This window comes from Tenebrio molitor, chromosome 4, assembly GCF_963966145.1.
Source record: "Tenebrio molitor chromosome 4, icTenMoli1.1, whole genome shotgun sequence".
NCBI lineage: Eukaryota > Metazoa > Arthropoda > Insecta > Coleoptera > Tenebrionidae > Tenebrio > Tenebrio molitor.
In genome coordinates, this window is record NC_091049.1 from 9,955,391 (window position 1) to 10,057,894 (window position 102,504).

General features: G+C 34.5%; 3 protein-coding genes, 1 long non-coding RNA gene and 1 pseudogene across 5 annotated transcripts; 3 read left to right on the plus strand and 2 right to left on the minus strand.

The window, feature by feature from the left end:
* Positions 1-20,850: 20,850 nt before the first annotated feature.
* On the minus strand, positions 20,851-86,924 carry LOC138128060 (zinc finger CCCH domain-containing protein 13). The gene is made up of 5 exons (XM_069044260.1): positions 86,713-86,924; positions 53,656-54,263; positions 49,212-49,531; positions 22,282-22,702; positions 20,851-22,223 (listed from the first exon to the last, which is right to left on the minus strand). The coding sequence occupies exons 2-5, from the start codon at positions 54,207-54,209 to the stop codon at positions 21,404-21,406; spliced, it is 2,115 nt and encodes a 704-aa protein (XP_068900361.1). The 5' UTR covers positions 54,210-54,263; positions 86,713-86,924; the 3' UTR covers positions 20,851-21,403.
* On the plus strand, positions 23,021-23,806 carry LOC138128061 (uncharacterized). Its single transcript, XM_069044261.1, has 2 exons — positions 23,021-23,329; positions 23,389-23,806. The coding sequence occupies exons 1-2, from the start codon at positions 23,064-23,066 to the stop codon at positions 23,621-23,623; spliced, it is 501 nt and encodes a 166-aa protein (XP_068900362.1). The 5' UTR covers positions 23,021-23,063; the 3' UTR covers positions 23,624-23,806.
* On the plus strand, positions 26,659-27,349 carry LOC138128064 (uncharacterized; annotated as a pseudogene).
* On the plus strand, positions 32,641-33,836 carry LOC138128062 (uncharacterized). The gene is made up of 2 exons (XM_069044262.1): positions 32,641-33,477; positions 33,537-33,836. The coding sequence occupies exons 1-2, from the start codon at positions 33,218-33,220 to the stop codon at positions 33,769-33,771; spliced, it is 495 nt and encodes a 164-aa protein (XP_068900363.1). The 5' UTR covers positions 32,641-33,217; the 3' UTR covers positions 33,772-33,836.
* An 11,488-nt stretch (positions 86,925-98,412) lies between the features above and the next one.
* LOC138128671 (uncharacterized) lies at positions 98,413-100,819 on the minus strand. Of its 2 annotated transcripts, none has more exons than XR_011158837.1 (4): positions 100,323-100,819; positions 99,045-100,260; positions 98,607-98,989; positions 98,413-98,545 (listed from the first exon to the last, which is right to left on the minus strand). It is a non-coding gene; the product is annotated as an uncharacterized lncRNA (long non-coding RNA). The 2 variants fall into 2 exon arrangements; XR_011158836.1 differs by having other exon boundaries at positions 99,045-100,269.
* Between the last annotated feature and the right edge of the window lie 1,685 nt (positions 100,820-102,504).

Genomic DNA, 102,504 nt, shown 5'->3' on the forward strand with positions numbered 1-102,504 from the left:
CTTGGAAGGAAGTGTTATCTAAAAGAGTACCAATATTAGGAGAAGGTATTGCATGTAACCAAGATCCTGATTCTCTGCATTGCAAAGCTTTAAAACGAACCAAGTCTCTAGGTGAATTAATGATTAAGTCATTGGCAATTATTCCTTTGATATTAATATTATCCCAATTCTTCTGAAATTATGGAATTGTTGGTATTTCGTTCTCATTTGCTACACCCCAGACTGCTAAAGCTTCATCATAATGGTGAATATTAAGCTCATTATCCTTTGAGTTTAGTAATAAAGAAACAAGCTTTTTAACCCCATTAATTGAAGATAGGAAAGCAGGGAGGCAAATATCGGAAATGCGACGAATTCCCAGACCACCAAATCTAATCGGTAAAGTGGACTGACGCCATTGTAAATCAGTTAAACGTAAATTAAGTATTCTCTCTAAACAAGACTTTAAAGAAGAATCAATTGAATTAACATAATTAGAAAATTTCCAAAATGGAGTTGTTCTTAATAAAAAATTAAATTTTGGTATGAAAAGACAGTTTTTGATTAAAATATAAGCCACGTGTCTGTTAAGGAGTTCAGCTTTGTTTAAAAGATTTTCAACTGTAATTATAGTTTCTTCGACGGTGTTTTTGAAACCTTGGTCAAAGATTGGAGAGCCTAAAAGAGATAAACTTTCTCGGTCACAGATTTTAATGCCTGGTGCTAAATTTTGAAATTCCTTTATATTTTAAATCTGTGTCTCCAGAACAGCAAAAGATCTCGCATTTGTTAAAGTTTAATTCATGGCCAATTTCCTGAGATAAATTTATAACTTTCTTAAAGTCGGATAAAACTACTTCTGGGTAATCAGCTAAGGTTCCATCATCTAAATACCATATATTCATTTGAGAATCCAAAGACAAAATAATTGGTTGAATGGCAAGACTAAAAATCATGGGACCGCAGGGATCTCCTTGCTGAGCTCCAACAGAAGAAGAAATTAAATGATTAACGAAAAATAAAGTTGAAGGATTTCTATAGCATTGATAAATATAAGGGTACAGAAGTGGGGTATGACATTGGACTTCTTTCAGAATACAATCCCGTTCGACTGAGTTAAAGGCATTTTTGAAATCTAATTTAAGAAGAACTTTGCCACGGTTTTGATCGTTATTAACAAAGGTTCGTGTGGTATGAATTGCTGCTTCGCATCCTAATTTAGTTGCAACTCCAAGTTGGTGTGGAGATAATTACGAATTTACAATATTTCGACTTTGAAAACAGGCTAGCTTTGAGGTCAATCTTCGCAAACAGTTTCCGATAGCGATCGGTCTAAGTCCTCCATCTTTCTTGTTAAGGGCACATAAAGACGCACCATACAATAAATGGCAGATTTCTGAAGGAAGTTGCCCAGATAATAAAAAATTGCACAGTTTGGTTAAAGCTCTTAGTGCCTTCTGACCTGCTTCACCCGCTGACAAAGATATGATATCTTTCAAGTATTGTGGTCTCATGCCATCTAAACCTGTTGAAGAAGAGGTGGAAGAAGTTGATAGATTATTATCGACATGATACTTATCTACGTGAATTTTCAATCTGTTGTTATCCTTAAATGATTTTCCAGGACATAGAGTACAACGTAATCGTTGAGATCCATCAGGTTGACTATCTTGTGATCCTGATTGTTTCTCATAATCCATGGAAGTAGGTAGAGTTTGATGGATTGTTTCATTTTTCCTTCTTGTTTTATCAATTTTTGAGGAAAATGATTCACACAAAAAAGATTGTCCCATTAGTCCATGGATTCTTGTTCTATAAATTTTAAGACCCTTTTCATTTTTAAAGTTCCTGTTGCACTCTTCACATTGAAAAACTAATTTATCTTCATAAATTGTATTGTGACATTTCTTGACATTTCCGAATTTTTCGTCAAGATTTATATTAACGTTCGAAGGACCTGAGTCGGTTAAATCTTTATCACTAATTTTCCAGTGGGTAGTTTGTAAACGAAATCTTGAGGATATTTAAATTCAAAAAAACTATCATTTTCGTCAAGAGAAATATTAGATGATGTTGACATAGGCATGGCATAAAATATATATGTTTTTCCAGAATAAGTTCTAAATATTGCATCAATTCTTTTTTCTTTTGGTATTCCTAAATTTTCAATAGATTGACCATTATAGCCACTTTTAACATTAAAACTTGGAAAATCAATTAAATAATATAAATTTTTAACAACTATTAAAACATCACCTGAAGGTCTGATAAATATGTGAAATTTCTTGAAAATCATCTGGCAAAAAATATAAATAATCTGTAATTAATTTCGGTTCTTTATCATAAGTCATGTCTTTTAAATTGACTAACCAAACATATTTCTTATAAAAAATATACATATGATGATTTGCAATTAAAAATGTATCAATTTCTTTATTAAATTCACATAAATTACCAACTGTATCTTTGGCTTCGGCTTCGTCTCTAGGCTGGCCTGCGGACTTTGCTTACAGTAGGTTTAACTGTTGTTGTTGTTGGTGGTATTAATTCATATTTTAATCGTTCAGGTTTTCCATATAAATATTGAATTGCCCACATATCGTCTTGAGTTAATTTATCAATATCACCTTTATAATCGGCGTACATAATTGAATTATTATTTGCAGAATGTTCAATACCTAATGTATGTTCGATTTCGTGTAATAATACTGTATAAAAATTAGTTTGACCATCAGGTGTATTGCTTGATTCACCAAAATATACCAATTTTCTGATTTATTAAAATGAATTCCTAGACATTCACCATTATTTGGAAAGAAGCCATGTGCTAAAACATTACCTTTTCCATCAAAACTGCTAGAACATATTCCTTTTTGACACCGTGAAATATGATTATGTTGAAACAGCGTATTAGAAAATGAAATAAGTATTGTAACGTTTCGACTTCCTTAACTTTTCCTCGATGATGTTTTTCTCCCTCATTTGGTGTATTGTTGGTTGCCGCATTCCCTCGGATGAAATTTTGCGGAAAAATACCAAACAAAAATAATGAGAAAAGAGATATTTATGGATCCTACGTTGTGTTTTATTCTTTCATTTTGTTTAATTAGGTTCTAACGAGAGGCCGTACCTTTGGAAGGTTTTCAAAGATAAAATTAAAACGATTGCGCACACTTCACTTAAATTTTATTTAACAAATAATCGAGTGTGGTGGAGTTTGGTCCCAACAAATGATAGAAATAAATAAATGAATTTAATAACAGAATTTGGTGGAAATTGGACCCTCGAATTGAGATCTGACTCATGAATAAATGACTAAGCTGGGCAAATAAAGGAGTTTATGGCGCGAACAGCATTATACGAGTTTGAGATGCGAACTATGTGATCCGATTTAGATTTGACTTGTTTCCCCAATTAAATTGAACCCGACGCGATGCCCTGGAATCTCATAGATCACCCCGGTCTACTCCGGTGGTCGAAAATAAAAGGGAAAAAAGGTTCTAACAGGGCCAAAAGGTACCTCTCTTCATGTGTCAGCAGGCCTAGTTTGGTGGTGACGCGACTAATTTTGTGCTCTTACGCCGGACCACAGCTTATTGAGTGCGACGGACACTGGCGGTAGCTTCCCGAACTCGAGAATCCAAGACATAAATAATGAATGGAAATGTTTTATAATAATTGCATACTGGTTCCCCTTGACAAGAGCACGTTTCCCCAATCAGTAAATGCAAGAAGATCACATACTTCGCGATAAAGAAATTAATATAAGATTCTAAAGAGTCACGTGGTCATCAAAAGCTCAAAGAAAATAGTATAATCTTTACTTTAGAACGATAAAGAACTAAATGCTGTTTGACTAATTAAATCGCGACTACAAATAAGGTACAAGAATTAGAGAAATAATTTACCTTGTGAATGTAAAGAACGTGGTCACAAAATGGCTGCTGGAAGTACTGCACGTACCTCCGGCTACTTTGGAGATCAAACCCCGAGTCAATCAAAAAGCCCTCTTTCCCAATTCAATTCAATTCAACTTCATTTATTTCCTTGCTTATTTATTACATTTCATTCGTTCTTAGGGCTATGGCAAATTTGTACAAGGGGGCGCTGCTGAGGCTTAAGGCCTTTTCAGCGCTGGGATTATTCTAATTACAATGTTATACTTAATGTTAGACAATGATATGGTTATAATACAATAATGATACAATAGAACAGAGAAAAAAAAACAAAGCTGAATACAATGGAAGTTAAATAACATTTGATGGTAACAGTGAACTTATGCTAGGTGAGGCAGATGGGGCTGGGGGGTACAGATGGTGTCCTGGGCATCCTTGAGGTTTCTGTGGGTGGATGGTTCTGCTACTGGATTGTTCTTTTTATCTTCTGGGTCCTGTTGTTCAGTATCTGGAATGGAGAAAGAAGAGCAGAAAAAGAACAAGGGGGGTTAGAAGGGCTTACCGGGGTAGATGTCTTGAGTCCCGGTAGTCCTGGCGTCGTCGACGGCTACCGCATGGTCAAGGGGGTTGAGTCCACAAGCTCCTGGAGGTCATCTGGTAGGTCGGTGTAGGCTGGTGAGAGGAGAGCTGTTGGGGGGTGTTTTAGCTTGCGCTTTGGAATTTTCGGGATTCTGTTGAGAAGGCGGCCGTCTCGTGACGGGTATTTAAACGAGGTGGACAGGATTTGGATGGCGAGGGCGTTGTTGGAGTTTAGGGTGCGTGTCACGTAGCGGCTCTGGAGTTCTTTGAGGCGGGATTGGATCGGGATTGTGTTGGTTTCCTGGTGGAGGTTTTCGGAGGGGAACCTGTCGGGGAGTCGAAAGATCCTGCGGAGCATTCTTCTCTCGCAGGCGGAGATTTGAGGGAGGAGGGCCGGGTATAGGGTGGCGTAGATGGGGGCGCGGTATTCGATGACGGGACGGATGTAGGATTTGTAGGTGTGCTACAGGGTTTTCGAGTCGCACCCATGGATGCGCCCTCGAATCCTGTACAGGAGGTTGGCTCGGTTGTGGGATTTTTTGAGGGTTTCTTTGACGTCCTGGTTGAGGGTGCAATTTTTGGAAAAGGTGACGCCGAGGTAACGGATGTGTTGAAGTTTGGGGATGGCCTGGTTGTTGAGTAGGAGATGGGGGGCTTGGTGGCGCGACCTGGCTCCGGAGTAGGACATTAAGATGGACTGGGATTTGAGCGGATTTGGCTTGATTCTCCAGGTGTTTGTCCAGGTGGTGATGTTGTTCAGGTGGCCCTGTAGGATCCTGGTGGCGATCGCGGGGTTCCTCTGGCTTGTCCACACGGCGGTGTCATCGGCGAAGAGTCTGGTCTTCGTCCGGGGGGCATCTGTAACAGGAAAATCTTTGCAGTATACAATGTAGAGAAGGGGGGAAAGGATGGAGCCCTGAGGGACCCCTGCTTGAAGAGCGATTGGGCGGGACTTAATGTTTTGGATTTTGACGCTGCAGGTACGATTTGAGAGAAAGGAGTCGATGAGTTGGATGAAGTTGGGGTTTATTGGGATTTTTATGAGTTTCTGGACCAGCCCGTCGTGCCAGACCCGGTCGAAGGCCCTCTCTGTGTCCAAAAAGACGGCAAGAGTGTGCTCCTTTAGATTGTCATGTCGGGTGGTGTCCGTGTGAAACTCAAGGATGGGGTTGATGGTGGAGCGTTCGGAACGAAATCCGAACTGCTCCGGTGGGAGGAGGTTGTTGATCTCTAGGAAATTTTTTAGGCGGGTTGAGAGGATTTTCTCAAAAACCTTCCCTGCAATGTTCAGGAGGGAAATGGGGCGGTATGAAAGGGGGTTGGTTGGGTCTTTTCCCGGTTTGGGGATCATGACCGTGGTGGCATGTTTCCAGGCCGGGGGGAAATGGTGGGCGCGCATGCAATTATTAAAGATAACTGTCAGGGCAACAATGGCAATCCGAGGGAGGTTTTTAAATATGGGGGCTTTGAGTTCGTCGGGCCCCGGGGCCTTTTTGCTCTTCAGCTGCCTGATGTGCGCTTCCACCTCGTCCGGAAGAACCTCGACGACGAGAGAGTCGTCTTCCGGGAGGAGGCGGAGGGGATGGTTGGGGGGGTTGCGACGGAAGTTGTTGACGCTTCTTATCACTTGCGCGAGAAAAGCGTCGTCGAAGTGGGGGTCGTTGGGGACTTGGTGGATTTGTTCAAGGGTTTCGGCGAAGCAATTTGCTTTTTCAACGGGGGTGTTTATGATTGCGTTGTTCCGAGCGAGGTGGTGGACAGTGGTGGTTTTCTGTCCTGTCAGAGTTTGGATTTGAGTCCAGAACTTCTTCCCGTTCCGGTAGTCGAGGAGTCGACAAGAGTCGATCCACTGCTCCTCACGGAAACGGTTCAGGTCTCTGTTTCCCGTCCCGCAATCGGTTTTATCATTTCTGGCGTACCCCACCTTCGCAACCCCTACTTGACCAAAGTGACCAATCAGCTCGGTTCTACTTTACGCCGACCGCGACACCCTTTTGATATCTCTAGAACTTTTGAAATTACAGTTTCCGTTTTCCACCATTAATTTAAATGTTTAAATTTAGACTTTTGTTAGGACCAGACCGAATGTACATAATTTGTTGTTGAATTAGAACTCTGAAAAAGAACACTAAATTACTGACTCTATACAATAATAAACCTCAACATCAAGAAACAAACACAATTAAAAATGGAACAAATAGAATTAAACAGGAACACTGAATTACCGACTCTACACAGTAATAAAAATCAGCACCAAGAATTAAACAGAATTAAAATGAAACAAACAGAATTAAAATGAAACAAACAGAATTAAAATGAAACAAACATAATAAACATGAAACCAACAGAATTAAAATAGAACAAATTAACCTTATTTTGAAACCTAAATTGGGCTTGAAACGCTGTTACGTAATTGTCATGTCATGCAACTAAATTCCGTTGATCTGCTACTTCTAAAAATTGTTCTACATTGGTTTGATTCCCCAAAACCGTTCTAATTAATAATTACTTCGTAAATTTCATTCTCTCTCCCTCACTCACACGTCTGATTTCTACGACTACCTGGCTTTACCGTTACCCAGTCCTCTGTGTTTTCTACCGACTTCCTTTCTACTTTGCTTTGTTACTTTTCTAACTAAAGTGCAAACGATTCTAGTTCTTTTCTACGATAAAGCGCTCTGTTTTTAATTTGCAATTCTCGCCCGTTAATTACAAATATGCCACAAATTTGAGAATGCTAATAAAGGTAAATTAACCTAATGAACATTAATTTTGTTGTTCTCTCAATTTGAAACCTGCTAACATCAAATTCATTAATTCAATTATCCCCTGATTTTAACTGGACCACCCAAATTGTCGAACATGTAGTTACAATAAATTTATTGCAACGCTTCTTTTCCCCTGAACACTTGTTCCCCTTGGGCTATGTTTTGCCCCGGACGCGTACCTGCATTTTCAAAGAATGGTTGGCAGATTTCACTTGAGGAGTGTGGTGCCACTCTTGTGAACAAAGCAACAATAAAATTTACAACTGACCAGCATTTCCGTCGCCAATGAACGGTATTTAAAATATTTCGTTGAAATTATTTTAAACTTAAAATTCTTAATTTATCGAACCTATTCGGACCGTTACAGTATGTCTGGTTTAACACTATTATAATAAAACTTTAAATTTGAAACAGATTGCCATTGATCAAAGGCTTTTTGTGCTAATTCTTTCATTTCGTTTGTAGCTAACGAAAAATACCATTTAAGATTTGTTTTAGACAATTTGTTAGTATGAACTCTATAAGCAGTCGGATTATCTGTAACACCACATCTAGGTTTACTGATTAGAGCAAGTGTTTCTTGATTTAATGTTCCATCAGTTGGTAAATTATAGAATTCTTGTGAAACCTTATTAATGCTTCATTGGTTTCTGTTAATGATGATCCATTACTCTCTAAATACCCAAATTGCTCTAAATAATGAGTAATATTCATTTCCAAACGTCCCTGCAAGGGACTACCTGATAAAGGTGAAATATTGAGAAATAGTAAAAAATACTGGCAGACCGAAGTAATACATCTCATTTATTACAATAAGAATCATCAATTACCGTTTAAGTAAACTTTTTCTAGGTATTTCTCTCTTGGAAAATAATAAAACTTACTGACAAATTCCTCTTCACGTAAATTTATTTCTTTTTTATTTATTTTATCAGCCTTATACATATAAATGCAATAACTGTCTATAAAATGTATAAATTACCTATACCTTAATCAACACATTGGCGTACGTAAGTACGTCATTTTGACATTTTATATATTAATAAATTGTGTCAAATAGGCGAGGACGCCTATGTTTATGTCAACTATCACATTAAAAAGCAGAATAACCAACAATAATATTACTAACCTATGAAAAAAAGTCACATTCATTTAAAAATATTAAAATCACCCGGTAGTGATTAATATTTTGATAATCTTTTAATGACCAATTAACTTTTAGTTCAGAAGATTTTGTTTTACTAAATAAATTTTCATCGTCGCCGACATGACGAAAGAGTCGGAGGTAAAACCGCTCTGCTATATATGTGCTAATTCTACAGCTAAAAAGCGCGTATATTGTGTAAAGTATTAGCAATGGTGCCATAAGAGTTGTGCCAATCGAAAAATATGCTGTGACGATCAACAGCTTATGTGTGATTATGTGAACGATGAAAAAAACAAAAATGAAATACTCCATGTCGATAACGAAATTAAAACCGAGCACGCAGTGAGCAAAAAACTTATAGAGGCAATAGAGGATCTCCAAGGGAAAATCGAAAATTTAACAAGAAAAGTAGATTCAATGAAGGAATTGCTACCACATGAAAATTCGAGAACTTTTTGCCAAAACTGCGTCGACCCCGATAAGGCGCAAACAAAAAACAAAAACCTTATCGCCAACCATTTGAATCTGCAGTCACAAGTAAACAATAACAAACCAGCAGCGATTAACGCCAAATAACAGAGTTCCAGTAATGGCTCCGACAGCCAACGGAAACAAAATTTCTCTTCTTTTTTTGAAATACAAAAAAAAACAGCAGGACTTAATGAATGAAATAATCAACCTGGAAAATCATACATCATCTCAAAGTGACTCAAATCAAGATAACAACTCAGCAAGTGAACCCAAGTTTAAGACGGTACTACGAAGAAACCGCGACAGAAATACAACATCCGTGAATCTGATGAAAACATTAATAAACGCGAAGCTTTTGTAGGTGCAGTTAAGAAAGAAAACAAAAACAAGAAAATCTGGTTGTTCACTCCGGTGCAAAAAGCCACGTAACCGAGAATATGGTTAAACAGCATATTTCCTCGAAACTAAAATGGCTAAAATAGCTCAGAATGTAACGTTAAAGAACTACAAACATTCTATCAAAAATCTGACAATAAATGTTTTCTCATTGGTTGTACATACAACCCGCATATAAAGAAGCTGTATATGACAAAAATTTTTGGCCAAGAGGGATACGCTATAGCAGATTCGATTTTAGGAAAGGGGAACATTTTTTAGACAGCAACATCAAGGTCAACTCTTCGCCTCAAAGGGCAGAAAATACCCAAACAAGACAAAATGCCGAATAAATTTTGAAATAATTGAAGATCGTGAGATATTATATATATGACATTAACAGAAACTAACCTCTACGAAGATACTCCCAACGAAAATATATCAATTGCGAACTACAATATTATACGTGTTGACAGAGATTTAAACTTCTCAAACAAAATACAAGGTTTTGGAAAGAACACCGCAAATCAGCACAACAAATACGATCGAAAATCGGGTGCGAACACGACATCTATAAAGCTTCTCTACAGTAACATCCAGTGTCTACGGAATAAACTCCACTACTAGAGGCATTAATTGGAAATACCCAAATAAACTTTATTTGCATCAGTGAACATTGGCTCTCACCAAGTGAATGTGATAATATACATATAAACAATTACAAAACGGCTTCCCTTTTTGCTAGAAGCAACTACCAGCAAATTGAAAACAATAGTCTTTACGACGAGCTCAACTGGATTTGCAACCTCTCTGAAGAACTAACATGTGACACAGGTATTTACATCAAAAAAATAAAGGCCGTCTTAATAACACTCTACCACTCTCCATTAGGAGCTTTCAACAAATTTGCAGAGATCCTTGAAAGTCTTCTCTCTAAACTAGTTAACAAAAAATATCAAATTATAATTATAGGAGATTTGAACGTCCATTTTAACAACTTGCGTAACAACGAAAAAACTGTACTAAATCTTTTTAAGTCCTTTAACTTGTATCCATGTGTAAATTTTCCCACAAGAAACGAAAATACTATAGATAACATGTTCACTAACTTTAGTGAGGAACAACTAAACATTAAGCCATTGAATTTGGGTATCACTGATCACTCTGGCATCTATGTAGAAATCAAGCTACCTAATATCAGTAATAACAAAATTGTAACTAAGATTATTAGACCTCACACAGAAACAGGAAAGCTCTTATTTTTTCAACTCATGCAAAAAGTAGTAACTTAACTTATAATCTGAACATGTGCTTCCCCTGTAAAGAAATTCGCCATAATGAACACGGCGGTAATAATTTAATGAAATACCGTGGTTCACTCCTGAATTAGGAAGGATGAGAGAAACTCTCTTTCTCCTATCTGATAATTTTAAACTCCACAAAAATTAATTAAATAAACATTTATTTCATGAATTTAGAAACAAATATAACCTAGCTATCAAACGGGCAAAAACTTTAGCCACTAGTAAATTCCTAAAAGAGAATAGCAATCCTTCCTCCATATGGAGAGTAATAAATCAATTCAGAAATACCAACAATCGCAATGAGATTACTATTCAGCCAGATGTTTTCAACAACTTTTTCACTAATGTTGCTGAAAACATAATTAAGGATATTCCCACAGGTAGTCTAGACCCTATAACTGTAACGCGAAATTCAACATGCGATGTAAGGCACACTTTTTCCTTCAAAAAAATCAGTGAAATCACGGTAGGAGACACAATAAAATGTCTGAATAACAACAAATCTAAGGATTTCTATGGACTAACATCTAATCTGATAAAACTTGTTATACATTCCATGGCCACACCGATTACTAAGTTATTTAACGAATGCATCGAAAGTTGCATCTTCCCCGATTGTCTAAAAATTAAAAGTTGACTATCATCTGTCAAAAACAGAACTCAAGAACAAATATTGGATTAATTCAAATTGTAGCCCATTTAAAACGATTTTGTTTGACACATCATTTATTAAAATATTATGAAAAATAAGGAAGTTACAGCACTAAAGATTTTTCATAATACACCCGGTATATATTGCATAGTTCATCATTGGGATATTTGACGTGCAAATTTCCCCGTGGTAGTGGAACCCTATTCCACAAGAATCCAAGTACTTGTAATTCACAGGGCTCTAAATTCGCTTTTGAAATCACAAGTATGTCTTTGGACATGAATACCTAATGGATGTGCTGCCGCATTCACTTTTCTATACTATAGTTTTGGAATGCCTTATTGAAAGATGTAATTGTTAAACTCCACTTTTTTAAATCGTTTTCTCTTTGCTTGGTAAATGCTCCGAACCTTTTATTTCTATCAAAGATTTCTTGGTTAAGTTTGTTTCTGTCAACATAATCAAGAAAACTTCTTATATCGATCAAATCGGATTTTGAAAGCTTCTCCCAATTAGAATTTGCCTAAAAGATAACAATGACAATTTATTTTAAATTAATTCTCAACAATCAAAATCACATTAACTTACTAATTCTTTGTTGACACTTTCAAGTTCCACTTTGAGAACTTCTAATTCCATTTGAACTTGTAACTTTTCATTTTTGAGTCTCTCCACAGATACCACATTATGTGATTTTATGATTACCCTCTCTTGCTTTGAAAGTTTGAGTAAGATTTCTTAATAAACCTCTTCCTGAAAATACATTTACATATTTGCAGTTATAATTCTTAACCAATTAAAGAATTTACCATTTTCACCAATGAATATCACCACATGAATATGAATAAGTTTTCTTCGTTTGTAAAATCGTGATCTATATACAGGGTGGTCCCGATATAACCTGCCAAAAAAATTGTGGGTCATTAGAAGGATCTAACAAGTCCAAAAACCCATTTTCATTAGGTCCAAAATAATGGGGATAAATTAACCCCTATCCACACCCATTCGACGCTGCTGACCACAAAAATACGTACCTACTCAGGAATTAATTGTTGGTGTTTGTAAGGATGACAGTATCCAAGCAACATAGGTACCTGAATCGTTCATGACAAATCTCAAATCTGACAAACTAAATCAAATTAATAACATTTATTGAAAACGCTGTACACTGTGTGCGTTAATTCACCAGCTAATTTAGGTACAAAAACTGATTTTGTAGACTGAGATGAATGACTAATAAATAAAGTCGTGTTACTCAATGTGTAAATAAATGTAGAGGTAGTGTGTGTAAAATTGTGGAAGAACTGTGTAATAAGAGTATCGTCTTAATTGTGGTTAAATAGCCAAAATAATGTATTGAATAAATTTATTTACACTTTAGATATTCGTACTTTCAACTCTAACTGAGAATATCTACTAACTAATGGAAGGTAAACTAGACTAGAAAAATTATTTTATAATAAATGTTCTGCGCCTTCCGTTGGCATTTAAGCACATTTGAGCACGTCGCCGTCGGTACCAATTTTCATAAACAGAATTCAGCATTTCTGGGTTTTTACGAATCTGGTTCGCGGCGTCTGTTACGTGTTTCTGAAGTTGGCCTTTTGTATTTATTTCAACTTCGTATACCAAATCTTTCGTGTGGCCCCAAAAATTAAAATCCAGAGGGGTTAAATGGAGGATCGGGGACGCCATCGTATTGGAATCACCCAGAACCAACCTCACATAAATGCAAATGTACAAAAGTACTATGGCGGACAATAAATTTAGGCCGGCAAATTTCTGACATTTCAAAAAAGTCAATGCAAGCGACCATTTATTGTCGTTATGACTGATGTGTCAGTTTGTCAAACTGATGGTTTTCAAGCTGTTTGGCGTTTCCTTCGCCTTTTTCGTAACTTACAGATCATGACGCACTAGCATAACTGATTTGTAGTAGCACTTCTCTCTGGTGCACGTTTCTTTTCCCAATTTTAATTTTGATTATCGCTGTCACGATGACAAGAATGACAAAAATCGAAAATGGGGTTAGTTGAACATAATGCCAGCTTCACATTTTGATGTCAACTCAATGACAGGCCGGCCTAAATTTATTGTCCGCCATAGTACAACGGGACGGAAGGACTACTTCAGGAAAACGCTCGCCGTATGGTCGCCTTGCCGGTCTTCAATTACCACGTATTTCGCCGTAAATGCAAATCGGCGTATTCTTGTTTTGGGAATTTCATAACTTTTTGAAGGATTCGCAAATTTAAAATTAAACTTGACAAATGTGATAGGTGTTACAGGTACCGTTGCTAAAGAAATTGCAGCCAAGTAACCAGAATTATCTTTTTAAAACCGATTAACTCATTAGCGTACAGCAAATTTTGAGCAAATTTTCAATTATTTTTATCTCGAAAACGAAAAGACTTTTATTAGAAAGATTTTTTGTGTATGAGTTCTACTCATCGTCACCTATTATAGGATTTCTTCTGGCAGGTTATACCTATCGGGACCAGCCTGTATATCCCTTTCTTTCCATCAGCTTACTCTTATTTAACATAATGTTCTTCTACTACCAGCTTTTTATTTTTGCCAGCATCATCTTATCTTTATTTATTCTAAATGCTTCCTTTACATTCACTTTCACTCCTATCTCCCTTTATAAACATTCTTCCACCCCCTCTCTATATTTCCACTTATTCCCTCTATTCGAGTTATCATAACATTATTCTTCCTCTCCTTAGGCATAGGATAAAAAGGCCTATTTAAAGAATTTAATTTGGTCCTCCTGCATCACCACTGGGTGGAATAAAAAAGTGTACCTAATCTATGCCATGTTTGAAGATCTTCCCTATTTATTTCTTACTTTACACCCGTAATGTAGACCCTTTTTATTTATGAATGCAAAAACATAAATTTCGAAAAATTACAATATTTGTCATAATAAAAAAAATTTGTAAAAAACAAAGAATATAAAAAGTACATAATGTTGTACAATCACTTATTTAATCCTGAATGTTTACTAAAACAATAATCAAATATTTATCTTTGCAACTTTTTGCTGTTATCAAGATTTATTCTATTTACGTCTTGCAACTATTAAAAATTGAATGTACGGTATGTTTATTCATATCATTTGAGTGTTTATATGCTTGAGATATCTACAAATGAATTGTAGGTACTGTTACGGTTTAAATCGCCGCGCGATTATAAATCTTCACGATTTTTCTAGAATGTTCTAGAATCCTTCGCGACGGAAACGTACTCGGACTTCCGCCGAAAAATCTGCGCACAGAGGGGGTGGAAGCTATAAATCGGGGGAACCAGAGACAGAGCGGGGATTTTTCACGACCTTTTGCCGGGAGTGTTGTCAGTGCCTGGGGAGAGTCAAGGGGACAGTGATCGAGTGAATTTGCAGGGCCGACGAGACGACGTAGTGGAGTTCACGAGGGCCGTTGGAGACGATTCGTCAAAGTACCACCGCCCACATCGCGAAGCGGATCACGGACTTCACTACGGAAGGTTCCAGACCGAACGCTTTTGCGGATCAGGATCTCGTCGGGTCCTGTCAGTCCAGGTCGTCCCCGGACTCACCGGAAGGTGCCGGATCTACCCTCCAGCAAGTCAGGAGCAGTGGTGACACCCCATTTTCCACAGGCCGTGGCTTCCCAAAGTTTCGGTTGTATTTTGTCACTCCGTCGAACTAATTGAGCGTTTGTATTTAACTATAGTCAAATTTCCATTGTCACTCATTATTTCGACGGGTGAAAAGTTCTGTCAAATTCCTTTAATTTGTATATCGCGTTTAGGATTTATAATTTGTTCCACTGTTAAAGTTGCAGTTTTGTCATAAGGCGCGTCATTTCATTAATCGTACTAACTTAAGAAAAAATTTCCTTATCAAGTCCGTCGGGTTTTTATATTCACGAACGATTATCAATCCGTGAGTGACCTCGCCAGGAATTGTGTATCGCGCTCACCGAACATTTTTTTTGCGCGTGGTTCTTCACCGGTCCGTACCGGAGAAAAACATCTTAACTTCAATTTTTTTTTGGAGCGAAGGAAGACTTGGAGGACCTCCCCGCTTATGCAGGCGGCGTAGCCGAATAGCGACGTTACGTAGGACCAGTCGGCCTTCCTCCTTCGCTAAAGAAAGGAATTTTTTTTACTGTTTCGCCGGTACTCGTTCGTTGAATATCTGGGACCCGGAGGACCCTCCGAGGAGTTAGGGTTATTCAATTTTGTACACGCCATAGGGCTAGTCAGGCTTCGTTGTTTTCTTTTTCATTTATATCATTATTTTCATTGTTGAAATCTGAATAAACGATTAGTTGGAAGATTGTGTATCATTTCCCGTACTCCGGGCTGTTTTCACCAATTTTTCAGCTTCAGTCGGCGTTTCTCGTGGTCGCATTGTAAACCGAGTCGAAGCCACGACTTGTTCGTTATACCCCTGAACATTCCGGATTTGTAACCGGTAACAGGGTTGCCCAGTTTCGGGAGCGTAATTAAGATACTTAAGGTACTTAAGGTACTTGAGGTACTTAAGATTACCACTTATTGAAACTGCACTGCACTTTCGATAAGATAAGATTAGATCCTGATAAAAGAATTTTCATTAACATTTATATTCATTGATATAAATTTGAAAAGAAAGATAAGTATAAGTTTGTAAAGGTTAATTATACTGTGTTATTCAGACAAGAATACGAGCCTAAGATGCAACCCAAATTATTACATAACACGTCCTACGCCGCTGGACGCGCAGAATAGCCACGCCCACAGGCTCATTTCTTCTGAATCGCACTCTACCTCATTTAGAGGGAAACTTTTCTTTTAGTAACTAATTTCTTCGAATACTTAAGTAAATGTATCGAACTGAACGGTGAAAGAAATATGATTATTCTATTCATTATGTTTCCAGATGAATAAGAAGAACAAAATAAAAATAATAAAGTAAGAAAAATTTAATATATGTATTTTTCATTAAACGTCATAATGTATGTACAATGTATGCATATACATATGTAATACATTTTCGAGTTTTTATTCCGAAATAAATTTCATTTCTACTGCCAATTTACAACTATTCTAGTTTTTCATTAGATAAAAATATACAAGATAGTCTGTAATCAATCAATGTGTGTCTGCTTGCAAATTGATACACTGTGACACTGTGGGGAAGCACATACAGATTATATAAGTTGCATTAATCACTGCTTTAATTTATTCATGTTTCACAGGTGTGTTGGTAACAAATCAGGTGAACGTGCTGGCCATGTAAAAACACTTTAATAAGAATTGCGTATGTGCAGAAAAATGAATGAATAAATAATTTTTAATACTAATTGCAAAACGGTCTCTGCACCATTCCACCATCCAACCTCTTGAATTACAGGCAATATTTTTCTTCAATGTGACATTACGAAATTGGTGGCCATTATATAAACCAACAGCTGGAATGTCTTTATTCTTACTTATTTCATAAATTTCACAACATTACTAACAATTCACTTTTTAAATGTTGTCTATAAGTACATTATTCGTTACGTCATAATTAGACAAATCAGTTTGACTAAGTGCACTTATTGAATATATCTTAAGTATACATTAGAGAAAATGTTGTAGAAATCGTGGCAAAAATCTTAAATTAAATTAAGAAATTGTGTAAACAACTGCTTGGTTCATTTTCTGTTTAACCTTTCCACGGTTGGCTCATCTCATGTTAAATCATGGCAATTTCTAGTTTCATTAAGCTAAGACAAATCGTTTTAATTGGAGGTAAACACGGAAAGTGCAAAAGTCCCTCAAGTGTGATATTTAGGTGGACTATTCTAAATTTTTATAATCCACCTTTCTGATATAATCTAAGCTATCACTTTCTCTTCCACACCGCTTTTGTTTGCATTGTTTGAAGCATCTGCCGGCGCTGGCACCGCTTCCTCTTCTGAACCAGTGGCGTAGATAAGGGGGGGGTCCAGGGGGTCCGGACCCCCCCCAGAGCTCATCCATATTCTTTCACAACTGAATAATACTTTTTTTAAAATGAAGGGGACAAAAGTTAACTAACATTTCAGCCTGCTAAAAATGATAGTGGCAAGAAAATACTTTTACTAAAATATTTTTTTCACAACTTTTTCGACAGTTTAGTTTAAAAAATCTTCCAACTTTGTTCCAAAAATGGCTTGAATATTTTCATTTGAACAAAAGCTAAGAGGGGGTATAAGTTTTACCATGCAATTACCTTTGGCAACAGTTAAAAAAATGCACTGTACCGATACATAAAGTATTGAAAAAAAATCACGACTTAAAAATTGAAAGATCGACTACATAAAATGCATTCACGTTGTTTTGGCCTAATGGGAGGTCATGGAAATTTTGCATTTAATTTTAGTAATTTAGTAGTAGTATGTTGAATTAGGTTATATTTTTTTAAGTTTGAGGTTATAAATAGCGTCAATGTCTAGTGCATTTTTGTCAGTTTTACTACTTTGCAATAGAAGAATACTCAGACATCGCGGGAAATTCAGCAACATGTTATGTTCATTTTAATAGGTCCGCATGTCAGGCACTTTAGTGACAGAAATCAAACAGTGTGTCCAACGTTAAAAAATTAATCATGGCCTCTCATTATGCCAAAACAACGTGAACATTGTCTGCCTACCTATGTACTGTCGCGAGCAATAAATTTTGGTCGTCAATGTCATTTCAAAATTTGGTTAGTCACAAATTAAAAAAAAAGTCCCTAGCGGATTATGCCCACGTCAACAAAGTGCAAAAAAATGATGAAAAAAATGAAATTTAATGTCATACGACATGATGATAGGTTATGATATTTAGGTACGACCGTTTTACAATGGACCATTTAAATTGCGTCAAAGAATGACATTGACGACCAAAATTTAATGATCGCGACTATACGTACAGTTGCGGAATTAAAATTTCTGGCACTATTGTCAATGTCATGATATAAACTCTAAAACAACCTTTACATTAATAACCTTATTTTTTACTCTTGTCATGTTTTTGTCTTTTTGGCATTCAAAAATTGTCATTTGTGGCATAATAACGGGTAGGCCACATATCAAAGCGATGATTTAATGTCAGTCATGATGACAGTAGAAGGTGCTTTACAGAGATTTTGTTGAAGTGACAGAAAAATTTCTGGCACTATTGTCAATGTCATGGTATAAACTCTAAAACAACCTTTACGTTAATTACCTTATTTTTTACTCTTGTCATGTTTTTGTCTTTTTGGCATTCAAAAATTGTCATTTGTGGCATAATAACGGGTAGGCAACATATCAAAGCGATGTCAGTCATGATGACAGTAGAGGGTGCTTTATAGAGATTTTGTTGAAGTGACAGAAAAATAGTGCCCGAAATTTTAATTCCGCAACTGTACGTATTTGTTTAAATCATGATCTTTTTTAATTAAAACAGCATAATTTTTGCCGATTTTTTTCCGTGCTGGATTATTTATCTAAAATTGTTCTTTGAGGTTTTTTTGGGTTTTTTTTTCAACATGAGTACATATAAACAATAAACCTTCAAGTCGTATTGTGATAATTTCATATTCTAGTGTTATAAGTAGGAAACTACATTGAAAATCAAAAACTTAATGCAAAAGTACGTGGACCCCCCCCAAAGCAAAAAGCTATCTACGCCACTGTATCTGAACAACCGGTACGATCACAGATTACGCAAAATGAACACAACCAAAACCAAAATCTCATTCTAGTGTAGTAAAAAAGTCGACAACAGAAAAACCACAATGAAAACATCATTAACAACATAATGCGATAGTGAAATTCCCACCGGCCAACTACGACTGAAATTCTTGTAACACCTGTAAAAAATACGTACCATTCATAATCGACATTATGCACCTGAAAATTAAATCGTCGATTGCCCAACTCATCTCGAATTCAATATCGACACACGCAGAGCGAGTTGTCCATTGACCTTTATCTGTTACAATTACATCAACAAATCACTCGGACAATTAACCTGTTTTCGACAAAATCGCTGACATGTGGGACGACCTTTCCTCGACCAGAAAGTCACATAATTACAATAATCGATCGGCAGCAGTCGATAATTCGATTCGTGCAAGAGATAACTGACTTGGCGGCTGTAATGAGAGGCCGGTACACTTGACCACAAAGGGGAGAAAGCTTTATTTGATCTGTGTGAGCCGGAAAAAATCATTGCGTCACTTTTAATATGTTTATCATGGCAAACTGCCATAAAACACGTTGGAGTTTCACTAGTCCATCAGCTCGATTGTCAAATATTTACAGAAGTACAAGAGCTGGAAGACGTGACACAACAGTTCGATTCGAGAACTGAAAGTCGAGCGAGCGCATCTCTTTTCAAAAAGAAAGCCAAAAAGTGATCCCCACTCCCCGCTGTCGAATCTTCTCGGTCCTTTTTCTTTCCCTAGTTTCTTTTGGTTTGTTTTAGTTTGTTTCGGCGACGGCAATTTAAATTCTAATTTTATGTTTTGCACAATCCTTCTAAAACTTGAAGCCATTTAAGCTGTGCAAGGATTTTCCTTGCAAGGTCTATTTTGGCTTCAAGAAACTATAACACTTATTCCTATTACAATTCTTAAACGATATTTCAGCATTAATAACTTATAAGGTACATTTTTATAAATAAACAAATAATTTTGCACCAAACAAAATCTTAATTAATAATAAGATTGGAAGTTTCGGGTAAACTAACAGAGGACGCCAGTTCATAGGATACTTGATTGATGCAAGAAGTTAAAAGGAGAGTCTGGGCCGCCACCTGTCGGGCAGTAACCCAAGTGGGAGAAAGAGAAAAAAACGTCAAATAAAACGCAGTATTAATTAATAGTAGTTTATTTAATGAGTTCGTGCGTAATTTGGGCCTTTAAAACGCTCGTTTCACTCGCGTTTTAAAATGGCCCACTCGTGCCAAAAAAGACCCAATTTACACACGAACGAATTTAATACGTTTTTTTGTTCGACGAGCCCCTTAAAGGCTCCAAATCGCTTAAAATCTTTAAAATTAGCTTGACGTTTCGTTTTGACAAGTTGTGACATTTATCAAAATCCGTCCACACAGGAGAAAATTCTCAAATTCTGACAGTGTCGAACAAAAAAAATCATTTTCGTTTAAATAGACATCTTATATAATATGACAAAAGATAAAACCAAAAAATTACAAAAATTATATAAAAAACAAATAAATATATAAAAAAAAACATTAATCGCTTTGTTATTGTCAAAAGATAAATCAAAAGAAAGTAAGAATAATCAAAAATTCTTAAAATAGTCAGGGTTGGTAGAACTGGAATGCGTATAGTAGGTTGCTTTGTTGAAAATTGGGGGGACGAGGGGGAAAAGTAACTCGTGCCGTAAAATCAACCCAAAAATTTTGAGCGTTCGTGGGGTTTATTGGGTAGTTTTTTCGGTTTTATTCTGGTGAAGTAACACCTAATGCATGATCGACAGACTCTGTCGTAAAAGTTTAGTGCATTATGACGTCAGGAGTAACTTTTGCGGGGGGAAAGGATTCAAACTATGGCAACAATGGCAACGAGGCAACCTACTACACAAATTGGCCAATTCTGCCAACCTTGAAAACAGTAGTTTGGGCCGCCACCTATCGCAGAGTAGCCCAAGTGAGAGAAGGTGTTTGTCTAGGATAAGAAAACGTCAAGTAAAAATCAGTATTTATTAAAAATCATTTTAGTTTAAATAGACATCTCATATAATATACAAAAGACAAAACCAAAAAATTACATAAATTATATAAAAAAGATAAATAACTAAAAAAACCATTAATCGCTTTGTTATTGTCAAAGGATAAATCAAAGAAAAGTAAAAATAATCAAAAATCCTCAAAACATTTTTGAATTTTGATGCAATTTGGCAGCAGTAATTGATTTTATGATGATTTTTTGTGTAATTAATACTAGTCAACTTATTACCAATTTAAGAAATATAAGAATAAATATGTATATAGCTTTAAAACATAAGATTACAAGTCTTATACCTAATAATTTGGAAAGCTAGTAAAAACTTTTATATTCTTCCTGTGATTGCTGTTGAGAATTTTTAAGAATTGCTGACAGTTTGCCTTGACTCACCCTTCGACCATTAAGTATAAAAGGCACATCATTTAAAAAAATAAATATACAATTTCACTTAGGCTTAGTGTTAATTGTCATGGTTTTTCGGTCCATCAACCCAAATTATATACAGTGTGAGCAATCAATAGGGGTTCACGCTCGCTATCCCCACTCTCCCATTATTCGTGACGCTGTTGGTCCGGTGCAGCATCTCGTAATGCTTCTTTCCCGCCTTCTCCAATCGAAGCTTGGGCTCTGCATAGCTGTGCCTATACCCAGCCGAATTCTTCTGGTTCTTACTGTACTTATTCATCTCTCCAACTTGATCTAACTCCACCGTGGACTTGGAAAAATGGTAGTTGGTTTCTCTGCTGTCGACGATTTCTTCGTTATCCATGTAACTCCTCCTCTTCAACTCCCTCGCGATTTCATTGGAGTTCTTCTTGTGCTCCTCTTCGATCAGACTGAACATGGATCGCCTCTTCGGGTCGTACTTCTCGTTGCGGTACCGCCCCAGGGGCACCTCGCGGTACCGCACCTCCTCCGGTACGTTTCTCGGGGCTGGTTTCGGCCTGTTTTCTCCATACATCATACTCTCGTGGCGCTTGATGAACGGCTTGTCCTTCGTGACAGGGGAGATGGGCGGCTCGGGTCTGTGGCTGATTCTTTCCTTCTCCATGGACAAGAATTTCTCCTTGGCGTCCTTGAATCGGTCTCTTGGAGAAGTCTTGTTGTCTTCGGGAGAGGGACTGCGTTGACGCGCTCTGATTTGCGAGGCCGATTTGGGTCTCGGTTCGTAGTACCGAGAGTCATCCGGAATGTACTTTTCCTTCCGGTCGTAGTACTTATCTTCGGCGACGTACTTCTGGCGGGTTTTCGGAACGGGGGGTTCTTTGTAGGTACGAGGAGAATCCTGGTAGAACGAAGGGTCGTCGTAGTCGAAGCGGGAGCGATTTCTGTACCTGCAAACCAACCAAAAGATAAAACATGGTACCACTCTAATTGTTTACTGAAATTTACCTTATTCCTTCATCAAATCCGTCATCTTCAAAGTACTTGACCGGTTTCTCCTTCTCTGGCCGTCTCTCCTCTTTCGTGTATTTCCTGTCGTACTCATCTTGGTACCTCTCTTCCTCGTAGTACCTGTCGCGACCCCTCTCGATGGACTTCTGTCGGTCTAAAGACTTGTGTCTTTCTAATGACTTTTGTCTCTCTAACGATTTTTGTCTCTCTAACGATTTCTGCCTCTCCAAGTACTTCGATATGGGTTTCTCTAAGTACTTCGCTATCTCTCGAGTACTAGATTTGGATTTTTCGCAATATCTAGAATATCTTGACGAATCTGGAGACTTGTCGCGGTTTGGTCTGGGCAGAGTGACTTGAGGAGGACCGTGCATTAGGTAAAGAGTTGATTCGGCAGTCTCTCCATTCCAGTCTTCATCTGAAACAAAAAATAAATTCGATAATATTTTGTGTCTTCTCTCGTCAAAATCAGTGTCAAAATATCAAAGTAAATTATTCAACTGTGTTACCCTCTAACTTTGCTTCGAAGAGTGCACTGTAATAATACGTATAGTGCAAATTAAATAAAATAAAAATTTGTCAACAAATTTATTGATAACACGTTCCTGGAAAAATGGACATTTCTCGAAATTTATATTTCCTAATAATTAATTGTTATTTATTACAATTGTGTTAATCACACATTTATTTATGTTCAAAATTATATCTCACGACCTGATAACCCCTTTGGTATAAAAGATTGTGTAAGTAAGCATCTCCGTCAACGCTGCACAACCAAAATGAATCCCTGTTCACCAAGCTGCTGCTGCCAACCTCACTATCGCCGCATCGAAGAGTGCGTGGTGATAACTCGGATCTACCAACAAGGCGTTCCTCAGCCTCGGCCCAGAAGAAGTGTTGTAATCGTGAATCCTCAAACGTGTATGGTGCTTGACGCGAGCCAGCATCAGGTGAAGCTCCAGCCTTACACAGGATGCCCAACACAACTGTGGTGGCTAGAATGCACTCAAAATGGCAACTTCTTGATCGTGAACGTCGCCAATGGGTAAGGAGTTTCGCGAACAGACAGATTCATTTGCGTGACTTGTGTCATGTTGGTTTCAGAAAAGCTCTAGATATTGATGGTGGTGCAAAGAGCTGCGCCCCTCTGATCACCTATGAGAAGCATGGTCGTGCTAATCAGCAATGGCAGATCGACTCTGGTGATTCTACAATTGTCAATCCCTCCAGCAACTTGGTTGTGGATGTTGACCGAGCAGTGATGTATGCAGGCCAAGGTTTGATCGCTTATCACAAACACGGAAAAGTAAATCAACAGTTTTGTGTTCAGCTTCATTGATTTTGCTCCATTTTTATTTTGATTGTTTCAAAGTCAGGTGTCAAGGCTTTTAAAATACGTAGATGTGTAACAGAAAAATTATAATTATGTATTATGTTATTGGATTAATCTACAGATATCTATACATAACATTATGTAAAACAATTTTTTTTATCTTTATAAATAAACTATGCAAAAACTAAATTACTTTTGTCGATTCTTCAATAAGTCGAAATTTAACTAACTGGATGTTTAGTACATTAACATAACAAATTAACAAAACTCGGATGATTCACTCGCCTACGGCTCGTGTTGCAATTTTCATCTTCTTGAATCATTATACGCTCATTGAAGAATTTACTATTCCGATAATTCTTTAATGGTTGGGATTCATCTAAGAAGTTAAAAAAATGCGAAAGGTATTAAAGACTCCCAATTTATTCAGTAATTAAACAAAAACAAGAATCACGTTACACATAACATTTAGTAAGGACGTACGGTACGGAATAAAATAGTAGATTATATTATTAGGATTAAAAGTGGTACTTTTTTTGACGGGCAATTTGTGTAATAATTGCAACAGACAACAGACCTACTAATATTTTATTCAAATATTTAAAATAAATTAATCAAAAAGAAACTATGCAATTCAAAATAAGTTTGAGCGTGGAGAAAATTTGATAAACAATTCGGGAGGTAAGTATTTACCAGTCTCGGACTCGCTATCGCTCGGTCCTCAACTGGTAAATATTACTTACCTCCCTTAATGTTTAAATCTATATATTAATACGTGAAGAAAATCTTTGTAACACTTTTTAAGCAAATTGCGCGCACGGAGGAGTGTGAGATTTAGCATAGTTAAAGTTTATGTGGAGAAGGAGTGTAGAAAGATAAAATTTATTTATAATATACAGGGCGTCCCCAAAAAAAGAGCTCCCTTATTTATTGGACGATTTTAATTATTTATACACCAAATTAAATGGTTGTGAATAAGCTATAAAATGGCGTACCAAATTCACGTAAAACCCAAAGTGCTTCAAGGTTAAACTGTCAAAATATTTTTTTTAAATATTCTGAAAACAACAATGTATGACATGTGTAACCTCATATAAGAATTTTTTTTTTTTAAATAACACTACTTTTTGAAACAAATGACGAGCACCAAGCGAGAAGCTATCAAAATTCATTGCGTTACAAAGTAATAAATTAACCAAATTAAGTTAGTTGGAAAAGCAAATGACAAATATGTAATAACATTTGGGATTGTACGTACAGAACGCAGTTTAAGCAAAGACGATAGTAGCAATTTTTAACTTTTTTTTTGTATTTTGGGTAGGTAAGTGTACACTTGTGATACTCTTTTTAGAATAAAAGTCTCTATCAGAAGTGTTAAAAAAATTATGTGATCGTATTTGAAAAAAAAAAGTTTTGACATTTTAGCCCTGAAGCCCTTGGACCTATATGTGAATTTATTAGGGCTTTTTGTAGCCTATTTAGAGCGATTTAATTTGGTGCATAAATAATTAAAATCTTCCGATAAATAAAGGAATTATGGACTCATCTTCTTTTTCGGGGACACCTGTGTGTTACAAATATCAAAACATTCATTGTTTATGTTCATACACTGTAAAAAATTAGCGGAGTAAATGCGGAGTGAATTTGGAGCGAATGCGGAGTGGATGATTTATAATTGATTTAATCCCCCGCAATGAAATCCACTCCAAGAGGGAGGGATTTTATTTATTCGTTAAAAAAACTCTTCAGAGTGAAATACAAAATTCTTTGATTATTAGTGGTTTGCCACCACATAAGTTAGTATTGAAAGTTAATTGCACGTTTTACTGATCAGAAACTTAAATACAAAGGAAGCATTAGTCTATGGAACAAGAATGGGCATCAAGTTTATGCATCGCAATGCTATTGATTGCGAAGTTTTAACTGGAACCGAACGCAATAAGAGAATTTTTATTCCACGTATAAATTTAACATATTCAGGTACTATTTTACCATTTAATTTTCAAAGAAGTCGATTTCCAATTATAGCTGCATTTGCGATGACAATAAATAAGTCTCAAAAACAATCATTCGAAAAAATTGCAATTTTATTGAGGTAGCCAGTTTTCAATTGTACGTCACAGCAAGTAGAGTTCGATCATTCAATGGTTTGAGATTTGAGACAACATTTTATTTTTTTAACCGCCCGGTTTTTTGTTTCAATAAAAAATATAAGTATAAAAAATACGAAACACGTGTTCTTTATTTAATTTTTCATTTCAATTTTATATAATTTGAATAAGATAAACAAATTAACTGTGTAGCCTTGACGAAACCTGGCCAGTATAGCAATAAAAAAACCTAAGGAAATTGTTGTTTTTTAAATATGGCATAGCCAAACTATACCTCATTTTTCCTATCGTTCATATTTTTCAAATAACTCGAAAATTAGTAGTGACGTATTTGTAAACGCTCGCAGCTGACGTAATAGAACAAAATTCAAAAAAAACTATATGCCATAATTACGAATTACGAATGTCGACCGCTGGGCGACCTCTAGTAATTATTAATAGACAAATGATTCATTACGAATACGAATACATCAATACGATCATTCACCAAGAAATCACTACGTAACACACACCAAATCTTATTTCCAGCGAAGTCATAACACACCATTTCTGTGTTACCCTTGCTAACTTGGCTTTGACAGGTGCACTATAACAGCACTTGGTAAACTAAAATTTGAATATGTAAAAAAAAATACAGTTTGGCAACAAAACAATAAGTTTTTCAAAAAGCACTTCTTGAATATCAGATAATTACGTAGATGTGGCTTATCAGAATAATATTCAATGACTTAAAATTATTAAATCAGTTATCACAATAACGTAAACAACATGCTTACTCATTCCAAAAAATTTAGCTGCAGATATGATGACGTTTCAACCAAGTCCTATAATTAACCAGAAGTATTGTAAAGGTCACACATATATTGTTATCTCTGCTAAAACCGCTGCAAGTTGTATAAAAGATAGCCCAACAACGCATCTCCCTCAAAGATAATCGCAAACAAAATGAGTTCTTGTCCACCAAGTTGCTGCTGCCACCCTCTCACTATCGCCGCATCGAGAAGTGCACAGTGATAACTCAGATCTACCAAAAATGCGTTCCTCAGCCCAGAAACCGTGTCGTAATCGTGAATCCTCAAACGTGTATGGTGCTTGACGCGAGCCAGTATCAGGTGAAGATCCAGCCTTACACAGGATGCTCAACACAACTGTGGTGGCTGGAATGCACTCAAAATGGCAACTTCTTGATCGTGAACGTCGCCAATGAATAAGGAGTTTCGCAAACAGAAACATTCATTTTCGTAAGTTGTGTCATATTGATTTCAGAAAAGTTTTGGATATTGAGGGTGGTGCAAAGAGTTGCGCCCGTCTGATCACCTTTGAGAAGCATGCTCGTGCTAATCAGCAATGGCGGATCGACTCTTGTGACTCTACAGTTGTCAATCCCTGCACTAATTTGGCTATGGATGTTGACAAAGGAGTGATGTGTGAAGGACAAGGTTTGATCGCTTATCCAAAACACGGAAAGATAAATCAACAATTTTGTATTCAGTTTAATTGATTATTGCTTTTTGAAATGCGTAGATATGTAAGAGAATAATAATCGACTACAGATATCCATTCATAACATAATGTGAAATAAGAAGTGTAATCTTTACAAATAAACAATATTAAAACTGAATTACTTTTTTAGAATCTGTGTCTCTAATAGGTCTATTATTGTATTCAATTTGGAGTCGTTTATGGCTATCTATTAAAGCACTCGTGGTTTAATAGATCTCTAAGAAATTTTTTATTAATATTTCAGTGTATTATTGTCATTTATACCCAAAAATTTCGAATATTAATGTTCAAACCCTACTTTTTAACATCTGTTGCAGATGTAGTTGCATCCGTTACCTTGAATTACCAATTAACACAAAATTGCCTAGAATTTGAAAATTTAATTTTTTTATTTAAAAATTAAAACAAGGGTGCAAATTCTAAAAAATAACATAAAAAACTCGTTTTATAAGGGCATTGGCGCACTCGTCCCATACAAAACTCCCCTACCAAATCAACCCTTATAAAACTCGTTCTTTAATAATTATACTATTCCCGATTCTTCAATTAGTCTTTTATAAATCGACATTTAACTAATTGGATGTTCCAAATCAGCATAACAAAATTTGACTTGACTTGTGTTGAATCATTAAATGTCTTATTCTCTTGACAATTGATGCCGATTATCCACATGATAAAAAATACAAACAAATTCACAATTCACAAATTCTAACATGTGAGACATTGGAAAATTAGATCCACTTTGAGGATTAAATGAACACTCAGTGTGAGTAGGTATCAATCGAAGTATGAAAAGTTTTTAATATTTAATTCTCTTGTAATTTCCTTCATCTTGGATGTGGTCGAGAAATTGAAATTGTTCTTCAAGGGTTAAATCTTTCCTGTAGGAAGTTGCTCTCTAACCCTGTCCGTGAGATGAATAGGATTCCAAAAAAATCAGTCCCTACCCTATCACAATCAAAGAGAAATGCGAATATTCGCAAAAACCGTATAAACAATATTTTAAAGAATGTTTAGTAAATGCTGTTCAGTTTCCTGTGATATCATTTCCTATGACAAAGCTTGCTGTAAAAAAATATCTAACCGGAAATTATAATAAAAGTACTATTTATCGGCGTTACGAGGAAGGAAAACCTGTCAAAAACTTACAAAAAAGTGACCAAGTAGATACTAGACTAGATAAAAAAAAAAAAACATCGCAACATTTCGACAACAGATAATCTCGAAATTTGTATTTTTAGAAAATTGACGGAGGATGTTTAGAACACTCCGAGAAATAAAATCACAGTGAGAAGAGACTGAAAATAATCCTTGTAAGATGTAGAAAATTAAGAGAAACTCTCAAAATACCATATCACGTTTTGATCTTGGACAATAAAAAATATTGGGAAAAAGTCCAGGGTCCAATCTCGGAAATTACGAAAAAAACAAGAATTTAGTTTGCAGCAAATAGTTGTTTATTTGACGAGTTCTTGTGTAAATTGGGGTTTTTTGGTACGAGTGGGCCAGTTTAAAACGCAAGTGAAACGAGCGTTTTAAAGGCCCACGAGTGCCAAAAAAGCCCAATTGTCACACGAACGAGTTGAATACAACGTTTTTTTGCTCGACGAGCTCCTTAAAGACTTTAATTAAATCTTTAAAATTAGCTTGACGTTTCGTTTTGACTGGTGGCGATATTTATCAAAATCCGTTCACATACGAGAATATTCTCAAATTCTGACAGTGTCAAACAAAGAACAAAATTTTAGTCAAAAATTTTAATTTGGATTAATTTTGGGAAACGTTTTGCTTCTTATATTTAATCAAATTCGTGACCATGGAATCAACACTAACGTTTACATTACATGTTTATTATCGATATTCACGCTGTTCGGCGACAATAAATATCAAATTGATAATATTTTGTCTAACAAGTTCAGGTAATGCAAAAAATTAACTGACTGGTTATCTCAAAATAACATTCTATTTTTCGAAGTGCTTAATAATAAAGTGTAAAAGTAAACCAGCTGATACTAGAACAGAGAATAAATAATAATAATAATAATAGGTAATATCACTAAGAGTAGAAGTGAGTCTTTTTGTGCTAGGCCCACAGATTGAAGACCTAGACGAAGTCGAAGTCGGCAACTGGGCGAAGCACAAAAAGACCTTCTACTCTGAATGCTATGTACTATTTTATCTTCAAGCGCATTACGACAAAAATCGGACATGAACTCATTTATTTTCTATTGCTGCAGTTACAGTAAAATGACAATTTTCTCTAACTTAAATTTTCAAATTTTAAGGCACCAGTTATTTCTAGTTCTGTTGTTGCAATAATATTTCATTTTATCCACAAACTTGGCGCTACGCCAAAGAAGATGGACCATTTTATTCTCTACAGAGGCCGCAAAATACTGATTTTTTATTGCAAAATTATAGCTTCATAAAGATATTTGAAGCGATTCACGATACACTTAACTAATCCTAATGTGTATCTCTAGGTCGCTCTGGGATTGCTTTTCGGTTAAATTTATCAGCTTTTTAGTAAAAAAATAAAATCCAAAATTTTTTATTGCACAATATATCCACTATTGTAAACAATTTTGGCCTAAACTTGAGGTCAATGGATAGAGGAAGCAAATCTACAGGTCGCCTTGGAAGTGAATTTTTCTTTATTTCAAACCTTTTTTGTATATTTCATTAAAAAAGGAAATAAATTTTATGTATGTTTTCAGCAAATAGGCAACACACAATACGGTTAACAATTTATAGCTTAGGGATTAAAGGGTACCCTATTAGTAGGGTTGTCGGTGCAGTGTTACAAAGGTATACAATAGACAGCATTGTTCTTATTATATTATGATAATCTACTTATTAAAGTAATATTTGCAATTTTTTTAAAAAACCATGATTTTTGCCAAATGATTCATGGGGACTTGGATCGAGTCGCACATATAAACTCTTATTAATTAATGGCGCTCTTTTAGAAATCCGCCAACATTTTCAGCCTTTTCTGATTTTTTTTAAAATGATAAATTTTTTGTGTCAGGGGTAGGTAGATGACATCTCATTGATCATTGTGAGCACAAGACAAATCAAGTACCCACTTTCAGGAAAAAATATCAAAAACACTTACAAAAATATGAACAGGAAGGTTGTTAGGGACTAGAAGGAGCAGTAATTATTATCAGGTATAATCTTCCATGACTAAGCTATGACATGGTGCCGAATTCTTATAAAATAAAGGGTGTGGTACTTAGACATTTTAATAATGCGGAATTTATGCAGACCCAAATAATTTACCTGCTTCATCACAAGCACATATTTAGAAGTGGGTAGTTGAAAAATTCAACTCTACTTGCATGTTTGCCAATGTATCCCAATTTCCAAGAAGGGCTCAGAATCCAGGCTAATGAGAGGGGGGGAGGTAATAAGTGAAGTCAAATAAACAAAATTGTTCTACTGATCATTATTGCTTTCATAGTTGCGTTGACGTAAAAGTGTGCGATAAAGTGTTATTTTGAGTTATCCCTATGATTTAGAATAAGGACTATGGGGGAAATACATTAGATGATTTTCCAGATAAGAGCGAATTAGAAATAGGAATTTTAATAAATGACTTTGTAAAACAATTGGATGGTGTAGATAAAAGAAAAATTGAACTTGAAACAAGAGGCCAAATTTTAAATCCAAAATGGTTTCAAGAAAAATATTTCAGGATCACCGCTAGCAATTTTGGAAAAATTTGTAAAATGATGAAAAGCACTTCAACTAAATGTACTATCCAACAATTGCTCTATTCAAACTCATCCATTTCCAGCAAATCACTGCAATATGGCCAATGTAATGAAATGTATGCCAGAAAAATATTTGAAGAGGAATTTTCTATGAGTGTTGTTTCTTGTGGGCTTTTTGTTCATGAAGAATATTCATTTCTTGGTGCCTCTCCCGATGGGTTAATCGATGAGGACTCGATTATCGAAATTAAATGTCCTTTCTCGGCAAGAGATTTAACAGTTGAAGAGGCAGTTAAATCTAAAATAATTAAATTTTGTTATATTGACACAGAGAATAAAATTAGATTAAAGCCCAACGATAGTTATATGTATCAGATTCAAGGACAGCTGGAAATAACTCACATTTTGCCATTATAATTATTTCTGTAGATTATTGTGGAAACTGTTATTTTTTAAATTTAGTTTACTTATTTTATTTGGTATAAAATTATACAAAAGTTTTTTAGTTTTTTTTTCGGATCCTTTCTTATTATGGTGATATTTTTGGTATCTCATGGTTAGTGTAAGGAAAAAGCTATAATTAGTTTTGACTTCACAAACAAGTATCTACTTATTAAAAAAATGCAACTGAAGAAAATGGTTGAAACTGTTGGTAACTAGAAAATATACATTTCGTATCTGGCTGTCAGGTAAATGAAGCCGCCCGTAGCCCTTCTTAAATCCGCATACAATAGAGGTTTTGTTCTGAGGATTAACACACCCAGTGGGGTGCAAATTCTTGTTTTTCAGGTTGCAACCGCGAACACTTTGGTGTCTTTAAGGCAACGGTTGCCTATTCACGAAAACTGAAAATTATGGGCACTCCACAATAGCCTTACTACCGCTACATCTTCAAAACATGACAGGTCATGAAATGATTGCTATGGCGGGTTGCTTATTTATTGTTTATCGAATCTTGTAAAATAATAAAAATAATAATAATAAATAACAATAATAAAAATGGAAGAAAATGAACATATTCCAACGGAAATCAGCGAAGAAACTCAAGAACCTATTTTGCATTTGTTGCGGGTAAAGTCTAAACATGCGTAGGAAAAACAATTCAGGAAATTTAACTTCTTATTCATCAATATGAAATATTCGATGCTGAACTGTTAATAATGATGTAAATAAGTAATTAAATAAATTCTTTCAAATTTTTTTCTAGCGTCTTGGGAGTCCCACAATACAGTGCTGACCATAGAGATTTACATACTAAAATGTTTAAGGTCTGTTAATAAGCGTTTTAGTAGGAATTTTAAAGTGGAATTTGGTAGGATATTAGATTAGTATTTTATAAATCAATTACAGTTCGGCCCATCGCAAAAAACAAAATAATCACGGAATTAGAGCAAAAATAAATTTATTAAATTACCACGTGGGTTGCAAAGTAGGCTATGACATAATGTAAACTCAACAAACGTCAAACTAATAATTTTCAATGAACACCTTTTCAAATAAAGAATATATATGGGATAGACTTTGAAACATGTGGAGTTTTGTTTCATAAACATAAAACATAGAAAATCAGAACTAGATACATCAAAATAAATAAAATTCTACTTCAACAATATTAAACAACTGTAATTATTTTTGAATTTTTATTTCATAAATTTTTTCATTTCATAATTTTAATTAAAATTTAGGTATAAGAGAGATTTATTTATTAAATATTAGGTATTAGGTTTTTATCATGTAAAGTTAAAGAAAGTCATTGTATATATAAAATCAATATATTTACATATGATTCATTGTCCATACAAATAAGTACGTAAATAGATCATTCACCAAAAATCACTACGTAACATACATCACATCTTATCTGTGGCGAAGTGATAACTCATAAGTCATAAAGTCATCATAACAGAGAGCATTTGCAGTCATTTAAACCTTTCTCACAGATAAATTATTGTCGATCAAATTTCTGTGTTACTATGTTACAGGTGTTAACAGGTACACTATAACAGCATTTGGTAAACTAAAATTTGAATAATAAGAAATTACAGTTTGGCAACGAAACAATAAGTTAATAATAATTTGTTGATTTGAAATTTCTCGTCATTACGAGTGCATTAACATTATTTGTTATCACATAGACATAACCTAAACAACATGTTTATTCCCTCCAAAAAATTTAGCTGCAGAAGGATTATATAAATCACACCCGAAATTCTCGCACAAATAGTATAAAAGAGAAACGCATCTCCATCAAAGCTATTCGAAACAAAATGAGTTATTGCCCCCCAAATTGCTGCTGCCACCCTCACTATCGCCGCATCAAACAATCCACAATGAGAGATCAGATAGACCAAAAATACGTTCCTCAACCCAGCAACCGTATCGTAATCATGAATCCTCAAACGCGTATGGTGCTTGACGCGAGCCAGCATCAGGTGAAGCTGCAGACTTACACAGGATGCCCAACACAACTGTGGTGGCTAGAATGCACTAAAAACGGCAACTTCTTGATCGTGAACGTGGCCAATGAGTAAGGACTTTCGCAAACAGAAAGATTCATTTTCGTAACTTGTGTCATCTTGATTTCAGAAAAGTTCTGGATATTGAAGGTGTTGCAAAGCGTTGCGCCCGTCTGATCACCTTTGAAAAGCGTGGTCGTGCTAATCAGCAATGGCGGATCGACTCTTGTGACTCTGCACTTGTCAATCCCTGCAGTAACTTAGTTGTGGATGTTGAACATGGAGTGGTGTGTGAAGGACAAGGTTTGATCGCCTATCCAAATGACGGACACATAAGTCAACAATTTTGTATTCAGTTTCATTGACTATTGCTCTATTTTTATTTTGGTTGTTTCAAAATCAGGTAAAATAAGAATTGTAATCTTTACAAATAAACTATACTGAAACTGAATTACTTTTCTCCATTCTTCAATAAGTCTTTTATAAATCGAAATTTAACTAATTGGATGTTTGGGAAAATGTTACAAATCAACATAACATTAACATCTATTTTAACCCTTTCTAAAATAAGTTATCAAGTATCAATCATAATACAGGTTTTAAAAATCCACTGAAATAAAGTTCGACCGTGGGTGTTTGAAACCATTGTTTATACCTACAGCCTGTCCCAGAACTACCTCCCCATATTATTCGTTCCTTAGGGCTCTCGTAGTCGGGGAAGCTTCACTAATGTCCATCACTCCCAAATAGCTGTGATCCGGCACAGTGCACAAAATAAAGCTTGTGAATTTATTTTTGCCTTGAATGAAAAACATATACAGTCTGTCCCAGAACTGCCTCCTTATAGAAAACAGGCATGTGTACTGGATATAAAATGGAAACTCTTTGCTTTTAAAAATTGTTGTTTTTTAATAAGATAGTATGTCATCATCAATAAATTAGAATGAAAGTTAAGCTGAATGTACGTACCGGGTGATTTTAAATGAATGGGACTCTTTTTCATAGGTTGGTAATATTATTGTTGGTTATTCTGGTTTTGAATGTAATAGTTGACATAAACATAGGCGTCCTCGCCTATTTGACACAATTTATGAATACATAAAATGTCAAAATGACGTACGTGCGCCAATGTGTTGATTGAGGTATCAAGTTTGCCAAAAGAATTTATGAAAAATGTTCCCAACTTAAGAAAAAAAGTCACAATCAATTAAAATCACCCGGTACTTATGTCATAATGGATAGAGAAATTTGTAATGCAATTTCGATGTGACGATGTTGTTACACTATAGTGTCAGTGTAATCACACTGTTAATTTGTCTGGAAAATATGAGTAGGTATCAATCAATCGAAGTTTGAATGTTTGCAATATTTAAATTTCTTCCGTAATCTGTGGTCCAGAAATGTACTTAAATTTTTTCTTCAAAGGTTTAAATCTTTCCTGTACGAAGCCACTCTCTCACCCTGTCCGCGAGATAAAGGATTCCAAAAAAATCAGTCTTAATTACACTATCACCCTTAAAAGGGAAATACGAATATTCGCAAAAACCAGATAAACAATATTTTAAAGAATGTTTAGTAAATGCTATTTATCAATGATAAACGCAGCTTGGCGACAAAATGATAATATTTTTGTCTAAGAAGTTCACATTAGTCAATGAAGTAACTGACCGGTTATCAAAAAATATTGTGTTTTTCGGAGAGCTCAATAATAAAGTGTTTGAGGCAGAATAGGAATGTGATATCATTTCCTATGACAAAGCTTGCTGTAAAAAAAATTATTTTTCACTTTAGTGTAATTGCATAACTCCTAGGATATGAAATACGTAAACATGTCCATAACAACCGGGGAATAAAACAGGGCGTAATAAGAATAAGCGGGCGTAATGAATTCATAACGCCCTCATCAATTCATAATTGCAAAGATGCCATTTTTTTTTTTTTTTAAGAACACGTATAGTGAAAAATAAAATCTTGTATGCACCACGGCGTCACCGAATGATTACGCCCATCGAACGATATCCATCTCTCGGGCTAAAGCCCTCGAGCTAGATTTATCGTTCTCCGGGCGTAATCATCGTTGTAACGCCCTTGGTGCATAAATAGCTAATCTACCCGGGAATTATAACAGAAGCACTATTTATGAGCGTTACGAGGAAGGAAAACTTGTCAAAAACAAAAAGCGACCAATTAGATACTCGACTAGATAACAAAAATAATCGCAACATTTCAACGACGGATGATGTCGACATTTGTATTTTTAGGAATTTGAAGCGAGGATGTTTAGAACATTACGAGAAAATAAAATCATCAAAATACAGTGAGAAGAGACTGAAAATAATCCTTGTAAGATGTAGTGAAATAAGACAACCTCTCAAAATATCAGAGCACGTTTTGATCTTGGAGAATACAAAATATTTTACTTTTGGGAACAAGTCCAGCCAATCTCGGAAATTATACAAAAGACAAGAATTTATTTTGCGACAAAACAAAATTTTCACGGAAAATTTTAGTTTGGATTGATTTCAGGAAATGTTTTGCTTCTTATATCGGTCAAGTTCGGATGAATGGTAACAATTACATTACATGTTTATCATCATTGATAAACGCAGCCTGGCGACCAAATGATAATATTTTTGTCTAAGAAGTTCACATTACGCAATGAAGTAACTGACCGGTTATCAAAAAATAACATTGTGTTTTTCGGAGAGCTCAATAATAATGTGTTTGAGGCAGGATGGGAATGTAAACCAGCTAATACTGGAACGGAGAATAGATAGAAGTTAATAGAATTGATAAAGTTCCTGCAAAATCACGAAAAATAGAGGAAGCAAGACGACTTCAGAATTCGATCTGATTTGATTTATCATCTAGCTGGTATATTATGTTATTAGGAGCAAAAATAAAGTTTTATGTGCTGATATTGGTAGACAAACCAGCCAAAGCACATAAAAACATTTTTGCTTCGAATAACAAATTATTTAATAAATGTTAAGAAACCAGAAATTATTTTAATATAGAAGAATAGGTATGACTATTATAAACAACGCTGTGAACAAAATCCGATTTTTTTTGAAGTGAAACTTTTTATGGGAGGGTCTTGAAATTCTGATCGGCAACCTTTTTGTGTGACGAAAAGTGGTGGGGGTAAACACAGTCTCGCACAACAGTTGCGCCAATATTTCCATCTCACTTAAATGTAATTGTGTATACTTCTGTCTTTGTCACGCTCACGGCATTTATCGATAATGTCTTCTCTTTAATTTGGAGGCTTAAAAATGAACAATGAGTTACGCATTTCGATATTGTTTAGTGTTATCGTTGTTTATAATTTATTTTCTTCATTAAAATATACAATTTTGTTGTGAATATGCTATTTAAAAGTGATTGATGAATAATTACAATGTTTCCCTGTAATACAAAAGTTTCACTTCTATCGTGTGTCTTTACGACACATTCTGTTTTTTTTTTTAATAATCTGTCAACCAGTTTTAATTTGGATAGATTTTGTAAGTATGTTTTACAATTATGTACAAGTTTCTTGATTAAATCTTATTAATGGTCTTGAAGTAAAGTCATAAAGGAATTTCAAAATTTAACACCAGGTATTAAAATTAGTGACCGAGGAAGTTTATCTCTTTTAGGCTCTCCAATCTTTGACCAAGGTTTCAAAAACACTGTCGAAAAAACTATAATTACAGTTGAAAATCTTTTAAACAAAGCTGAACTTCTTAGCAGACACGTGGCTTATACTCTAATCAAGAACTGTCTTTTCATACCAAAATTTAATTTTTTATTAAGAACAATTCCATTTTGGAAATTTTATAATTATGTTAATTCAATTGATTCTTCTTTAAAGTCTTCCTTAGAAAGAATACTTAATTTACGTTTAACTGATTTACAATGGCGCCAGTCCACTTTACCGATTAGATTTGGTGGGCTGGGAATTCGTCGCATTTCCGATATTGGCCTCAATGGCTCTCAATTTCAATTCATGGTGTTGAAAAGCTTGTTTCTCAATTACTAAATTCAAAGGATAATGAGCTTATTATTCACCATTATGATGAAGCTTTAGCAGTCTGGGATGTAGAAAATGAGAACGAAAGACCAATTCCACAATTTCAGAAGAATTGGGATAATATCAATATCAAACGAATAATTGCAAATGACTTAATCTTTAATTCACCTAGAGACTTGGCTCGTTTTAAGGCTTTGCAATGCAGAGAATCAGGATCTTGGTTACGTGCAATACCTTCTCCTAATATTGGTACTCTTTTAGATAACACTTCCTTCCATGTTTGTATCGGTTTAAAATTGGGTTGTAATCCTTGTACACCTCATATTTGCAAATGCAATGCGAAAGTTGACGAAATTGGCATCGATGGTCAAAGTTGTTCAAAAAGCAGTGGTAGTTTTTCCAGACACACTGAAATTAATTCTATTATCAACCAGTCTTTGACTTTTATTCATGTTAATTCAACTTTAGAACCAAACGGACTGTCTCTGGATGATGCAAAACGCCCAGATGGGATGACTTTAGAACCATGGATTAAAGGTCAACCTTTAGTTTGGGACGTTACTATTGTAGATACACTTGCAGACAGTCACTTTTTGAAAACTTCTGAAGTTTCAGGTTTTGCCGCTGAAATGGCTTGCAAACGCAAACATAGCAAATATAGTTCAATTATTTCGTCAAATTACGTATTTAAAGGTGTAGCCTTTGAAATCTTAGGCCCTTGGTGCAAAGAAGCCGTTGATTTCATTAATGTTATCGGAAACCGACTTATTGCGGAATCAGGCGATTCAAAATCAAAAAAATTCCTTTTTGAGAGGATTTCCCTTGCCATTCAACGTGGAAACGCTGCAAGCATTCGGGGCACTTTTTCAGATTCCGCATTATTATCGGAAATTTTTGTATTGTAAAACAAAAATGTTATGTAGGTACCTACTTAAGTTGATTAATTATATTATTTGTTAAAATTTGAGTCAAGAATTTCAAATGATTTAGCTAGTTTACTTTATCTGTCAGATGCCATGGCAATGAGGCGTCACTTTAGCATTATCAATCCAGCAGTATAATGTCATAATTTACTGCCGTTTGGAGAAAAAATACGTGGTTGATATCTTAAACGAGATTTATGAATGGTGCAAAATGAGTCACAAAACAGTTTTCAGTTGAATTATGAAAATGTTATAATTAATCCTTTCGCGTGTAAGTTATGAAAGAAGAATTCAGTGAAGCTTTATATAAAATAAATAAACTTAAGTAAGTAATTATAAATCTGCAAAATCCGTTCCCATAGTGAGTTTCCGCTCGCATCCGTGTTAGGAGTCAGAGTTCAATGGGTCCAATGTCTTTGTTATTTTTGCACGGCGCACCTGTTTGATTCTCAAGTATGCAAAAGAAGCGAGAGAAAAAACCCATCGACAAGTAACCAATGGCGATGGTATGTGGGTCAGCCAGTTCGTATGTGGGTCTTTACGCGATCAACCTGCAAAGGAAGACACGGCTTCCAGTGCCATCGACGACGTCGCCGATTTTTACGGCGGCTCGAGGACCATCCGCGTAAATCAAGCACCGCGGCCGCTGTCATCGCGGGAAGAAACGTCTTCTTTTTGTGAAAAACTGAAGATGCTTGCGGAGAGATCGCGCCACTTCCGCATTCTTAAAACGGCCTATAGCTCACGGCGAGTACCTGCGCGGCCTCGCCCATGCCCGCCCAGGTCACCCGCGAGACCCATCTGTCATTCGGGAGACGATAAAGTGCACGGGCATGGTCGTTTTGCCAAGAGCAAAAGGGAAATCTGCACGGATGCAATCGGAACGGAACCGAATGGTGGTGAAAATTTCCAACCGGCAGAAGCGAGCGAGGTTGCTCTTTTTGGCGAAGTCTTGGGGAAAAGTTGGCTCAGAGGCGCATTCTACTTTAAGAGCGATGCACAAAAAAGAGACAAATTATTATTTACAACGACCTGTCAAATCTGCGTTTCCAAACAAGATATCAAATAATTAAGTTCGTCGTGTTATTCCGTGGACTTTTTCATCTCTCGGAACGTGTTTGTTGAAAGTTTATTTATTCATGCGATGTGCAAAAAGGCAAAAAATGTGAATTCGATATCTTTTTTTGGTTTATAAATAAATGGTGAACAAATCGTTGAAAGAAATTCACATCTGCTTCAGATAATATTTCTAGAACAGACATAAGTGACATAACGTGGCTGCGAATTTGTAATTCAAAACTACTTCTTTTATAATGTATTCATTCTTCCTTTTCTTCTAAAAAAATTACTTTTATGTGAACATAAAACAATCTGTATCAAAGAATTCAAATTCACTACTAAGAAAGTACTGATTCGATTACTGAAGTTAAGCAATATAGGAAACGGTCAGCGTTTGGATGGGTCATACCGGAAGAACCACGTTCCATTCTAACGTTCAATCCTTCATAGTTTCAGTACTTGATTTCCTTATTGTCGTATATACAGGGTGTTATTGAAATACGTGACCAAATTTTAACTGGCTTCATGTAGAACTCGGAAAAAATATTTAAAAAAATTGTCAAAAAAGAAAATGATTTATTTTTTTTAGCTATTTTTTTTTATTACTTTTAGTCTTCTACGTTGTCTACGTTGTAAAATTTCCACACATTTTAAAAATACACTCTGTATATCATATTTTATAAAACGTACACCAATGCGGTTTCCTTGTTTTAAAGCATACTTCCTGGAGGTTACTTTCCATTGGAGTACATTTTATAAAATATGATATACACGGTGTATTTTTAAAATGTGCCGAAATTATACTTACGAGGTTGTGGGACAACGTAGAAGAGTAAAAGTAATTTAAAAAAATTGTACCTCAAAAAATAAATGTCATTTAATTTTTTTGACATAGAATTTTTTAAATATTTTTTCCGAGTTCTACATGAAGCCCGTAGCTCGTGGTTAAAATTTGGACACGCATTTCAATATCACCCTGTATATAATCTATTATACAAGGAATATCACTATCACAGAATGAGTGCGAAGGAATTGAAAATGCAACCTATAATACGTTTACATAGCAATCCTAGATATGGACGCGGAGAGTATTCAAATTTGCTTTGGAAATGTATTGTGGGTTGCATTTTCAATACCGTCGGGCTCATTATCACTCGTGAAATTCCCTGTACATTTATTTATTACTAATCAAAGCATTTTTTTAGTAGAGAAAATTGAATGATAACACATTTAACGGCAAGATTAAAGTAATTGTTACAATTTTTATTTTTATTAAATCTTCTTTATTTTAAGCTTGGCTCACTCTAAAGAATAACTTTTCGTGTGTTAGTTTCTGCATGTAGAAACATTAATTTAAAAGGGAATTATCGACTGTTACAATTTCTTATCATATCTTGTCTGCAACTGACCTAGAGAGCTGAATACATTTTAAAATACTAAAGTACTTAAAGTATGTACTTTGTATGTATGTAGGTTCCGAAATAGTAATTTATGCGACGAGTACATAAAATAGTACTTTTTTCACAAATGGGGAGTTCTACCGAGCGAACTGCAGCCGTGTGCGGCAATCCCATGAGCGACAAAAAGACGTTTTATGCACGAGTTCCATTATTTTATCAATTTTTTTCTGCGACTGACTGCATTTAGGAAAACAATCAACATTAACGCACAAATGCATTTAACGTTTGTATAAATCACAACAGAACTTCAATTGTTTTTAGAGAACTTCGGTAATTGTGCATTATGCATTTGCATAAAGCCGGAGGGAAATAATGATATGCTAAGGTATTTCTCACGTTTTTTATTTCTTTTTCACTACTGTCATAAACTGATGTTTTATGCACCAAAAATAGTGAAATATCGTACACACAAATATTGTACCGTACAGACATTTTTTTTTGTTTAAAAAAAACTTATAATAATTTACTTATAGGAAACTCATTACAAAATAGCCCGATTGCCTCTTATAATAGCTTATGGCTTAAAGATGGCGTAAAGATGTAAATACTCTCTGTTTTCGGTCGCTTCGGCACACTTCGAACGTTTTCAGCATGATGGTCCTGGACCCTTCTAAGTACCTACCTAGGACCACTCGTTGACCTTAAAACGCTCGTTTCACTCGCGTTTTAAACTGACCCACTCATGCCAAAGAAAAGCCAAATTTACACACGAACCCGTTAAATAAACTACTACTATTAATATGAATTTGGTGTTAGACGAATAATTTTTAAATTATTATTACATACTATCAAAAATGACATTTATAACAATCCTGATCGGTGCGACCTATTTTTTATTATTTCGCAAAAATTGCAGAACACAAATGCGTCGAAGACCCCCAGCAATAAATGTTTAAATACGGCCCATTTCTGAACCTTCAATAATTTGAGTAATTTATGGGACAGCAGTGGGCTGTCCCAACTGTTCCAACCCTCATAAAAGTATTAGTAGGTACGTTATAAAAACCTACATAAGCCGTTCCAAATATCGTTTCCTACTACTATAATTGATTTCATTTAAGTCCCAATTGTATTTAAATGTTAAATACAACTGTGTACTACATTTGAATACTTTATTTGGATCACCTACGAAAATAATATTTGTTTTTCTCTCACTATTTTAACCATCTGATTTTCTAGTTTTTTTTAATGTTTAATGACTTTGTGAACGATCTCACGGCACAGCAAAACACTTTTCTTCATAACTATCTTATACGTAAATCTGTAGCTACCATACATCTTGCACCAACTAATCTTTGCTATCATAGAAACAAGAAAGGGGAAAATTAAGACGAATTGTATCATTCCTTCAGGATAAACTCTGGCTCACAAGAACTACATTTTCATAGCTGTAATCTACAATGTCGGTTCAAAGTATTGGAACAACCTCGCTATTCGCCAGATTTAGCCCCCAGCGATTTTCTCTTCTTCCAAAAATTTAAATAGCATCTTCTTGGAACGGATGCAACAATCATTACAGAGTAAAATGAGGTTTGCAGCAGAAGAAAAAAATGTTTCTAAAGACAAAAGCAGTTCAGCATCTTTATGCTGGGAAATAAAATTGTTGCAGTTTTTCTACTTTTTTGCCTCTATCTAGAGCACACTAATAAAGAGTCACCACATGCACCTACATCCATCATTATAATTATTTTTTACTCAGGTATTAAATTTATTTTATTAAATTATTTATACTTTTTAAATTTACTTCTTCAAAATACATAGTACTAATGGATTCCAAGTACCGGTTTGATGATGGTGTCATTTCAAATGACTTCCAGCTCTGACACACACACTGTATGCACTTTTTTGGCGTTTCAGTTCACGCCATTTGAATAACCCAGCGGGAATTAATTTTTTCGTGTCCGTCACACGTTCCCAAATTAAACAGATGGTCGGAATGAACCATCAGACCATCTTTTATGTCCAATTATCATATTTTATGGCTGCTCTAAAAACGTCCACGAACAATGATTTATTCTAAGAAGTTTCGGTAAGTGCGTGACTAAAGTCGATTAGGCATTGTGATGCTAACCATTGAAAATGAAGTCTTTATAAGTCAACTCAGCAATTTACTGATTTAAAATAATTTTGAACCGACTTTTAGGAACCAGCTACGATTTCAATAGATACACCGCACGATTCAATAAAATATTCCAAGAAACGTGTTCAGAATTGTGTGGTTCTTCTCCTGCCCAAGTACTTTTTAAGTTTATTTAGAAAAAAAAAGACTAAAGAAAATAATAAAAGAAAATATAATATTTGTAGGAAACATACGAAAAAATACTCTACTACTTTTTTATCTCTGTATAAAATGTGTTAGAAATTCTAAAAACAATGTTTAGGTACTTTTATAATGTCCTTCTTGTAAGGTTTTGTTAATTATGTTCAATACCCTTTTCCATTTTTTTTTTTTTTTTTTGTAATGAAAGTCACCATTTCACATCATTTTTTAAAATTCTCTACAAAATTGTTCATTCACTTTATATCCCTTTCTACACGATAACTGTATTTTACCTGGCGTTCAGCTGGTATTTACATAAAATTACAGTACCATCACCGCTATTGTATTATCAAATTAGCAATTATGCAGAATTGTAGTTATCAGTTGGCAGCTGCTTCAGTTTCTAAAAGGTATTTCATTAGGTCAATGTGAATGTTCTACGCATTAAAATATCAAAATAATTTATTATCTGCTAAAGTCCTGAATTGAAAGTTAAATGTACTTTGCTCGCTAGTGAGAAAATATTTTTTCCTCACTAATGAGTCAATTGCCATCTTTGCTCACTATTTTCAGTGAGCAAACACCACTGGAATTCAATGATCATGGAAAAATATATTTTATTAATGTGCACCACAAAGAGCTGTATTGGAGCCATTCTTATTAATCTTATTATCTACTATCGTCCGTTTCTTTGGCCCCTATAATGGCTTACAGTTATTTATTTGTAAATCTACAATAATTATATCTACAATATTTTTCCCTTATTTTCTTTTACTTATTTTTATTGTTAGTTGTTTGATTTGCTGTTATTTTTTATTAATAAAATGTAAACAACTTCTGTAAAATTCGACCACCCGAAAGATCGGCTAAAATACGACATTCAGGAGTCGATCAATTAAAATAGTTAATTGCCGCCAAGATATGCTAATGTGGAATATATTTATTAGGAGTAAAAAAAACCATAAACAGCATAAACCATAAATCTGCGATCGTCACGGATGTTCGATGATCATGGGGGATCCGCTTTAGTCCCAAGCCGGCCCATAAATATCATTATAAATAGTACCATTACACCTATTTAAAACGTATCAAAGACAAAGTTGTAATTCCAAAAATGCGGCAGCCAGATTCCGCTAATCTCCCACAGACGTAAAAATTAAAATGTTATCAATGGCGAATTAATCCTGATAATAAGTTTACGATGGTGGGAATGCAATTTCCGTGAATTACAACTGTAGCCGACTTGAATTGTGTAGCAATTTTTTTAATTTTTATTGTTTTTGGTTCGTATCCGCTGTATCTGGCGTAACAGTATTTTGACGAATTAATGAAAAAATTACCGGACTTGATTCGGGACAACTCTGCTTGTCAGCCGATTAACGGATCTCACAATAAATTGCCACAAACTGGCCAAGGAGCTGATGCGTGTTCCATTTAATTGTGAATTTTTTGTGGCACACGCAGACATAATATAAACAACGGAAGGCCAGAAAAAAATACACAATACAAATAAACTCAAAAACTACGAAAAAGCTGTCAGAAAATTACAATTTTGTACATATTTCCACCAAAGATAAAAAAAATTTGTTCCAATTTTCGTTTTGTTTTTTAATTTTTTATTTATAGTTAGGAACGTCAACTTTCCACGTCGGAGTTCCCTCAGGCGGCCACCCATCCAAACACTGACGGCGTCCGACGTTACTTCACTTCACCGATCGAAAGAGTATAGTGCTTTCAGTAGTTGGGCATTATTATTATTATTTTCTCTTCGAAGATTTGCTGCACCTCAACATTTCAGCAAGGATTTTTTTAAGGGTTTGTCAAAATAATTTTGTTACATATTTATATTTGAATATAAAAATAAGACGTCTTTTTTAAAAGAATATACTGCATATTACCCGAAGCTATAATTGGAAAATGAAACAGACCAGCTTAATGAATTTGTTTACAAATAAATAACTAATCATAAATTATTAGATATACAAATTTACATTTACATCTTTATTTAAATTTGGAATAAAAACTGATCAACAATTTTGATTACTGTCGTGGAAGACATAAAATAAACTGGCTAATAAATAAAATAATGACAGATGATAATCCGTGTTCCTTTTTACTACCCAGGATTTGACTTTTCTCCGAAGTTGCCATCGTAAAATTCCGAGAATCCAAAGAAGCGCAAAGATTTGTAGGTGAGGCGAACACATTTGCATTCCTCGTGTCTTTCTCCATTCAAAAACCGATATTCCAATAAACTTCATTAATGCGCAACAAGCGACAAACAAATTGCCAATCCGGTCGCAATAAATCCCCTGTTTTAGTACACAGCGTGAAATCTCCAGCATTCGCATCTCGACAACGAGTATCAGCATTAAAATTTCTTCACTGGAAATATGGAAATGCACGTGTTGCGTGTCATCTTTCTGGGTTAAGAGTCGATCCCACTTCTGACACCGTCCCCGTCATCAATTACACAGATCAGCTCCGAAATACGGTTATGGATTAATTAGAGGCGGGTATTAAGTGGAAACAATGCATTGTCTCACGCCGTCTTCCTAGTTAATTGCTTGAACTGAAACCGACTTCCGCCACGGATAACAGGACAACGATGACACCCGGAAACGGAAAAACAAAAGCGCAACGCGAGCTGCCGTCAAATTGCGACGACCTTTTGCGGAACGGGATTGCGGAATTTTTTCCTAACTTGAGTGGAACGAAGTGGCTGCGAGATGGGCAAGGCTGCCTCGTGCGTGATTAAGGCCAATTTACCATTTTCGTATTTTTATCAACGAAATAAACACATTATACCGCCAACCCGGAACATAACCCGATTCTAACTAATAATTAAAATTATAGTACAACCTGGAATTTGTACGCGATTAAACAGTTCTTTTCAACATGATAATGCAACACCTCACACGGCAAAATCACTGTATCACAACAATTCAATAAAATATTTACTCTGCTTTTGTTCTTTAAACTTTGCGATAAAAACTTTCAACTTTCGGTTTAATCGAATATCGTTCCATTTATTTTCTTCATATGCGACTCTTGAGAAAGTTGTACCTAAATTCTCGATCGAAAAGTCATCTCACAAATGAATTTTAGACTGAAGAATAAGAAAGTTTGTATGTGATTGTAAATTGAACTTTACAAAAAAATAAAACAAGAGTTATGGAGCTTTTTGCCCATTTAATAAAATAAAAGAAATAAGATTGACTTGAAATCAAAAATTGACAAGGACAATCTTGAAACACTAATAACGCTTCAAATTTGATTGTTCTTCGTCCGAGTCTGAGCTTTTTGGCCGAGGCGCAGCCGAGGCTTGAAAACAACCGAGTATACAAAAGGCACTTTCGTGCACATTAAATTTTTTAGGTGACCGCAGGAACTACAAAGCAAAAATATCATTGAGAAAATTACAAATTTATTTTGTATCTAGTTTTTTTCAATTAGATCAATTTATTAGTACTCACACTTTAACAATTTTTTATAGCATTTGTTATCAGCTTGCCAACAAAACTAGACTACATATTTGCAAAACAATTAATTATTTACATAATTTATGGTAACGGACAATTATCGGTTTTGTCGGTTTCGTTGCTAGCTTACTAAACAGACCAACAGATGGCGCCACGGTCAGCGCCCGAAAAAGAGTTAGTTTTCGTCCGCTTGTGAGTACCGTTACCGTTAAGGGTGCCTAAAAAATATTTTATTATTAAAAAGAATATGGTAACAGATGTTGACTTAAATTTTTTTAATTATATAGCATTTATGGTGAATACGTGGTACCCAGATATTTTTACAGTGACATCTGTGGTGCTCCGTTATTCTGCTGGTCATCACCCAACTATACAGATTCCAAAGATTATGAAGTTTTCATTGCATAAAGGTGTTAGCGGTCGCCAACCGCAATTATGTATTGTTTTCTCAACACTTCTATATGGGTCGTATAACAATTTCTATACTTATATAACCGTTGTATAAGATTTTATTATTCTCATTACGATTCATTTTTATTGCCAGGGTTAGGTACAATAACCCGCAATACCAAAAGAATTCGAAATTTTCACTCCATGGTGGCTTTGCTTACTTCAAGACTTGTTGTATGGTGTACAAAACTCTCCAAATTGCTCATTTGTATTAAACACTATTCTTCAAAGCTCTAAACATCAACAAACAGCTTGTAGGAGTTCCGTGAAAGTCTGAGAAAATTTTGTAACAATTATGTGTTGCTTAAACATAATTATAAATTATTGAAAACTATTTTTCATGAGAACTTTTGTTGTGATTTCGTTTGATCACTTAATTTTAAAAAACGTTCCTTTAGATTTTTATGCTGATTAGTCTTTTCGTCACAGCCAAATGTAAATAAATAAATAAAATATGAGATAGATAGAGGTGTTGAATTCTCTCATGGACTGTGACCTTGGAAATATCTGCGCGAAGGCGGTGCGATAAACCAGAGAAAAATCTGTAAATGAAAACTGAAAACGTCGACTACTTTACACGCAAATGGACGAGAGAGAGACGACAATAACGTAAAGAATGACAATGTTTTCCGGTCGGTTTGTAGCGCTTATTTGAGACCGATATTCGTCGTTTGCACAGATATGACTCATAGCCCATGAGAAAATCGAACACCTCTACTGAAGTATAGTGAATTCAGAAATGCCAAAAGTGTTGGCTAAATTTCTTACAAACATTTTTTCACATATTATATCCCAAGTGCAAAATTTTTTATCGAAAATTTTTTTGCAAATGAACGAAAATATCCATAAATGCGGTCAGAAGACCAATTATTAGCAAATAAGAGCACGAGGAAATAATCTTAAGAATAGTGCAAAATTAAAATTGAAAAATTCTGTATGATTACTTTAGTTGTAAAATAAGGTGATTTATTTTTAGGAACAATTTTTAAAATTTCAAAAACACTACACTTAAAAAAATGAAGAAGCTTTCATCAGAGAAAGAGAAAAGGGTTTGTAGTGAAGAAAAGAAATTCAATTCAGAGGTGAAAGAACATACTCCAATACAATGTACGTTTCTAACCATATAAGTAAGATCTAATTAATAAGACTTTTTACAGTTACCTCCAAATTAGATAAAAAGAAAGCCATTGCTACGCCTCGATCATATGACAGTATCTTCTTTCTTTGTTTACTAAAATGTGTCGCGTATTATTAATTTATTACGGCGATTGATGAAATTATTTGTAGCAAAACTTCTTCCGAGAGAAAAGTTGAAACCTTGAAGTTGGTGTCAATTAGCAAATATTACGGTTGCGCAACGCCATTAACGTTGTCCCTAGATGTACTTCCTTCTAATTCAAGTGTCGTTGACTGTTACCACGTTCATATCGATGCGAATTAACATTCTTGATCCAAAATCGGAAACAATGGCAAAATGACCGATCACTGTGTCATCACGACCGGTCACGTGACTCGCTCGCTCGCCATTATCTTCGCCATCGACAATAACTCAAGTCGTCCAACAGAACTATTTACTTTCGCTAAACTAATTGCAACGATCTGGGTGTGTTGCGAATAACAAACATAATGAAATGACAGAGCGATTGACCGTGACTTTTATCCGCCAATTTCTAGCGCGCCAGTCGTGGGTTGGGAGACAGAAGTGTCAGAAATGTCAAAAAATTCGTCTGGCACCTCTTTCAGGTGAGAAATGGTTTCGACAACCGAAGTACCGTTCACACTCTCGCGTCGACTTCAATTAGCGCGGACGACACAAAGGCCACCGGTACCAACCTTTCTTGTTGTTCGATTTTTTGGTATCGACTTGGGGAAACTGTTATTCGGCGAAAAATCGACACACTTTCGGCAATTGTTGCCTCCAACCATATTTTATAAGGTCAATTAAAAAGCTTTCTTCACAAACGCACTAATTACCCGGTTGTGACGTCACAATCGCCCCCATCGCCACCGGCTCGAGGCGTTATCACGACTCTTACTTTCAAATCCGACTTTCTTTCATTTTTTCCAATTATCTATTTGGTGTTATTAATTTCAAACTACTTTCGTCCTCGTCATTATTATTATTATTAGCGTCGGGTAATGGTTCAATTACTCACCACTGGTGCTTTGATTGTCCAACGTGTTAAATCTGGTGTCGGGGGAGTCAGGTGAGTCGGGACTGGGGGGATGATCGGAGCCTATCCCGGACGAACCGCCGCTGCTTTCCAATCGACGTCCTTTGGCGTTTTGGCCGACGATGTTAGCGTTGAGACAACGACGAAGTTCTATTCCTGTAAGATTGCCCTTCTGGCGGTGGACAGTGTCGTAGTCGCGGGGGGGTAACAGAATCGGGACGTTGTTCTTGCCCAGTTTTTCGCGCAGCTCCGCCGCCACTGAGTCGTACAGGGTGGTCACCCGCGTGGTTTCACCAGTGAATCTATAAAATAAATACACTCTGATCAGCCGATATGTATCTACATCTATTTTCTTTACTCTTTCCAAGTGTTGAATCATATTTTTTTTTCAATCAAAGTTATTAATGTTATGTTCATTTTAAACCACAATTTTAATATGTCGGTATGTTTATCTTTTAAGTTATTTGTCAGACTGTTCGATTTCATTAATTTGCATATACACAGAATCAAAATATTTTGCTAAAAATGTATGTCAAACCGATCGACTAATATTGTTATTTCAAGGCCACGAAAATTAATGATCCACTTGCAAAAAAAGTGAAATTGTATTGACATCTTTTTTGACGATTTTATCTCGAACGAAAGTGATTTGAAAATTATTTTTTTGGTTTTAACGAAAGTCTCCTGAGTGGCCCAAATTTCTATTACAGAATGCTAATTTTTTCTTTTTATCAAAAGTAGCCAAATAAATCTACAAATCTAGTTTGTGTCAAACATATCTACTATAATTATAGAAAAGGTTTCTAGTTTTCATATGATCATACATTTTTCTTTCCTACTTTCTTCAAAAAAACATAAAATCTAAGAAGTGCACGTTGTACGTGTTTAAAAACAACAATAGAAGCATTTACAATTTAAAACATTGAAATTCTTTTAATGCTATGAATAATCTCAATAATTGCAAACATTACCTGCTAATTTAATTTATTCTATGCTCTCAGCACAATTATACCGTGCCTTCAAATAAATTCGGAGAGTAGGCTGTGATTTTACTATGAAGTTGGCAACATGCAATTTTTAAAGACAGCACTGTAGTGACATTTGACGGCAGCATTATTGCAAGATCTGGAGACCTTGCAGGAAATTCCACCGCTCGGGTGTCAAAGAATTCTTTCAAATAAGCAATTGTTTGACGAGCGGAATGGGCTGCAGCATTATCTTGCTGAAAATACCCTTCAGTAAGTTCATCGTCACTCATTGAGAAAGGGTTCTAATAAATCATGACGATATCTTGCAGCAGTTACGGTTTGGTTAAAAAATATTGGTCGGATGATTCGCCTTCTGGAAACCGCTAGACAAATCTTTGCATCCCTCGCGTAATTATTACCCTTGCTGCACTCGTCCAGAAATATGATTTGAAAAGATGCATTGTAGGCGCGTTTCATATAACATACTATTTTTAACTGAGTGGAACATTGTCTTGCAGATAATTAACTGGAGGTAAATATTTATTACAGTCTTCTTTGGCACAGTTTTAATATATTTTTAAAAACGTATTGAATCATTTTCCTAATTTTTTTACCTGATAAATTTTTCAATTTTACGAAGACTTTTTGCTTTGACAATTTTACGAGTTGAATTTGGACATTTTTATTCTGGTTAGGCCCGAGAGCTTTAGCTCGAGAGTTTAACCTTTGAATAAACAAGCCCAAATTCAACTCGTAAAATTGTCTAAAGCAAAAATGTTTCAGTGAAAATTGGGAAATTAGATATAAAAATTAGGTCGTGTTATTTTTGGCAAGATTAATTCCAGAATACAAACTTTAACGTTAGGTAATTATGTATAATACAGTTATTAAAAACACAATTATTAAAAACAATTTGAGAATCAGACAGGCGTAGCATGCTTTTGACAGATGACAGAGCAGCAAGACGATTTATCCACGATAAACATTTTTGGTTGGATGAAAGCAAGCGCTCTGATTGGCTGAACACGCACGTTTGATGTACGCGGGAATTAATGGCATTTAAAAAGTATTGCATTTTGAAATACAAACTTGCCAGTCAAGTAGGGCCACATAAATTTTGTGTCACACTTTATCTTTCATTTTCACTTTTATTTTTAAATAGAAACAATATGTAAAATAAAAATATTTGTTTAATGCAACTAATAAATTAATAATTCTATAGGAAAGGTCAACAAGCACGTGAAGTGGGTAAAAAAAAACAACCGTTATGTTATTTATCCCACTATGAAAAATAATTGATATGAAAAAAAGAACACGTGCACAGATTCTGTACATTCCATATAAAATATACGAGTGGTCAAAAAAACCCACAAGTATTCATTGTTTATTTCACAATAGCGCCACATCCAAGCGCAGCTTCTTATGATTGCTCAATTCTCTCGAAAAAAATTGACACAAAAACAGGACAGTTATGAAAATAAACCATAATGTGGCTATTTATGAATGTTATTTACAGAAAGAGCGCCGTTAGAATGGGATAAGCGCAGCATCCGCCACGTAGCGTCTGTCACGGTCTAACGTGCAAAAATTCTTCGCACAACTCTGATTAACTCTAGTTGCTTGACTAATATTTCCTGCAATAAACTTTTTTCTTCTTCTTTTCCTTGTTTATTTACATATCTGCTAACGGCTCCATAAAAAGGTCATAAGTTAAGTAGCGAGCAAACAAAAGTTTTATTTGCCATTCTCGTTTGCTCTTACGAATTAATTCCAGTTTTCTTCGCTTATTTGTGTTAACAGGTTAATGTTATTGCCTATTATTTGTTATACGGCCGTTTCAGCATTTCTAGGTTAATTTTTCACGGCTTAACCTATTGAAAAACTTTCATTGCTGATTGAATAATTTTATTGTTCTTCGAGGTTACTCGATGTAAAAATATTATGCCGGCCACGCTGTTCTGCACCTCTTTTTATAATTTCTGCTGGTATTTTGTCGGGTTCTATTAGAGATGTTGCAAGATACACCTCATAATGCACCATTGTGAGACCTCTTTATATGCAAATATTTTGCCTTGATGGATGAATTAAAATCATTGAGAAAAGCGGAGAACTGTGACAAAAGCTGAGCATTCGAGGTTTTTCACTTTAATAACTTAATTACTTTATATTGAGACATTATGGACGTATCCACTGTTCAAAAATTAAGTAAAGTAAACGGAAGGTTATTCTTATTCCTTGAGCTTTTTATAAAGATCTCCCTTGCTTTCAATGTACCGCTTTTTACGCTAATCGACACTTACTTTCAGGTTACGTGTTTCAACGCTTGAAAAATGTTTAAAAAAGCATGACCGTTAAACGGGAAGTTGTTGCTAATAAGTAATGTTGACGCTTATAGAAAAAGTAAATTTGAAAGAGTTCTATTTGTGATTAAATTCATTACATGGACTTCCTTAACACCCTGTATACTTGAATATATTATATTTTATTTTGAAACGAAACAAAAAACACGAAAAATGTGTTTATTACAGAGCGTCGTGAACTAATTATGCCCCGGGCGTCCAATTCGTAGTTACGCCATTGGTTACAATTTTATAAAAAAAATTAAAAAATGAAACAACAGTCACGCAAAGAAAAGTGTAACAAATACATTTAATTTGTGTTTTTTAAATGACATAAATACATTAAAATAATTAAATTTTACGCTTCATTAATTTTTTTTCATTAATCACGTTTTCGTTTTTGTTATTATTTATTGTCATGCTATGCAGTGCTTTAAGCTGTTCTTTTATTCATTGTACTTTTACTTACTTTTCCCAACATTTGCTTCATTTCGTTTAATTTCGGTTTTAATTTTGGTTTAATTTTTAGGTTAGGGGTTCGGGAGTTTAATGTTATTGTAAATCACATGAATAATGGTGGTAACAAGTTTTACTAATGGGAATTAATTTTTATTTTGCAATCGGCTTCGAAATGACCTATTAAAATAGATGTATTGTAAAAGTAAAAGTTTGAGGTTATAAATAGCGTCAATGTCTAGTGCATTGTTGTCAGTTTTACTAGTTTGCAGTAGAAGAATACTCAGGCATTGAGGGAAATTCTGCAACAAGTTATGTTCATTTTGATAGGTCCGCATGTCAAGCACTTTAGTGACGGAAATCAAACAGTGTGTCCAACGTTAAAAAATAACTCGTGGTTTGCCTCCCATTATGCCAAAACAACAAGAACGATGTTTAATAAAAACCATTTTAGGAGTAAAAATAAACCACAATTTCATTTGTTTAATTTGACTTTTAGTTTGACATTTGAATTTGAAAATCGGAAATTCCAACATAAAACTTGAAATTTGTTGCCAACCTAGCAAAAATTTCACAATAATAATTTATGGTCCATCGGTATTTTTTTGCCAAGTGGAGTTTTGTGAAGTTTTAATCATCATTAAATAATTTAAAAACCCTTACCTCTCTTCACTGGACTCGCTCTCCCTCGTACTCGTCCCCGTGTCGCTCCCCACCGACGACTCGACCTTCTTCGCCTCCTTAACCGGTTTCAGCCTACTCTCGATCTCCGCGAACTTCTTCTGATTCTCCGGCCTCTCTATCAGCGTCTGCAGCTGCTGCTTGAGCAAGCTGGCCGTCTCCAGACTGTCGCATCTGTACGCGTGAACATGAAGAGGACACTTCGTCACCGGATTGAACAGCAGCAAAATGCAAGCGATCACGTCCTCGTGCTGGTACACGCAGGTGATCGTGTTGTGGGGGATGAAATGCTTGATGGTCTCGTTCTTCGGCTTGGAGCTCTTCCCCTGCGACACCACGTTCTGCACGATCTTCAGACCTTTGTGCGACACCTGCAGCGTCACCTTGAACGGCTCCACGTCCTTCTCGCGCTCCTCCAGGTGCTTGATCACGGGGAGGACGTACTCGGAGCCGCGGAGACCCTTGGATTCCTTCGCCCCCAGGAACCACACGTAGTACGACGATTTCTTGATGTCTTTGCGCAACTTCAGAGCCATGTTTAGGCCGCTGAATTCAGCATTTTATGGCACGGACGCCGCGTCCAGGAGGATCTGCAATTGAGACAAAAATCGATTGGTGGATTGTTGCAGGTCGCGTCTTCAGAGTGTATTGACCTAGCCGCGTCCGAGCTTAGAAAAACACACATGGCTACGGCGCATTAAGCGGAGACTTCGACGATAGAGCACGACACGAACGCGGGTTTAGCCACCGGAAATGCCCAAAGGATTGATAGATTATCCCAATTTGGGATCGGCTCCCACGGAATTTTAGTCACCTTGTTGTGAGAAAAAATAACAAACAAATAAAAGTTATAATAAAAACTATTTTGCGAAGGATGTAAAAAATGCTTTTTTAAGTGTAGAATATTATTTTGAAGAATAATGCCAAATACTTATGTTAAAAATATTTTCTTATATAATATAAATACATAATTAAAAATAAGTACTTATTTGATGTAAATAAATTCATATTTGATTGTGAAAATTTTAAAACAGAAGAATTAGAGTAATATACATTTTAATGTATATTTTGGATGTGCCACTAGCCTTGTAACATGAGACAGACTAGTACCTATCCCAGATAGGCGCAAGTATTGGTGGTAGTTTAGCGCCTGAAATCTGACAACTGTAGGAATTTATGTATATAAAGCGGCATATCTAAAATTAATCGCCCAGCCAACTACGATGCTAGAAACATTTATAATAACCGTGTATAAAATTATTTTAATAAATGAAATAGTAGGTATATTCTTGCAACAAGTGCATAAAGTATACTGAAGTCTGACTGTAGGAGCCTACAGTAGGGTGCGGCAATCCCATGAGTAATAGATACAGTTTTTTAACTGTCGCAGGATATTTTTTTTTTATTCTTTTTGTAACTTTTTTGTAACTGCTTTTTGATATTGATATTGACTGTTAGCTTTAAGACAAAATTTTTATTCAAATAGATTTTGAATTAAACTAATATCATTAAATTTATTTGGGTGTGTTTACAAATATAAATTCTTACGCACTCAATATCGTAAGTTATTTTTCTATTTTAAAATATTTAGACAACTTTCAAAGAGTTTTGCAAGACGATCTTTCATTATTTTTGGCCATTAAACTAAAAAAAGTTTTTTTCATGTTGTATCACAGCTTTCGTCATTGGTGATTGAAAATCAGAGGAATTTGGAACAAGTTTCTATTTTTTTATTGGTCCTGATAGCGACAGGAATGATGCCAAGAAGCCCAATGAGAAATGAATCCATGTTGAGTTTCAAAATGCATTTTGATTGGTATATTGTTTAAAACTTTTTGTTTTTTAAAGCTCTTCATCACTTGTTCGTGTTGTCCCTAATCATGAATTAATTCAATGGCGTCACCTCAATGTCATGATGAAAGGATGGTGATTAATTTATTATTGGTTTTATAACTAGCTATAATAATTGCGCAGAAAAATATACGTCAAACGTGTGCGTATATTATGTTCCTATTAATTAATACTTATTTAGTAAAAATTAAATGGAAATTTTAAAAAAGTATCTACAAATCACCTACGCACTGCAATACATTAATAAAACACTTGACGTTTTTTAATCAATCAAATATGTACTAATTATTATTCTATTTAGAAAAAAAGTGAAATTTTTAGGTTTAGTTTTATTTTGAACGAAAGTGATCTGAAAAATCTTTTTTTTTTCTCATTGACGAAAGTCTTCTGTCGGTGTCCTAGATCTGTGTTACAGAATCACAATTTTTTGTAGTCACAAATATCTATCATTTGTAAACAGCCAATTCTAGAAAATATTGCCTAAATCCGATTAAATTCCAATGTTAATAATAATCATTAACAAATAATTCCACGAAGCATTTTAAAAGTTCTAAATGGACATCCAATTTTTTATGGCTGTGCCCACGTGAGGATTATTTTTAGTAGATTACAAATAAATTATTTTATGAATGCGTAACATTTATGTTAATAAATAAGCACTAAAAGTAAACAATTTAAAAATCTCACAAACTGACATATTTTGTAATGCTTCTTAGACTGTAGCAATAATGAAATTGTATATTACGTTTAGTAATAGAAGAGAAAACTTTTTAATGAAAATTATTTACATTTACAATCATTACATTAAATTTTAAATTTAGAATTCAGAAGTTAAGAATAACTTTACTATATCTATATCTGTATCTCTCAATATCTATATTATATCTATCAATACAGAAATGCATGTCATAAGGACATTCCCGCACTAGTGCACTAGTTTTCGCGCATGAGCGTATTATTTGCGGCACGAGCGACGAAGGAGCGAGTGCTTCATCTGCACGAACGTGCAGAATACGTCTTTGCGCATCGAAGTTTGTACAATATTTTTTGAAACGAACTATACAGATATACATCTGATTTGTCAACTTGTGCGAATAGATGGTGCCTGTCCATGCACTTGCCAAAGTGTCACTCGAATTAATAGCGATTTATTTTCTACATTCAAATTGGAGAAATGGCGTTTTGTAAACCAAATTTTATTATTATCAAGTTAAATTAATTTCAGAATGCTCAAAAAAGCCAATGTTTTTTGAATGACTTTGAAGCACTAGTGCGCGAAATCTACTGTTACAATCGCGAAATGTAATTTTGTTGTAGTTTTGTTGCAATAGCTTCTTTTACCGTCTGGACAGCGTATATCATCCGAATTTTTGCAGCGGTAACAGAAATAAAAAATATTTCCAACTTACTACTAAGGTTTGCGTAATACAATTGTTTCTCGTTTGTTCACTTCGTATTACGATACTCGTCAGACAATTTTCCCTTCTCGTATCGTAAAATTACACTTTACGGCACTTGTGTCGTAAATAACTATTATATTTTTGGAATAAAATTTTAAAAGATAGAAGAGATGTCCATTTCATGTCACAATAGTATGCTAAAGAATGTGATCACCAGTTTATCTTTTTGGTAATTTTAAATACCATCAGGTCATTAAAAAATAGAAAACGAATTATTAAAAACTGTCGTTTATCAAGTATGTTCCAAAACAGCAAACTGGACATTTCCTTGCCCTTGGGAACCTTGCTAATCAACATACCACGTGATGGAAGATTTTGTATTGAGAGAATTATGAAATGAACCTGAGAACATTTTTCTGGAACACCCAGAATTGACCAACGAAAAAGTTTCAACACTAAATAACGCATAATAAAACGAAGTGCACTTAGTGAACGCCGAATTTTCTTGCAACAGTTTGTTGTAAAAAATTTGAACAACGTACGCGAACAATATCCAGAAATTGATATAATCATGCATCGCTCGTGAAACAATCGCGTATTTAAAGACAAACAACATAGAGTTGTTGCACCATCCATTTTACAGTCCAGACCTGACACGTGTGATTTATATATTCAAAAATAAAGAAGCAGATGTGCTGTTGCAATATTCAGTGCTTGCAGTAGCGGTGAATGCACTTGCACATTTGGTTGTTTCGTGTACCTAGTAACAGTTTAAACAAATAAGAAATATGCAGAATGTTATGAAAGATATTTTCCTCCTTGCAATCACATCTACCTATATTTTCAGCCTGAATCAGGATAATTGTCTTTAGGCCGGGCTATTTGATCCGATGACCTGCCAAATCTGTTCCTAATTCCCATTCCCACGAGATTTATTCGTGTTTCGTTATTATAATTCCGCGCCCAATTAGCGGCCTGAATGTCGCATTACTGACATTTATTCTTGCAAGAGAAGGTATTGTTGAGGTTGCGTCGTGGTATTTCACAGACAATGGTTGTTTAGCTATAAAAAAAATTCCAGCACAGTCCCCGTCGTGTCACACCCGGATTTTACCGGACAAGACGCCCAGAGGAGCCACAAGAATCCGAAAATATGAAAACATGGCCATCAATCTGTCAGTGAGGTATTTGCCGCAGGTTAGGCTATTTAAAATTTTACGTAAGTCGAGTTTTACGACACTGCCTGCAATTACATCAAAGGAATTGATGATAGAGCGGAGGAAATCGTTGATATCGTTGTAAATTTTACTCCAGGATAGCTGTGCTGAGGCATTAAAGTGCAAGTTGTGGTTATTATTCACTGTGGGCGACAATTCAAGGAGGAAATTGTTGGGTTTGTAATGGTGCACTAGAGTAACGGTACCATCAGTTTTTATATATTTTTTATTTCTTGATATTGCAACACTGCTACTGTGTAATCAAGTCCAATTAATAAATCTATTCTGTTACAAATGGATTTCTTGGACTCCCTTCCAAAAAAATTGAAATTTGGTTGTTTACCAAGAAATACAAATTAATTACGAGTACTCTATCGGTGCCCCAAAAGTACCGCATTTCCTTGATGGTAGGTACATAATTTAGGGACGTGGTAGAGTGGTAGAATATAAAAAGACAACGCGGTGACCTGAGAATTACCTCTACCTACCATTGTATTATTGAATCTATGTATTTCAGAAATGTTTTTTTTTATTACAGTAACCATGGAGTAACAATTCGTCGTTCCAATTTTAAAGCGAAGATTTACTTAATAATTTTATCCAACACCTCTTTATTATGAAGTCATAATATTGCCAATTTTGAATATATTATGAGGTCTATAAAACACTAGTGGACTTATGAACCCATAATTAAACTGTTTTCATAATTAATGAGTTTAGAGAGAATTGAACAGTTTATTGAATATCAAAAAGAATAAGAACTGTTACGGAAGGAGATGTTGGATAAAACTATGTATTACACTCGTGCCTTAACAGCAAATAAGTCACTCAAGAAAGATTAGCCAACGCGAACAAGCTCTTGTGGCTAAACATTTCTTTCGTGACTTATTTGCCTTATAAGACACTTGTATAATAAATAGCTATTAAACCCCACTGGCAATACTTCTTTCATTTTTTTTTTCAAATTCAAAATCTTCAAAGCGATCCAATATAAATTTTTTGGTATAAGCCAAACTCGTTTACTTCTAAATTTGGCCCTTGATTGTGGAGTCTCTAGAGTCCTATTTCTTAATAAATAAAAGATGTGTTTTTAAAATATTTTCCAGCATTCCATGACACTTGTAGATGACGCATCTTTAAGGAAATGCGGTACTTTTGGGACAGCCTGTATTCAATGACAAATGTAAAATAATGTTGTAATCATCAACAGTCATTTGAATAAAGTAATATGTTTTAAACTTTTAAAAACATAAATAAAATGCCACCTTTACAAAACCTCACCAAAATGTACTTGGTTTAATAAATAAAGCAAGTCCGTATTCAGGAAATAGGAACGACGAAAATGGTAATTTACTGTCCACAACCTCGTTGATGCGGATTTCGAAAAAAATCTCCTTATCATCATTGTAAGTTGCGCCACTTGTTTTCGGAAGATGTGTTTTTGATACTCGCCCCACACCTCTTTTTTTATTACTCATATTTTGTTTTCTTCTTTCATTACGATTTACTTCTTATTTGTTTATTCTTCACACTTGCGTTAAAAATAATCATAATTAAGAAACTGAAACAAAATACATTTGACATAATGAATTGTGGTTCTAGTCCACCGGATTGAAACTGTAATTTATTGTACCCTCCAAGCGTAAATCAGTCCCGTACTTTCTATAGAAAGAATAATAGGAGTATCATTGATGGATGAGTTCGCTATCTCTCCAGACTCCGGAAATAAAACTCGAACGCCTCTTAGCCGCTAGGTTGGGGAATTTGTCTAACAGATTGTATTAGTCATCCTTTTCAAGACTTCCATAACCAGATTCCAGCACTGTTGCTAGGATTTAGCGTGAATTCTTTAAGATTTTCGTGGTTAATTTACATTTTTCGTCAGAGGTGTAATCTGTCAAGAAAAATATACTTTTTAAATCTACATTTTTTTTAACTTCTCAAAATATCACTTTTATTTATTTTTTCAAACGAATGAAAAATAGTCAAGACACAATCTGATTTTTCGAAACGGGATCGAAGAAAGTGGTGACAGATTTACCGTACGCAATCTTCTACACACTTTCTACACCATCTTTGGAAGTTTTGTTTTCCATAGCCGTTTCTTCTCTTTCCTTTGGTCGTATTATAAAAAAAATTGAAAATAATATTAATAACTAACATTGCTTAATGTTCTTTGTTAGTTTTGTGAGAGATACCAGTTTGGCCTAATGCACCGTTTATTATACACTGTTCTAAGCTTTGCTATTAGATACTCAAGAAGCTCCAGTAATTCTCAAAAGTTTCATATCAGTTTCATACAAGTAGCTTTAGTTTCAAAAGCTTGAAGCTAAACACATTAAAGCATGTTCTCTTTTTCCTAGTCGAGATCTGATAATGTTCTACACATCTTCAGTAATTACGCTTACACAAAATTTGGGAAGAAAGAGATCAATAATAAAAGACGAAGCCAGGTAACTAACTTTCATCGTAAATAACAACATAATAAGTAATACATGCCATAGCTAATTTATAGTTATTTACACAATTAGTGGGATAAAAGCAATATTACAGGATTCGAGTGTGAAGATTGCAGATGACGAGGGCGTTAGCCCGAGTTCATCTGTAATCACACGAGTTTCCTGTAATATGCTTTAGCCCACGTGTTATGTGCAAAATTTTATCTAAGACCGCCCCGAATTAAAAAAAAAAGGTAAATCTTATTTATTTCCGCCAGTTTCATTATACCACTCAGTGGAATAATAACTTACTTATCCCATTGAGTGGGGTAATGAAGCTCACTTATCCCACTGAGTGGAGTAATGAAATACGTCCAGTAATGAAGTTCCTGATTCCACTCAAATGAGTGGGATAAGTGTCATTTATCCCACGGGATTAGATAAAAACAATTATCTTATTTTTGGAAAAAAATATTAAAAAGACCATTTGGGTTACTGATAAAAATATCTTGTAATATTAGAATTATTCCGACACTTTAACTTCAATTAGAGTACCTACTCAACACAATGAATTGTTGATTTTAGGTTCGTTTTCTTTTTTTTTATTTGTCAAATTTTTAATTATGAATAAAATATTAAACGATTCCATTGCTTTGAAATAAGAGCGAGAAGCAGAAAAGTGAGGATGCAAATAATATACTCTGTTGAAGAATTGAAGACCAATTGGGAAAGTAAAAAGGAATCTTGTCTTCACCAGATTCTCAAAACAAGTAAAAGTTGGTCACTTGTTGAGGAATTTTGCAATAGGAATGATTTTAGCAATCAAATACCTGACAAGAAAGATTATGTTGCGATGAAAGCAACGACGATATTTGAATTTGTGATAAAAAGAACTTGAATTAGGCAACTTACAAGAAATATACCAACTTTATAAATCCGACTACCCATTACAAAGACAGAATTATAAAAATCGATGAATTAAGATGTAAAATGAATATGTAATAAAAACAGTTAGTGAAATTTAGTTATTTACATTGTGTCTGTTTGCATAACACATTAAAATATCATTCTAATGAACAGTGGAGAATAGTTATTTATAGTACGAGTGTGTTATGTTGGGTATAAGTCACGCGAGAAAAAGTATAGATATAGTTTTCTCCAGTGACTTACAGAACGTAACCCACGAGTGTCATAGAAAATTTTATCCAACAACAATTGTAAATAAATGTAAATGTAACTCAACAGTGAGTTACAGTTATAATTCACACGTGAGTTATGACTTATAACACACACGTGACCACTTTACAGGTCTGAAATGAGAAAAATTATGACTCTATAAGTGGCAGGTGTGGGATAAAACTTTAAAAGCATCTCCAGAAAATCATTTGGAGGTTTATTATCAAGATAATGATGCAAACACTCAAAATTACATTGTACATGTTGTACCTACATGTTCAGCAGGATCAAAATTAGCTACTGTTACGCTTCATTTGAGAATTATCCTTTTCTTGTTAATTTTATGTTTCTTCTTATTCAGAACCCCTCATGTGCCCATTTAATTTGATCGATTAATTCATTCTCGTAAATTTCCTTTTTTGTAAATTCTAAAATAGCAATTTTGGAAAATTAGCAAAATTTTTAAAAGCCAAAATACGATATGTTGTTATAAGCTACAATTATTTTACAGAACCTTTTAAATAACAGCTGATCCATATTTACAATTCTCACTAGCGGTGATTTAAAAACATTTTTATGATCTTATCCATAATATGAGTAATAGATTATACTGTTTCGTGATGCTTAATTAAAAAAAGATATACCGTAAAATGCATTTGGTGTAAAAAAATTACAATACAATGTAATAGTTGTGAACACCAAATGCATCTAAACTAGGCAAAAATGAATTTTTCCATTTTTGAATTTTTTTGAAATGTGTTAGAAATATAAATACTGGGTGCCCCAAAATTCGCGGAACAACGTAGTAGTACGTTGTTAAGTAGTCATTAAGAGATCAGGTAAAAATGTTTAAAAAAATCGATCTTCTTTTTTGTAGAAGATATGGACCTATTCGTTACACTAAATGTGGCAACATTTAAAAACATTCTATGCATCCCAATAGTCTGCAAATATTTCATTTTTGTTGTATCCTTGGAAATGACAGGGAAAAATCAAAGCCGTGCTGCCGTACGCTATTTGAGGTAAAACGAACAAAAATTACTACTTGGAAATGCTGGAAATAATGAAGAAAATAATTGCAAACCTGATCACAATCGTTCAAAATTATTAGGCCACTGGCTAGTAAAAGACAAATAGTCAAAATCTTTTTTATTATTTAAAATAAATGAGATCAAAGCTGCTCCTTTTGGGCCCCCATATCTTCAAATCTAAGAAGTATAGAATTTTTAAATTATTTTTCTCGTTATTTTCTAACATGAATTGACATTGCCTCATTGAGTTGTTCCGCGAATTTTGGGGCACCCAGTATATACACATTAAATGTAATGTTTCAAGTACCTCTAACATTTAAAATTTATCTGGTGTTTAAGAATACGTGGAAGGATTGGGACAATTATTTTGTTTTCCAAGAAAAATTGTGGAATTCCCTATTCATTTTTGCCTAGTTTATTAAATTTTCATTTAGAATTACACTCAATCAGAGAAAAATTCACAAATGTTTAATATTTTTAAATAGACTTTCATCACATTTTTGGTAATCTAAAGATTATTCTATATAACCGGTTTTTGTTTTGAACGACCAAGAATCTTTTGGGTTAATTTCAATAAACATAACTTATCTCACAGGAGAACCATTCCTTGTCATCCCATGCAAATAAAAATTCAAAGAAGCTAAATTATGCTCTTAGTCTATGTTTCGACGATTTTATTTTTTTGAGTTTTGAGAATTTTAATTTTAATTATTTATTGTTTTCTATAACAATGTAAGATTTTAAACGAGGCTCTGTTTCTATCACTTATCACAACAGAAAATTTTTGCTCTTACCCTTAGGCGGGTATACATTTTGATGCCTTATTTATTCTAAATTTTAAATCAATTTGTAACGCTTTTTCGTAAAAAATTCAAATAGAAAAAACGTTTCATTTAACAAGCTCTACTATCTGTTAAAACTAACACACGAATTTTAGATACACCTGTATACCTACACAAGAATGAAAAATAATATACGGTGAGTATAAACGTGCGAATGAAAAGCAAATAACTCTGTTTTTACCTAAAGAATATTAAAAATTCGATAAACAGGAAAAAGTTTGCCTAATGCGTCCTCTTATAACCGATCATTTGTTTGTTAAATTTCTGTTTTAAATTTTCATAATATCGGGTGTTCAGTTAAATTTCTCCTCAAAGTTGGCGTTGAAGAGTTGATTGTGAACACATCACTCGTCAGTCTGCAGAGGAAAAGCACAAACACGCAATAAGTGAGATTAGATTTAAACAGCTGATCCGTTATCCGAAATCCATGGTGCGTTCACAATCGACTCTTCAAAACGCCAACTTTGAGGAGAAATTTAAATGAACACCAGATATTTGCGGTGTTGCGGTGCTCACTAATGATGTTGCCATTCAAGTACATTTAATTATCAAAAAATTGCTGCATGAAAAATCTTTCAGAGAACGAAGATTAAGAAGATTCTTGCTCTATTAACATCAATAATTAAATCATGTGTTTTCGGAGAGTGTAAACACAACTTGGAATTGCCTCTAGATTTTAGTGTCAACTGTGCCAAGCGATATTTTACCCATTGTAAACGGTTGAACGGATTTGCAACAAATTCTTGTTTTTTTTATTCTGATATTACTGTTCTTGTTTAATAAAACGTTATTTGCCTAATAACTGAATTTTTTTTGTTGCTTTCTAGATGATGCAATTGAAGTAAAGTGACAAAAAGTAAGGTTACATAACGTTAAATAAAATTAATAATTAATTAAATTAATGGGATTATTGAATAAAAAGCGAAATGTAGCTGTAAATTTCTAGCACGATCGCACACTCCTATTCGCAAGTAGAACATGAAAACGCATTCTGAATCACAGTTTTCAATTTCGTTCTTCGCTTCTTCATCACGCATGTCGGAAAAGCAAACATAGAAAAACTGTGGCGAAAGCAAAATGAAACGCTCGGCTAATCACTCGGACCAACAACGGACAAAATCCATCCGCGTTAATTGGCCCCGACTTTCTATTTTCATTTTCCCAAGTTTTCGTCGATTTTTCCCAAAGCCGATCGACCTCAACTCGGATGACCTATCCGTCGCCTCTCACATCGCCAATAGGCCAGGGTCACGAACCGCGATCATCATCGCTATTCAAAATAATTATTATTACTGTCGGAAAACCAAAAACCCGGATCGACTCTGTACATTATGCAACAAAGCGAGCATTTCGGCCGAGATGATGACGACTTTCTAATAAAATCTGATTTGGAAGAATTGAATTGCTAATTTCGGGTGTGACATAATCGATCAGATAAGGACCTGGAAAAATTCCTACAAAAAAACAATCCGTTAAATGTGGCTTAATTCGATCCGAATGAGGTCGGAATGATAAAGCACCTGTTATTGCCAATTATAAATACAATTTTTGCATGTAAATTAATTTTGGTAATTAAAAAAACCTGAAAAGGTGACACTATTCAATTTTGTGCTCGGTCGGCGCTATTTTTCTCGTAGATTTAATCGTTTGTCATAGAAGTGGTGCCCAAGCGGATCCTTGCGGTTTCTCTCCGCAGCTATTACCAATTCATAAGGTGTACAGTTAGACGTAAACTAATTAAAGAGCACGTTGGTGAAAAATCGCTAACCCATAAGCCTACTTGATGTCCTGAAGAAAGAGAAACGAATTGTTTACTAACCAAGAATTCGTGTGGGTGATGGGAATTGAATCATTACGGTTTCGTTGGTGCGAATATTGAGCGCTATGGGCGTGGAAAATGTTTGCAAATGAATACTTTACTAAGCAATGGCGGAATTTTGTTGTAATTGGATCTGTAAGAGTGAAAAGAATGATTCACACCGCTAACATTTGGTTCTGTCAATTTCAGATTGTCAGCGTACTTTGTGAGAAGAAATATATAAAGGAAAATTACTTGGTGGAACGTGCGTAACGGAATAAAGGTTGGCAGAATTTTTGAATTGATGAGGTGCAAGACAAAGCTGTTCATTAATCCTACACCTTGTGACATATATTTTCTCTATTTGGAGTGAGTGCTACTAAACACAAGTGGGAAGAGTTGTGGTGGGACAGACCAGACAAAAGTGTGGTTAGTGCAAAATGGTATGGTAATCACGACCACAAACAATACAAAATACAGGAAGTAGAAAAGAATGTCATGATTGAAAAGCATTTGAAGAAAAAATTATTTAGAAATACAGAAATGAAGAGACGATTCAAAAATGACCAGAAAATAAAAAGCTGTTATTTTTATGAGTAACAAATGAACAAAACAACTTTGGAAAGCGATTGAATGAATAAAAAACAATATTCAGCTTAAACGAACAGTGTCATTGAGAAGACAACAAATGTAGAGAAATGAAAAACAATAAATATTTCTTTATAAAATATATGATAAATACACACGTATAGTCTATTCACAATGAAGTGGATAAGGGGTGGCTGTGATTTTTATCATGTTGGATAAAGTGATCCAATTTTATATACAGGGTGTTTCTGAAATAGGTGCATTAATTTTAACTGGTAACAGAACTCATCAAAAGGAACTACATACTTTTCTCTGTGCCATTTTGGCGAAAAACGTTGCGTAATGGCTTAAAAAACTAGGAAAGATTTTCCTAAAACCGTTCATATCTCCAAAACTAAGCTACCTAAAAACGTGAAACAACCAGATTCTTACGAAGTGGATTTTTTGCTATACGGGTAGATTTATTTGAATTTCGATTTCGGCGTTAAAACACGTTTTCTGGATGAAAATGGATGTTTTTTTCATATTAGCGCTGATCTCAATTAGCCATTGCAGTATTTAGTGGCGTAGGGCTATTTTAGTGAAAAATCTCTCCAATTTTTTTTTTGGAATTAAACATCGTTTTTCGGCAAAATGGTAGATAGAAAAGTTGTTCCTTTTGACGAGTTCTATTACCAGTTAAAATTAATGCACCTATTTCAGAAACACCCTGTATAGTCTATTTTTTAATCAAAGAACCTTGACCTGTTGATTTAGGGTTGCAGATATAAAATTTTACTAAATTTAGGGAATTTCATGATATCTATTGGCTATACCAGCCAACGTCTGTCATTTTTAATGTCCTTGAAAGTACGCAAACTCACAGCCAAAATTTGAACGTGTTATTAAAAATGCCTCGCAAAGTAAGACATTTATTAAACTCTCAAATTAGTTGTTATTAACTTTATTAATATGGTGCGCTACTAATATCTCTAATAACCTCAACTTTTTATATGATGACATTTTTCACCCTATGTCAAAAGTGTACAATGTTGTCAGCTCTATTTTGGGTGTAAATTGCGGTGTTGTGGTTCTTTGATTAAAAAATAAACTATATTTTCCTGTCAGAAATATGACATGACTGTTCCGACATTCAAGTTGGGAACGATGTTACCGTTTCCGTCACATGATTTAACCGTAATTGAAATCAACCTAACTTAACACGAAAGCTATCAATTTCTATTTGGGAATTTTATTTGTTCTGTAGTTACTACCAACAATGTTACCAGATGTCATAGCTACCCTTCATCCACATTCATCGTGAATAGACTATACATATGTAGTACATAAAGTAGTACTTTTACAGCGAAAAAGGATACTTTAAGCATGAGTTCCTCAAAATATTTTTTCTATCACTGTCTGCAATTACAAAAATAATCAACATCAAAACACAAATGTTAAAATAATTTGACGTTTCGAAGCTAATGGTAAGATCGCGAGACAGTTATTTGCACTTTTATTATTCTACTATTAAAGTGCAGGTATTTGCATAATATTAAAGTGAAATACTGACACGCTACAGCACTTTTTTAACGCTTTTTACTTTTTTCAGTGTTTCCATAAACAGATGTTTTACGCTCTAAGAAGAGTGAAATATAGTAGTTTATTTTTACAATTTAAGAAAACAGTTTTTTTTAATTCTTGGTAAGCAAATGATTCTCTCATTATTTTTGGCCAGAAAAACAAAATGTTCTTCTTGTTGTGAAAACCCGAGCAATTCAGAACAATTTTCTATTTTATTATTGGTCCTGGTAACAACAAGAATGACACCAAAAAGCCCAACGCGGAATTAATACCTATACCTATCTTTAAATTATTATCCATAATAATTAATTCGTTCTTAATGGCGTCATGCTATGAACGAATGGTGATTAACTTACTATTTGTTTTATGGCTAACAAGATAATTGCGCAGAAAAATACACGTCAAACGTATATGTTATTTTCTTTGGTAATTAATATTTACTTGGTAAGAATGAAATGTAAATTTTAAATTAGTATCTAAAAATTACACACTCGAAACATATGATGAAAAAACGTAACTTAAATGTTTTACGCACTAAATATAGTGAACAGTCGTTTCTTTAACAATCGTGATACAGGGTATATCTATAAATGATTGTCAGGTCAAGCCTGCTTTAAAAATATATATTATTGTGCCACCTTTTTGAAACAGATGGTCGATTTTAATTTATTATAAACTGTCGCTTCTGACACTTAATAAACACCAAAAATTTTAGAGCTAAACAAAATTTGTGAGGGTGGAATTTAGCCAACAATCTAACCTGAAAACGTGACATTCAGAATTTGCCGAATTTATTCTAGAGGTCTTCCATTATCTCGTGAACCAGCGCAGAACGGCCAAATTTGTTCGCTGCGTTAGATACTGGGCGACCCAAAAACATTAGGCAAATATTTTCATTCTCAGTCTGGCTTTCGAGTAGTACTGGTAACTGGTGTTGTGTTTCCTTGCGTTTTCGTTGTCTTTTTGGCTTTAATTTGAACAAATGAGTCTTTATCAAATTACATTATGATATTTAGAAATATTTTTAATTGAAACATTTTCATTTTGAGAATTTTCGAAAGATGATGTTTTTAGAATTCACTTTATCCCTAGCTGACTCCGCCCTTGCGCAGGTTTGGTTCACGACATAATGGAAGACCTCTACATATAAAGTGGCACATTCAAAATTTGACAAGTTTTCATAGCAAGCTGGACCAGTGGACCAGACGATCATTTATACGGGGTGATCAAATAGGACTGTTTAAGTTGGTAACACTGAATTGTATTTTAAATTGTATAACAGGAGTAACTTTCGGTTGTTGATGGCTTGTTGTTGTTAATGCTATACCTACATCAGATATTTGTCAAATAAACCAACAAAACATACCCGGTTGCAGTGTTATAAATAACCGAAATATAAAATGTTCTTAATTGTACTGCCAACTTAAACAGTCCTTTTTGATCACCCGGTAGATATATACCCTGTAGTTATTTACATTACGTATGCGGTGGGCTACATTTTACAGCGCAAGGTTTTTAGTCTGAAACACGACCACGTGTTTAAAAAAAAATCGAGCAATGTAAAATGCCCGCTGCATTAGTAATGTAGGTATTCATCTTTTTGGCCGACGACCCATTAGTCATTTTCTCAAATTTGAAATTTGTTGTTGTAAGCAAGAATTTTGCAAAACCTGTCAACAGACTGACATTTGATAAATAAATTTGCAGAAAGTTATTCTGTTATACCGATAGAGTGACATGCTCACGATTTCCACCACAAGATGGCGCCATCAGACTTCAGACAAAAACAATTAAATTATGTTCATTTTTGAAAACTGAACGAATCAATGGTAGCGGTATTTTGTATGAGTATAAATAGACTTTATTTATGATAAGTCAACACTTTTTTTGGAAATTCCTGAAAGATTAAAACCGTCGTGTTAATTTACACACTCCGTGCAGTAAAGTGACAGATAGTTTACTTAGTGTGTAAAAATCAAGATCCCGTAGCTGTACGAAATGTGTAAACATGTTAATCAGAGTTGAGGATGCCAAAAAACAATTTTAACACAAAAATATATACATTTTTTTTAATAGAACCGCAAGAAATTTCTAACTATAAGTTTGAACTTTTTAAACTAAAAATATGTTTGTAGAGAGGCTTCATTTAACGCCTTGATAGTGGCTCTATAGTCCCTACAACATATCTAAACATAACATACCCCCCACGTGAAATACATTTTATGTTGAAAAACTTCTCCACATCTATTTCTATTCTGTCGTAAAATTTTATTACTTCTTGTTAGATAAAAAAAGTCAAATCTTTCAATATTTTTCAGATATTATATCTAAATCAGAATCACAGTTTATGTTCGAAAAACCTAATCTTCTTCCTACTAAAATCATTAATTTGTAAATAACATCGTTGATTCTATTTATAACATACTCCATGCTGAACTCATCTCAAGGCAATGGCCATTTTTGTATACCATCTTTAGTGGTTTCTATACATCCGCTTACATCTAAACTTTGTGATCTCAGTGGTTGAATTGGGTGTACATCCTACAAAACCACATTCTTGGACATCAAATTTCTAGACGCCATAAAATATTAACAATTTAACTTTATAAAAGGAAAATAATTTTTCATGAAATATTTGATTATACGTATTAAAAATTAAATACAGATGAAATAGAGACTGATCACAAAAAAACGCCCCAGCTTATATCTTTCTTATTTGACATCCGATTTCAACGAGCAATACATCAAATTAAAGGGTTGAAAAAGTACTATAAACTGGATATAAAATATTGCCCTTAGCAACCCTCCCTTGCAAGGGTCAACTTTATTTTTTCCAATGGCAACATACAATTTTTTTGGTACAGTTAGATTCATTATGTTTTTCTGAGTTCAAAAATATAGCACACCCTGTATATTTAAATATCATTCTAATTCCTAATTCTAATAGGAATAAGTAGAACTTTATTCGTAACAGGCCATGAATTACTTATGAAGACATTTTTGTAGTCATGGAAACAATATTTATTAAGTAATACAAACAATAAAAATAACAATAATTTTTTTCAACTGATCTGTTCAAATTGAGCACCATTTTGTTCGAGATACTTCGCGTGGCCTACAGAAGGCTTTCAGGTGGCGTTTCTCTGCAAGTAGTAATTTCCATTATTTCCGAAATATGCTTGCAACATATCCACAATTTCATTAATGTTCATTTTATTTCACAACACGAAATTGGAGAAAAAAAATTAAACAAAAATTACGACAAATAAAGTTTATTTTCAAAATAAATATTTATTTTTTTGTGTTTCCAAGGCTAGAAGTAATTATGAGCCTGATGTTACGAATAAAGTTCTACTTATTCCTAATGATTTGTAATTGAATTTTATTTATTTCTTATGTTAGAATAACATTTAAATATACAGGATGTGCTATATTTTTTTAAATTAAGAAAAACATAATGAATCTAACTATACCAAAAAAATTATATGTTGCTATTTAAAAAATTTAAGTTGACCCTTGACCCTTGTAAAATAGGGTTGCTAAGGGCAACAGTTTATATCCAGTTTATAGTACTTTTTGAACCCTTTAATTTGAAATCGGATTTCAAATAAGAAAGATATAAGCTGGGGCATTTTTTTGTGATCGCTCTGTATATGCTTCATTTATAAAAATTTTCCCTTATAATACCACAAGTGGGCAAAGTTATGTCGATTATTCTTGTGGTGCTGTCACGAAGGTCGCCAATGCTTGAATTTGAATATCACGAGTGCGCAGCACGAGTGGTATTCTCAAGCGTGGGGAACATGAGTGAGAACACCACAAAAATAGTCTACTTAACTTTGAGTAAGAGTAGTAGTCGAGGGATCATTCAGCAAACAAAATTTATAATAAATCTTCCTAATAATAATCATCACTTGTGAAAATAACCGATAATTTTCACAGAAAACATCATTCCATAGATGTTCTTTTTGAAAAAGCATTATAGGTATGAAGTAAAGAACCAGTTTCATCCTCTGTGATTTTCAGTCTTCATAACATCTCATGGCTGTTCGTTTTAAACTGCTGATTAAACTTCTGAATGTTTGTTACTAATTGTTACCATTTTGCTCCAATCTTTCAATTTTTATTCTACGCCAAATCAACATAAGGTTTGTTTTACCTCTATAGAGATTTGATTGTCATCAATTGATTCTAAGTCTATCGCTTCCCATTTATCTCTATTACCGTATTTAAAAAGTAAGTAAAGTAAAAAAACAAAAATACAATCCGTGCAATACAATAGCTCAATTGGCTTGAAGATTAAACAGCCAAATACGAAGAAGAAAAGTCTTTGCAAAGGGCTTTCAAAAGTTTCTTAATCCTCTAAAACTTCTCTTTTTATGACGAATTCTACATCTCAAACAAATTTTTTGAAAGTTGCAGATAATTTTAATAGAAGATTATCTAAGGAGCCATTAACAAAACCACAGTTATGGATATGATGGTTGATGGTGAAACAAAAAATTGCGCTATCTTACTACTATTGGGGACAAAATACTTTGGTCGTCATTTTTGTGTCACTTCAAAACAAATTAATGTAAACCAAGCATTAACGTCAAGTCAATAGTGATGACAATTTCAAATTATTGACTTTTCTCTTGTCAAAAATATCCACCATTCAAAAATTTAGAATCATCTCCCTTGATTCTGGGGGATTGTCCATGGGCCAAATTGCTTGTGGAAACGTTTTCAAAATTTTTCCTCCTTGGAATATCTCCTTCAGTTGTCCATTTTTAATAAATAATAAAATAATAAAATAAGGTTAACCGTCCTAATGCTTGCTTTACAACTTTATGTCAGTCAACTGACCTTGACGACCAAAGTAATTTGTCCCCAATAGTACTATGGCGGACAAAAAATTTTGGCCGTCATTGTCTGTCAATTCAAAAAAAAAAAAATTGTAATCCGTACTTTATTGTCATCATGATTACCGTCTTGATTATGAACGTTTTATGAACGTTATTTTTTGGGTGGTAAATTTCAAAACTCAAAATTATTTTGTCATTTCTACTACACAGAAAGTTTACCTCAGGTTATCTACTCGTACGTACGATTGCTCTAATTTTGTTCATTCATATCGGATTTTTGGAATATCTGAGCTTCAAACAGTTTAAATTGTAATTGTCAAAATGTAAACAATCGAAAGTGGGGTTACGATTCCTAAAGGATTATTTACACTTTACTTGAATGTCAAGAAAGTGACGGCCCAAATTTTTTGGCCGCCATAGTACATATGTAAACGTTTTAGATGAATAACATAATAACAATCTAATTGATTTTTTCTAACACTAATATCTTATACTGTTTCCATGGTGCATTTGAGCTAACACCTTATGTTTCCCATAAAATACGCTTTTCTCTATAAGACACGTCGTCAATAGCAACGTATCTTATAGAGTCATAAGATACGCTCACACATATTATTCAAGTAACATTTTATTCATCATTTTTACCGTAATTATCACAAAAGTGAAAAGTACAATTATTGAATTGGAACTGCCACATTAGCTTCGTGCTCTTGTTCCTAACATCTTCTTCTTTAACTTCTGCTGTTTCATCCAATGCAAGTGCCCGGCCATCGAAAACTGGCAATCTTTACATTTTCTTCAAATGATTCTTGCCGTAGTGTGAATTAACTTTTAATGAAGTTCTACACACTTCCCCATATCAAGAAAAGCCAAAATGACATCTTCCGTTACCTCCGTGTTCCGGCCTTGAAACGAAACATACACCTCTTGTATGCACTTTTAGCCTTGACTTTTAGACTTCATTGGTAACAAATTGACCCTTTTTTCTTATTTCTTCTGGAACGTTTTGGCACATTTCAACGATGAAGATTGTTTTTATCCAAATTTGTTGATATTATTACCATAGTACCCACGGCAACCTCCGCATTTTGTGTATTGTGACGCGCCTCGAATAATTTCTGAATTTATTAAAATTTCTGATAAGATGTTAGTGTTAGAAAAAATCTTGAAGACAACGCGTGTTTTATAGTTTGAAAATCTCGATCTATTAAATCCTCGCTCCCTGCGGTCGCTCTGATTTAAACTACGATCTCGATTTTTAAATCGTCTATAAAACACTTGTTGTCTTAATAGCTATAAGAATATACTTTTTCTTAATCACTACAATAGTTACAATGTTATGAAAAGAATGATGATATTTTTAAGAAGCCGAATCAAAATCTTCAACAAGAAAAATCCATCTTTTTTGTTTTCAGATATTGACATGTTAATTTGATATATGCACATAAATCACTTTGCAATTTCCGTCGTACTAAAATGATGAATAAACAAATTTCTTTTTTAATTTTATTTTTTCCCTTTCACATCGTATCAATTAATTAACAACACACTTAAAAAATCAAGCCAGAGAAATCTTGAATTAAAACAAAAATAAAACGGCCATAAACCCAACACTACATTACACATAAAAATAAAACACAATACAAAACAATAGAATTTGAGAAAGTACAATTTGCGCGGTTAGCGTTATCTAATTGTTAACAACAAATTCTACATGACACATCATTTTTTACATGAATTTCGAAAGTGACATCCCACCGCGCAAAAACCATAACTATCGCTGCACATAATGGACGCACAACCCTAATTGAAATTTCCACCGTTGACACATCGCCTCTCGTAATTCAATTTTACCACAGACAAAGAACAGAGCGGAAACGTCACAAATCTGACCTTTACCACTATCATCGGAGGTAAAAGGTGTCCTGTCGAAAATGGCGAAACGACAAACAATTCGTTTGTCGCGACCTTAACGTCAATCAGGGAAGGAATGCGAGAGAGTGAAAAATGGGCTTGGATTAGTCCAATTTGGACAAGACGACTTGGCTCACGGTTGACCCCTGATTTAACAGTGGTTGGCTAAACCGTAGTGAAATGCTTAACGTTGCGTTACCTCGTGGAGCTCACATCCGGACTCTTTCAGCCACGTCGCCGAATCACAATTTTCAGAAACTGGAAGCAAATGTGACAGACAATTTAATTATTTTTCTGATGTTCACAAACGTAAAATCTACCACAAACGTGACGTGCATGAGGTATGACAGCTTCACTAGTTCATCATTTGGCCGTTGGCAAAACTGCACGTAACTGTCAAGATGACAGCTTGTCAAAAGCGGTGAAAGCACTCTTCAGACCTGACACAAATTCCAGAACCTCAAAGACATGTGTTTAATGCGCTTGACAATTAACTAGGCAAGGTGTTCATTTCGGTTTTGCAGAAAGAATCATCTGTCAAAGTCACGTGACCCGAGATATATCAAAACAAACACTATTTCGTTTATTGTCAGATGTAGTTCATTCTTTTGCACAACTTTATAAAAATTTTCTCAATGGTTTCTTAAATTTTCTGCTCGATTGTGCTTGTCTATTTTTTTGCTCTCCCACAAAGTCGCAACTCTTACTATATTTTTACGGTTCCGTATCTGTTATGCAAGAGAACCGTTAAACTTGAAACGCATAATGTCAACAGTGGAGTATTCCGCAACACATAACCGTATCCACAGGTATTGACCAATTCTAATTAACATAATTTCCGCGCCGCGAATTCTTTCACAAATATAAAGCGCGACTTACACTACACCTAGCATTAATTGCAGTCGTCAAAATGTTCAGTTCGGACGTCGGAGCGGTAATTGGCGTTTTCACAACGGAGCGTAATTGCCGACAATTAATCATTTTGTAAAAGTTCGAACTTCAGTTAATTGAAACGTTCCTCGGTGAAACTTCTCCACATCCTCTTATCGATTGGTTATTTACAATTCTCGTTTGGGAACCCGGTTGGGCAACAACCGGTCGTACAGGAAACCGTGATTTATGATTTTTTCGTTTATCAAAAACATTTCCATATTAAAAATACGCGCGTACGTGTCATTGTTGCGAGTGTCGTAACGCAAGCACTTAGGCGTAATGGTACAATCTCAACAATAGCTTGATACCCACGATTTTTATTGCAAAAGACCATTGTTTAATCTTAATTGCATTAAATAATAATTCCATTGAGAAACTCGAGCCGACGCTCGAAATTTCATTAATTAATGGAGCCTTCTGCATCTTCGGCACTGCTAATTCTGTCGATTAATACCACGATTACAACATCCATCATCCATTGTGCGCGATTTTTTGCCACAATTGTTGTGAAACCCGTGGCAAAAATAAAATTCTTCAATTTGTACGTAATCTAAGACCATCATCATCATCACCGCCGTCGTGGTCATCATCATGTTTTTTTTTTTGTTGGAATCCTGATTTCCTTGAAGACGATTGCTTTACAGTTTATTCTAACCAACAATATGCCTAATATGCATAAAATATGCTGAATACATTTTTCAATTCTACATCTTTTAAGTGTTTTTAAATGCAAAATTATATCATTCGCAATTGTTTAATAATTTAAAAACATCATTGAATTTATAATCAAGTGTATCTACAAGGATAGATGGCAAAAAAAATTGCATTTCAATTCTTTCATCTTTACAGGGTGCCCCAAAATTCGCGGAACAACTCAATTTCAACTCATGACAGGAAATTACGAGAAAAATAATTTTAAAAAGTCTATATCTTTTAGATTTGAAGATATGGGGGCTCAAAAGGTGCGGTTTTGATCTCGTTTATTTTAAATATTAAAAAAGATTTTGATTACATATTTGTTTTTTACTAACCAATGCTATTGGGTGATTCAAAATGATTGTGGATAAGTATGGCAACTATGTACGAAAATTTATGTGACAACTCTATAGGTAGGATAATGCTGACAGTTCATAGTCGCGCAATTTTGAAAATTCTCAAGTCCATGTGCAATGGTATAAAAAAAATCAAATCCGCGCCTATGAAATGTCATACAAATGTCAACTATATCCCACCCACACAGTTGCCACATAAATTTTCGTACATAGTTGCCATTCTTATCCACAATCATTTTGAATCAGTCAATATAATAATTCTGAATGATGTGATCAGGTTTGCAATTATTTACTACATTATTTCCAGCATTTCCAAGAAGTGACTTTATGTCGGCTTTACCTCTAATAAAACGTACGGCAACATTGCTTTGTATTTCTTTCTCATTTCCATGGATACAACAAAAATGAAATATTTGCAGACTATTGTGATATACACAGAATGTTTTTAAATGTTGCCACATTTAGTGTAACAAATAGGTCCATATTTTCTACACAAAAGAAGATTGATTTTTTTTTTTTAATGTTTATCTGATATTTTAATGACTACTTAACAACGTACTGCTAAGCTGTTCCGCGAATTTTGGGGCACCCGGTATAAGAAAATTATTTTATTAAGCATGATTTAATAACCAAATTCTTCAAATTTACAGAAAGTAAGAACCACTTTTCCCGGGAATTTGCCACACAAAAAATTTTAAAAATATTTGACCCGGACCTGCATTGGATACCTACACCAACTTCTTACTTCTAGATTTAGAGCAAATTTAACAGTGAGATTTCTTGGGAATCACTTTCAGTATTAAGTTTCTTGTTAAGAATTTAGTTTATTATTTTTTACATGCATAAATGAATTTTGGACAAATTTTGTCGTCATAAATTCTTTCAAGATTTTTCATGAATGCACACTTTAAAAGTGGAGAAAAATCCTTAATTTAAAGTGACACAGTTTTTATTTTTATATTTCTTTACTGCTGTAATTAAGTAAGTCATTTGTAGAACTGGAAATTTACAATATTCACGTTTTTAATCAGTAATAGTTGTCCTTGATTTTTGTAATTATTGACTACACGAGCAAGTTCAGATAATTTTAACAAATAGAACGACTTAAGTAATTCAAATAAATTCCCTTCATTTCTTTTTTGTTTATGAAGCACTTAATAAAAGGTGAAATTATTTGGTAAATGTGACAAGGACATTCTTCATTCTTCTCTTGAAATAACGTAGTCAGTTTGCAGATTACTGTTCTATCTAAGTTGTTCTAAAATATTACAACTATTTAACAAGAAAAAAAGTCTATAGTTAAAAGAAACAGGTTGTCAATTGACAAATAGGAAGTTTAGCTCATTAAAATGTTGATCAACTGCACTGCTACAGCATATAAATTAATGTTGTTAAATTTATATTTTTATTTTAGTGTAGAAAACCAGGAATATTTGTGTAAACCTGTTTAAACCTTACTTGGACAGCAGACAAGATAAGAAATTACCATATTGACAATTAATCAAATATAAACAATGGAGCTCCTACTGAGAATCTTCCAAATCAAAAAGAAACATGTCACAGAGAAATAAAGCAGCAAAGTGTGTTCAAGAATATGTTCTTTTGTGCCTCGAATCACAATAAGAAAACGAAAAAAAAAACACAAATGTACTTACGTCATGAACATAACCTTACTTATTCAATGACAGACGATTTTCTCACGCTGCAATGTTTACGACGCGTCGTTTTTAATGTTCCGCTTCTTAAATTGAAACATATTCACTCATTAGTAACCTGTCTCAGATAAGGAACTTACAGTTACAGTTTTAATTCAGTTTACAGTTTGTGTAAATGTCAACCGAAATTAATAATATGCATCCGTTCGTAATTTTCCGTGAAGTAAAGTACTCTAGATTTCCGTGATTACCATATTGAAATTACATAAAAATAAAACCGCCCCAGGTCGGGTCATGTCAAGTCTGGTTACATGAGTTCCCGGTCAGGTAAGATCATGTTGAAACAAGACGGTACAGGTAAAGCGTTGAAAAACTCTACAATGAAATTGTACGCTAGTGAATTTTTTTTAGATTGATAGTGCGACTAGCGATATCGTTCCATCACTGTTACTGTTTCAAAAATTAATAAGTCAACAAGGTTAGGTTTATGTCTCACTCATGGTTTTCTTTTAATATCGGGTAGGTATTCATTTAAATTTATCCGGAAAGTAGGCGTTGAAAAGTCTATTGTGAACGGACCACGGGTTACAAATCACGAATCAGCTGTTTAAATCTAACCTCACGTTGCGTTGTTTATGTTTGTACTCTGCAGACTGACAAGTGGTGCGTTCACAATCGACCCTTCAACGCCAACTTTGAGGATAAATTTAAATGAACACCCGATATTTTTATAAAATGAATTCTCTGCCGCTTTTTTCTTTCTGATTCGAGGTCACTGCGTAAAATAAAGTTTTTTGTAGATTTTTATGGAAATCGAGTTTTGAGCGATAAAGTAGACTTATTGTCACTAATCTCATATTATGCGGGTATTACAAAAAACGTAGCTTGAATAATTATCAAGTGATTATTTATAAAAACAGAGTTTAGCAGTAACGTGATGAAACATGTGAGGACAAATTTAAGAAAAAAATCGTTTTCGGGAATGTCATTTCAGAATAGTGTATTCTAACCGAGTAACAGACTGTATTTTCTCCACGACCATGTAATCATTCTCCACGACCAGAAAGTATGAATCAAAAACAATTAAATCTGAACAATTTTTGTTTATTTCAATTAAAACTTGTCACAAAACAATTAGGACGTCGCATTGATATCTGACACTGACAGTTTTAAATCCATGGCAATCTATGTATTTCGTTGAACATAATATAGAATATTCATTGAGTTACTTGTTATGGAATGAAAATACATGCAAAACACATAAGAAGCAAGTGTTTAAGAATAAATATTCCAATCCCAAGAGTGAGAATTTTTACTTTCTATTATTAAAAATTATTTCGGAATTATTACATTCACTAACGGTCGTGGAGAAAAAATATTTCAAAACTAAGAATTAAATATCTAGAACTAGTTTCACTACGAAAGCAGATACAAAAGTTTAGGGGAATTACCAAATAATTTCCTTAAAAATATTAATAACACAATAAGAAGAAAATATCCTCCAAATGTCTCTATTTGAGAATTTTTGCTTAATTTTTTCAAAATTAGTATCCTGAAAAATGGAAGACCAAAAACAAAACATTTCTCATTTTTACATAAGTCGTTGCGAAAGATCTTGAAACTAAAATGTATCAATTGCATCAGCAGAATTAAGCAGACTGTGAAACAAATCCTTGTTGTTTTGAAGAATTATAATTTGGTTGCAATAACTGTCACTGTTATTTTTCTACAAATTTTTAAAATAGACAATGCATACAAAGTGATCAAAAACAAAACAAATCAGAGCAGGCGTTGCAAAACATCAGTCATGTCGTAGCTGAATTCTACATATACAAAAAGCATTCAATGCATGGGCGTAGACAATTTGTGGTCTCAAACGCTACTTCATAATAAATGATACTTTATGAATTTTAGACGTTGGAATTATAATTGTGCATTTTACGTATTATGTGGTAGGTAATGGAGAAGATTTATAAAATAAACAAGAGCAACATTTGTAAAAATGGGTAATTTACAAGCTTTATTACCAAACGCGACGCCACTGCTAAGCAGATTTTTCGCTGAAATGTTATTATAGAAACATCAGTTTTAAAGCAACAGTGTTGATGTTAAGCTTAAAAAAAAGTTTCAGATTTCGGCAAAGTTTACGGATGTTTCCTCTAATTGTAATCAAACGAGTATCAGAGAATAAATGGTAAAATGAGTTTTGCCATTGAAGATAAACCTTTAATTATTAATACTTAATTAATAAAATATTATTCGAGAAGTAGGCAACCAATGAAACGACTGCGTATAGCAAGTATACATATGTGTACGATTAAGCTAAGACAGATATTTCGTTAAAACAAAAGATGACGTAGCACTCTTGATTTTTTTTTTTGTTCACTTTGTAGAAATTCCTTCTGTTTTTGACCTTCTGAAAGAATTCTTCCCAACTGGTACTATAAACTTAACTTTGAGATGGTTTTACCTACTTTGCTTGAGCACTGTCTGAAGAACACCAACTTCTTCTATTACCGAAGAATTCATAGTCGCTACTCGAAGAATGACAGAAGATGATAAGTGAGTCACCTATAGAATTATATGAAGTACCTCAGGCGTTGCAACAACTGTTATTAACAACAGTTTGCACGATAACTTAGATGTCAAGAAAATTTCTTGTCGCCTCATTATGTAGCAGCTTAAAGGAAAAAGAAAATGACGGGACAAATGGGAGTCTTGTATTAAGTTATTAACAATTGCCTCCATCTTCCAATGCATAAGTCTTATGTGGAAATGAATCGTGACTATTTTTGGAAGACAAAACGTTTTTTGGAAGTAAAATTCGCTTTCTTCTATTGTAGAAATATACGTACCAGAGAGATGAAGACGATGAAGGTTCTTTGTATGTTCTCATCGTCACATTTACCATTTTTACTTTCAAGGTAAGTTATAAATGTCACTTAACAATGAACGTTGTGTCAATTCTCCTTAACAAAATAAATCAAGTGATGTATCCGAGCACGATTTTCTCTTTCTCTTTTGAAATTTTTTAGAATGTGAGATCATCCTCGACTGTTAGATAAGTTGAAAAAAATCGCTTCCTCATCGCGTGTTTCCGATATCCGGCGTGACATTCCATTATTTTCGGATGTCAAAAATCAATTGATTTATGACTGACAAAGATGAAGAGAGAACGTACCGAGCTAAATTAACATCATAATGGTGAAAATAGCAAAAGTATGTTACCTGCCTATAAAAATTATAAATAAGAGGAAATATTTGGTAACTGTGTCAAGTAGGTGGGATAAACGAGATTTACGTAGCTGTTTACATAAATAAATTTAAACTTCCAGTTTAGAAAAAGTTGTAAATTAAATGGTATGTCGAGAATTATTATTATTATCGATTAAAAACGGCTTTCACGCCAGTGTTTGGGGTTCGTTTCCGCCACATGTTTCCTGTTTGTCCGGAAGTGCCTTCAACATTTTATCCAAAACTCGCGATTTTGATTGACCACTCGACAATTACGTAAGCACGGTCTGCGCAAATTGGAGTCGAAGAGACATATCTTGCATATTCGACGCTCCTAGCATAATAAAACAAATAAAAGATAGCTTCCAGGCATTGCTCAAGAAAGTCAATAAAATCAAAACAACCGCAAATTATGTACTGGCTAAGTGTTACCTCTGGTACATTCAATTAAAATAATTATGGTAATAACAATAAATTTGTGTTAAATTTTGCCAATAAAACTTGTGAAATTTGGTCGTAGCTGCCTAGTTTGATCATCGGAAACGTTAACCTTTTGTTGAAGTGGTTTATCTAGCAATCTTGGTACAATTTTTTTCGGTTGAAAAGAATTTTGTGGCGCACTCGACGTTATGTAATGATTTTACTACACCAAAATAGCAAAATATGCTGAGAAATTGAGCACGAAGTGTCGTCGACATTAATCGACTTATCTTTTTGCGAGGTTCGAAAGTCCTGAAACGGATTTATTATTTAATTGCTCCATAAATTAATAAAACATAATGTGAAAGTGCTCTTGAATGTTTGTGCATTATAACTGACTTGAAAATAGTTAATGACACCTATTTGCTTCGCTGCAACGTGCAATTACGAGCACGTGGCCTAAAATCGCACACTTGACCCTTTTTGTGCTTTGTAATTGCGGCGACATTGGGTATAATTTCATTTTTCAAGTTTGCTCAATTTGGTTAATGAATTTTTGCGACAAGTTTTCCTTGGGATCTTATCTTGGATAAAAAGCTGTTCTAGGAAGAATGTGTAACATTTATCTAAGCAAAACAGTCGGTTTGGACGATGCAATAGAAAAAATAAATACAAATTACAGCTTTATCATCAAAGTGGAAAGCATTACAAAAATAAAATAGTACGATATGAAATACTATCGGGTGTTCATTTAATCTTATCCTCAAAGTTGACGTTGAAGAGTCGATTGTGAACGAACCACTCGTCAGTCTGCAGAGTAAAAACACAAACAACGCAAAAAGTGAGGTTAGATTTAGCTGATCCGTGATCTGTAATCCGTGGTGGGTTCACAATCGACTCTTGAACGCTTACTCTGAGAGTAAATTTAAATAAACACATGATATTAACTCATCTGCTACATTTGACGTTTTTGATATTTGACATTTTGACAGAATTGCTTTAAAATACAACATACAGTTGGTTGCAAAAAAACGGGAACTGTCAAAATAAAATTGACACATTTTTACAATTTTTCCATAGTGTGAAACCTTCTTACGACAGATAGGTAGGTTAGAATTATGGTCAAAATTCAATGATATCTTTAAATTATTTGATTGGTATTGTCAAGTAGACAATTAATTGACAAATGGATAAAACCAAACTTACATAAGAAAAATTTTCATTTCCCGTTTTTTTTTGCAAACAACTGTAGGTACAGTCAATGGACAAATAAAACTGGAACAAAAATGACAATCACATAAGTCCAAAATTACAAATTTGCATCATTTAATTACGGCTTTATCACAACTAGGTTAACTTTGGTATGACATAGACACTGACAAATATATTGACAATTCAATAGTCTGATTTACATAGATTAAATTTTAAGTGTCCCAGTTTTATTTGTCCATCGACCGTACATACTTACATACAAATTTTGTAAAATTTGCACTAGTGAGCGTAAAATAACATATTATTCAATTTAGGTACTTCAAAATACGAAGGTTTTTAAATTGCTCTTTGGGGTAATTTTGTATTTTTAGTTAGTTAATTTGGATTGCCATTCATAATTATTATAGATTAGGCTTCAGAGAACTGGTTGCCCTTTGGAAACATTTGTATTTGATTCTTTTGCAACAAGTACTACATTTTCTTCAGTAAGATGAAACCAGTTTATTAACGATATTAACCAAATTATTATTAACATTGCAAAATCTCCATTTATGTAGAGCATCACCTATAAAGTGCGCTGGTACGGCCTTTTGTATTTAACAGTTATTTTTGCACCAAGGGACGTAAATGTAACTTTTCTCCAAAAATGGTTCCCAAGCTTACTAAGCTTACTAAGTAGGTAGTAAAAAAAAAATGTTTAGTGAAGTTGATATTTTTGAAACATTGGTGAAGTATAGAAGATCCGAAATACGGAAACTTGCCTGTAAAAAGAGCTTGTCGGAAGCAATTTACAAAGATATGACACAAGTGTTAAGAAACTCTGCACTTTCAGATCAAATGATTAAAAACTGGTCCAGAATGTCTAGCAGAAAATGTTGTAAACTTGCGCTGTGCAGCTCACAACTATTACAACACAAGAAAATATTGATTTGATCCATGAAGGTTCTCCACTATAGACGAGTCATAGGGAAATGTATATCAAAGAGTTGCGACTTTCCTGTAGGTGGATTAAATTTAAGAATGGTGGCTGCCTGCTGTGTACCGAAGATATTAACATTAGATCAAGCCACATTTGACACTTGATCTCTAAGGCAAATTTATCTATCATCAGTCCCAACCCAGCTGGATTTCTTAAAAGAATTGTTACACTACATGAAATTGTGGTTTCGTAGAGCGTCAAGAAATGGAGTGAAGACCAAGAATTCACCATCTCTTCCAAGATTTTGTGCAACCGTATCAACAGAAATAGAATTATAACAATTTTTTGACGTTCTAAGTATGCAAGTATGAAGAGACAAAGAGAGAATAGTTAAGACGAGGTGTCTACGTGTGTACCTCTTTCAAACAATTGAACAACACCTCTACCAGGTCTAGACTTCAGTGGTAAAAATGAAATGGTGGTCATGAGGGTAAAGGAGTGGTTTAAAAGACAACCAAGAAATTATTTTCTGACAGCCTTAAACTACTTTCCCGTTGTCGCTTCTACTCGTATGTAAGAAACAAAAAAATTATGAACCATCCACTGAGAATAAAATTTGGTGCTGATTAAAGTTAAATATAACATTTTCTGAAAAAGGTCTTTTTGTGCTTCGCCCAGTTGTCGACCTTGACTTCGTCTCGGTCTTCAATCTCTGGGCTTAGTACAAAAAGACTCACTTCTACTCTTAATGATATAATCTATCGTGCGTTCATTTATCCTCAAAGTTGGCGTTTAAGACTCGATTTTGAACCCACTATACGAATAACGGATTTAAATCTTACGCTTTTACACGAGTGGTGCGTTCTCAATCGACTCTCCAACGCCAACTTTGCGGATAAATTTAAATGAACGTACGATACTATTTGTGTTTGTTGAAAATTTGTTGAACCAACTTTTAAGTGTGTTTCGGCATTTGCTTTTTGGTAGTACTTATTCGAAATTACTTTTCATTTTTGTTAGATATTTTTGATCTACCTTTGAAGTTTATTAAAAGACTCCAACTTCATAATCATAATGAAAGCTAGTTCAGAAATAAGATCTGAATTTGTCATACCTACTAATAATAACATTATTTTTTAGAAGCCACACCTCTAATTAGCAATTAGCAGTAATTTCCGTTATCACTGATTTCCCTTATTTAACCCATCTGTTACTTTCCCTTATATATTTTTACTTCCGCTATTTTATTTTTACATTTCAACCACGAAAGCAAAAAGAAGGTCCACTTCTTTCTTCTCCTTAATGATTTGATTCATGAATGACAGTACAGACCGATCACATTTAAATTAATAATTAAATTTAAAGATATAATATTAAGAATTCTTGGGGTTCATTGTCATTTTCGTGGGCATTAGGCGTAAGTAAATGCTTTAATTTGTCAAATAAATATAAAGTGTTTTAGTAAGTGGAAAGGCTCCGTCATTGAACATTCTTTTTTCAAAATTATGTAATGAAAGTAAAATGCCATATTGTTGTTATTGGTGTTAAAAGATTCCGTGAAAGTTAAATTTCAGTTAATAAGGAAAATCATAGACAATGTGTTTTTAATGTATTTTTACTTTGTTGTTTTGTTCAGTTGGGTAAACAGCTTCTTCACTAATGTTCAAAACGATGTTACCTAACTAGGTAGTATTACTTTTGTAACGTTTTACGTTGTTTTCGTTTTTATGCAGTTAAGATAATAAGCGATAACTCGACTTAATCTCATTGTTTATGCACATTTATTTTATTTCTTTTATGTGTATTACAATAAGTATATCATTTGCGGAAGCTACGAAGTCGATAACATAACCTATAATAATTTTCGCTACATTTTATTTGAAACTTATCGTCGAAAAATAAATTCTTTTTATAGTTTAAATATACCCATACAGCTACGTATTTTTGGCATAGAATTAAAACTGTCAATTTGATGATTTAAAAAAGTATTTAGAAGGATATTTGGAAAAATCTAACCCTGAACGGTTTTTATCAGCTTCTGTTCAGTAGTTGTTGAAGTAATCTAAGATGTTCTTTATGAATTTCATTGTCAACCATCTTCGTAAAACGTTCACGAAGAAATATTATTTTAAAATAAAAATTACTTTTTTTTTATAAAGAAATCAATATCAATCTTTTATCATTTTTGTAGAGTACATTTTGCATTTTTTTATTTTTAACACAAACTATGTTTGCAATATGGTAAATTTAAATTTTAGTCTGATTTGATCTTCATAAAAACTTAAAGAAAAATCGTTTTTAAAAATAATATCTACCGAAATGTTTTACAATGAACGTAAAAACAATACACTAAATGTATGTAAAGATTGTAAAGTAAAAAAATCTCATTTTTCCAAATCAAGAAATATTGGTACTCGTATGTTATTGTCCTTCCAAAATGAAAAAATTATTATGCTCTCAATAAAAGACTAACAGAAAGAATGACGCGTTGAAACGTTAAGAGAAAATTTAAAAATAGGTAAGAAAACAAAAATAATAAAAGTAAATCACTAACTAATGGTAGGTATGGCGGAAAATAAGAATTAAGAAAGGCAAAGCGTAAGTACATCGAATTTAATATTCTCTCAACGAATCGTGACAACATTTAATTTACTTTTAATAATAGCACACATCGCATAATTCCAGACACCGGATGTTTTTCTTAAAGTTCAAGCTCAACCGTATAATTTACTTTCATGCTAATTCCTCAGTCGATCATACAATCCCCGCGAAATTATTCCCCGGACTAATTAGCAACGAACTCATCTCTGGAGAACGGTTTCGAAACGATCCCTCTTGTGATAACGAAAATTGCCGAAAAACTTTCTAAAAAAACTTCACCTATCACGAACCCGCCGATCTCATCTGGAAAAAGGACGCTACGACTCCATCCCCCACTCCCCCACTTACCACGGATCAGACTTCGAAGGGCCCAAATCCCACAAAACACACAGAACAACTATTTCATCACAGAAACACCACGATTTTCGAAAAAACACACCGGCAACTCGACGATTTTCAACGAAACTCAGATTTTTCGACGCAGATGGAACGCTAGAGCTCTTTCATGGTACAATTACCATCACCGTCTGAATCCAACAGGTATGTCGAGTTGGCTGTGGCAGGTGTAGTCCGGTTTGCTGGGTCCGGGGATTGGGAGCGGCACATGGGATGGTGGTCTACACTAGGCGAATTTGTGTGTTGGAAGGTCAATGTTTTGTAGAATTTTTATGGTAGAGAAGTGTTGGTTAGAAACCCATCGGGTCGGCTAGTCTGAAGGTGGCTTAAATAATTGGCGCGACGTCTGTTTTGGAACGCGTTTCTTGGATGAGGGTTTTAATTGTTTCTGTTGTTATTTAGACTATCTAGAGTGGAATTCTTTACGAAGGTAAACACCATATCCGTTACAACAATAATTAAAATACCCACACCGTGGAAAAAATGCTTGTTTTGTAATGACGACAATTAGGATGTCTCTGGATCAGACAGTTGTGAAGAATTTGATTTTATGTATTTTTATTATCAGTATTATCAGTTATTAAATATTCTTGTAATGTTTGTCTTAGAAAATAAAACTACCGATTTCATTCGTCAAAATGTTTATTGTTTTAACTTCTAGAATTATTTAAACAAAATATATGTAAATAGATCAGCGCAGGCAGGACAGTAATTTGTCAGTAACACCACGTAATGTGCACTAATAAGCTACCAATACAACAGTTAACAGTATCTATGAATTATATCTAATTACTTTAATTAATTAAAACTACGATAATAGTTTATTACATAAATTTATTGTAAGTATGTAGTAATAAATCACCAATTAAGTACTTTTCTAATAAAATTCTGAAGTTGCGAATGTATTATTGGTTGCCTACTCTAAACGAATTAAAGGTAGTAAAATTTTATGACAGCCATGCAGGCTCCACCCAACTCACTGAGGAGAAGTTGTCCTATCTTTCCCTGCGCTACTGTCTTACAACAATTAAATTGACGCATGTGATAATTCTTACTGGTCCATTTTAGTGCCTCCTATTCCAACAACGAAAAACGAGAAGCAAAAAATAACAACAAAGTACGATTCACTTTATCCCTTAGAATTACCAATTAAGTAACTGCCGTCGAATTACACACCCCGTAGAATACAGAAAAAAAAATCACTCATGAAGAAACAATTTTAACAAAAAAAAAAGCGTTATGTGGCACTATGCACACCAATTCTTTTCTGCAAAAAAATCACTAGTAAAGAAACTGAAACGGATATTATACCGTGCGATCAACAATTACTTAGATAAGATCCGGTTATGACTTTGACAGTGTTAGATTTTTCGTATCTTTGCTAACCTTAGTTAATAAACGTCAAACAACTGTCAGTATGAATTTTAACGCAAAAATGCTTTTTACTTCAGAACATAAAAGATTCATCTTTCAATTTTACTTTCGTAATAGTGTTTTCAATAAGTAACGGAGAATGGACAGCGCTGTTGCCTATTTGGCCGAGTTTCGGCGAATATTTTCAAATTTTACCTTCTTGGAGGCAGATTTCTTGAATGCTCTGAGAAATGCCATTAATAGCCTTTTGCACCATCGTAGTTTAAAATTAAGAAGAGCTTAAAACCTTAGTTACAATTATTAAAATCGTAGCAACAATTGTTTTTAAGCTAGGTTTAACAAACTTGAATATCGAGGAGTTATAAAATTCCTAATAAAACAACGATAAGTTCATTTGTCATTTACTTGCTTGGGACTTGGCCATCCTGGTTCAGCCCTACTACATATTTGGATAGGCAACCAAACATACCCCTCCCCACATAAATACAGGGTAATGCCGGGAACCCACTTGCTCCACGCCACGCGATACCACGCTACACTACGCTACGCGACGGAAATGTGTGCAGACATTTAACAAAGATTTGAAATTTGTGCAGACATTTAACAAAGATTTGAAATGTGTGCAGACATTTAACAAAGATTTGGATGCAATGCGTACTCATTTGTTCCACGCTATCCGACAACACGCCACACGACGTGGGACGACGTTTGCTCGATCCAACCGTCCAGACTTTTTAGTAAGCGTGTTGAAGCGTGTTGTCCCCCCTCCGTGCTTCTTCTGCCCCGCAGTAGAGATTTTTATACAGGATGAGTGAAATTTTACCACCCGATCGAAAACACCCACTTCTAATCGATTTAAAATTGTCAAAAAGTTCAGGAATGATTGTGTATCGCTGTAGAACATTCTGTAAAAATTTATTTATTTTTTAATGAAACAGGTAAATATTTTGTTTTAAGTCAATAACCGCTACATTAATTTACATAATTTTTCACTGAGAGTCCTTTCAAACATTTAGGAAAAATTTGGTGTCCCTGAACACATTCCGGTTTTTGAGATAAATGGAATTTGATGTTAAAGTGCAAAATTTAGCTATGATTTATTAGTAAATTGGTCGGTCACTTCCAGAAAAGAGGTTGACATGGATTATTTATGGTACCCCTTATGGACTTAAGAATTACTAGAAAAGTTCTCAATAGATGTTTAACACTGAGAACAAGACTAATTTTTGAACAATTTCCTTAAAAATTATGATAGCCGTCACAACAGGTAACGTGGCGTGTTAATAATGTGCCTGTTCATTCGACAATGTGAACCCACGCCTACGTTGCATAGCGTATAGTGAAATTTTTTTAATAAACAATTGTCAGTGTCAAAATGAAGTAAAAAACCATACTGTACCACCCTAAAATTTGGACATATGGACCAGCTGTATAACAATTTGTCACCAAATCATGGTTAAGGTTATGTTCACTTCACTTCCCGTACCTTTCTTCCGCGAATTCATTTCAAAACAAATTTAATGAGAAATCAGGAGAAACCTTTTCGAATTTGAAATAAACTCTCGCTCGTTAGGGCACAGGTTCAGTTACATAAAAAAATGTTGACACTCAATGTGACCAATTGTATTATCATGAAAATCACAGTTTGGCTCATACCAACAAGACAACGTTTTGACAATTGTTTATTAAAAAAATTCAACTGTAGTGTGGCGTGGCGTGGAGCAAGTGGGTTCCCGGCATTATTCACGAGAGGGGTATTTCTGAATTTCTTTTTGCCGCAACCCATCATACACATTGCAAAAATATCTTCATTTCAAATTTTGAAAATAATTATAACTGAATCCACGATGGTGTTAGTCCTGTCTCTTTGACGTTAAAGCAAAAAATCTTTGTCAATTGCAAAAATTTGTTTTTACAATAAAGAAAAGACTGGCATGCACCTCATTTATGGAGAGTGTGGAAAGAATTCTGTCGCCGCTGCGGACGTTTACAAGCCGATGGTAGACACTTCGAACACCTTTTGCATTAACTTAATTCGTTAATTTATTTGTTGAATTTTGATTAAATACAGGTTATCTGCCAATCTGACATTTCTGATAAATCTATCCGACTTACTTTGATTTCTAATTTAAAAGAAATAACATATTTGATTTAGTAGTTACTGCCATTGGTATTGTTGGTTGCGGCAAAATAAAAATTCAGAAGTACCCCTCTCGTGAATAACCCTGTAGTTATTTACATTACCACATGCGTAAGTGAACTTTTTTTTGGCAAGGAGGTAGTTCAAGACCCGAGGCGATAGCCGAGGGCCGTGAAACCTCCCAGCTTAAAGAAGAAACTTACGCATCGTGTATTGTATTAAATTTTTCCTACTACGAAGCACCAACATTTGATAATGTTAAAAGAATAGCAAAAATCGTGCCGTATCGCGACCGTCCTTGGATCTTGGAAGCAAAAACCATAGCAACAGCTTTTACAAACATTTTATTTTTCGTCTTCAAACGGCGTGAATTGTGTAAGTGCGTGTAATCACTAATCAGTAATAATGTTAGTTTGATAGTTTGTGGTTATTGGTATTTATGCAACAAGCCTTCCCGCAAAATATGGAATTTGACGGAATTGAAGGAGCCGCTGGAATTACGTTAGACTCATTGTTGCCTGTCAAGTCGGGTGAGCGAAGTTTTCAACAATTTATAAATCACAATACCTGTGAATAAGTAGATTAATTTTCCTTTGTTGTATTCAATTGGACTAATTAAACTACATATTATTATAAAATGTGTTGCTGTTTTCCATTTAATGATTTGGGTACCTCAATGGAAATTGTCACAAAATAAAATAAATTCTCCTCGTCCCGTAAAGAATGTCCTAGTCGCGTAAGTATTTTACTTTCGTATTGTTTTAAAATGAAATTATGAATCCATAATGGCTTTGCTTCCAATAGTTTTGTTTGTCACAACTGACCTTTACAAAAAAGTTTAATTACGAAATAAATACTGTTACATTTTTAAAAAATGCAAGTTTTGTCAATGATTCGATCATCGTGCACACGACGTTTTCCGCCAAAAATAATAATAACCCGAATTGAGAGGGGCCAAACTATAAAAGGCTGGAGAGAGTGCGGGGAAGGGCTTTTTGTCTTTAGTCTTTGGTCAGGGAGGTCAGATCGGTGCTGGACTGTGAAAGGGGCTGAAACGGCGAGTGATTGAACGGCGAGAAAAGGGTGTGGAGACGTCGAGGGTCCGAAGAGGGTGAGGCTGGAAGAAGACTCCAGGAAGTCCAAATCCAGACGCCGCGGCGCGCCGAGGAGCGGATTTACGGATCCCCGACGTAAGGTCCGTGAAGAACCAAACGCCGGAGTCCGGAGTCAAATTCCACGGCCGGATTTCGTCGTCCACCGTGGGCCCGAGGAAGTCCCCGAGGAACGTCCAGGTCTCCAGAGACGTCGACCGCCCCGTGACGATCAAGGCTAGGGTGATAGAAAAAATTTTTAGTTTTCGCGAAGCCAGCGCGTCGTTTCAGGCAGAACATTTTTTTTTGTTCGGATTCGAGTTATCGGTCTGCTGGTGACCTCGCCTGCAAACGGCCGGCCAGAGCGATAACATTTTTTTTTTTTGTAAGAGCTCCTGTTTGTTTTATTTCTTTATCTTTTGTGTCCTCGTCCGCCGCGCGACTTCCTTTTATATTTTGAATTTGGCTTTTTTTTTGGGAAACGAGGTGAGGCCCGTGGAAACGGTCCCGCCGATCGTGGGCGGCGTAGAAGAATAGCCTCGAGGACGATATCGGGCTTCGCTTTCGGCTCTCCCTCTTTTTTTTTAATTTAATTTTTGAATACAATTTACCTTTCGAGAGTTTTCCTTCTTTTTTTTTTTCGTCGCGGCGAGGGCACAACCCTTCATTTTTGTACGTAATTATTGAGTGTGAGAAACGTTTTTTCTAATTCTTGTACTTAAATTGTAGTCGCGGTTTAATTATTCACACAACATTAGTTCACTATCGCGTTAAAATAAAAAATTATATTATTTTCTTTGAGCATTTGATGACCACGTGACTCTTTAGAATCTTGAATTAAATTCTTTATCGCGAAGTATGTGATCTTCTTGCATTTACCGATTGGGGAAATGTGCTCTGGACAAAGCGATCTAGTTTAAATTATTATAAAAAGGGGGACATCTTAATTCATTATTCGTCGCTTTGGGACTTTCTCTCGGTCGAGGGGAGCTACCGCCAGTGTCCATCGTTCTCAATTAGCTGTTGGTCCGGCGTAGAGCACAAAGAGCCATCGCCAAATTTAGGTGGATAGTGACCCTTTAGGTACAGCTGACACGTGAAGAGAGGTACCCTTGTAAGTCTGTTAGAACCTTTGCCCTTTTATTTTACCTTTCATTAGACCAGGCTAGACTGAGAGGTTCCAGAGCATCACGTCGGGTTCAATTTAATTAGGGAAATAATTCAAATCTAAATCGCATCACATAGTTCGCATCTCAAACTCGTATAATGCTGTTCGCGCCAGAAACTTCTGTATTTGCCCAGCTTAGTCATTTATTCATGAGTCAGATCGCAATTCGTGGGCCGCGAGTCAAATCTCATTGGGTCAAATTTCCACCAACTTCTGTTATTAAAGTCATTTATTTATTTCTATCATTTGTTGGAACCAAACGCCACCACACTCGATTATTTGTAAAATAAAATTTAAGTGAAGTGTGCTCAATCGTTTTAATTCTAATTTTGAGAAACCTTCCGAAGATACGGCCTCTCGTTAGAACCTAATTAAACAAAATGAAAAATATAACACAACGTAGGATCCATAAATATTTTTTGTTCGATACCTCCCTAGAAAGTGGGTCTGTATCCATGGTTACCAGTGGGTGAAGATTCCACTTTCGCTCATTCTCTTTCGCTCACGTACTTTCTCTCACGCATAATTGAAATTCGATTTTATGAAAAAGAATTTGTATATTGAAAATAATTACATACCAATAATAACTAAACGTTATTCACGTGGAGTTGAACATTTCAAGGTCAAATAATTTTATTTTTTGGCTCTGCAATTATGTTTTGTAAATAGTGACATGCAGCTAACCAACATAATGCGAATTTAGCAATGCTCAATCCAACGTGAACGGTATTTACCTGCATGTGACTATTTGCAAAATTATTTGACCTTGAAATGTTCAATTCAACGTGAATAACGTATACAGTGCGTTTTTTTGAGACTGGCCAGAGGGTTTTACATGCTAATTTTTCACCCCCTGTTAACTTTTATTTTTGTGAAAATTACAAAACCTAGCGCTGTTTTTAGATTAAACAATTTCGTATCCCACCTCCACCCAGCGGCACGGCAATTTTGCCGGAGTACATACACTATTACGGATATTACTATCAAGTAATAGTGCAGTGCTTATCAACATAATTACCGGCGTCTTGCCTCCGCATTTTGACTTTGTTGTGTATTATGTTCTGTGTCAATGTTAAGGAACTTCCTCACGATGTGACATGAGTATAATAATATACCTTTTTGAATTTCAACTACCAATGTGTTATCTAAATCCCGTTGCTGAAATTACAAGTGGTAAAATCGAAATTTTTTCTAAACACCAAAGATTTCTCATAGCAATGGAGAGTTCTAAATATTTATTAATGTTTGTGTTATATGTCTGTGTTATATTATGTGAATTTGGAACAGCTATATCTAAAAGATATGCTTGCTTTTGTTGTTTATTTATAGCTATTAAGACAACAAGGGTTTTATAGACGATTTAAAAATCGAGATCGTAGTTTAAATCAGAGCGACCGCAGGGAGCGAGGATTTAATAGATCGAGATTTTTAAACTATAAAACACGCGTTGTCTTCAAGATTTTTTCTAAAATTAACATCTTATCAGAAATTTTAATAAATTCAGAAATTATTCGAGGCGCGTCACAATACACAAAATGCGGAGGTTGCCGTGAGTACTATGGTAATAATATCAACAAATTTGGAAAAAAACAATTTTCATCGTTGAAATGTGCCAAAACGTTCCAGAAGAAATAAGAAAAAAAGGGGCAACTTGTTACCAATGAAGTCTAAAAGTGGATACGAAAAGGTGTTTGTTTCGTTTCAAGGCCGGAACAATAAAAAAAGCATCACGGAGGTAACGGAAGATGCCATTTTGGCTTTTTTTGATATGGGGTAAGTGTGTAGAACTTCATTAAAAGTTAATTCACACTACGGCAAGAATCATTTGAAGAAAATGTAAAGATTGCCAGTTTTCGATGGCCGGGCACTTGCATTGGATGAAACAGCAGAAGTTGAAGAAGAAGATGTTAGGAGCACGAAGCTAATGTGGCAGTTCCAATTCAATAATTGTACTTTTCACTTTTGTGATAATTACTTGAATAATATGTGTGAGCGTATTTTATGACTCTATAAGATACGTTGCTATTGACGACGTGTCTTATAGAGAAAAGCGTATTTTATGGGAAACATAAGGTGTGAGCTCAAATGCACCATGGAAACAGTATAAGATATTAGTGTTAGAAAAAAATTATAATGTCTGGTCTGTTATGCTTAATATGGATGTCAGTTAAAATTGTTCTATCAAAATATAACTTGTAACTGTCATTTTCCAAACAACTTTCTGGTGTATAACTATAATGTGGTTGTGTATTCTTTAATAAATTGAATTTAACAGCTAAATTCATGTGTATAATTTTAGCGAATATATCGTGACGTTTTTTATATTCGCTTTGAGCCAAAACGGTGCAAGTATTATCTAGTCATTTACTACATTTTGTAATACCTAAATAGTTGTAATAGACAATTTACAAATAAAATGTTATTTAATAATAATAATAATTTATTATCCAACAGTAGGTACACACTACTAATTACAGGATAACATTATTTAACTAAAATATAATTAACTCAGTCGAAATACAATAATAACAAATTAACAAAAAAAGAAATAAGAGAGAAAAAAACAAAAATCTAATACTAAAGAAAGAAATTACTCATTCACGCCCAAAACTGACCAAATTTTCTAATACCTTATCTTTAATCTGTTTTAATGTGGAACAAAAAATGTCAACATTACAGCAATAGGTATTCACTTTGCGGCACATTTCAACTAGGGGTCCATTAGCACAGTGACGAGTATTGACATATGGCAAGTAAAAAGTTAACGTACTCCTGCTGTTCAGTCTAGGAACATTAAAGTTCAAAGATTAAATTAAATTTTCATCCCATATAGAATTGTTTATAATTTTACAAACAAAAATAATTTGACCTAGTGTACGGCGATCATTTATCGATATATAATCAAACTCATTTAATAAATTATTATAACAATATCCATGGGCCAAATCCTCATGATAACGACGATAATACAATGTTTTAAGAAATTTTCTCTGAACAGCTTCAAGCATATGAATGTATTTTTGGTAGGTTGGACTCCATACAATGAAACAATACTCTAACTTGCTACGAATAAAAGCATTGTAAAAAGTTTTTAAAACATTGGAATCAAAGGAAACAGTGTTCCGTGTAAGAAATCCTAAAAGGTTGTAACAATGATTTGTGATATATTCAATGTGGGCATTAAATGTCAACTTACAGTCAAAATACACACCAAGATCTTTAATTTTTCACAACGTTCTAACAACTGACCATCTATGCTATAATTGTACAAGACAGGGTTAGCTTTACGAGAGAATGCCATGACTTTACATTTGTTAATATTCAAAGCTAACTTGTTATTCTTGCACCAATTTTCAATACTTTCAATATTAAGTTGTAAAGTGTCACAATCTGTGTAAGCATTAATAATATTAAATTTTTTTAAGTCATCCGCGTACAAAAGAGATTTTAAAGTAGTACAGTTCACAAGATCACTTATAAACATAGCAGCGGCCCAAGAACTGAACCCTGCGGTACCCCACTCGTTGAAATATACTCAACTGATCTGAAACCCTTATATTCAACATAATTACGTCTATCAGTGAGATATGATTTAATTAACAATACCAAATCATATGAGATTCCAAAGTTTTGCAGTTTACGCAAGATAATTGAATGATGATCCATGTCAAAAGCCTTTGAAAAGTCGCAGTAAATAGCATCGACCTGAAAACGATTGTCAAGAGCTTTAGATACATAATCAGACCCCTAAAAAACCCATACTGTGAAATAAATATACTCCCAGCAACATGACTGTACATGAATTTATGTAATATAAACTCAAAAATCTTAGCAAAACGACAGATTAAGGAAATGGGTCGATAATTGAGTATTTCATTCTTGTTACCGTTTTTAAATACTGGAGTTATTCTGGAAATTTTCCAGCATTCTGGAAATTCTTTACGCTTTAGTATAAGATTATAAATATGTAATAAAGGTACAACAAGCACTAATTTACAGTCCTTAGCCATAAATGACGGAAACATATCCGGACCCATAGTAAACGAATCTTTTAATAAATCTATGGCTCCAAATACCTACATCAGATTCACAAAAAAAATTCAAAATTAAATTATTACTTAAAGTCGAGTAATCAAGATCCGAGATACCATGATCAGAAGCAGGATTTGAAAAGACTGATCTAAAATGCATAGCAAAGCCATTTACAATACTAGGTAGTGAATCTAATACCGTATCATTCTGTAACATAATACCAGGAATCCTACTATGCTCTTTTATTTTATTAATATATGACCATAATTTTTCAGGCTGAGATATCAGATTCTTATTTAATGACAAAATACAGGGTGGTCCCGATATAACCTGCCAAAAAAATTCTGGGTCATTAGAAGGATCTAACAAGTCCAAAAAACCCCTTTTCATTAGGTCCAAAATAATGGGGGTAAATTAACCCCTATCCACACCCATTCGACGCTGCTGATCACAAAAATACGTACCTACTCAGGAATTAATTGTTGGTGTTTGTAAGGATGACAGTATCTAAGCAACATAGGTACCTGGATCGTTTATGACAAATCTCAAATCTGACAAACTAAATCAAATTAATGACATTTATTGAAAACGCTGTACACTGTGTGCGTTAATTCACCAGCTTATTTAGGTACAAAAGCTGATTTTGTAGACTGAGATGAATGAGTAATAAATGAAGTGGTGTTCCTCAATGTGTAAATAAATGTAGAGGTAGTGTGTGCAAAATTGTGGAAGAACTGTGTAATAAGAGTATCGTCTTAATTGTGGTTAAATAGCCAAAATAATGTATTGAATAAATTTATTTACACTTTACATATTCGTACTTTCAACTCTAACCCCTTATCTCCCTTGCCGCCGAGGACATCCCCCAGGTCACGGGCACCATCCCCGGAGGATCCCGCCTTCACCAGGTGGTCCCCTTGTACATAGTGTAAATAAAGGTTTTGCGACGACTGTTTGTTTCCCCCCCTTACCCCGCGCCCTGACAGCTGACCCCTGGACGCCGTCACTCCGCAGAGCTACCCCGGCCGTGTGGCGTCCCACCACAGCCGAAAAAAGGGACTGGCGCTCGAGGCATACCGCGACCGACCGGCGTCAAATCGCATCCCGTGACGTCACCTCCGGAAGTGAACGTCACAACGTGATAACATTGCCCATACATTAGCAACATATCTGTGAGCTCATTATTTTCGTAGTGATAAAGCCATTCCGAATAATTAGATGACAACTCTGACAGTATTTTTGATTAACGTCCATGCTCATTTGATTTTTTTTGTCAATTCTAATTTCTAACAAATCAGCGCAAATTTTGAGCAGGACCGGTTTCAAAAATTTCAAAAAAATTAACTTATTGTGTCTTCATTGCCGTACACATTTTACTAAGGTGACTTTGGCTAAAACTCTTTAGAATAACGCATACTATCACATGTTAAAAGGAACACTTCAACTTCGAAAACACCCTGTATAGTAAAAGAACTACTACTTGGACAAAAAATTAAATCTAAGCGTCTCCTATTTACATTCAAGACATCGTTAATTTGTATTGCCTCCACAGAGCTCATGAAGTTGGTAATACAATTTGAAAGTGGGCATATTTGATTATCCAATAGTGGTACGTTAAAATCTCCAGCAAGAACAAAGTTTGCGTCAAATACAGAGTGATCAACAAGAAACCAAATCAAGAGTGCTACCTCATCTTTTGTTTTATCGAAACGTATTTCTAACGAGGATCAGCCGCTTTTATTTACTTGCTGTGCACTCGTTTTGTTGGTTGCCTACCTCTCAAAAATCTATTATTAATTGCCTTTATAAATTTTTTGTAATTCATGAATAATAGATTTAAAAGCAAGTTATAATTAATTATTATTTATTATTGATTAAGGAAAAAACACACAGTTACACAAAATTCCTTCATAAGGCACAATCTTGAGTTACAAAATTTTAAAAATAATTATTTTTCACAATTCTTTGTTTTGTTGTTTTCTGTAAGAAAAGTGTAAAAGTTATTTATTATTCTCTAATTTTTGGGTAATTGAGAACTTACTCGTATTTTTCTAGCAATGTTTAAAACATTTAAATTACTCCAAGGTCAAAAAATAAGTTTTCACAAAAACTGCTCAAAATGTTCTCCATTGTGGTCCAGACAGAATCAAACTCGCCTCTCATAATTTCAAAAACCCTTATGAATCTGTCAATTTGTTTAGGGTAATGTGTGGGTTTTATTTCTTGCAACACACAAAGGGAAACAAATTAATATCCTTCTTAAAAATTTTCTGATAAGTGCCATAACACAATTTAACTTGCTGTCTTAAACGCCTTATGAAAGTTGAGGGATGTTCCTTGATAATTTGTCGAACATTTTGCACCATTTCTAAAATTTGAACTAAGGACTGACCTGACTTCTTCTTAATGATGGATTATGATGTGCTAAAATTAGGCACTATAATTTAAAGACATTGATAAACTTATTCATAACCAATACCATCAGGTTCGGACATCTGGCTTGAAATTCTTCGGTGTAAGGGGGTACAAAGTAAGGCCAGTCTTCATTTTCTTGTTTCACCCTCTTTCGAAAATAATCTAATAAAAATGCCTTCTCTTTAATGGTAAAACCCATTTTACAACTTATTCTGGGATAATTATTGCTTACAACTTCAATAAACGTCTGTAAACTTTGCCGAAATCGAAGATTTGTTTTCTAGGTTAAATCACTTAAATTATCAACAACAACAACCTTGAATTTTGAAATGTGACATTTCAACGAAGCATCTCCGTACCAGTGGCGTCGCGTTTGGCAATAAAGATGATAATTTACTTACTCTTACAAATGTGAAATGTTGCTCTTGTTAATCTTATAAATTGTTTCCCTTATCTTATAATAATAATAAATGCACAATTATAATTCCAACGTCTAAAATTCATAAGGTATCATTTTTTATTAAATAGCGTTTGAGACCATAAATTGTCTACGCCCATGTTTTCACCGCTCATGTGCATATGATTTTGCTACGACGTGACCGATAATTTGCAACGCTTGCTCTGATTTGGATTCTTGTTGATCACTCTGTATATGACAGAGCTCGAGCTTCTCAAAAGAAATATTTGCAAAAAATAGTGTGAACATTAATATTTTTTACATTTTATAACGATATATTCATTATTTATGTTATAACAAGTTTCTTTACTTTAATAAAAATTAAATGAAATGTTCAAAATGGCCTCCAGAGGCAGTTAAGCAATTACACAATTACATATCAAAATTACAAATGTCAGGTGAAATTTTAGCCTACTGAAAATTTAAAATTGGAGCAAACGGAATTCAAAAAATGTCTTTTTGCTAACTTATTCCTTGATTCTGGTTATTAAATTGAAGTTGTTTCAATACATTATTATATCCCACAACTTTACTACAAAACTGGGTTGAATATTTTCATGACAAAAGTTAACAGGGGGTTGAAAAATGTAGCTTGTAAAAACCTTTTGGCCAGTCTTAAAAAAATCTCACTGTATAACAATTCATCACTTTACGTAATTCATCACGACGGCCACCGAATATGCCCATCATCATTACAACTTTCTGAAGGATCCACTCTTGGTCCGCCGCTTCCAGTAAAAACTTGCAAACATCGTTTCTTGAAAAAGTTGTAGCTTTTTTCGGCTGATAGTTTCTACATTTTGTTTTCAAAAAGGAGGTGAGACTGTTGAACCTGTACAATTTATTATATTAAAACAACTAATAGCTTATTAAAAAACCTCTTACCTGGATACCTGGAGATATCAACGTTTTGAAATACAAACAGTGTAGGTACTCTTCAACATTGAATATCACAACCGCGCTGATGCTGCTTTCGTCTTTTCCCTTGATCTCGGTCTGCCATTGTGTAAATATTTCCAATTCTTTCTGGTATTGTAATTTTGATTTCGTAGGCACCATTTGGTACTTCGCGGCACTTGCCTCTTCCAGGACGTCATCAAGAACACAGAATTCTTCGTCATCCATTTCCACAACGTGGTGTGCACAATCACTTTATTGACTTTGCAAAACTTTGTTTATTTTGTAGTTTATTTTTTCCATAGCAACAGATCTCTCCGAAAATGTGATTTATTTCTTTTATTTTAATTTTATTTAAAACTAGCTGACCCGGCGAACTTCGTTCCGCCTCAGAATCAATAAATGTTGTGTTAACTTATTAGGTGAATTAAATTAAGTTTTTTTATTAAGATAAAATTAATAATTAAAATGAATTGAAATTTAATGATTTAATGCATACACAAACAAATTTAATACAGTTGGTTGAAAAAAAAAAGGGAAACGAAAATTTTTCTAATGTAAATTTGGTTTTGTCCATTTGTCAATTAATTGTCTACTCGACAATACCTATCAAATAATTTCTAAAAATGTCTGAATTTTGACTCTAATTCTAACCTATCTCTCGTAAGAAGGTTTCACACTATGAAAAAATTGTAAAAATGTGTCAATTTTATTCTGACAGTTCCCGTTTTTTTTTTGCAACCAACTGTACCTTAGTTTAATGCTAAGCACTACGCCCTCCGACGGAGATTATTCATTCGTATTCACGTCACGTGATGTGCAATTTCTGCACGGATGTAGGCCTTCAGGTCTTGTAGGGTCCTTAGATGGTTGATATAAACGCGAGATTAAAAAAAAAACATAAACAAAATCTCAAGGGGCCAAATGGGGCCAAATCTGGCGAGCGAGTTCTCTACTACAATTTGCCCCTTATTGAAGTGAAACTCCAGTTCTTCGTCTTGTCGCACTCCCGGTTTGTCTGAACGTAGTGACCCATGTAACAATTGATTTCTGGTTCGGGACACGACCCGACATTGAAGCGATTTCGGAAGGGTTGCGATCACAGAATATCAGTTTGAAAAGTAGACCTCTACGGCAAACGCAGGGTCTCCATCTCCACTCTTCCAACCATGGAGGTAGTATTAACTGGAGGGAGCATTCCCTATAGCCCGATACCCTCAATGCTTTAGATGCGGTATCAGTCGGCCATTCTCTGGTACCACTTTATGACTCTTTTCAAACTACGCGCAAGCGTTAGTGACACTGCTGGCTGGCCCGGCCCTCTGCTGGGATCTTTCCACATAGTGCGCTCTGCATTTAGTACCACCATTGTCTCAGTAGAACTAGTTCTACTTAGACAATGCCATAGGGAATTGCATGGTAAAACTTGTACCCCTTGTTAACTTTTGTTCTGATGAAAATATTCAAACCATTTTTGGAACAAAGTTAGAAGATTTTTTAAACTATCGGATAGATTACAATTCAATATCCTAAACTGTCGAAAAAGTTGTGAAAAAATATTTCTAGCGCCCGGCGCGTTTGAAGAAAAATTTTTTTTAATGAAGCCCTGCAACTCCGCTTTTATGCTTAACAGATGACATACCGGGACATTTTTTTAACTCTGAACATAGTCCATACTTATTCCCTATGTTCAATTTTAAAAAACACAGATCAATGCATTGTGAGTTGCTATGTAACCAACTATACCGAACACCAGAGATGTTGAAATAATGTTTAAAATTGTTCCGATTGATGGAATTGTTCTATCATCTGTTGCATTGGAAATGTCACGCACATTTCTAATGCTCTGATTGACATAGAATAACTGCATTATGTGTTGTACTTCTTCAAACAACTTGACCATTTTGTTAAACTGTCAAGTACTTATTTTCGTTACCTTGGTTACGTGATTACATACATGCATTGACCTGTGTTTTTTAAAACTGAACATAGGGAATAAGTATGGGCTATGTTCAATGTTAAAAAATGTCCCGGTAGGTCACAAACGATGACAGATAAGTATTGGCAATAGGACGTTCTAAACTCAAAATTTAATGTATAATCCAAATATAAAATCAAAATAAGGCCTTTCCATTTAAAAAAAACAAAGATTTCCGGTATTTCCGGAAGT

Excerpts from the sequence above, each read along its gene's own strand:
- LOC138128062 (XM_069044262.1), top strand. The coding sequence starts at position 33,218 with ATGAGTTATTGCCCCCCAAATTGCTGCTGCCACCCTCACTATCGCCGC. Across the intron at positions 33,478-33,536 it reads ATCGTGAACGTGGCCAATGA|AAAAGTTCTGGATATTGAAG; the intron begins GTAAGGACTTTC and ends TCTTGATTTCAG.
- LOC138128060 (XM_069044260.1), bottom strand. The coding sequence starts at position 54,209 with ATGGCTCTGAAGTTGCGCAAAGACATCAAGAAATCGTCGTACTACGTG. Across the intron at positions 49,532-53,655 it reads AGCGAGTCCAGTGAAGAGAG|ATTCACTGGTGAAACCACGC; the intron begins GTAAGGGTTTTT and ends TTTATTTTATAG. Across the intron at positions 22,703-49,211 it reads GGACAATCAAAGCACCAGTG|ATGAAGACTGGAATGGAGAG; the intron begins GTGAGTAATTGA and ends TTTTTGTTTCAG.
- LOC138128061 (XM_069044261.1), top strand. The coding sequence starts at position 23,064 with ATGAATCCCTGTTCACCAAGCTGCTGCTGCCAACCTCACTATCGCCGC. Across the intron at positions 23,330-23,388 it reads ATCGTGAACGTCGCCAATGG|AAAAGCTCTAGATATTGATG; the intron begins GTAAGGAGTTTC and ends TGTTGGTTTCAG.